Below are 121,896 nucleotides of genomic sequence, written 5' to 3' on the forward strand. Positions count from 1 at the left end.
AGAATTGAGAAGTATCTGACTATCCATGGGTGGAGGGAAGGCAAGCTCTAGCATGCCATAGTTTCCATTTATTATTTACTTGTATACATTTTGAAACAATGTCTCCTTGTGTCCAGGCTTGTATCAAATTCCTGGACTCAAGTGATCCTCCCACCTGAGCACTGGGGAGGATCGACACAGGCCACCTAAACTGAACAGCCTTGCCCGGAGCCCAGGCTGGAATCTGCCTGCCCTTCATGCCTTACTCAAATGTCATCTCCTCTAAGAAGCCTTCCAAGTGCCTGTGTGACAAGTTGGGCTCTCCCTCCACCCATATGCTGGAGGTATTTGCTGCTTCATTATCAGACATGCTCTAGATTATAGGGGATGCTATGTGTCCCCTTCTCAACATCAAGGGCAATAGTACTGGGAAACAACCACAAAGCTCAAGGGAAGAGAGTCAGGAGGGTAAGGAAGCCTGCCCACTCCAGGAAAGCCCACCTACCTCAGGGAAGCCCGCCCACCCCAGAAAAGCCCGCCCACTCCAGGGAAGCCCGCCCACTCCAGGGAAGTCCGCCCACTCCAGGGAAGTCCACACACCCACCCTCTATGGCCCTCACCTTGTTGTTGGCCAGGTACAGGTAATTGAGGCTAGTAAGATGCTCAAATGCCTCCTCTGGGAGCCCTTTAAAGGACAGGTCAGAGCCCTGGATGAAGGAGAGGCTACAGGGGAGCAGGGGAACCACCAACTTGCTAGGCAGGGCCCTCCTTTTCCAATCAGTCCAGTGTCCACCCTGCCTTCATTCTCCTTCTCGTGTGGCTCAAGCATAGAAGCAAGCAGCTAAGGGGCTTGCAGAGGGACTGAGGGACCCAGTCTAATCCTTTGACCAGGAAGGAGTGCTCCCACAGGGATGACTGCAGGGGGTCAGAGCCCCTTGTCAACTTCAGCCCCACCTATAGGCAAGAGCAGCCAAGCTGGGATGAGTTCAGAGCAGGAGAGGCCTCACTCCTGATCCCTTCGGACAGACGGCTTGTTACAGTTACTTAGACTGGCCCCTCTCCAGCCCTGAGCTGGCCTCTGACACCCAGTTTCCACTCCAGGACCACCAGATGCTGGAGAGGGAACAGTTACATAAACCATAGACTGTCTCTCCAGGGAATACCCTGCTGTGGAGTGTGATGTGTTGGCCAGAGAGAGCTCTAGCAACAGCAACAAGAGAAACAAATGGCTAAGCGAAACAACTCAGGCCTCCACAGCCTATTGCACACAGCACAGTGAACTATCGCAGGAGTTCACTGTGGATTAAAGTCTAAGGTGAGTGACTGTGGGTCATAAGAGGTGACTGACTGTACGTTGTATAAACTCACCCAAGCACAGCAAACTGGATTGGACTTTTGAACTGAGTCATTTGTGGTACATAAATTACATACAAATAAAGCTACTTTCTTTTAAAATGGGGGAGGGAGAATACTAAAATCTTATTATTAATTAATTCAAAGTGGAGGGACTATGAGGTGTTTTTTCCCCCTTCCACATTGTTTTACAAAAGTTCTATCCCAATTATGTACTATATTTGTTTTGGGGGGGGGGGGACTTAAGAATGCTGCTCTTGGATTCTAAGGGCCCTTGCAAACTGGAGAGTCTCTGACAAGTTCCCAGGAAGCCTGTGTTCTCAATTCCCAGGCCCCACCTCCTGGGTCTCTAACAGTCACCATCAGGCTCAGGCTCATATCAGAGAGTCTCTTTCACCTGCCAGTCCAACTCAAGCCTGCCCGCCCCCACCCTGGGGTTTGCAGGGCTAAGTTCTCACCACGCCCCTCAGGCCTCTGATTACCAGCCCTTGTCCCAGAGTCCTCACCTCGGGATGTCAGGCGGTTGTTCTGCAGGTTCAGCGTCTCCAGCCGCTGCAGCCGGGACAGCTCCTCGGGGTAGATCTTCTCCAGCTGGTTGTTCTGTGTGGAGATGGGGCAGCGGCAGGTTGGGGGTGGGGTCAGCGGAGGTTGGGGGTGGGGTCAGCGGTGCATGAGGCTTCTGTTCCTACCCTGGCCCTAGGAGCGGCACTTTCTTAGGGACCTGCCTTGGAATTCTCTCCTGAGGCAGACAGTGCACAGCAATGGGCACAGCGATGTGTGAGTCCCATTCTTAAAGAGCCCACATGCAGACATCTACCCACAGTTCAGACCAGCAGGCACCAAGTGACAGTCACTTGGAGCTGATCCCTAAATAGAAGCGTGTGCCCTGCTCTGGCTCTGAAGTTCCCACTCCCCTTAGGTTAAGTTTCTAACCATTTGCTCTGGAAGGCCTTCCTGAGCTGGAGGAAGAGCCTGAGCTAAACCCCATAGCTCCACAGCCCCATAGCTTAAGTCCTCCCCCTCCATCTCTTTCTTTCTTTTTATTTTCTCTCTTTCTTTCCTTCCTTCCTTCCCCCCCCCCACCCCCCCAGTTGTTATTGTTGTTGTTTTTCAAGACAGGGTTTCTCTGTGTAGCCCTGGCTGTCCTGGAACTGACTCTGTAAACCAGGCTGGCCTTGAGTCCTGCCTGCCTCTGCCTCCTGAGTGTTGAGATGGCAGACGTGGCTAAGCCCTTTTATCTCTATTGGACCTCTTTGTTTACTCATCTATCAGTTGCACCCACGAACTGTGAGCACTTGAAGTCAGGGTGGGACCATGCCCTTCCTACACACCCACACCACACAGAACCAGAGGCCCCCACAGCAGGTACTGAGACAGTCTATATGTGACTGGGTGGGCAAAGGAGCCTAATAAGAACTGCCTTCAATTTGTCCTTTCCTCTCATTGGCCCACTGCTTACCAAGCCCCGCCCCCCTGAGTGGCTACAAGCAGATCTCCCACCTTCTCTTGATCTCTGGAGTAGCAGTTCCTCCTACTAGAGCTGCCCTGGATACACCAGGATCCACCCACCTATTCATCCACCCATGGGCCTCAGGAGGGGCCAGCACTCTCAGGGTCTGCTCTGAGCCCACTGCCTCCAGGAGCTGAATCCCCTTGATTTGGCTTTCCTAGTCCTGTAATGGTATTAGCAGCACCCTCTCTATGTGCCCAGGGGAGACATATTTACTCTAAAATTTTTTGTGGCAGCCCAGACTCTTCCACAAACCAGCAGGCTATATCTCAGGATTCTGTAATCAGGACATCACAGGTACCCCAAAGATGGGATCAGGACTCCATGAGTCTGATCTCCCCTCTTACCCCGAATCTGGGGCTAGTGAGAAACGGCAGAAATTGGAGGTTCTGAATAAGAAGCGAGCTATATAACCATATACGGTTGGGGAGAGCTGCTGGATAGCATTAGCCTCACCTGCAAGGAGAGATGGTTGGTGTGCTCGGGCAGGTCGCCTGGAAACTCACGCAGGTCAATGCCACCACAGTCCACTACACCTTCCTGGGAACAGGCACAATCTCGGGGACAGTCGACAGTGGCTGGGCCAGGCTCTGGCTCCTCGGAGCTCAGAACCAGCACTGGCTGATTCTCTTCCTCCACAAATTCATTCTCCTCGGGGCTCAGGGTGGGGGTGTCACTTCGGCCAAACACAGGTGCCCTCACAGGCAGCACAGGGCCCAGGAAGAGCTGAAGCACCAGCAGTAGGAGTGGCAGGCCCCTGCTGCCAGCCATGGTGCCTATGGGAAGAGTAGCTCAGCCCACCGCAGTGCCCAGCAATGCACTGGGCATGTATACAGGCAGTCACGATAGGTCATGAGACAGTTGGCACTTAGACCTTGATGACAGCCACCCTGTCTTATCAGGACTATCCCATGTGGTGATAGAAATATTGTGAAGCCCCATCCTTAGTCAGGGCTGCAAAACCTTCCGTAACTCTCACTAGCCTGGGTCCTGAGGAGTCTGTACCCTTATTTCACAAGAAGGAAGCTGAGGCAGGACCTAGACTGCTGTTGCTCTGACAGCTTCTGTGGCAGACCTTTGTCCATCTCCTAGCAGGTGTGTTCCTATGTTTTAGCGTCCACGTAGGGCCCCAAGGCTTGGGCGTGACACTCTTCCAACTCTCTCTCCTAACACATTCCACAGGATAGTAAGGGAGAACCCCTTCCTCCAGGCCTTTCCTCATGTTGTGGTGACAGCCCCCCCCAGCCATAAAATTATTTTCATTGCTACTTCCTGTAATTTTTCTACTGATGTGAATTGTAGTGTCAATATCTGACACACAACCCTTGTGAATGGGGTCATTTGATCCCCGAAGGAGTCATGACCCCCAGGTTGAGAATCACCCACTCTGCTTTCAACAGCAATGATCTGCCTCCCAACCACTTCATTACCCACTCTAGCATCCCTCTTCAACCATCCCATGTCTAGACCCACTTAGACTTCTCGGCCTGGCTTCTCCCAAGCCATTTGCTCCCAGAAGATGCTATAGTCCACCAGCTCACTTGTGAGTCCTGCTGCTGCACCATTCAGACACCACTTTGTGCTCTCACTTTCTCAGATGCCCTGTCTTGGACCCAGCTCTGGGTCCTGGACATACAGGCAGGGCAGATCACATCCCTGCCCTCTGGAGCAGGTAGGTGATACCATAACCACTACCCACTGGACTCAGGTGCCAGCATAAAGAGGCCCCTAGGAGGATGAGATATCCCAAGGGAAGGATAGGAAAGAAGAAGGTAACAGTCTGGTCCTTTAACTCTACATACAGTCCATGTGGCCTAAGCAGACTTGAACCCCAGCCTGCTAGTCCAGCAGAGAACCAGGGAGCCCAGTAGAGATCAGCGAGTGACACTGCCCTCCACCCCCGCCACCCCTCTACACATCATTATCTTCCCCTCCCCCATAGCTGATTCCACAGTCTTCTAACCAGACCAGCCAAGGAGAGGTAGGGGTGGGGGTGGGGGGGGGGAGTGGGCCTCAAATTCCCTCAGAGCAGGAGGCCAGGGAATGGAGGCAGGAAGGAGCTGGACCTCACAAACACAAGGTACTCACTGGACAGGCTGGCTTTCTTCTCTCACCTTTGGCTTGTCTCCATAAAAGTCCACAAGCTTATCTGTACAGATATATAATTTAGATCAATGTTCTGAACCGGACTGAAAATGTCTTCATCACGCTTAGAGACCAGCTAGCAGTGGCCCACTGTTAAGGAGCCAAGCTGAGCTCCAGGGCTTCTGCATCATCCCACCCCATGCTCCTTTCCTGGGGGTCAAGGACACCAAGTCCTACAGGGAAACCTGGGGCAGGCTCCTGGCTAAGAGGTTTGTGATCCCCTGTCCGCACGTCAACATGAGGCTATAGAGCCTTTAAGGTATGGCTAGTTCACATTAAGGCATGCTTTAAAGAACACACAGTGTGTGTGGATTTTAAAGGCACTGCAGAAAATAATGTAAAATGCCTCATTAATACTAATGATGTAGAATTCCTAACACTTAATATGTTGGATTAAACCAAATTAAGTTTACCTATCTTACATTATAAGACAAAAACCAAATTATTTGTACAGGACATGGAGGCGCATGCCTTTAATCGCAGTGCACCAGGGTGTGTTTAGGAAGGCCCGGGGACCAAAGAGTCTATGTGGAAAACTCCACAGAGCTCACCAGACTGTGGCATGTGGGAACTGGGAACAACACAAGCAGGCACAATGGCCACAGGTCCAGAACAAGTTACCCATGGAGTATGGACCTTGTTTCTGGAAGATAAGGAGCTGCTGACATGAAGAGGACTGTGGGCAAGACTGTGCAAGGGACAAAGAGGGAACAGTGCTGGTGCTCGGATGGAAAGCTTGGATTCCAGAGCAAGAAAGGAAGAATGGATGAGGCTTGGAGCAGATGCTCAGACCCCAGCACTACCTCCTGCACTCAGTGCAGTGAACACTCACCGAGCTCCGACTCTCTTCTGGGCTCTAGCTTGATGGAGCAATAGAAGGCTCAGGACTAGGCATAAACTATGCTCCTAATTTGCAAGCTGGAAACTCGAGGGCAAATGGTCCCTACTGCTGCCCACCTCAGAAATCTCAGACTCCTCAAGAGCCCTCGGCCCAGAGGTCTTGGCTCTGTCCTTTAAGGGTAGGCTGAGCCTCCCCTGATTCCAGGAGTGGAACGAATTTGTGAAAGGCAGAGGAGAAAGGCCTACAATATCATCTGTTCAGATTCCCTGCTGCACTGCGATTAAAGGCATGCGCCTCCATGTCCTGTACAAATAATTTGTTTTTTGTTTTATAATGTAACTGTTTTATAACTGTGTTGAGAGAGAGAGAGAGAGAGAGAGAGAGAGAGAGAGAGAGTGTATGTGTGTGTCAGGAACAGGAGAGATGGCCCACCTGTTAAGAGCAGTGCTCTGCTCACAGAAGACTGAGCCCAGCACTCTCTGGGATGACTCACAACCACCTGTAACCCCAGCTCTGGGGGATCTGATGCCACTGGCCCTTGCCAGCACCTGCACACACAAACACACAATTAAAAAGGAGGAAAGCAAGGGCACGATGGCCCAGCCAGTCATGGTTAGTGGCCTGCCTCCAAGCCTGATAACCAGAAGTTCAATCCCAGGACCCACGGAGGAGCAGGAGACAACCAATTCTGGCAAGTTGTCCTCTGACTCCCACACACGCTGTGTGGCGTGCACATATGAACACACACACACACAATAAGTAAATAAATAAATAGATTAATTAATTAATCAATTAAAGTTAAGACTAGGACTAATGGTTATCTTCTGCTCATAGCCCCAAGCTGCTCTTGAAGGCTGAGTAGGAGTTCCCCCAAGTGAACAAAGCGGGTGGAAACCATGGACAAGGTGTGGAGTAGTGGCAGGAAAGAGGCAGGTGTGTTGAAGCATGTAAACGGGGAATAGAAATTGGCTGTGAAAGCACAGCTTGCCGAGGGCATCAACCACCATGGCAGGACGTTAGTGATAGAGGGTCGTCAGGGTTCCAATAAGTCATGATCAACACTCTTTGTATGGCTCCAACAAGCCTACAGGTGCCACCTCCTACCCAGGATTCAGACGGAAGGGACAAAGAGTAGCTCTCATGGTGCACAGGTCATTGACTCTGACATCTGACACTTCTTACCTTACACACCGAAGACTGGGCCAAGGGCTCCGAGAGTGTACGGAAGGGGGCAGAAGCCCCAGACCAGTCATTGATGACTTTTTCCAGAGCAGCCCGGGCCCTTCCCAGTGGTGTTCGCCCTGTGAGCCCGGGATCTGGTCATTTGGGCTTTTCCAGGGCAAAAGGGAGAGGTGGAGAAGGAAAGGCCTACCCAGGGGTCTGCCCAGCAGACCAGGTGCCTCTTCGTGCCAGGCAGAGCGCGGTTGCACCTCCCCCAGCAGACATGCAGGCTGCTAATGCTCATCCTCCTGCCACCTCTTGCACACCTGCATCCTAGCCTGGGCGACAGCCCTCCCTGCACGCCTTCTTCAGCAGCAGCTGCCTCCCAACCCGGGGCCCCAGCACTGGAATCCCAAGCCGACCCCACCCCCTTCTTCCACCTGACTGCAGGTCAGCTATTCCAACTCACCCATCCCGGTCCACCCCAACCCCCACCCTGCACCAGGCTGATAGTGGTTCTGAGACCCACACAACCTGGGGACGACCGTGCTCCTTGCCCTGTCCCTTTCTGTGTTCCGCTGGAAGCAGCTGCCTAGACGGAATGGTCGGAGTGCAGTGCCCTGTGTTAGTTAGACTGCACCTAAACTGCCGAAACCAAGTTCCGCTGCTTGACTGTGCGCCTCACCTGCCCTGGCTCCCTGGGGACTGATATCTGCCTTTCTGTGCTTGTTTCTGTATGTAAAGAGGTCGGTGTTGGACTCGGTGAAGCCCCCGACAAACTGACGTGAAAAGACGCAGGATGCCCTGGGTCCCAGTTCTCGGTGCAGAGGTTCAGGCCCCTTCCCAGTTCCACCTGCCCCCACAGTCCCTGTCACCCGCCCGTGTGCCTCCACCTCCCCTCCCCATCCGCTCGCAGATTCTTTCCAGATGTGCGCAGCGGGAGGAGCCCGAAGGCAGGGACTGAATATCGAGTAAAAAAAGGGTCCCCTGCCCCTTGCTCCGGATCCCGCAGGGGGGCCGCCACCCCATATGGAGGTGTGCCTAACCGTGCCCCTTGCGCGGGGTCCGCCCGACAGGGTGGGATACGGCGATCCTCCCCTATCGCGGCTGTGGCAGTGGGAGCACGGCGGGATGTCAGAGAGAGCTGCCCGGGCGCAGCCGGTGGCCCGTGGTCCCTCGGCTCACCGGCTGCCCGCGTCCTACCTGCCGCTGCGCGCCGCGCCGTGGGCGGAACAGGCTCGCGGGTGTCCGCTGCGCTCCGCGGGCGCCGGCTCCTGTCATTCAAGTCGAGCCGTGGGCGCAGCGAGCCAAGTTTTGTTGTGGGTTCTCTCTCCCCGCCTCTCCCCCGGCCCCCGCCCCGCGTGCATCTGCCGGACGCCGGCCTCTCCCGACACAGGCGCAGGGTCCCGCTGGGCGCCGAGAGGGAGGGCCGAGCCCACGGCGCCGGGCTTGGCGGGGGGCCCACTTCCCGGGAGCTCGCGCCGCCGCCCCGGCCGGCCGCAGCACCACGCCCCCAACACCGGGTGCCTCCAGCGCACCACCTCCGCCTGCCAGCCTGCGGGCTGGGACCGCACCCAGGCAGGCCCCCCGCACCTGAGGAGAACCGAGAGGGCTCCTTCCTTCCAGTTCCTCCGCGCTCAGCTTCTTCCTCAAGGAGTTTGCAACCTTCCCGGGCACAAGTACCTTCCCTGTTCCCTCTCCCACCCTAGGGTCCGGAGCATGGCTAATGCTGCGTCAGCCAAGACCCTTCTGGACCCCTTCCTGTCAAAATTCCTCCTTCTCCTCCCCACCATCCACCCTCACTCCACTGGCCCTGGGCCCACAACTTGGTGAACCTTGAAGGAGAGTTAAACTGGACCGGAGTCTTCAAGCACACAGGTTCTAGTCGCGGAGAAAGCAAGGGACTGAGCAGGGAGCACTCCATATTGCTCCCAGGAGCTGAAAATGGTTCCAAGCACAGGCACATTAAGTACTAGCAGCTGAAGCAACACTGTTTGGCGCCAAGGGCTTCGTGGTGGAAAGGCGGGTGAGACTGGGTTTGGGTGCTACTTGGCACCTCTGCTGTGAAACAAACCTGTCTTCTACGTGCTGTGGCCTTTGGGCAGGACCTACTTGGCTCTCGGAGAGGGATAAAGATAATAAATCAAATGTGGAACCACTTGGCCACCTAAACTGCCGAGACCCTAAAGGGCTCTGGTTAAAGTGGCTGCAGACCTTTCCCTCCTGTGCTGCCAGGCAGTCAGTTTATATCTCCATGCATTAGTCTCTAGTCCTTACAGCCCTGCAAAGGAAGATTATTTCCCCATCTAATAAGTAAGGATGTGGCCTGTGCTTGGCTGCGTAACTAACATCATCATTCGGAGCTGGGGTTCTGGCCCATCTACCCATTGCAAAAGTCGTCTGTGATGCAAACAGGCAGGTAGGTAGGGATAGAGCCTGTGTTTGAACCCACAGCCATCTGTTTCCATTACCCATCACTGAAGAACTTAACACGAATGGGAAAGGGAAATATTTTGCCTTCTTTGGCCTCAAATTCCAATCTTCTCTGAGCTCAAACTTGAAAGTTGGTATGATTCACAAGATTGGACAGGGCCCAACAGAGATGCATCTTGTGTTTTCTGGACAGAGCCTAGATTCAAGTGGAGCTAAAAGAACTGGATTCTATTGGCTGGTTTACCCATGAACCAAAAATCTTCTAGAACAAGAAAAATCAGCACATGCTGAGTGCCAACGAAGTGCCAGGCACTGTCCTTAAACATCCTGGCCAGCCCTGTGGGGGAGGTACGGTAGAATACACCTGGAAGGGTCAGGGTGTTTTAGGGCTAGGCACTTAGAACACTACACACTCACTTCTGCTACCATCAAAACTAGCTCTGCCAAGCCAGTGCCCACACACGTACTGTGTCTGTGTGGTGCTGAAGGCACCAGCTACATTACAGCCTGGAGGGATTGTGAGTGTCTCAGGAGGAAACGGAGGTGACCCTCCGGCCTTCAGAAGGGATGGGTACCCAGCTGACTACCTGTGCACTTCGGCTCCTTCATGCTGCTTCTCAGAGTCAGCATCTGTTCAGTCTAAGATCACTACAGTGTATGGGGTCAAGTAGACCTGGGCCCAAAGGGAAATGCATTAAAAACTGTCTACATTAAACAGAAAAATTCCAGGTCTTCTCTGCACAGCTCTGGTCTCACAGTAAGTCCAAAAAAAAAAAAAAAAAAAAAAAAAAAGACAGCTGCTTTTATAAGACTGTTATCCAGACCTGACTGAACTCCAAGAGATGTCCAATAGAAACACAGACTAATATCAAGGGGCATGCCTGTTATCCTAGCATTTAGGTGGCTTGGGCAGGAAGACAGCAAGTTTGAGGCCGCTGGACTATACAGTGAAGTTCTGTCTCTAAAAGGGGTGGGGTGGGGGTGGAGAGATGGCTCACCAGGTAACACGTGCTGCACAAGCCTAATACCCTGAGTTCAGGTCCCCAGAACCCATGTAAAAGCCACACACTGCAGCTCATATGTCTGTAACTCTAGAGCACTCTGACAAGGAGATGGAAGTAGACAGAATCCCCAAAGCTGTCTCAGCAAGCACAAGGTGAGGGAGGGCTCACACTGGAGTTTGTCCTGGCTCCCTACACTCACACTCTAGCGCCCCATGCCTGAATTAACAGACCAGTAACACACTTATACACTAAGGTCTCTCTTGAAGATGACAAGTGTCGAGAGATAAGGACCTCCTGTACTGCCAGGCCAAGTGCCTTCCAGCTAAAAAGAGAAGGAAGCAACACAAAGACAGAGGGAAGACAGAGCCTGTGGGACATGGAGCTAAGGCTGAAGGACAAGAAGGCTTGCTGGAGTGGGTGTGGGGAGTTGATACTGAAAAGGAGAGAAAAGGAACAGCACGCTATTTATCATTCTTTACCGTCAGAGAAGAAGCGAATTCCTCCTCCCTTGAGCTCAGGACTCAAGACCTTTCCTCATCCACGAGCAGAGTCCTGAGTGCTGAGTGGCCGACAGGAGCTTGATCAGACAGAGTGCTGTTTGGGTCAGCGGGGCCTCTCTAAAGGTTTTCTTGTTGCTGCTGTTTTATCATTAGTACTGGGGATTGAACTCAGGTCACTATGCATACCAGGCAAACGATCGCCTGCTAAGCCCCATCCTCAGCCCTCTATTATTTGTTTATTTATTTAAATTTTGAGACAGGACCTCATCAAGTTGCCCATATCTTGAGCTTTTGATCTGTTTGCCTACTACTTCTCAAGTAAGAAAGCTTATAGGCCCGGAACTCTCACATCTGACTGAAGGCTTTTGACAGAGGCCAAGACTTGGGACTGCAGAGATGGCTCAGTCGGTAAAGTGCTTACAGGAAGACCTGAGTTCAATTCCCAGCACCCATATCTAAAAAATAAAGCTTAATGGTGTGTACCTATAGTCTCAGAAATGGGAGGTGTTGGGTAGAGACAGGATCTATGGGGCTTGCTGGCAGTTAGTCTAGCTTAATTGGTGAATTCTAGGCTCCCAAAAACTAGGGTAAAAAGGGTGGAAACATGGACCAATTTTTAAAATGTTTGCCATCCAAGCCTGACAACCTGAAGTTTGGATAACCAGCACCCATAGAAAAGCCAGACATGGCAGCACGTCTGCAAAGTACCCTAGTATTGTGGAGGCATAAACAGGCCAACCCTGAGAGCTCACTGGCCAGCCAGTCTAGCCAAATCAGTAAGCTTGAGGGACCCTGTATCAAAAACTAAGGTGGAGCCAGGCAGTGGTGGCACATGCCTTTAATCCCAGCACTTGGGAGGCAGAGGCAGACAGATTTCTAAGTTCGAGTCCAGACTGGTCTACAGTGTGAGTTTCAGGACAGCCAGGGCTACACAGAAAATCCCTGTCTCAAAAACAAAACGAAACAAAACAAAAAACCCCCCAAAACAAAAACAAAACCCAAGGTGGAGAGCAACTGAGAAAGATACCTAGTGAGGACCTCTGGTCTCCAAAGACATGTGCACACGTGCACATGAACACACACAAAGACAAAACTCATCAAGGAAGCAGAGAATGATGAGAAAACCACAGTTGGAGGCAGAATTGGAATGTGGGTCTTCAGGTTCAGCCCAGTGAGATTCTCATGTGCAGCAGCCATTCAATGGTCCCAGGAGGACCAGTCAGACGGTACACCCGAGGCTGCTTACACACTGAAAACTTGAAAGCTTTTGAAGAGTCCACTTCTTCCAAAGTTATGAACAAGTCCAAGTATAAGTATAAACAAGAGGAACAAGTCTTCTTTCTGGCTTACAGAAGAAATATTTTAAAGGGAGAAGTCCTCAGAACTGGCCATCAGTGGGATGTTGTGGTCTCTGTTCAGATGACCACTCGCCTATCACTAATGTCTGTCTCACATCATCTTCAGGGATAACACACATCTGTGGTTGGTGCCTCTATTCTTTTTTTTTTTTTTAAGATTTATTTATTTATTATATGTAAGTACACTGTAGCTGTCTTCAAATGCACCAGAAGAGGGCATCAGATCTCATTACGGATGGTTGTGAGCCACCATGTGGTTGCTGGGATTTGAACTCAGGACCTTCGGAAGAGCAGTCAGTGCTCTTACCCGCTGAGCCATCTCGCCAGCCCAGTGCCTCTATTCTGATCACTATCAGTTTTTATTGCCAAGTTCAAATGACTCTTCTTCTTTTTTTTTTTAAAGATGTATTTATTAATCTATGAGTTTCTGGCCTGCCTGTATGTGTGTTTGTGTGTGTGTGTGTGTGTGTGTGTGTGTGTGCACGATGCATGCACCTGGTGTCCAGGGTGTCAGATCCCCTGTAATGGGAGTTATGGATGGTTATGAACCACCATGTGGGTGTTGGGAATTGAACCCGGGTCCTCTGGAAGAACAGCCAGTGCTCTTAACCATGGAGCCATCTCTCTGGTCCTCAATTGATTTCCAATGTGTAATCACAAAGCAAACTCGAACCCTCCCTGATCTCTTTCTCCTTTGCTCACATGTGTGAGCTGGAGTCACAGGCCTTTGGCTATCATCTCATCACACCTAAGGCTTCTTTGAGCTGCCTAAGCCAACCATTCATGTAGTTTCTTTGTGTCCATTTATTCCCACCCTAAGTACCTAGTATTGGACAGCCCTGTGTCTTTCACACTACAGAAGGCGCCATATTCTAATAAGTGAATTGTAAAATAACTTGCAAGTGAAAAAAAAGGTTAATAGTGGGTAGTTGATTATAAAATTAGTACTTACTGTTTGTCTGTAACTTATGCAACCTTATTTTCTTTAAAGATTAAATTTTAATTACTTGTATGTGTGTGTGGGTGTATTTACACATGAATGCAGGTAAGCAAGGAACAGGAGACACGGGATCCCCCAGGGACTGGAATCTCAGACAATTGTGATCCACCTCACGTTTGTGCTGGGAATCAAACTCAGCGGCCCATGATCTAAACCACTGAGGCATCTCTCCAGCCCAGGCCTCGCACACACTAGGAAAGCATCCTACCGCCAGGCTACACTTCTTCAAGAAGTCTGGCTCGAATCCCCTACCAGATAAAACATCCAGCCAAGTGGAATCGGATTCCACACTTCTCAAGGGCCAGAAATCTAGCCCAATATTCTCTGTTCTTACCAAGAATTAAAGAGCTGTTTGTTGCAGCAGTCTCCAGACACATCCAAAATCGGACCCTTCCAGAAGGTTTTGTAACTCTCTATTGAGAAAAACTAAAATTTAGCCAGACTTGGCTGTGGTTCCTGATGGCCTGTAAATCTTTCAGGCCCCTCTTTAGCCCTTTACTATAAATCCCTAATTCTTACCAGTGTGGGTCCAACCCATGGAGTAATTTACATAGAGGTACAACCTGGCTGATTTCTTCTTTGGTAAATAATATTTATGGACTCTGTTGTGTTCAGAAAGCAGCCGTTGCCTAGGGCAGCTAGAACTGCAACATTTGGCAAAATCCAAGTCTTTGAATGTCATACTAAATGATTCTCTATTTGTTCATTTAGTTACTGCTTAGTTAGAGGCAATTAAATTGAAATGGTTCTTAGCTGGGCATGGTGATGCATGACTTTAATCTCAGCACTTAGGAGGCAGAGGCAGGTGGATCCCTGTGAGTTTAAGGCCAGCTGGGCCTACCTACAGAGTTCCAGGCCACCTAGGACTACATAGAGAGCCCCTGTCTGGAGGGGATAGAGGGGATAGAGGGACTGTCAGTGGTTAAAAGCATCTACTATTCCTACAGAGAATCAGGGTTCAGTTCTCAGCACCCATGTTAGGCAGTTCACAACTGTCTATAACTCCAGCTCCAGGGGATCCAACACACTTTAGGGGCTTCTAGGGGCACCTGCATATTAGATACACAGACACATAAATATAATTAAAAATAAAAATAAGCTTTAAAAAAAATAGTTGGTTCTTGAAGACACATAAGAATATATATAGTTGATTAAAAGCAAACTGCCCTCAGTCCTGAACAGAACTGGTTATCCAAACTCAGCAAGGTCTCAGAATATTCCACACCAATTATTTCTTCATATATATGTATATGTATATATATATATATATATATATATATATATATATATATATATATATATATATAACTTTCTCAAATAACCTCAGAAATGATCTACTGAGCATTAACGTGCACTTGGCCTTTCACAGCTACAACTGCTAACCCTCCTACACAAAGCAGGCACACTCACTTCAGGATTTACTAGCTGTGTGCCAGGGGCCTCGCTGGATCCCCAGGAACTGGAAGCCACCCAGCGTGGGTTCTGAGATCTAGACTTAGGTGCTATGGCAAAGCAGCAGGTGCTCTTAACTGCAGCTCCAACCTAACAAAAACAAAGTTTACCTGTGTGTGTTCGCCTGCACGTATGTATTTGTATCACGTGTGCCTGGTGCCTGCAGAGACCAGAAGCCGAGTATTGAATCCCCTGGGACTGGAGTTACAGAGTCACTGTGGGGCGCTGGGAATCAAACCCTCTACAAGAGCAATAAGTACTCTTAATGGCTGAGCCATCTCTCCAGCCTCTCAACTTAAAAAGGTTTATTTTTATTGTCTTTATTCAAGTGTGTGCCTGTGCAGACGAATGCCACATGTGTGCAGTACAGATCCTTTGGAGCTGGAGTTATAGGCAGCTGCAAGCTACCATGTGGGTGCAGGGGAGCAGACTTAGATCCTCTGTAAGAACAAGGGCTCTCAACCACTCGAGATCTCCTCTCCCTTCTTATAGAAGGTGGGGAAAAACCCGTATCTTCACTTATGATTAGCTCAAGGTGAGGACAAAACCACCTGATACACCCCTAAGTTTTCCACAATACCAGGCTCCTCTAAATGTTTTGTTGTCTAAAATTGCTGCAACTCTCAGAAGGGAAGAGCTGTTAGCTACAGGCTTTAAGTTCCTGATCTATTTCCTTAAGGTGACATATACAGGGGAAACCAGAATACTTACATAACTGTTCTTTTACAAAGTGTTTCATAGCTGGGCATGGCAGCTTTAATCCCAGCACTCAGGAGGCAGAGGCAGGTGGATCTCTCTCAGTTCAAGGCCAGCCTAGTCTACAAATCAAGTTCCAGGACAGCCAAGGCTACAAAGAGGGCCCTGGAGTAGGGTAGGGGATGGGAGCAAATAAAGTACCTCACAGCCTACAAGGAATCTTAGACTGGCTGTGGTGGTGCCTGCCTGTTTATATCCTGGCTGCGGAGTTGTGGACTGTGGGCTGTGGGCTGAGGCAGGAGATTAGGAGGTCATCCCTAGCTACACAGTGAGTTAGAGCCAGCCTGGGCTACAGGGAGACTGTCTCAAACAAACAGACAAAGCTTTTAACTGTTACTGTCTAATCTTCATTACTTCAAGAAACAAATTCAAGTTATTGGGGCTGATGAGGTGGTCCACTGGTTAAGAGTTCATACTGCTCTTGCAGAGGACCTGAGTTCAGGACCCAACACTCACATCTGGTGGCCCACGACTACTTGAAACCCTAGTTTGAAGTTTGTTTGTTTGTTTGCTTTTTAATGGCCTTTAAAAAACAAATGTTCCAGAACATTCGAGATATTTACAGTCTAAATGTAAATATGACCTGGTTCCCTTTGTAAAGAAAGAATCCAGAGGCCAGTGCAGCTTGAGTGCTTTATGCTACCTTGGCTTGCAGGAGGCAGAACTGGCCTGGTCAGGTACTGATCCCAGAGGCCCCCCTGCCTCCCCCTGCCTTCTCCCCCTTCCTCTCCCTGCCCCCCCTTCCTCCCCCTGTCTCATCCCCCTTCCTCCCCCTGCCTCCCTCTGCCTCCCACCCGGGCTTTCCACCATTCCTCTGCTTCTCCAGGAAGATGGCAGGAATCTATGTGAACTCCTCTGAAGAAAACGGCAAAGCTCATGCCTAACCCATCAGCAACGCCGCGGCCACTCCACTTCCTTCAAGAGCATGGATGAACTGATCTTTCTCACCACTTACTTCAGGCTCCCATTTTGAATGTTCTCATAGAAAGAACATCAGGACAAGTCAGGCTGAGGGAGAATTCCTAATTGAAGTCCTAATGTTTCCTTTCATCCTTAGGGCAGCAGGTGGTCTATTTAACAGACTCCAATTCTGTGATTAGGTTTCCATCCTCAGACATGCCCTTCTGTTGAAAGTGTTGGAGAAGGAGAACTTCCATTCTCTTCTCTTCTCCTCTCCTCTCTTCTCTTCCTCTTCCCCATCTCTCCCCTCCTCTCCCCTTCCCCCCTCCTCTCCCCTTCTCCCCCCTCCTCTCCCCTTCTCCCCCCTCCTCTCTCCTTCCCCCTCCCCTTCTCTCCCCTCCCCCCTCCCCTCCCCTTCTCTCCTTTCTTCCACTCATTCAGTCAATGACAGTCAAGCCTGGGGAAGAGGGACTCACACTAGATGCATGGGAAGTAGGTTTTGCTCCTAATGAACTCTCTGGAGGAAGACAGAAACATACACCCATGAAGGAATGTTGTGTGAGAAATGGGAACAACTCCCTGAAAGGATAGATCTTGAGTTTCTAAGTGCATGGGGACAAGGACTGAGTGGCCAGGGTGGACACGGAGAAGAGCAAGCCCAATAGTAACTGGCTTGAACTTCAGTGTACCAAATGATATTCCTGCACAGAGTGAGTTCTTGGGAACCAGGCACACTACGATCAAACACAATTCTCATTTATGTCACTGAATTTTACGAAGCCAATCCCAGTCCAGCCTCCATCTCTACTCTGCCACTGAGCTGGTTTTGTTTTGGTCCAATGATTTCCACGTTGCCAATTCTGTGGGACATCAAACTGCTTAGCCTCATGGACCCTTCCCAGTTTTGGCTGTGCTCTTCTGAAGTTTTCCATCTACCTCACGTCTGGTTTACCCAAGGCTAACCCAAACCCTATTCCCCAACTCTAAGTAATACCATCCATTCCTGGGGCTTTAAATTCAAGCCCTGAGTACACAAAGTCCAAATGGATGACTCCAAATAGCTTAGCTCTGAGCTTATCTTGTCAACTGGACACCTTCTCCAATACTTCTAACCTGGGACTTCTTAGGCACCCCAGACTTAAGTTCAAGAGGTGTTTCAAATCCCCCTGTTCAGGTCTTGATGTAGGCCAGAGTGGGCCCACCCTGCAAGTAGCTAGTCCCTGCAGTCAGCTCACCTGTGTCAGGAGGCCAGGCTCTGCCAGCTAGCTCTGCCTCTGTCTACTTCCCCCAACCTGTCTCCATGACTGACAGACTCCTTGGGAGAGACCACCATCCCTTTGCCCTCTGATAGCCGCCTTGCTCAGTCTATCATCTCACAGCTGTGAAGGTGGAAGCTAAAACCATGACACTGCCCCGTGTTCAGTCCCTGCTTGGGGGGTCATCACCTGATCACAGACACCCCACCTCTACCCTCTCCAGGTACATGTGGGGGTTTTGAAGTTGGGTGGGACACCTGACTTTTCTTGTTCTCTGTTCTAATGAGATTAAATTTATTCAACATCCTAGTAAAAGTTTTGATTATAAGTATCCAAGAGAATAAAAAGTACAAAATAGATTTATAGATTTTAAAAACATGGAACACTTCTCAAACTTGACTGTCAGCCTTGCACAGGCCATGCTAAACATCTCCGCATCATTCCAACTTAGTATTTGTGCGGCTGAAGTGAGCACAAGTGGCTTTAACAAAGAAACAGGACCAAAAGCATTAAGAACACTTCACCCTTTTTCTTTCTCTGCCACGGTGGCAAGCTGGACAGCGGTGGTGAGCGACAAACACTGGAAGCCCTGTCTTCAGCTCCCAGCGGCTGCTGGATGAACCAGCCCTACTACTCGAAGCTCCTGGGTCCCTTCTGCTCTCATGGTGGGCCTGTCCATCCGACCCACTGTGGTCTACTCACGTTGACCCACCTTGCCAGCTTTAGAACAGGCCACCTTTAACTCAACATCCCTTAACTGAGTTCTACCCTTCTTAGCCTTCTGTTCTCAGTTTATAAACGACCTCTTCTCAGGTGTGTCTAACTGCAAGCCCTCTGTCACGGCACCCTGCTCATCTGCTGCATAGCACTCCACGGTCTGTAACCATTCTCTCCGAATGTCTCCCTGACTGTACTGAAGCTCACCTCCAGGGCTTGCACTGTACCTTAGTGCCTTCTATGTTGTAGCTGCTCATCAAATACCAGGGAAGTGAACGAGAGAAATGAAGAAGCCAGACGCTGCAGAAGTTGGGGAGAACCCTGCAGCCATCACACCACAGGAGCAGGCTGTGGTGAGGCCAGCAAAGGGACTCACCATCATGGACCCAGCCAGCAGACAACTGATGCTCGGCTTGTCACACTGCAGCACTTGCAAGTTCTATCCCTGGCCTGCTAACAGCTTCTTTTCCGACAATTAATGCTCAAAGGAAATACAATGGCTCTGCACTGGCTTTCCTGCTAAGTATTTCCCTGTCTGACATAGAAATGACATTTGTGTGTGAATATATTTCAACACCAATAACATTTGACATTTCTAGGATTCCTAGATCCTATTTCTAGAATCTTTTGTTATTTAGGACCAGACAGGGCAGACAGATGCCACAAACACAAACTACAGAGAAATCTGGCATTTAACTTTCTCCTTGGTCTTTCTTCTCAGAGTTAAGAAGCCACCCTGATTAGGAAGTAGGTTTATGAATCCATCCTATGGGACCTGAGGACCAAGCTGTCTTGGATTAATTTATCCTTAGGCACTGTCAACCAAATGTCCTGTCAATCACAGAAGGACCCTGAACACCTAGATGGAATCAAACCACCTGACTCCTGATCTCTGACCCTTGGGTGAAAGAACAAGAAGAGCTGGATGGACATCTGGGCACAGTGTCACACCTGTGATCCCAGCATTCAGGTAGCAGAGTCAGGATCACAATTTCAAGACCAGCCTCGGTGCACTTGGCTGGCTTTGTGTCAGCTTGACACAGCTGGAGTTATCACAGAGAAAGGAGCTTCAGTTGGGGAAGTGCCTCCATGAGATCCAACTGTAAGGCATTTTCTCAATTAGTGATCAAGGGGGAAAGGCCCCTTGTGGGTGGTGCCATCTCTGGGCTGGTAGTCTTGGGTTCTATAAGAAAGCAAGCTGAGCAAGCCAGGGGAAGCAAGCCAGTAAGGAACATCCCTCCATGGCCTCTGCATCAGCTCCTGCTTTCTGCCCTGCTTGAGCTCCAGTCCTGACTTCCTTGGTGATGAACAGTAGTATGGAAGTGTAAGCCGAATAAACCCTTTCCTCCCCAACTTGTTTCTTGGTCATGATGTTTGCGCAGGAATAGAAACCCTGACTAAGACACTCAGGTAGGTGGAGAGTTCAGGCCAGCCAGGATTACATAAGACTTTGTCTCAAACCCCCTCCAAAAAGACCAAACAATGAATCTAGGGACTGTTCAACTCTCTATCCTAACAGGGGACCACCAGTTCAAACCTCTCTTCTAACAACCCGGAAAACAGGGCTCAGGCAAGCAGTAATTTACTTGCCTTAGATTAGAGGCAGTCCTTGATCAAGAAAGTGTTCTTCCCACTACATGTCCCGCCTCCCCAGTCAAGAACTAGCAACTGTGTGAAAGCAACTGGTAGAAAATGTCCTTAGACATCTGGGTTATAAGGCCCCATTGTTTTCTTTGCTCTACAGCCTAGAGAACACTGGGGGGGGAAAAAAAACATACACAGTAAAAGCCAAGGAAATCAGGAAGAGCTGTTTTAATTTTCTTTTTAAATCTTCCAAAAGCATATTTTTATCCCAAACCTAAATTATAACAAATAGCATTAGAATTAGAAAAACTTGGAAGAAAGATAAATGCAGACAATCAAGTGTATGAAAAAGGAAATTTGTGAGACTCAGTTTATACACTTATTAATATGAAACTATAATTTGAAGCCCGTATCTCTGGAAAAAACTTTATTCAGTTATTTTTATTAATGGTATCCATGGCTCTGATACTATGATTTTTAAAAAGATGCCCATTTGAAAAATATTTTAAAACAGTTCTGTTCAGCTGTAAATTCTCTCTTAAGCTCTGACCATAATTCTTGTATTTTATTTGGGAAGAAAAGAACTGTTTCTGATGGCATAAAATGAACATTTTTAAAGTTTTTTTTTTAAACTTTTAGTACAGAATTTTATTTTAAGAACTATTAGTGAGAAACTGATGCAGGTAATTGAGTGTGAGGCACTAATTCCTGGTCAACTATGGAAATCTGTTTCTTCTCTAGTCCCCCCAAGGAGAAATGTCACACCGAGTGTCCAACACAGTGATCCTCAAATATACTTCTAAGCAAAACAAGGGCTTTGTTTACTCAGTCTTCAGATTTTACTGTTCTGAATTTTATTCTGAAACTCAAGTTTACCCCAAACCATCATTGACATAGTAGCTTCATCAAGCACAGTAGAATGCAAGTCCTCAAAGCAGCAGTGCAGGCAGGGAGGCCCTATGTACCTCCCAGCTTCGGGGAAACACAATTGACCACACCCAATTAGCAACAAATCTATCTCATGCTATTCGGGAGGTGTCAGTCTAAGCCCTGACGACGAGACGTGGATCTCTACCTATCTACACATCTCATCTTGATGTCCTGAGGTTGCCAAAGGGACTCCTCACAGCTTAGCTTTGCCCGGCTGAAGCTGAAGGTTCTGTAGTTTCATGGCCAGTCCCATGTTACCAGCAATCTTCAGTTTCCCTTGAAAGAAGGCCTGTGGGTGATAAAAAGGAAAACTCGTTAGTTAGTGTGTTTTGCTCAACACTTGCCAGTGCTTCTAGCCTAGCCCGGCCGGAGATCATCTATCCAGGTCCACAACTCTCTGCAAGTACAGAGCTTAGCTTTCCGGACCAGATTCAGAAGCAGACCTTGAAAGGAGGCTCCCAACAGCCATGCTTTATGTAGACAGAAGGGACCAGAATCCTCAAATATCTTCTCCTAACACTTGGGGCTCTCTACTTTAAATGCAGTGTGCCTCGTTCAAATACTAGGCATAACACATCAACAACACTAGATGAGTTTTCTTGAAAACATTACATATGGGCTTAAAATCTAAAATGAACACTTCACCCAGAGGAACTTTAGGTTAAAGTAGCAGACCTTTCGGTTAAAGGGGCTGCTGGGGAAAAAGCACACTCAAAACCCATCTAGAAAGTCCAGGAGCCACACACAGATGGCTGGAACCCCGCTGAGGCTTTGGTTCCGCTACTCAAGGGCCGGTCCCCACCGAGGACAGCCTGCTTGCTGAGGAGGTCTCCTGTTACTCTGGCTCTGAGAAGCCTCAGCCACTCTGGAGGGCAGAGTAAACTGCTCCACTTAACAGGGCTAGGGGTTAGATCACATGACATTGACTAAATTTACTGTGTAGCAGAATCCCAGCGAGACTGGGAGGGAGCAAAATGAAGACCATAGCATGGTTCCTGCTCGACGTATGTTTTAACTCGGTATTTGAAGTGCGGAAGAGCTGGATGAGGAAAGCTCCTTGTAGTTGGACGAGAGCAGCATGGCTGGGTTTTTCCACACCCTGGTAAGGATCACTAATACCCCAGCCCCCCAGTACAGACAAACTAAATATTTCCTTCTTATATGGCACAAAGCTTTCTGTCTGACGACTTAAAGGTCAGGTGTCTCAGAACACAATATATTTAACATATGTTATTTAAAACACAAACCAGCTGCACAACAGAATCGCACCACCTTCTGCTTTTAAAGCTACGGGAGAAAATAATGGAGAAAGCACGTGTGCCGTCCGCTGTGGAGGAAGCCTGAGGACCATGCTAATGTGGCCCCTTAGGTGTTCTCTGTCTGTGCATTTCTGCTGGCAACACCACTGCTTCGTCTCAACCAGAGCCAGACACTGAGATTAGAATTTCCACTGCATTTTCCACTCCAAGCCTTCACTAAGCGTAGGAAAGGCTGTTGGCACATTAGCAGAAAGGTCTGCTACTTTAATCTTTAGTTCTTCTGGGTGTTAACGGGTGCGAAGGAAAGTAAGCTGGTGCCATGCCCCCCAAAAACACTTGTACATAGACAAATGATAGGAGACCAAGGACAGTGCATGTGTGAAGTGTGAACCTCTAAGAGAGCCGTGCACAGTGTCTGAAGTGTGACCCTCTGCTGGAGCTGTGCAGTGAGCACAGAACGGGAGCAGCAGCTGGGACGGGGCTGGCAGCCAGCTCCTGTGCTGGTGGCCTCTGTCCCATCCAGGTTTCTGGAGTGGACTGTGGTCGGTGATGCCAGCACCAGGGCAAGCGTTGCACTGAAGCATCGCAGGTGCACACTGCTCAGTCATGGCGTTACTGAGGCACAACAAGAAAACCCATTTAAAAAGGAGCACAAACGGAAGCCAGGTTGAGTTCTGTCCAATCATGAATTACCTGGGAATACCAGAAACAAGATCTAAAACAGCCAAGACAACAATTAAAACTGATGTTACAATCGAGAGGAAAGTCTTGGGCTTCAGTATCTAGCCTGGCACACTCTGTTTATCGGGAAGGATTCCTTTGCAACTTGGGGACCAGGAAGACCCATATGGGGCCCATGTACATTTTAGATAAATACACCTTTAAATCTAATCAACTGTTTATAGCAACCGAAAACCATCGGGTATTGCACTGTTCTAGAGACACTCAGAACAGCAAGATGTGACTTGTCCTTCTGTGACCCTCAGGGTCTAGTGGGGGGAGAGACAGACTCATCACAAGTGCTAAGGTAGTTCACAAGAGGGGCTGTACCCAACAAATCAATCAGTCCTGAGGGAAGTGAGCTGAAACAAGGCAAGCTGGTCAGGGAAGAAGAGTTTAAGAACAAGAAGAACTTGGTCAGAAAGAGGAGCGCAGAAGACCGTGTCCAACCTCACTTCTTCCTCCCTAAAGTGTTCCCTTCTACCACGCCTGCTAACTCTGTGTGTTAAGCCTTTCCAGAGGCCTGTTCTTTCCTCCGTGTGGGCTGACCACAGACCAGGAATGGCATAGTGGATGTGTTTGGAGAGGGAGAGGGAGAGGGAGAGGGAGAGGGGGAGGGGGAGGGGGAGGGAGAGGGAGGAGGGAGAGGGAGGAGGGAGGAGGGAGAGGGAGGAGGGAGGAGGAAGGAGGGAGGAGGGAGGAGGGAGAGGGAGAGAGACTGACTTTATTTTGTGAGACAGGACCTCTCACTGAAGCTAGAGCTCACCAGCTCACCAGGCTAGCTGGCCAGCGAGCTCCAGGGATTCATGTGTCTCTGTCTCCGCTGCACTGAGACTGCAGCCATGTGCAGCCATGCCGGGTGCGAGCCACCCAAACTCAGGGTCTCATGCTTGTATGGCAGGCACTTTATAGGGTAAGCTCTCTCCCTGAGCTGAACTCTTACCGATCTGTTTCTTCCACACTACGTGGAGGGACATTTCAGGCTTCTCTAATACCCAGGACAACATGGTCCTATAGATGTCTGTCCCGTCAGGGTCAGAGCCCCTGTACTCACCGACTGAGGGTTCATTTTTCCAGTCATCAAAGCCAGCAAGTCTGAGTCGGCCATGGTGATTGTGCAGTCAGCCTTCTTATCTAAAGCAGACATGTGCAGGAGACGAGGAGAAAGAGAAGAGGGAACATCAGACACAGACACCCAGACACTACTCCTTCCATGAGACACAGTTGAAGTGAAGCAGCATGAGGGCAGTGGCCAGGGACACTTCTGTGGCAGTCTGGTAAGACAGGGTGACCTTGATGCTCAATGGCGTTGTAGCATCCAATGGGTAAGAAAGCAGTGTGTCCTTACCATGGAATACGATGTAGCCATTGTCACTAAGGTGATGCTGGCTGTACTGAGCTGAAGCACTGTGTTGTACTTGTGACAACAATGATATAGAGACAATTATACAGTAAACCTCAGCAAGGACACCATTTTTTATCAAAAACAGTATTCAACAACAGAAGTAAAGGAAAACCAACTGTCCATCTTAGAGACGGATGTGCTACTGTTACTGTGGTTGACAGACTCAGGGGAGCCTCATGATCCCTTCCTGCCTTTGCAGGATCCCTTGGGCCAGTGTGAGCAGGACCTGGCTGCTTCAGCCAAAGGAATGCAGCAACACTGCTGGAGTGGGCTCCCTGCAATTTCATGTTAAATAAGCATCCATCTTGCTAGCACTCACACTTGCTCTCCTGTTGCTCTTAAGACCGAGCTGGTCCCTGTGAACTTCCCAGGGAGCGGGGGCCACTGAAGCTGTCACTCTCACAGCACAGGAAATACACTGTGCCAACAACCTATGTCAGCCTGGATGCCGAAACCAACCAAATCTCAAGATGGGTCCTGGCCCTGGCCAAGAACTTAACTGCAACCCTACGCAGAGAATTGAGCTAGGCTGTCATCAGCTCCTTACTTATTGGAAACATGTGCTGCCTACTATGTAGCCCAGGCTAGCCCCAAACTGGGATTACAAGTACAAGCCTAGCTAATGTGTATATTCTTTTAAACTATTAAAGTTGTGATAATTTGTTTTGCAAGAAAAAAAATTACATAATTACCTAAATATGGGGTTTACCAAGATTTTTAAAATAAAAGACCAGACACTAAATATTTTAGGCTGTGAGGGTCACCAGGTCTCTGTCACAATTATACCTCTCTGTATAAGCAGGCTAAACAAGCAGCCACAGGTGACACCCAAATGAGCAGCTGGTGGTTTTGCTTTTGGGTTTTTTTTTCATTTATTTTTGTTTGTTTGTTTGTTTGTTTGTTTAGGGTGTGTGTGTATGTGTGTGTTCACGTGCACATGTGCACACCCATACCTAGGTGTTGTCAGGCTTGGAGGTAAGTGCCTTTACCCACTGAGTCATTTCATCAGGCTTCACCACAAGTTTTAAATCAGTGTAAGTCAGAGGGGAAGGGGGAGAAGGTACCTACAACTTACAGATCTACAGTCTGTGTCTACAACAGTGAAAGAACTCCTAGCACTCGGCTGAGAGGAGCTGGGGAGGGGCTGGGAACAGATCTGGCGCAACACAAGTGTCAGATCCCGGCACCCACATAAAAAGCTGGGTGTCACAGCGCTGGGGGAGGGCTGTGGGGACTAGAAGGTCATTGGGGCTTGTTGGCCTCAAGCCTAGCTCTGGGTTTAGGATCAGTAAAAGATCCTGTCTCAAGGGAATATGACAAAGTGGCAGATCAGGATACCTGATGTCCTCTCTGAGCCCCACAGGTGTGCATTCACCATACACATACAAATATGCATGGCTGTCCTAGAGCTCACTAGGTACATTTGTCTTCAGTTCCCAGCACCCAGTTCGGGAGCTCAAAGCTGACGGAACTCCAGCTCCAGGAGACCCACAGTCCCCTTTTAGACTCCTCAGGTTCCTGCACTCACACATGTACACATCCACACATACATAAACATGCAATTAAGAAGAACTTTTTTTTTTCTTCAAAAAAGATGCCTTGTCCAGTGTGATGGCACACATCTTTAATCCCAGCACTCGGGAGGCAGAAGCAGGCAGATCTCTGTGAGTTTGAGGTCAGCCTGGTGTACAAAGAGTTCCAGGACAGACAGAGCTTTGTTGAACAGAAACCCTGTTTCAAAAAACTGAACCGAGAGAGAGAGAGAGAGAGAGAGAGAGAGAGAGAGAGAGAGAGAGAGAATATGAATGCGTGCGCACACCTGGCATGGTGGCACAAGCCTTCAATCTCAGCATGTGGGAGGCAGAGGCAGTCCAGAGTACCCAACCAGGGGCAAATAGTGAGATTCTACATCAAAAAGAGGAAGCAGAGGAAGGGAAGGCCATCCACGTGACTAAACTAAAGCAAGATGGAGAGAAGCCCCCATAGTACGCTCTACAACCTGAGGACTGACAGCCAAAGGCCACTGCACTGCACTGCAACAACATTCTCTCTTAGTTATGAGGAGAAAGGTCTGAAATTTTAAGAATGAAAGCAAAAGAAGTTGGGGGAGGTGGGGTAGGGTGGAGGACATGCGTGAGCTAACAGACTGAGAGTTGGACCTGACTCTCCAGCACCAGGCAGGTGATGTTGGGAAGTGATCTTTAAGCTGTAGTGACTGCAGTATTTATGAGCTCTCACCATGCTGAGCAGGTCTCCCTTCTGTTCTCATCGGAACTTTATAAAAACCCTGTACAGCTGAGAGAGGTCATGTAACTTGCCTAAGATCACACAGTGGACGCATCGGTATCACATCAATTCCCACAATGCTCTACTGACAGAAACCGCCCTCACCCACTGACAGGAGACAAAGAGATGCAGGGAAGGAATGCACCTTGCTGAAGAGACTGGGTCAAGATCTGAACCCAGGTCTGAGAGCCTCCAAAGGCCTTTTCTATCCTCTGTCCATAAAGGGCCATGGTGAGGACTCAGCAGCTCAGGGTAGAAGGAAGGAATGAAGAAAAAACTCACAATATCAGAAGTTGGCTTCTGGGAGAGATGCTGTGTGAGTTGTCTCAAAGGAGTCAAGAGAGAGAAGGGACTCAGAGAAGGAACTAAAAGTCATCCAAGAAGCAAGAAGAGATGATGGGAAACACACAAGATGAACAAAATACACATCTAACTCTTACAGTAGCACAACTCCTGCTGCTGTGTACACACCAGAACTGCAGTTCTCACAAAGCCAGTTCAAACTGGGCCATGCCGCCGAGGCATTCGCACCGCTAATATCTAACAAATGGGCATTGTTGGTGGGTGTAAAGGGAGCTGGCGGTGTCCAGTGGTGGCTTTTACAGGCTAAGCCCACATTTCAACACGACTCCTGGCTGCCAGCAGGTGTCAGGTTTAGCAGAAATTACCCCTGCTCCAGGTTAGTGCTAGTGAGGTCCTGAACAGGGTACCTAAAACAGGGAGGAGAGCACACGGCAGGTGTCTGTGCAGGGTGTACGGCTTCTCTGACATCATTCAACAGCCTTCCATGCACAAACCATCTTTTATCACCAAGCAACCAGCTTTATAGAACATCACGAGAAAATCTTTAAAATTACCTTAACATCTGTCAGGAAACAATTCTAAGTAACTATTAACCTTTATTTGTTTGTTTAGCTTTGAATTGTGCATGCCTCTAATCCCAGCACTTGGGAGGCAGAGACAGGCAGGTGTTTACCAAAGGCAACCTGGAGTACAACACAGTTGAATTTCAGGCCTACCAGGGCCACATAGTGAAACCTTGTCTCAAAAAAAAAGAAAAAAAAAGAAAAGAAAAAGAAAAAGAAAAAAGCCATTACTATAGTCACCAAAGCATCTTCTATTTTCAAAAGCTGCATTTAGAGAGGACACCTTGGCTTTCCTTCCTATACCTCCTCAGTGTTGTACCTAATTTTTTGGTTTAAAAAAAAGAAAAGAAGAGAAAGCAAGCCACCTGGCCTCACCTGGCAAAGTCCCTCTTTGTTCCCATAAAGCAGTGGCTCACTGCTCCAGAATCCACACCAACTCCTCTCCCACTAAACCTAAGCGCAATTACAGCGAAACACTCCCGGAGGGCGCTCTCCCCTCCAGGACCTCCTGAATTACCTGTCAGTACCGCAACCCACATCAGCATCACACCTCTTCTCGGCACAGCCCCCAGGTCCCCTCAGTCATATGCTCCTGGCTCCCACCCTCAAGCACCCACTTTGGTCTCTGCCATCCAAGCTGTCACTCGGACCGTGATGACACCACCTCACTGCTCATGTTCTCTCTGCCCTGCTCACACGCTTTCCAGTTCATTGGGCCTATTGCAGCTTAGATGTGAAGTGTTGGCAGCTCCTGCGGAAAAGGCTTCAGTCCCAGCTGGTGGCACTGAGAGGTGGCAGGGCTCCCGGTGCTCTGGCGTAACCGAATTTTTCAAGGAAGAGTTTGAAGCTGAATGGGAGCTAGGGGCAGGGCCTGATTGGAGGAAGTCATTCACTGAAGGGTACAATGTGTTCCTGGTCCCCTCCGGGCTCTGGCTCCTGGCTGACACAGGTGAGCAGCTTTTCTCTCTCACACTGCCCCCACCTGATGTTTTTCCTCACCTCTCGACATGCCCAGATACAATGGAGCCAGCTGCTTCTGAAAACTGTGAGCCAGAACAAAACTTTGCTCTTTGCTTCATAGTCCTCCCAGCACTGAAAGCTGACTCATGCAGCCACAGGCATAGTTCATCCTCTAAAACACAGCTCGTCCTCTGTAAATCTGAGGCCAGCCTGGTCTACTGAGTGAAGTCCAGGACAGCCAGGGCTACACAGAGAAACACTTGAAATATATCAAATACCTTTCAAAGTTCTTATCATGACAATTTTTTTTTTTAGTTTATAAAGTAATTGCCTTATGTGTATGAGTGTTTGGGCTGCACATGTTTGTGCACATGTGCTTATTGTCTGCAGAGGTAAAAATAAGACTGTCTACTGCCTTGAAACTGGAGTTATGAACAGTTATGAGCTACCATCAAGGTATGGGGATTGAACCTGATCGATCCCTCTGCAAGAATTCTCTTAACCTCTGAGCCATCTCTCCGACCATCTAGCATGGCATATTAAACTATTTAGTAAGTTGATCCCAGCCCTTCATCTTTCTAAACTATACCAGGCCCTGCCTGGCAAGAGAAACCCACCAGCGCAATATGGCCACTGTAGCAGGTGCTAATTGTTCCTTCCTTTATGCCCTGTTCGTGTTTCTGAGGGCCAACATGTGTTAGGTGATGCTTGAAGCTCTGGGGCTGCAGCAGTGACCTAACAGATAAAAAGCTCTGCCTTCATAGAATGCATTCTCATAGGGGGTGGGGTGGTGTGGGGGAGGGGAGCAGCAAATAATGAGAGCGATAAGTGCTACAGAGAAGAGTCAGGCAGAAAGCAACAGCCAGCATGGTCAGGGAAGGGCTCGCCGAGGAGGAGACTTCTGGACGGAGATCAGGTGATGAAGCTATCTGGTGAAGACAATCCAAGGCAGACAGAGCAGACAGGTCTCCCAAATGAGAACGCCCCGTGCTGAAATGAGCAGGGAGGCCAAGCAAGTGAGCAAGTGAGGGAGAGCACGGCAGGGCAGGCTGGCCAGATCATACGTTTCTCCATAGAAACCCTGATTCTACTACTTGGGGAAGGAGGCAGGCTTTGAGCAGAGATGGATGCAGATCTGCCTGGTTTTAATCATCAGAATGCAGTGTGAAGAACTGAGGGACAAGGACAGGAGAGAGAGACCCAAAGCTCAGATCCACTGGGACATAGTAGAAACCAGGATTTAACGGTGAGTTAGATTATGGACTATGGAGTATGAGAAAAAGGAGCCAAGGATGACCTCAGAGCTTTTTGGACTGAGGAACTAAGAAAACAACTTCCTGAGAAGAGGGCAGATCACGGTAAAACATACTTTAAGGGGAGAGAGGGGCCCAGAGCTCTGTTTCACACATACCTCTAAGATATGTTACAGGTTGCCATGGTTTAATGCGTCCTCTAACACAACTGAAATCTAGTTTCTGGTATAGCCGTATTAAGTGGCAAAGCCTTTTAAAGGGGCTAAGGGCCACAAAGGCTTTGCCCTCAGCAATAGATTGATTCCATTTCCTCAGGCACAGGCTCCTGAGAAATGGAAGGGTTCAGCTCTTATCCTGCCCCCCTGTCTGGCCACTTCTCCTTCCCTCCACTGCCCCAGAACACAGTAACAAAGCTCTCACCCCAGATGCGGCCTCTGGTGGGGTCCTAGCCTCTGAGACTGGGAACCAACTAAACTTAGCATGTCTCTAATTTCCCCACTCTGCGATATTTTTGTTATAGAGGTAGAAAGACAGGTGTCCTCATATACGTGTCAGCTAAACAGCTATGCAGCCACTTGAGAATCCAGTGGTGGGCCCGTACAGAACACAAAAACCTGGGAGTCATCAGCAAACTGTTTTTAAGACTCGAGGATACATGAGATCCCCGGGGAGTGAAAGAACCAGAGCTAAGCCTTGCAACACCCCAATGCCTAGAACTGAGGAGATGAAGGACTTACCAAGACAAGCCCAAATGTGCAGCCAGTCAATAAAAAACCCTGCACATGCGATATGGAGGCTGGAATTAACCACTGCGTCTAGCGAAGTGGCAATTACTAAGGACCTCGGCAAGAACAAGTCTGGGAGAGATCAGAGAAAAGCTAGGGAATGAGTTCAAGGAAGGACTGGATGAGAGATCGGGGAGGTAGTGAACAGCCAGGTCTCCCAAGGTCATCAGCCATGCTCTACAGTGTGACCTCGGGCTACCAAAAGGAAACTCTCTCAAGCCCCACATATATTCTATGAATAAGGCTGTTTACTGGTAAGAAAACCAAAGTTTGATGTGCTGCTAATTTTACAACAACTTGAAATAAGCTGCAGTCACCTAGAGAGGAGAGAACCTGGATTAAGAAAGCAACTCCAACAGACCAGGCTGTTGGCAGCCCTGTACGGCATTTTTTTAGTGATGGGCGTGGGAGGACCCAGCCCATTACGGGTGGTGCACTCCTGCACTGGTGGTCCTGCATCATCGTATAAGAAAGCAAACTGAAAGGACCCTGATATAGCTGTCTCGTGTGAGGCTTTGCCAGTGCCTGGCAAATACAGAAGTGGATGCTCACAGTCATCTATAGAATGGAACACGGGGTCCCCAATGGAGGAGCTAGAGAAAGTACCTAAGAGCTGAAGGGGTCTGCAACCCTATAGGTGGAACAACAATATGAGCTAACCAGTACCCCCAGAGCTCGTATCTCTAGCAGCATGTGTAGCACAAGATGGCCTATTCAGCCATCATTGGGAGGAGAGGCCCCTTGGTCTAGCAAACTTTATATGCCCCAGTACAGGGGAATGCCAGGTCCAAGAAGTGGGAATGGGTGGGTAAGGGAGCAGGGTGGGGGGAGGGTATGGGGGACTTTTGGGATAGCATTTGAAATGCAGATGAAGAAAATATCTAATAAAAAAATAAAAGAAAAAGAGAAAGCAAACTGAGCAACATGAGGAGTAGGGCAGTAAGCAGCCTTTCCACAGCCTCTGCATCAGCCACTGCCTCCAGGTTCCTGCCTCCAGGTTCCTGCCCTGCTTGAGTTTCCATCCTGACTGCTTTTTGATAATAAACTGTTATATGGAGGGAATAAACATTTTCCTCCTCAAGTTGCTTTTGGCCACTGTGTTTCATCACAGCAACAGAAACTCTAACCAATACACTCAGAGGGGCTGAATAACTAGACCAAGGTCAGGTTGGAGTGACAAGGCCAGAAATCCAAGCCACATGTCTCTAAGTCCCACTCTAAGACTAGTATCTCTTGTGTGGTGTCCCCGGCTTTGGAGGGGGTGTCAGAGCCTTTATCTTCCCCAGGACTGAAGAGCTGGAAGCCGTGTGAACCTACATTGCTCTAGGGAAGCCACTGTGGTACTGACCTGAATTGGGAAGCACAGATCCTTTGCCATTCTTCACATCCACCACCCAGGTAGCTTCTTTGCCTCCAGGGCCATCTTTCACTTTGAAGGCAAAAATGCCACCGATTTTCTTCACGAACTGTTCCCCTTCCTGGAAGCAGAAGTGACGTGAGGAATTACCATCCTTCCCTCCTCTGACTTTAAATAAATACTTAAACAGGTGAATGATGTGAGGAGCTGAGATGGCAGAGCCCGTGAACACCCATTTTATTTACTCAGGAGTCAGAAGGGAAGGGGCAACATCTCCCCCACCTGTCAACTCTGTAAAGAAGGGGCAGCGGCCTGGAGCACCTCCTGGGACAGAGCTTGCTCCTGTCTAGGAGCCTGAGCTTCAAAGTCAGTTCCTTCACTTCTAATTTGGTTCCCCACAATCAAGACTAAAAATGATTCTGAAACCGCTTTCTCTAACAGCTCCATTCCTGTCTTAGTATAAAGGACTACGTAAACAATGCTCCATTTGCCTTGTAACCTGGGTCTTGGGAGTGCAGTGGCCTACTACAGATCATGTCACTGTGATCTCTAGCAGATGGTTTCCTTCTCCTTCCCACTTCATTCTCACTCCGCTTTCTGCGTCTTCTTGAAACATGGCCTCAGACTCTGTGCTAGGAACCAAGATCACAGCAGCGAGGGAGTCAGACCAACCCAGGCCAGCAGTGCTCTGTACTGTAGTGACAAAACCTTCCAATGACACAGAGCTGCACAGTGAGCAATGGAAGACGACGGTGGCACATGCAACTTGCCCTAAAGAAAAGCAGCGCTGGCAGGACGGCTCAGTGCTTGCCTATGACCCGAGTTTAGTCCCCAGACCCATTATAAAGGCAGAACAGCTGCACTAAGCCGTCCTCGGACATTCACAGGTGAGTCACAGCACACATATCCCCACCACACCACGTACATAGGCACAGGCTCTAATGGTAAATACATTTCTAGTTAAAAAAGGAAACCAAGGTCCAGAGAGGTGGCTCAGTGGTTAAAAGTGGCTACTCTTCCAGAGGACCCAGGTTCAGTGTCTCACAGCCATCTGTTAACTCCAGCTACAGAAGATCCAATCCCCTCTTCTATCCTCCATAGATACTCGGCATGCACATGGTACATAGACACGCATGGAGGCAAAACGACAAACTCATTTAAGAATAAATTAATTAAAAAAAAAAAGAAAACCAGCCAGGTGTGGTGGCACATGCCTTTAATCCCAGCACTCGGGAGGCAGAGGCAGACGGATTTCTGAGTTCAAGGCCAGCCTGGTCTACAAAGTGAGTTCCAAGACAGCCAGGGCTATACAGAGAAACCCTGTCTCAAAAAACCAAAAAAAAAAAAAAAAAAAAGAAAACCAAAATTGGTACAATTTTTGATATCTTTTTTAAAGAAAAGAAACACATTCATTGTAAACAAATTAGCAAATATAAATAAGCAAAAAGAAAACATAAATCATTTCTAATTTTATCCTATAAAGAAACATCACAGCTGCTATCAATTCCATCCTTTTTCTCTACACAATAGTTTTAAAAGCGAGTATGATGGCTGAGCCTGGTGGTGCACAGCCTTTAATCCTGACACTCAAAGCTTGAGGAAGACAGATCTGTGAGTTCCAGACCAGCCTGGGCTACCTAAGCAAGTTCCAGAAGAGCCAGGACTCCATAAAGACACTCTGGATCCAGTGGAGTGGTATGGACGGAATGGTATATGCATGGAATCCCAACTGAAGGTTCAAGGCCAGCCTGAGCTAACAACTGAGCCCTAGGCCAGCCTAGGTTGCACAGCTGAGAATCTAACCAAAAGGAGGTGGGGACCATCTACTTTTATATCCTCCTGCCTCTGCCTCCCGAGTGCTGAGATTAAAGTGTACATCACCACATCTGGTTTGTCCTTTTCTCTTTCAATAGAGAAAAATCTTTATGTGTGAGTGTGTGTGCACATTTTGGTTTTCTGACATATGGTTTTACTCTGTAACTTAGACTGATCTCAAACTGGCAGCCGCCTCCTGTCTCAGCCTCCCAAGTGCTGCTATGGTTACAAGCAGGAGCATCTGTACCCAGCAACAGTTCTAGCTAAATTTATTCTTAGGGATTTTTACAGTGTTCTTGTTAATAATATATCTTCATTATATTTAATGGCTGAGTTATTACAGACACATAGAAAATATGGTAATCTTTTTATGCTTTTTCTGGACCTGGCTACTTTTAAGTTTTCCTTGTCCATTTAGGACTTAATGGCCTGCAGTAATTTATATATCCAGGGTTCTTCATCCCTATTCTTTCCCTTAACAAAGATTTAAAGTGTTCACTGTATTCACACTGTAATGAGCACCTGAAACACTCAAATGCTTATTTCCCTGGAGGAATTTACATCACCTGACACCACAGTCACCTCTGTTTCTATGTGTGCAGAACCACGGCCCTAATTTGTGTTCTCTTCTTCCTTCCCACTCTGCGTGTGTGTGTGTGTGTGTGTGTGTGTGTGCGCGCGCGTGCGTGTGTATGTTTATACATGAGCAGTGTAACAATAACTGAAGTGTAATTCAGACCCTACAAAATGCACTTTTTCACAGTATACAATTTAGTAACTTTTTTTAGTGCACTCTAAGATGTGTTTGACAGTTAATCTTCATTATCAACTTGACAGGATTTAGAATCATAAAGAAAGACACACCTTGCTGAGTGTTAGTGCATTTCCAGAGGTTTACTAGAGAACCCCCACACCAGATGTGGGTGGCACTATCCCATGTGCTGGGATCCCAGACCAAATCAAAAGGGAAGCGGGCTGAGCACTGGCTCTTCTCTCTGGGCTGGAGCTCTTGGCCGTGGCTGTGCTATGACTCACGCTCCTGCCACCATCCCTCCCACCATGCCCAGACGGTATCTTTCTTAAACCAGGAGCCAAAATAAACCCTTCCTTCCTTCGACAGCTGTGTCACGTACGTGGCCACAGTGATGCAGAGAGTGACTAATAAACAACGTGCAACCTCAACATCACTACTCTCAGAACATTCTCACGTTCTCATGTGAACTAACAGCCCTTGCAGTCAGTCGCCATTTTCTGATACTAGCTTCTGAAAACCACAAACTGGCTTATTCTGAATATTTCCTATAAATAGAACCATACAGTGTGCTCTTTGTGAGTAGCCTGTTTCATTTAACATATTCTCAAGGTTCATGCTGGGTTGTGTATCAGCCAGTACCTCTCTCCTTTCTATGGTAAGATAAGACTCTACTGAATATGGTTACTTGTTTAACTATTTATGTTTCTTGTTGTGTGTGTGTATGTGCATTTTCTGTGTATTTGTACATGTACGTATGGGGGTGCTCACTCATGCAGGCACAAACAGATGCCAGCAACTGATGTCTTTTTCATCTGTCTTCCCATTTCATTCATTCATTCATTCATTCATTCATAGACAGGGTTTCTCTGTGTAGCCCTGGCTGTCCTGGAACTCTCTATGTAGAGCAGGCTGGCCTCAAACTTACAAGGATCCACCTGCCTCTGCCTCCTGAGTGCTGAGATTAAAGGCGTGCGCCACTCGGCCCAGCTTCCACCTTTCTGAGAAAGGTCTCACTGGACCTGGAGCTCAATGCTTCAGCTAGACTGGCTGCCAGCCAGCTCCCGGGATCCGCGTGTGTTCTCTCAGCTTTAGAAGCCCACCCACCGCCAGCCACACTCTGCCTTTGCACGGGTGCTCAGGGAATCCCAGCGTGGGTTCTCGTGCTCAGGAAGTCACGGCTTTACCCACTGAGCAGTCTCCAAGTCCTCTTCTCCTTGTCTTCATTTTGGTTTTATGACTACTGTGGACAGAGGCTCTTCTTCTCTTGCTTGGGTCGAGAGTTAGGAGGGAATTGCTGGATCATAAGCTGCTTAACTCCTCGAGGAACTACCAAACTTTCAAAACACCAATACCCCACAACCCTACTAGCATTGAATAGGGGTTCAAATGTCTCTACATCCTCACTACTGATTCGTATCCTCACTACCTTTTATTAGTCAGTTCACTGGTGTGTCAGACTTTTTCTTAAATAGTTCCTTGGTGTTCCAGAAAGCAGTCATGGGTCTTACAGCAAAGTAGCTGTTCTAGTCAGCACCCACTTTCCTCAGTAGTCATCTCCTTTCAGTACTACGGATCAAACTTGAGCCAGGTTTCTTCTGGGGCCAGTGGCCAGTGACTACTTCCAGATACGTCTGCCTCTGCACAGCGCCCCACAAACCAGCCAGAGCAGACACCAATGCGTCCCAGCAGGAAGATCCAGGCAAGCATTAAGAGGTTCTACCGCTTACCTCTCACTGCCTAAGAGATGTAAATTCATGTGCACGTGCTGTTCCTTCTGAAGAACCAACTGACCCTTTTACAAAACCCATACTCTGTGGTCAATACATCATTTCCCTTTGAAACGGGAGTGAAAGTAGGTAAGAGAGCTAAAAAGAGAAAAACACAGTTGCAAAACTGGAGATCATTTCTACCAAGAAGTCTTAAATGCCTCTTGTGGGAGAAAAAGTACTCTCGGAGTGGACTGGAGGCCAGAGAGCAGGTGCTGCTGGGAAGGCAATGGGACAAAAAGGGCTGAATTCTAAGAAGGCCGGTGGAGCACTGCTGAGGAAGACAAAGGTGGAAATGAAACCTCAGCTGGGCTGCCTCCGCAGAGGCAGAAAATGCATTCACTGACAAAGAGCCCAGACTCCCTTTCTAGCGCTCCAAGCACCGAGGAAACTGACGATCGTGGGAAGGAGACACAGACTGGGATAAGGGGGTGAAGGAGTGCAGAACTAAAGTGAGAGCGGAGGCATAGGCTTGCACTGCGAACGGCCAAGTGCAAGCCTGAAACAGCCCCTCTTTGTTAGTCCCAGTAAGGAAGCCCCCCTTGACTATCCCCAGCCGACCCGACTGCAGGGTGGATAATCTACCCAATCTTCCGATGTGACCTCGGACTAAGTCCTCATAGAATTCCTCATTTTACTGCGGACACAATAATGAAAGGCATTCAAAACACAGCCATGGGCTGCCTCCTTCTGACTACGCTGGCAAAGATGGTTATATAATAAGCCAATACAGTTTTAGAGAAGCTATAGAAAAAAAGCAGCTATTCGCTTGAATTGTTAGTAAGTCTGCAGAGCATTATCCTTTCTGGTGGGGTCTGGCTAGTCTAAACTGTAAAATGCACACACTTACTATCCAATTCTGTCCTTTAATTAAACTAGTTAGTATTTAAAGTACAGGAGGAAATTTATAACAGCAACGCTGTATTTGCAAATTTTAGATATAATCTATTATCATAAGAGGCCAATTAAATAAGTTATGGCACATATGTACAAACATGTACAATGTTCTGAAAAACATGTAAAGGACTTATTGACACGGCCATAAAGCATCCAAGTGAAAAGAGAATGAGGTCATCCCCTAAGATGGCAGCCTGGCAGTCCTGCAGCTCCTATCCCAGTGCCGTGCCTGCAGCCATCAGTCTGGTTCTGCTCCAGTCCCAGAAAGGTGTTGATTTTTATGAAAACCCTGGAACACTGGCTAGGCACACTAGTCACAGTGCAGTCAGACGTCAGAAGTCCTCAGCACATGAAATGTGCCCAGTGTTGGCCTGTCCCTCTGTGGCTTTAGCAGGAGTGAAATGCCAGCCTAAAAGCCTTGACTCCTGTTGTTTAGTTCAGCCTATTCTCAGATGTGTGATCTGAATTGTGACTGGGACGGTAACTGTGTCTGGTTTGATCTAAAATCTAAAATCAGTAGTGAGCTCCCAGGAGACTACTGCATTCCAGACAATGAAGTAAATACCTAATCTTGCTACAGGTACCTCTTTTTTATTGTCTTTGTATGGCCTCTTTCTATCAAGAACTAATTATGGGTGTGCTGGAGAGATGGCTTAGCATTTAAGAGTACTGGCTGTTCTTCCAGAGGTCCTTGGTTCAATTCTTGGCACCCATATGGTAGCTCACAACTATCTGTAACTGTAGTCCTATAGATCCAATGGTCTTTTCTGATACACAGACAAACATACAGACAAAACACCCATACACATAAAATAAATAAATAAATCTTTAAAAGAAAAAAGCATACTTGTTCTTAAGAGGGCCTGGGTTCAATTCCCAGCACCTACATGGTAGCTATACACACACACACACACACACACACACACACACACACACACACACAAGCATAACTACAGTTCATGCTGACAAAACACCCATATGCATAAAATAAATCCAAGAAAAAACTTTTTAAAAAATAACTATAGCAGGCTGACAAGATAGCTCAGTGGTTAAGAGCACTGACTTCTCTCCCAAAGGTCCTGAGTTCAATTCCCAGCAACCACATGATGGCTCACAACCATCTGTAATGAGGGCTGATGCCCTCTTCTGGTGCATCTGAAGATAGCTATAGTGTGCTTATATATAATAATAAATCTTTGGCCAGAACAAGCAGGGACTGAGTAAGCAGGGCCAACCGGAGAGAGCAGAAGTCCTAAAATTCAATTCCCAACAATCACATAAAGGCTCACAACCATCTGTACAGCTACAGTGTACTCACATACATCAAATTAATTAATTAATTAATCTTTAAAAAAGCTATAACATAAAAAATAGATTTTAATATATAGTACAATAAACCCAAAATGTATTATATGGTCTTGGCTATGTAAAATTCTAGTTTATACACAAGATAAGGATAACAAATAGAATATTCATGGTAACACTTTAGTGAACTCTAAGTGGTACAATTGGGAAATTTTAACATTTTTCTTTTTTAAAAAGATTTAGTTATTTGTTTTTCCTTATTTTTAATAACATTGTTAATGAATTTAGATATAGTCGATTTTTAATTAATTATTTGCTTACTTTATATGCACTGGTGTTTTGACTGTAAGTATGTCTGTTGGAGGGTGTCAGATTCTAATACGTATGAATTCTGGCTGCACTGCACATGTGCCTAGAGCAGTCAGGAGAGGGCACTGGTTCCCCAGAACTGAAGTTACCAACTGATTTAAGTCACTCTGTGGGTGCTGGAAACCCAACCCAGGTCCTCTCTAAGAGCAGCCAGCACTCAACTGCTGAACCAACTCTGAAGCTACCTAAAAAATTTTTCTTTTCTATGTATCCATATATAATGTGAATTTTAAAAATTAGAATTCTTTTTTGCAACAAAGAAGTAGCCAATTTTAAAAAAGACTGAAAAATGCAAACAAGAAGCTGGCCAAGGTAGTACTGGTTAAGGTAGTGCACTCCTGTAACCCTAGCACAGGCATTGGGGGAGGGGGGGCAGGAGGACGAGGTCATCCTTGGCCACATAGTTAGAAGCCAGCATGAACTATGAGACACGTTTCAAGGGGGAAAAAGCCAATAAATAATTCCATTTTAAAAACAATTCTGAGGAAAAGATGAGGACAAGAGAAACAACAAGAACAAATTTTGCTTAAAAATCCCATTACGAGCTCTTTTCCCCTTCGTCTTCGTCAACATCTTTGCCCTCTTCCCACAATGAACTCCCATGTGGAACTCTTAAAAAAAAAATCCCATTATGAAATCAAATATTTATATGCTAATAAAAAACAGTAATGAAGAATTCTGATGTCAGGTACAGTTAAAGATTCACTTAAACTATCCTCTGGAATGATTTTTAAATGACATCGCTCTAATTCAGAGGAAGTTATAAACCGAGTGTGTTGGCTACACACTTCAGAGCTGAAGCAGAAAGACTGTTGTGAGTCTGTGGCCAGCAGGCAATCTGCCTCAAAAAGGAAAAAAAAAAAGATTGTTATCAAAATAAAGTAGAACTCCTTATATCTGAATTATACCCACAACTGGATATCTTCCTGACAAAGAAGACTGGAATGAAAATGATTTAAAACATTATTTACTATAGTCTTTTTTTTTTTTTTTTTTTGGTTTTTCAAGACAGGGTTTCGCCCTGGCTGTCCTGGAACTCACTTTGTAGACCAGGCTGGCCTTGAACTCTGAAATCCGCCTGCCTCTGCCTCCCAAGTGCTGGGACTAAAGGCGTGCGCCACCATGCCCGGCTTACTATAGTCTTTACATTCAAATATGGAGATGTGTCAGGCAGTGGTGGTACACGCCTTTTACTGCAGTACTCTGGAGGCAGAGGCAGGCAGATCTTTGAGCTCGAAGCCAGTCTGGTCTACAGAGTGAGTTTCACGACAGCCAGGGTTACACAGAGAAACCCTGTCTCAAAAATTAAAACAAAAACAAATAAAAAACAAAACACATCTAGAGATGTGCACATTTTGAAACATAGTCTGACTAGAATTACAAAGTAGCCTCCTCAGACACTCGGGGTTCTGAAACACAAAGTATTTCAGCACATGGTGACATTTCACCTAGTGCACCTTGAGCATTAGGTGAGATCTCCGCCTCCCAGCCCAGGCTCCGGTCTCAGATTGTGTTTAATTTACAGCTCTCACCTCTTCAAGCTTCTTCTCAATCTCCTTAAAGACGAGGTTTGCCTTGAATCCATCCCCTGCAGAGCTGGTGGGAGCAGCTGAAACCTGGTGCGTCCTGAAGGAGCTGTGGAAGGCTCAGTGTCAGTTCTGGGAGTCACAGAGGTACTCAGGTTTGCAACATTTAGGTAACAGTAACTTTCAAAATGCCCAAGAACAGAGATGCTACAACTCTTATCTCAAGAAAATCTTCAGCAAGTACATAAAACAATTACCCAACTCCACCCCACAGCAAATACTAAGTTCTCACTAGGTGAAGCCACCCTCCTGAAACGTATAGCCAAGACCATTAACAAGCAAAAACAAGCAAACAACCAGGCATACAGTTATCTGAAGAAAAAAACCCAAACCCCAGCTAAGTGGCTGCTAGAGAGGGGTCATCTATTGTAAATAGTGGTCACAGTGAGAGTCCCTCTGGGAGGTAATATTTACATTATACCTTCAATTACGAAATGAACCAGCCCTACAAAGAGTTTTGGTGGGAAGCCACCCCAGCCTGAAGGGACCCAAGTATAAAGGTGGAAAAGGAAATGCATGGAGAATAAAAGGAGATACGTGGTGCCTCACACAGGCGCCTCCTGGTCACAGCACAGGAGAAAGGCAGAGGACAGAACTGGGCCTCCCAGTCAGTGGGTTGGGGTTTCTTTTTCAGTTTATTCATTTGTTTGTAGTGCTGGGGATGAAGCCCAGACTCTTGGCACATCAGCCAACACGAGTGTACCCCAGCCTCTGTGGTAGAGCTTAAAGGTTCAGAGTGTAGAACATGTGCTTAGCATCCTTAAGGGTCCCGGGTTAGACCCTCAACACACACACACACACACACACACACACACACACACACACACGCACGCACGCACGCGCGCAGAGAGAGAGAGAGAGAGAGAGAGAGAGAGAGGAACCAACCAGAGTTTCAGTTTTAAATATAATCAAAACACTGGGGCATGATCTAATTTATGTCTTAAAAAAACAAATCTAGCCATCAGCTAAAAATGGGCCTTAAAGAGATAAGGAGAGACCAACTAAGAGTGCAATCACCCAACAATATGAACTAACCAGTACCCCCAGAGCTCCTGTCTCTAGCTGCATTTGTAGCAGAAGATGGCCTAGTCAGCCATCATCGGGAAGACAGGCCCCTTGGTATTGCAAACTTTATATGCCTCAGTACAGGGGAGTGCCAGGGCCAAGAAGTGGGAGTGGGTGGGTAGGGGAGTGGGGAGGGGGGTATGGAGGACTTTTGGGATAGCATTTGAAATGTAAATGAAGAAAAAACTCAAAAAAAAAAAAAAAAAAAAAGAGTGCAAACACCCAAGCCAGAGATAATTTAGGCAATCAGAGCTGAATTACAAGGAAGTGGGTGAGGCAATGGGGCAGGCAAGGCTGGGCTGGAGCAGGCAGGGCTGGGCTGCAGAGTCCCTTTCACCTGCAATAAGAGATGACACACTGATGGTTGTTCCAAGGAGACAACCACTGATGATGACTAGCAACACAGCTCTTAAAGCTCTCAGCCCCTCTTCCATTCACAAGCAATAGGATTCTAAGCAAATGAGCAACTCCATCCCATCGTGCAATGGGAGCAGGGGAAAGAACAGTGCCAATGGCTTTGTGGAACTAAAACAGGAGCCTGTGTAGAAACACCCAGCACTGTGGGGCACTCAGAAATCAGGCAAAGTGTCACAGAAGCCTAGAGCAGAGAAGTCTAGGAGATAAAAGCCAAGTGTGTCAAAGCACTCCCAAAAGGTCAAGTACCCGGGGGTGTGATAACACAGACCTGGTTCTTTTGAACTGTGAACTGAATCCATCTCTGGACTGTGATAGCCAAGAAGGTTTGTTTGGGGTGGGATAAAAACAGAATTGAGTAATCTCTTAAAGAAATGGAGCATTCCTTCTGGGTGTAAGCACAAGACAGTCCCATCCATACATTTTTAAAGATCTTCTCTGATATTTTAAGTGTGTTAAGATGTGCACCAATTTAAGAGCACTGACTGCTCTTCCAGAGGTCCTGAGTTCAAATCCCAGCAATCACATGGTGGCTCACAACCATTCGTAATGAGATCTGATGCCCTCTTCTGGAGTGTCTGAAGACAGCTACAGTGTACTCATACATAAACTAAATTTAAAAAAAAAAAAAGATGTGCAATGATATATCTGGCTGTACCAGCACTTGGGAGGTAGAGGCAGGAGGATTGAAAAATTGAAGATCAGGTGCATAGTGAGTTCATAGCCATCTTGGGCTAAATGAGACCATATCTCAAAACATAAAACAAACCTCCCAAATCACAAAACGTCACCGTCCACACTACTTGTCGCTGTAGTGGTGAGACATGTTTTTAGAACATTGAACAGTTGTCACCACCATGCAGCTCTTCAAGTCTCTTCATCTTATAAACCTGAAACTCTGGAACCAGACAGATGGGTCAAGCAATTGAGGGCACTGGCTGCTCTTCCAGGGGACCCAGGTTCTATTCCCAGAACCCACATGATGGCTCACAATTGTCTGTTAACTGTAGTTCCATGGGATCCAGTTCATTCTGCAGTAGATACATGACATATGCATAAGATAAATAAGTATATAAATCTTAAGGAAAAAAACCTGCCTCGTGTAGTGGCACAGGCCTTTAATCTCAACACTTCAGAGACAGAGGCCAGAGAATCTCTGTGAATTCAAAGCCACCCTAGGCTACCATAGTGAAACCCTGTCGTTCATAGATAGATAGATAAATGATTGATAGATAGACAGACAGACAGACAGATGAATGATTGATAGATAGATAGATAGTTTGGCTTTTAATGATTAATCATCAGTGTGCCCTTTTCCATGCTGGCCACTTCTTGACTCTATCAGGTAAATAACTGGTCCTGGCAACCCGGAGGGTACAAAGTATCCTGACTATGTGGCAGCTCAGACCGATTTCCAAAGGTCAGGTTCTTGCTAGTCTGGTAAAGGTCATCACGCTACAGATTAACCAACTTTTCATCCAGAGCAGGAAAAAATAAACATGAAAAATGCTGTCAATATTTTCTGAGCATCCTTCCTTGCAAGTCACTTGATACATGTCCTGTTTAAAAGAAACTGAATAATAACATAAACTGAGATATATCTCACACACACAAAAAATATTTCTGCTGCTTTCTTTTTGTTTTATCGTTTGCTTTGGTTTGTCAGGCTGAGTTAGCCAGGTTGGTTCCAGTGCTCTTCCCCTCGGCCTCCCAAATTCTTATAATACAGGCACCTGCATACAACAATGCCTAAATTCTTACAACTCTAGATACAAAATTCTAGTAGAAATTAAATTGTAATTGGTTTTTACTTGAATTTGGTAAACACAAGTTTACTGGACTAAATCTACCACCATTAATGCTGGAAAGGGCTTACAGACTAAAGAACATTCTCGTCTGTGTTTGGATTCCCACTAGGTAAGAGGGAAGTTTCACTGTAAGGCCCTCAGCTCTGTATCGGTGGTGTCACAGACTGGGAGTGCAGAGAAGTCATGAAACAGGAACCAGCTAACACCTAGCTTGGTTAGCTGATCACCCACATATCTTCAGAGTTGGTACTTCACGGTATGCGGGGTTTTAGATGGGGAAGCGCTGCTCGGTGCTGGGGCACCTTCCTAGCACACAACCCCCTGGGTTTAATACCCAGCAAGCCAAAGCACCTAGTGTGTTCAAGGCACATACCAAGCCTTCAGAAAGTGGTGGTTGGACTAGGCATGGTGGCTCATGCCTGTAAAACCACTCGGGAGTCAGAAGCAGGTGGATAAGGCCTTCCTGGACTACACTGCAAAACCCCACCGAAACAAAGAAAATGGAGGGAGGGGATCTGGTTGTTAAAGAACTTTTACAACTCAATAACCCAGTTTTTCCGTTACTAAAGGCACTGACAGAGGGACAGTTCTCCAAGGATGACACACAGATTGCGAATAAGCGGGAATAAGAGGAAATGGTGTTCAGAAAATGATTAGCTACTGAGGAGATGTGAACCAAATTGTGAGGTATCACACCCAGGAGGACTGCTCATAAAAGACAGTGAGGTCGAGGGTATGGAGAGGGGAGCTTTCATGCAAATGGGGTAGTATTCAGCCTTTGAAAATAACACGTTCAACCAAAGAAGCCAGTCATGAAAGAATAATGCCATTTGACTTCCTTTATATGAAATATGCAGAGTAGGCAAATCCAGAGACAGGGAGTTTGTGTGCAGTTGTCAAACTACCAGTGGGACAGACTGGAAGTGAAAGCACTTAGGCTATGTGTTGGGGGTTGAGGGGCGGAGGAGAGTGAAAATGTTTTAAAATTATCACCTGTTCTGATTAGAGAGGGTTATGAAATGCATGCAAACACTGGGGAGCAAAGTTCCCAGACAATCAGCAAGTCCCTTTGACCTCAGAGCTGGCAGATGAGCCCATATGACAGGACGGACAACTGGAAGCCTGGGTGTTACAAGAAACCTCTCTGGGATATGATGGGAATGCAATAGATGCCCCTTAACCAAGCTGTGGACTGTGTCAAGGGGTATTTCCCAGGTTATACTAAAAAGTCAAGGTCACTTTTCCCAAACTCCTGAGTGATACCAGAATTCAATAAGACCATTTCAACCACTTAACCAGAGGCCTGAACTAGAGGCACAGCAAAGAAGAAGGGCAAATCCACTGGGGAAGAAATTCACAGTTCGTCCAGCGGCTGCAGGGTAGGGTGGGTGCACTCCAGTAGTTTTCTGAACTCTAAAGTGAATGCTTTCAATATTTCCTAAGTGATGAAAAGGTTAACAGGTAGTGTGATCAAAAACTTAGAAGGCTGCTCTTTCTGGTCACCTCTCCCTCTTTGCCTGGAAAACAACCACCAATAAATAAATAAATAAATAAATAAAACCCCACAAAACAAAAGTGACACCATCTACAAATGGTGCTTAACTAGTTTTCTAAATTCCTGCTCTAACTGCTAAAAACCAGTGGTGAGTATTAACAACACATAAGCCACCTAATATTACCCCTAAGTTTCTACTTAAAAACAAGCTAAACTAATATAATTCACATATGTGTCTCCTGAGAAGGCCTGGCAGTGGCAAGGATGAGCTAGCCAGCAGCCATGTATGGTGGGTGTCTCAGCATCACTTTCCACTAAAGGAAACCAAGACTCCTTGGAGAAATGACGGGGCTAGGCATGGGCCATAGAAAGGACAAGAGGGGCTGCGGACATGGACCCAGATGTGGTTCCCACATCAGGCAGCTTAGAACCACCTATGTAATCCCAGCTTGGGGGGGGGGGGGGGCTGGTGCCTTCACTTACTGCATAGCCAAGCCCAAAAGCACATAAATACTAAAAACTGTAAAAACAAAGTGGAAGAAGAGATTGGAGTAACTTCTCGAGCCAGAAAAGAGAGAAAGGAAGGCCTACACAGACTCGGGGACACAGGGTCACCTTGAGAGGGTCCCCACTGGCCAAACCAGGGGCAGTCACTGCAACAAAATAATTGATACTAAAGGACTGTGATCTCAAGGATAAAATAAGGCCTTGTGACTTCATGCAGTGTATATGAATACACTTAAAGACAGGAAAAGGAGGGAAATTTCTTCCTTAGAGCAGAATATCATCAATGGGAGCTAAAATTAAGAGTGCCTCTATAATTTGCCTTTTTATGATCTCACTGGCAAACTACAGAGGCAGCAAACAGAGCAGGGGTTGCAAGATGGGCAGAGTAAGGGCTGCTGGAAACCTACACAAAGAAATAAAGAGCTGGCTGGGCGAATGCTTTTAATCCCAGGACTTGGGAGGCAGACGCAGGTGGATTCATGAGTTTGAGGCCAGCCTGGTTCACACAGAGTTCCAGGACAGTGTTACATAGTGAGACCCTGTCTCAGCAGAGAGAAAAAGAACCAAAGGACTAGGGAAGCGGGTCATAGAATCATTGTGGACCTCACCTATGGTGGAAATTATACATTGCACCTTTTACATGTGAGAACTTGCAGGCACATACTAAAATGGTGAAGCAAGAAACTCACTGCCTCTAATACAAAGCTAGCCTGGTCTGGTCTAAGGTGTGAGACTGCTTAAAAAAAAAAAAAAAGGCTGTGGACAAACTTCCTAATTTTACTCTAAAGAAAACGAAATATCTATGACAATTATACTGACTGTGTTGGCTTTTCATAGCTTGATTATTTTTCCCCTAAGGGGTTTCATCTCAAGTGTGAACTGCATGGTGTTCCAGGGTCATCAGCATAGAACTGATGAATCAGATTGAGGAAGAAACAAGATGAGCCCTCTAAGGACTGCAAAAGAGCATGGGTATTTGAAAGAAGAAACTCTTAAGTTTAAGATGTTATCTTAATGTTTGAAACAAAAACAAAATTCTGGGCAGAAAAAGAAGAGTGAGACCAGAGAGAGGAAAAACCATCCCGAAGTTTGTAAAAGTTAAAGACTATATAGTAGATAGTGGCCCCTATCCTTTGTAGGACAAACTGTATAAGAAAACGATTAAGTAATCACCAGGAATTTCAAGAGAAAAGGAGCACATTCGTGTTAAAAAGTTACAGGGTGGTTAAAGGAGGAAAGACATAGCTAGCCAAGGATAATCAACTCAGAACACACCAGACCTCCAAACAGACCCTGAGGTGGTTCACTGCGAAAGGCTCATCATGAAAGAGAATAATTAAAGCAAGAGGAAAAAAAGATTTTGTGGACTAAGAAAGATTCTCTGGTGTAAGATAACAGGGGCAAGGAGCCAGTGGAGGGAATGCTAGGAAGATTCAAGAGGGTATACATAGTAGCTAGTACAGGTGGTTGGAAACCACGCACACAGAGGAACGCTGGGCCTTGGAAAAGGAGGAAGAGAACCCGGAGAGGCTGCAAGGAAAACAGGAATCCCAGAAGGCTGGGACAAGAGGTAACGACAGAGGCAGAGACTGCAAAGACAGGAAGCAAGCAAGCCCCTGGAATTCCAACAGCAACGAGGGCTTGATTCAGAAACACATTTTCCAGGTTCCAATGGCACATGTAGTTGGTGGCTTTCTCTGACAGCAGCCAGAAGCCAAGGAGAAAGCCAACTGTGAGAAAGGCAAGCAAAAGGTGACTAGTCTACATTCCGCAGGCTTGTGGGCCAGCACTCCTGGCTTCGCTGCCTCTTTCTGAACAAATTTTCCTAAGGTTGTCTCGGCTTAAAAACTAAGTCTTAACTTTTAAAACCACGTTAACGAAGTTATGTCATACTTTCCCTTAAATGCTTAATATGTGGTTGGGGTTTGGTTTTTGTTGTTGTTGTTGTTGTTTGTTTTTTTTAATATGCAAGCGTCACTTATTGTAAAGCATGAGGACAAAAGTGACAGAACTTAGAATGTCACTTACCTGGCAGCTTCGGGAAAACCCATCCTGTAGAGGGTGACAACCACAGCTCCTCCGAGGCCTAGATTGTGCTGCAGAGCCACCTTTGCCCCGGGAACCTGCCTCTTTCCGGCTTCGCCTCTCAGCTGCCAGCAGAGCTCCGCGCACTGAGCCAGACCTGGCGAGTCGAGCACAGAGCGTCCCGGGCCGCGTTAGAGCGCAGACTCCGCCCACCCGCGCCAGCGAGCCGCTAGTTGGGACTTCCCGCCAAAGCCACGCACGCCTGCAGAGCTTAAAGCCCAAGATTCACAGCTAGTTCCCACGCTAAGAGAATTAGCATTTAAGAAAGACTCGAGTTCAGGAAATCAACACTTGCATTTTCAACCCATTTTTTTCCGGGTGTGTTGAAATGGAAAACACAGTGTCTAGTGGTGCACACTTTTAAACCCTGCACTCAGAAGACAGGCAGGCGGATCTCTTGAGAGTTCAAGGCCAGCCTGGTCTACAGTTTGAGTTCCAGGACAGCCAATGCCACAGCAAGATTCTGTCTCAAATAAATAAATAAATAAAATAAAATAAAAAGTGAAAGAAAATTTTGAGATGGGACATTTTGAAAAAGCAATGAGATCAAATTGAACTCAAGATGCTTGTGATATGAAGTGGGAAAATGAGGTGGGCGTAGGGAATGATCTACAACACTAAAAATATTTGAAGTAGTCATAAGGAATTCTTATTTTATATTTACTTAAAATACATGTAATACATATAAGTGTATTTGCATACATACATATGTATATACACTTTGTTTAAGTGATGCCATACCACTTGGGGTAATAGTGCCCGTTCCAGGAGCCACAGACTATCTAATAAAAAGCCCTGTGCCATGCATGAATTGTTTGGTCCAGGGAGATCAAGCTTGATTTCATCCCAGAAGTCAAAGGTAAGTGTCTATTGCGAAAGATAGCACACACACTTGAACACAGGACTCGAGAAGTCGAGCTGGAACTAATCCAAAAGCCTCCTGGGGCCTAGCTTTCATAGTACCAGAAGGTGCTATGCTATGCAAGCTGGAAGTGGGAGGAGGGCCAGGATCAACAGACCTAATCACCTGTGGTGCCTATGAGCCACAGAAATGATATCTCTACACAGCAAGATATCTCTAAAGGTTCAATAAAGACATGTAGTCCCTCCCACCTCTACCCCTCTGTGTAGCCTTGTCTGTCCTGGAACTAGTTCTGTAGACCAGGCTGGCCTAGAACTCACAGAGATCTGCCTGCCTCCCCAAAGTGCTCAGATTAAAAGCATGCACTACCAGTGCCCAGCTGACCTTTATATCTTGATGGTAAATATACACACTCACACATAATTAAAAATAAACCAAGGTGGGGTTGGGGGGAGACATGCTTTTAACCCCAGCACTCAGGAGGCAGAGGCAGGCAAATCTATGTTTGAGGCCATCTTGATCTACAGAGTGAGTTCCAGAACAGCCAGGGCTACACAGAGAAGCCCTGTCTTGAATAAACAAACAAATGAATAAAATAAATACATAAGTGAAATTAAAATAAATCTTGCAAAAGACTTAAATTAAATATGAGGGTGTGACAACCCTGGAGGGCAGACTCTGGCAAATGGAAGATGCTTCCATCACACCCCTGAGCATCTGTGACAGACTTTCATAGAGAAATGGTTCCATAGAAGAGAGAAATGAATAAATGATATAAATTTATTTTATATCATTTCTTAAATGATAATAAATGAACCAAAGAAGAAACAAAAGAAGAACACAGCAGCAAGGCAGTGCACACACTGCAGCTAGCTGGTGTGCTCAGTCTGTCCGCCTGGCCCAACCCTCATTTATCTTTTTTCTGGAAGACTTTGGTACCCAGGGCCTTCTATATCCTAAACAAGTCAAGCACAGTATCCTACCGTAAAGCAACAGCACCCGTACCCTGACACACTGCCTTCCTTCCTCCTCCCCCAACACAACATCTAGCTCTTCTATTTTCTACTGCATTATAAGCTTATGAAATCTTGAGTGTTTCATTGGTGTCGTTTATTGTTGGTTTTTGGAAACAGCCCTGGCTGTTGTGGAACTCACTCTGTAGACTAGGCTGGCTTCAACTGACTCACAGAGATCCTTCAGCCTCTGTCTCCTGACTGCTGGAATTAAAGATGTGCATCACCAAGCCCCGCTGAAATTTTGAATCTTAAGTAGAAATACAATAAAGTTAACTAATAAGTAGATTGTTAATTATAACTTCTCTATTGTAAAACTGCAAGAACTTAAAATAGTCCACTAATCAATAAGACACGATAAGATAAAGAAGAAACACAATCATCTATACAATACCATCTGTCTTTACAGAAATAAACCACAGAGTTTTACCACTAAGTTACCTTAGAAACTCCAATACAGAAGATGTCAATTTTTTTAGCTAAAGATTTAACAGTCAAAGTGATTAATTTCCAGTGGGCAGTGAAGCCATAGTAAAATTTTAATTTCAGAATTCCTAGTCCAGTTTTCTCGAGAGAAAATGAGTTCCATGCAGTGCTAAGGAGGCATCCAACAACACACAATGTGTTCATCTGGAACCATCTTACCTGGTGACTCTAGTAAGCTCTCTGTTAGGAAACATCTTGTTAGCTAAGTGCACTGCAGCTAACGAGAAATCAAATGACTGCAGTTAAAAAGCATTAAAAACCCGTCACCATCTGAGTTCAAAGAATGCAAGCACACTGAAATCACAGACTTCAGCCACTCATGGTGGCTCACACCTATCATCCCAGCACTTGGGAGGGGCAGGTAGGGGGACTGCTTTAAGTTTAAGGTCGTCCTGAATCATATAGTGATTCATATAGGTCAACCTGGGACTGGGTTGTCTCAGACAATGAAAACAGTGGTCAGAAAGATGGCTCAGCAGATAAAGACATGTGCCACCATGCTGGGTGACCCGAGTTTTATCCCCAGGCTTGCATAAAATTAGAAAGAGAGAGCCAGTTCTCTCACTTGTGTGCCATGGAACATGAATGTGCACATATACGTTCACAAAAACAAAACAAAACAAAACCAAAAAACAACAGATTAGGGCCTAAAGTATAATTCTGACAAGAATGCATTGTCACCTGTTGCGCCCAGTGGGTGTCCCTTTGAGATGAGGCCTCCACTAGGGTTGATGACCCACTTTCCTCCGTAAGTGTTGTCCCCTCTGTCCACCAGGGTTCCACCTTGTCCTGTGGAAGAAAAAGTTAATATTCACAAATGTTAAAATATAACATTGGGCAGATGGCATGATTGTTTAATTCTTCCACATAGCCAAGGATTTCTTAATATAAACATTTCTTAAGCACTTAATTAAGTGTTGCAAATGCTTCTAAGTGTTGAGTAATAATATTGAGACATAAAGGCTTATCTTTCAAGAATGGATTGCATGAAATAAGCACTTGGTAGTTCCTAATAGCCCTGTGGTTTCCAAATTGCCCTGACTGTAACAGAGAGGCAGAAAAGAACTGATGTGGTCAAAATAAATATTCTGTAACATTTTAACTAAAAATTATGGTTTCAAAAGTTTTAATTTTCCAAAATGGCATCTATTTTTTCTCTTGTTTCAGTTGTAAAACTGTGTGATATATATATTTTTTAATTAAAAAAAAAGTACGCTGGCTGTGGTAGTATATGCCTTTAATCTCAGCACGTGGAAGGCAGAGGCAAGCAGATCTCTGAGTTTGAGCCTAGCCTAGCCTACTGAGCAAATCTTAGGATAGCCGGGAAACCCTGTCTTGGAAAGCAAAAATGGGGCTGGAGAGACTGCTCAGTGGTTAAGAGCATTGACTGTTCTTCCCAGAGGTCCTGAGTTCAATTCCCAGCAACCATATGGTGGCTCACAACCATCTGTAATGAGATCTGACACCCTCTTCTGGTATGTCTGAAGACAGCGACACCGACAGTGTACTCACAAATCTAGAAAGAAAGAGAGAGAGAGAGAGAGAGAGAGAGAGAGAGAGAGAGAGAGAGAAAAGAAAAGACAAGACAAGACAAGACAAGACAAGACAAGACAAGACAAGACAAGACAAGACAAGAAAAGACAAAACAAAAAAGCAAGGCTGAGGTGGGTTTCTGGCAGCGGGCATGGGCAAGCACGAGTCCCAGTGCTTGATTCTATCACAACAAAAAACAAAATCCACAGAAGGAAAACAAAACAAACAAATAACAACAAAAATTTCATTTTCGGGCTGGCAAGATGGCTCAGCAGGTAAGAGCACTGACTGCTCTTCCAAAGGTCCTGAGTTCAAATCCCAGCAACCACATGGTGTCTCACAACCACCTGTAATGAGATCTGATGCACTCTTGTGGTACATCTGAAGACAGCTACAGTGTACTTATGTATAATAATAAATAAATCTTTTTTAAAAAATTTCATTTTCATGAAATTAAGGAGATAAAGACCTAAGTTCACTATTGAACCATAAAGGTTAAAAAAAAGAAAAGAAAAGAAAAGAAAGAAAAGAAAAGAGGGGAGGGGAGGGGAGGAGAGGAGAATTGAAGAGGAAAGGAGAGGAGAAGAGAGGAGGAGAGGAGAGGAGAGGAGAGGAGGAGGAGAGGAGGGGAGGGGAGGGGAGGGGAGAAGAGAAGAGAAGAGAAGAGAAGAGAAGAGAAGAGAAGAGAAGAGAAGAGAAGAGAAGAGAAGAGAAGAGAAGAGAAGAGAAGAGAAGAGAAGAGAAGAGGATCCACAGCCATGGGAGAGATGGCACAAGAGCACACCTTTTATCACAGCAGAGGCAGGCAGATCTCTTTGAGTTAGAGGCTAGTCTGCATAGTAGTGAGTTCTAGTCCAGTCAGGGCTATGGAGTGAGACCCTGTCTCAAACCAAAACCCAAACAAAAAAAAACTACAAATTTAATCTCATGTACTTTGTGGCCTCCACATTGCCTGGTAATGATTTGTTCACTGTTTGGGAGTGGTTACAAAGTAAACAAAAGTACGTGGATTATATAAAGTGTTAATCCAGACGCTTTTCTGATGGAACACTAAGATCCGGAAGCCCCAGATGCGATGCCGATGGTCTGAGTGTGGTCCAGATAACAGTATGCTGAGTAGCCACAGCCTCGGAAAGAAGGAAGGAAAAGAGTCTGGGAAGTGGGAACAAGGGAGAGAGCCCCGGAGATGCCACATGGGGCTTTGGACACAGGCCCCTGAGGAAAATGAGTCTGGGGTGCTTGAAAAAGAAGACACTGTAACTGTAGGAGAGGAGGTGCAGGGAAGGAGCTAGGGACCCAAGGTAGATAAAATGACATTTGGCCTGCGCCTCTGTGTGGGTGAGAAGCTAGCAGGCCTTTGAAGAAAGAAATGATGCTGGCCAGCTTCTAACACAACCATCTGCTTCTTCTCCTTGTATATCAAAGAGACTGAAGGAATCCGGGCAGGCTAGGGGCCGGCTGGGAGATGACCACAACCTAAGGCACCATGCTGGCTGTGACAAAGACTGACTGGCAAGATGTGGTATACTCAGAATTTATTAGAAGGCAGAGTAGGAGCCAACAGAATCCAAAGATGGATTTGGTGGGGCATTGTGAGAAGGTGACTGAAGACTGATTCTGCAGAGGTCAAAGGATGGCTCCGCAGTTAAGAGCACCTGTTATTCTTTTGACAACCTGGATCCCAAAACAAACTTGGGCAGTTGACAACGTCCTGTAACCAAGGGATCCAACAATCTTTTCTGGCCTTTGTGGGTAGCCCTACACATGCTTGTAGATGCACACGCACATGTACACACACATGAATACATAAATAAATCTTTAAAAAGAATGGTTCTCCAGTTTCCTGTGTGATCAACTGAAAGATGTCCAAGTTGGAGAGAGAGGTTTGGGAAATATTAGCAGTCCAGTTTCTGAACTTAGGTTTGAGCTACAGACAAGCCATCAAAAAGCAAACAGCACACACAAACTCACACACACACACACACACACACACACACACACACACACACAAAATCAACCTATAACACCCTGAAAAGTAGGCAGTTTGCTCCCTGAATCTAGATTTCAGGGAAGCACTGGGAGCAACCTGAAAGTCATCACTCATCACATGATATTTAACTGGGTTCCAGTTGCATGTTCCCTGTGTGGTGAGTGTGGTGTAGGGGGCTACTTCTGATGCTCTGTTAGGAAATCTGTGTTTACTGGCACAGAAGGTCCTTACCACCAACTGGCTTTTGATCTATCAATAAAGATGTCAACAGTCAATAGTTGGACAGAAAGAACTCGAGGTGGGACTTCCAGGTTCCCATAGGCTAGGAAAGAGGAAGAGAATGGAAGTGAGGGACCCTAAGGGCTTTTTCCAGTCCCACACCCTCCTTACAGCTTCCCTCTCCCATCTGGGGTCAAGGCTAGGCCAAGTTACATTCTCCACCCACAGGAACATTCTTAGAAAAATTATTAGAATGTCCTGACTGATAAGTTACCTGACCCTCTGGAAAGTCCCAAGTAGAGTTCAAATGTGTGTCACGCTTGCTGGACAATAGATTTAAAGGTCAATGTGCATAGCCAATATGTTTGAACTGCAACCTTGCTGATGTAATAGCCATTCAGGGTCATCTTCTAGTCACTCACCTTGAGGGACTAATTGAAGCTTGACTCCTACAAGCTGGAAAACAAACCTCTTGCTTTTGCATCAATCTGGGTGTCTTGGGGGGGGGGCACGTCTCAAAGTAGACACCATTGACCAATGGTCGGGGTCTTACAGAGGTACTTGGGGGAGAGAGATGGGACAGACTTGGAGCTACAGGGGAGATCTTACAAAATGTAAGTAGAAAGGGAAAGCACCTTGGGCAAGAAGACCAACGGGCTTCACAGAAGGTAAGTGAGCAACTAAGCCAAGGGCAGAGTTAGAGGTGTTGAGCTGGGAGTGAAGGTAAGGGCATGCTAGCCACGAAGGCTTAGAAGAGCCCAGCCACAGACCCAGTAAGCCAGTTTAAAAATAAGCTAATGTGGGTGTGTGTCTTTTATCCAAAGATCTGAGATCGCTCCTGGGCAGGTGCATGGTTGTGACCAGTTGGGAACACAAAATGGTGTAGACAACACTACACATTACACAATGTGTTCGTGTCCCACAATGCTCCTCTCCTAGCACCACCACTGAAGGCATGTATACAGTGCTAGTCACATCAGAGAGTACACCTGATTAGCAAGGAGAGAGCTCAGGGAAGCTGCACACAAGGCTGAATTCCAGTTATGCTTCCTCAGGCTGTCCTGATCAGCTCTGCACAAGTAAACTGCATCCCAGAATAGCACTCCACGTCAACAAAGGTAGTGTTCTAGAACTAAGTCTATACCCTTACTGTACACCCCAACCCCCAGCAGACATACACACACACACACACACACACACACACACACACACACACACACACACACATTTGGCTTTTTGAGACAGTCAAAAGTATCCCAGACTAGCCTTGAACCCCAGATCCTCCTTTCTCTGCCTCCCAAGTGCTGGGATTACAGATGAGCAGCACCATCCCACTGAAACCCCACCTTTGTACCAACAGAACCAGGAAAACAAACCCCACAGGCTGAACAGTAAGCATTGAAGGGCACAGTAGAGAGAGTCAGGACAGAGCCCCACCTCCCTAATTACGAGTGTAGACTTATACTCAGAGTAAGTGAGTCTGAGGTTCACTCCACAGCTACAGATGCATGGGATGGCCCCAAACCAGCACAGCACAGGCTCGGGAACTAAACAGGGACTTCGGCTGCCACCTCAGAAGGCAAGTCAGAATTTGTGAGGACAAACTGGGCTGGCTGTGAAAGGAAATAAAACTTGAGACACGTGATTCATGTAATTTATGTCAAATAGCCCAAAGAGTTGTTTGTGAGCTTTGAAACCTGGGGCTGAGAACATAGCAGAACAGGCCAGGACATGCCTGGGCAGGCCCCTCGTTACACGTCCTGACTGGCCTAGTGCCTCCCTATCTCCTGCCCTTCTGACAGTCTGTTGATGTTTAAATGGACCAATCATGTGAAACCGCACCAATTCCTCCCCCAGCCCCACCCCTTTTCTATAAAACCCCTAGCTTCCAAGCCTCGTGGTGGAAACCACTGTCTCCTGTGTGAGATACATTTCGAACCGGAGCTTCGCCATTATAGCTCCACCATGTGGTCGACACCTCTGTCTCCTGCGGGAGATATGTGTCGGCCCCGGAGCTCCGTCATTAAACTTCCTCATGCTTTTACATCAAGATGGTCGTCTGTTCGTGATTCTTGGGTGCACGACGAATGGGAATTAAGTGGGGGTTTCCCCACTAGGTTCTTTCGGTTGCTTGCTTAATCACAAACAGTGAGATAATTCAGTTAGTAAACAAATTTCTAAACCTGAGGACTGAGTACTCACATAAAAAGCTAGATTTAGTGTGTGTGTGTGTGTGTGTGTGTGTGTGTGTGTGTGTGTTTGTAATTCTAGTACTGAGGAGGCAGAGACAGCAATTTTCTGGGGCTCACTGACCAGCCTGACTACCCTAAAACCAGGGAGCCCCAGGTCTAGCAAGAGACTTTGTCTCAAAAATTAAATGGGGGGAGTTGATCCTTAGGATTGACACTAGAGGCTGATGCCCACTTCCCTACAGCTCATATTACATGGCCCCACCACTCCTCTCCAGAGGATGCTGAATAAAGTAGCATTCATGTGTTCAGGATGCGATCTAAATTATTCATCCCACAAAGAACCTGAACCACCCCCCACCAACCAACTCCCAAGAGGAAAGAGCTGGACAGATGCCAAACCCCAAAGTTCAGATTACAAAATGATCAAGGACTTTCAAATTGATACTAGCGCTGCAAGGTGAAAGAGACACACAAATAAACACCAAGACAGACAGAGTTCTCCACAGAGCCAAGAAGCTAGAGAATGAATCAAATACAGATTTGAAAAGTGAAATCTTTGAAATAAAACACTGAGTCCAGATGTGCTAGAGCATGCCTGGGATGCGAGCACACCAGGGGCAGAGGCTGGAAGGTCAGGGACAGCCAGAGACCGACACAGAAAGGCCCTGCTTCTTTGTTCCTTTATTTTTTCAGTACTGGAGATTGAACTCAGGCTCTCCTATATACAAGCCAAACACTGCTTACTGAGCTATATCCCCAGTCTGAGATCTGTCTCCGAAAAGAAAGAAAAGGAAGAATAGGGAAGGGAAGGGGAGGGGAGGGGAGGGGAGGGGAGGGGAGGGGAGGGGAGGGGAGGGGAGGGGAGGGGAGGGGAGGGGAGGGGAGGAGAGGGGAGGAGAGGGGAGGGGAGGAGAGGAGAGGAGAGGAGAGGAGAGGATAAAAAGAATAAGAGGACATCCTACCACTCTGGAAGCTGAAGCAGGAAGCTTGTGTGGTCAAGGCTGGCAAGACACTGTCAGAAAGAAAGAAAGAAAGAAAGAAAGAAAGAAAGAAAGAAAGAAAGAAAGAAAGAAAGAAAGAAAGAAAGAAAGAAAGAAAGAAAGAAAGAGAAAGGAGAAAGAAAAGAAAGAGAAAGGAAGAAGAGAAAAGAAAAGAGAGAGATAAAGAAATTTTTGATTAAACAAACAAAACAAAAAAAAAGGAAAGAAAAAGAAAAAGTCTTACTCCAGTGGCTCAGAGCAGACAGGGGATTTTAAAATGAACAGATGGCCGGGCAGTAGTGCCCACCTTTAATCCCAACACTCAGGAGACAAAAGCAGGTCGGTATTTGAGTTCAAAGCCAACCTGGTCTACAGAGTAAGCTCCAGGACAGCCAAGGCTACACAAGAAACCCTGTCTCTACTGCCCCCCCCCCAAAAAAAAAAGGAAAAGGAAGAACTGGGTTTGATCACTAATACCACAAAAAACAAAGAACAAGTGTCACAGACTTGAAAGAACAAGTGTCACAGACTTGAAAGAACAAGTGTCACAGACTTGAAAGAACAAGTGTCTTGTGGGATAATACCAAAGGCTCTAAAACAGAACCGAAGGGAAAGGGGGCGCATCTGCCTTGGCACACACAGGCCCCAGGGTTAGAGCTCCAGGACTGAATGGACCAGGCAGGACGGTTCCCAGCTCCCAGAGCCTGGAAGGAGGTGAGGACACGGGGAGCAAGAGGCCATGTCCACTCTCTACTGTCTCAAAAAACAAAAGGAAAGTAAGAAAAGAAGAGAGAAGATGCTAAAAGAAAGTCTTCAGGCTAAAGAAATGAAAAAGAAAGAACCCTGAGTGCTGGCGAGATGGCTCAGTGATGAAGAGCTCGCACAGGCTAGGCTGATGGTGCACGGCTCTAATCCCAGCACTCAGGAAGCACAGGTCAGGGGATCTCTGTGAGTTTGAAACCAGTCTGCTCTAAATAGTGAGCTCTAGGACAGCCTGGGTATTGAGACCCTGTCTCCAAGAGAGACTGTGGAACGAACGTTAAGCCCTAAATGGAATGTCTCCATCAAATCCTCAGGGTAGGGAAACCCATCTACTTCCACTTCCCAATGCCAAAGAAGAGGAAAAAAATGTAAGAGCCAGAGGGTATGGAGGAGGCCAAGAAAACAGGCCCTCTCAATCAACATGATCAAAGCTCATGTGAACTCACAGAGACTGAGGCAGCAGGCCCAGCCTGCACAGGTCTGCACCCGGTCCTCTGTGTACATGCTATGGCTTCCAGTTTAGCATTCTCATGGGATTCCTGAGTGTACAAATTCCTGATTCTTGGGCCCCCTCTAATGTTCTTTTCCTTCTGTTTGTTTGCCTTGTCCAACTCCAATGTGGTTTGTGTTATCTTATTATATTTTATTTTGTTGTACTTAAAAAACGAAAAAGCACATCTGGTCTTGTAGAGAACCCGGGCTTGGTTCCCACACCCATATGGCAGCTCACAACCAGCTCTAACTCCAGTCCAGGAGACCCAATGCCCTCTTCTGGTTTCCTCAGGCAATAGGCATACACATGATGCACATGCGTACGTGCAGGCAAAACACAAACACACAGAATAAAAACGAAAAAAGAAAAATAAAGAAGAAACAACAGGGGCCCTGTGTGACTCCACTTCCCCATTGATTACAGCGTCCTGCCCACTGTGTTCATTTTCCCTGCAAACCATAAGATGCTACACTTCTGAATTGTCTGCGTGAGCCATCAGCTTGTACAAGACCTCCCGACCCCAACTCTCAGGAGCCTGGCACTGAAGAACCTGCCAGTCCAGTTCAGTCTTGGGCTGGGAGGTGGCTCTGTGGGTAAAGTATTGTGTCACAAACAGGAAGACCTGAATTTGAAACCCTAAAGCCATATAAAAGCCTAGTGCTAGCAAAACAGGAAGTGGGATAGGAGAAGCTCTGGAAGCTTGCAAGCAAGAAGAGAGAGGCATTATCTCAAACAAGAAGATTGTCCTCTGACACCACAGGCATTCTGTATCTCTCTCTCTCTCTCTCTCTCTCTCTCTCTCTCTCTCTCTCTCTCTCTCTCACACACACACACACACACATTATCTCCAACAAGAAGATTGTCCTCCTACACCATAGGCATTCTGTAGCGCTCTCTCTCTCTCTCTCGCTCTCTCTCTCTCTCTCTCTCTCTCTTTCTCTCTCATTGTCTCAAACAAGAAGATTGTCCTCTGACACCACAGGCATTCTGTAGCTCTCTCTCTCTCATTTACACACACATGATCTTTAAGAATGAAGAAAGCAATAGGAATAAATATCTACATAAATATAAAAAACTTTTTCTTCTTAATGTCTTCAAAATAAGATGAAAGAAAATTATTTCATCACATTAATATTTTCAATCCAAACAGATGTAATACTGTGGCAGCTAGAAGAATGAGATCAGTAAAGGGAAAGAAGAGGCAAGGTTTCACCCTTGCATGTGAAGAGTCACAATACTAACTACGAGACTGAAGGTTAAGTACACACACATGAGCTTGGAGCAGTAGTTCTTAGCTGGGAGAGATTTTACCCACAGGGAGAAATCTAGTAATGTCTAGAGATATTCTTGGCTGTCACAACTGTGGGAGGCATTTGTGGCACTTTGGGTAGAAGGCCAGGAATACTCACTGCTGAACACCCTAAGATGTGCAAGCTCTACCACAGAATAACATCTCAAATGTCACTGACATGTGTGATGTCAGCGCTGAGGCTATCCTATTCACAGCCACTGGGAAAGAAAAAGAAACAGAGGGGCTAAGGGTGCAGCTAACTCTGTAGCATACCAGAACTTGGAACACAGAAGCAAACAGATCAGAAGTTCAAGGTCATTGTCAGCTACATAGCAAGTTAGGCCTAGCCTGGGGGGAGTGGGGCCTGTGTGATGGCTCAGTAGGTAAAGCACTCATGACACAAGCTAGGTGGCCGAGTGTGACCCTGGAACCCATTACACAAGCTAGGTGCCCTAATGTGACCCTGGAACTCATGACACAAGCTAGGTGCCCGAGTGTGACCCTGGAACCCAGACACAAGTTAGATGCCCGAGTGTGACCCTGGAACCCAGACAATGGAGAAAGGAGAAAAGAAGCTCCATGAAGCGTCCTCTGCCTCCTTACGTGTGCTATGCCACACACAAACCATACACACAATACACACAATAACCATTGACTAATTACCAAATGTTTGAAAAGAAATCATGCCAACAAAAGCCAGCAGATACATTAAAATAGCATACTAAAAGTATTCAAACAATGCAAAAGAAGACAGAAGGACAGGGGAAGAAAAAGTACAGAACACAAGGAGACAACATAATACAACAGTCACCCTGAACCATACAGACACACACAACTATGTCCTTGGACTAGAAAAAAATGTTCACAACATAATTGACTATTGTTGACCTATAGCTAGAATATATATATATAGTACATGTATGAATATTATATTACATATATATGTATTACAACACAATAAAGACAAATAACAGAGACTCAAAGGGCAGAGATTTAAATAGATCTAAAAGACATAAAATGAGGTGCTGGAGCAATGGCTCAGCAGTGAAGAACACGCAGGGCTCTTCTCCAGAGAACCCAAGTTTGATTCCTAACACTCACTTAGGGTGACTCACAATCAGCTGTAACTCCAGCCCTAGGAGGTCCAGTGCTCTTTTCTGCACTCCGTGGGCACCTGAAGTCACACATTCATGTAACCACACACAGGCACTGACATACACACATAAGATAGTTTGTTTTTTTTTTTTAAAAATGAAGAAACATAAATGACCAATTAGCTCACAAAAATTTTTTTTCAATATCATCAACCATGGGTAATATGAAAATTAAGACTAAGATACAATTACATCCTCTTGAGCATGCCTGAAATGTACACAACTGACCATCAAGTGCTGACAAGGAGGCGAAGCAACTCAAAGTCCACACTCTTAGGAACATGGCATGCTTTAGAAATGGAAAGGAACCCTTCAAACTCACCAACTAGTTTTCTGTTTTTCTTGCTGCCCATCTATTTAAACACAATTTTAAAAATACTTGGGATCACAGGCCTAATAAATCCTCTTTAAAGCGTAACCATACATTCTAAGTACTGATTTGCATAATGTAAATTAAGAACATACTCTGTTATGCCAGTGTTTGTGTTGTCCAAGGCTGGATGTTCTAAAAACTCTCCGAGCAAAACTTCTTACATCTGGTTTGCACAGTGTGGCAGAGTCAACGTGCAGGGAAAGGCAGTTAGTGACTTGTATTGTTTAATGATGGAAGCAAATGGGCTGGAGAGATGGCTCAGTGGCTAAAAGCACTGATTGCTCTTCAAGAGGTCCTAAGTTCGATTCCCAGCAACCACATGGTGGCTCACAACCATCTGTAATGAGATCCAAATTCCCTCTTGTGCTGTGTCTGAAGACAGCTACAGTGTACTCACATGCATTAAATAAGTAAATCTTTTTTTTTTTAAAAAAAGAAAAGAAAGTGAAGCCTTCTCAATGGGACTTGCACAGGGCCCCTTCAAAGACACTACCTTCTGGACAGAGCCCCAGTGCTTCGTAAGTGATGAGTTCATTGACAGAGAAGCAATCGTGAAGCTCTATCACGTCGACATCGTTGGGTGTCAGGCCGGACTTCTCATAGCATCTCCTGGCAGCTTCTTTACTCATATCATAGCCAACCTGCATCCAGGTAAATAAGGGCAGCAACATTTGGCCTTTTAGACCAGGATTTTAAGAGAGTAATACATGCATAACATTAAAAGCTCAAAATGTCACATATATTGAAATCTCAGCTGATTCTGCATTATATAAAAAAAATCAATAAAATATAAAAAATGTACATCTCGAATTTTATACTATAAACTATAAGTGTTTAAATAAGATATTGAAAAAGGACTTAGAATCTGAGATTCTTCTTAAACTATTATGAAATCACAGTGTACATCTGTAGTAATGAGATCATAGTGTATATCTGTACTGATGAGGTCACAGCGTACAATTGTACTGATGAGGTCATAGTATATAGCTGTGGTGATGAGATCATAGTGTACAGTTGTACTGATGAGGTCATAGTATTGCAGTTGTACTAGTTGAAGAGGATTTTCATTATGAGACAGACACAGTGAAAAATAATGGGGCAATTTCTACAGGAAAATATGTAACCTGTTTTAGAAGATCATATGTGATTCAAACCATTTTTGCACAGGCTATGTTTGATTTTTAATCAAGGAATAAGGCAAACATACTATAAAGTGTGCTGTGAGGCAATCTGAGTATAGTCTGTACACTATAACCCAATTTCACGGTCTTGGCTTTGCTGGTCAATGTCCCACTAAAGGGACAAAATACCTAAGAAAACAACTGAAGAACAGGAAAGCTTTGTTTTGCTGTGTTTTAGACAGGATTTCGTGTAGCCCAGGCTAGCCCCAAATCCACTGTGTAGCTAAGGATGACCTGGTGCTCTTGTTCTTCCTGCCTTACCTCTCAAGTGCTGAGGTTACAGGTGTATGCAACCTTGCCCACTGGAAAAACTTAGTCTGCTTCATGGTTTTACAAGGCTGTTCACCTCATGAAGGCCAGGAAGCAGACAGAGTGCTAGCTTTTTCAACAACACCTCTGCCCTAAAACCCACTGAGCTATGAATCCATCAATGCCTTAGTACTTTGATTAGGTCAGAGCCCCCATGAAGCAATCACCTCCCAAAGACTCCACCTCAAAACATTGCTCAAGCAGGGACTAAGTCTCTGATACAGCAACATATAGGGAACAGTTTAGGTCCACACCAAAGTACTGATTAAGTTATGTGAGCATTTGAAATTTGTAGCATGTGTAAAAACTATTTTATAAACTGTACTTTACCATGCAAATGTTTCTGTGGGCTAAGGGCGAATCCTTAATTGTTCAACTCACTAGGTCTGAACTCTTATTTTCTCTTCAATAAGGGCCCACCCCTTTAATCCCAGCATTCAGGAGGCAGAGTTGACGATTTCAGAATTTGAGGCTAGCCTGGTCTACAGAGACAGTTCCTGGACAGTCGGGGCTATGTGGAAAAACCCTGTCTCAAAACAACAACAACACCCCAAAACCCTGAACCAGCATGTCTAATGAATTAAAATATCTTACTCATGGCTCTAACCTAAATAACATCTGGTTAGCAATGTAGCTGAGGCTACCCCTGAATTCCTGATCCTCCTCCTTCTATGCCCCAATTACAGGAGTGTACCAAGCCCAATTCCTGCACAAACCCTTAAGAACAGGCTACAGTGAGAACCTTTCTAGATCAAGTTTTTATAATATCTTCTAGATCTAATGACAATAAAATGCCAGGTTGGAACTTAAAATACTATTTCCTTAATTTGATTTTTTAAAACAAAGAATCTCTGACATACCACTTTAATAATACTTTTCTCTTCAAACGTACTGGGTAAGTCAGTCATCATCTCCTGGGCCACAATCTCCACCGCTTTGGACTGCAGGCCGTACTGCTGCACAAACTCCTCGCTGGACAGAATCGCGGCAGCGGCACCATCTGAGGTGGGGCTAATCAGAAGTGAAAAGAATTACTTCTGCCAGCATCTCCTTGGGTTTCAGACTGGGAGCAAGGAGAAGAACGACCAAGCAGGCTTCCTGGCCAACTCGCAGTCTTCTCTGTGATATTTACAGTTAAATTGCACATCCATCCTGTTGAGGCTGAGCCTCTAGTAAGACCTCAAACGGCCCTCACTGCTCAGTCTGCAGTCTCTCCCTCAAATTCTCACTGAAAGAATCCTGGATATGCATGAGGCGATTTCTGGAGACTTTCAGTGGAGTGAGTCTAAAAGGCTGCTTCCTGTCTTAATACTATGAAGACACATGCCAGGAGCCATCTAGAAACTAAATGGTTCTGCCTTAGATTAAAATCTAGGATGGGCTTGCTCCTGTAGGCAAAGCCCAGGATTTTTCATTTTAGGAAAGATTCCTGCTATTTATATGCCTTTCTTATTATTAAATATATGTAACAATCACTTCGGATTTCTGCAGAACAATAAAGATGTACTGTCTTATAGTGATACTATGTAGACAAATAGATGACTTCTTAAATCGTAATGATGATCTTATAAGAATTTCTAAAATTATATTAGTAATTTTTAAGCTCTTTTAATAGGATTGCTATTAAATCTTTTCTGATATCAAAACTGTAATGAAAACTCTGCCAGTCTTCAAGTGTTATGAGTTAATTGAGAAAACAAGCAGGCATCTACTACTCAGAGCACATTCCAAGAGGTTGTAAAATCATTAACCAAAGGTCATAAAAAGGGAACTAAGGATTTACTATAGATACAAGGACAGAAGATAAAATAACAAACTGGATTTATCTATACAAATCTTCACTAATACTTAGTCACAAACATTATAGTTTTTAACCATAGTTGAGCTAGTGACAGAAAATGAGTGTTTAGCTAGATAATTACTCTTTTTTTTTTTTTTTTTTTTTTTTTTGGTTTTTCGAGACAGGGGTTCTCTGTATAGCCCTGGCTGTCCTGGAACTCACTTTGTAGACCAGGCTGTCCTGGAACTCAGAAATCCACCTGCCTCTGCCTCCTGACTGCTGGGATATTGGATATTAGTCCTCAATCGGGTGTATGATTGGTAAAGATCTTTTCCCAATCTGTTGATTGCCATTTTGCCCTACTGACAATGTCCTTTGACTTACAGAAGCTTTGTAATTTTATGAGGTTCCATTTGTCAGTTCTTGATCTTAGAGCATAAGCTATTAGTATTCTGTTCAGGAAATTTTCCCCTGTGCCCATGTGCTCGAGGCTCTTCCCCTGCCTGTCACTGTACCAATTCCATACAGTTTTTTTCACAATTGCTCTGTAGTACAGCTTGAGATCAGGGATGGTGATTCTACCAGAAGTTCTTTTATTGTTGAGAATAGTTTTCGATACCCTAGGTTTTTTGTTATTCCAGATGAATTTGCAAATTGCTCTCTCTAACTCTATGAAGAATTGAGTTGGAATTTTGATGGGGATTCCATTGAATCTGTAGATTGCTTTTGACAAGATGGCCATTTTTACTATATTAATCCTACCAATCCATGAGCATGGGAGATCATTCCATCTTCTGAGATCTTCTTCAATTTCTTTCTTCAGAGACTTGAAGTTCTTGTCATACAGATCTTTCACTTCCTCAGTTAGAGTCACACCAAGGTATTTTATATTATTTGTGACTATTGTGAAGGGTGTTGTTTCCCTAATTTCTTTTTCAGCCTGTTTATCCTTTATGTAGAGGAAGGCCACTGATTTGTTTCAGTAAATTTTATATCCAACTACTTTGCTGAAGTTGTTTATCAGGTTTAGGAGTTCTCTGGTGGAATTTTTGGGGTCACTTAAGTATACTATCATATCATCTGCAAGTAGTGATATATTTTTTTAATATTTATTTATTTATTATATGTGTGTACACTGTAGCTGTCTTCAGACACTACAGAAGAGGGCATCAGATTTTTGTAACAGATGGTTGTGAGCCACCATGTGGTTGCAGGGATTTGAACTCAGGACCTTTGGAAGAGCAGTCAGTGCTCTTAACCTGAGCCATCTCATCAGCCCCAAATAGTGATATTTTGATTTCTTCCATTCCAATTTGTATCCCTTTGACCTCCTTTTGTTGTCTAATTGCTCTAGCTAGAACTTTGAGTACTATGTTGAATAGGTAGGGAGAGAGTGGGCAGCCTTGTCTAGCTAGTCCCTGATTTTAGTGGGACTGCTTCAAGTTTCTCTCCATTCAGTTTGATGTTGGCTACTGGTTTGCTGTATATTGCTTTTACTACGTCTAGGTATAGGCCTTGAACTCCTAATCTTTCCAAGACTTTTTATCATGAAGAGGTGTTGGGTTTTGTCAAATGCTTTCTCAGCATCTAATGAAATGATCATATGGGGTTTTTTTTCTTTGAGTTTGCTTATATAGTGGATTACACTGATGGATTTCTGTATATTGAACCATCCCTGCATCCCTGGGATGAAGCCTACCTGACCGTGATGAATGATTGTTTTAGTGTGTTCTTGGATTCGGTTGCAAGAATTTTATTGAGTATTTTTGCATTGATATTCATAAGAGAAATTGGTCTGAAGCTCTTTTTCTTTGTTGGGTCTTAGTGTGGTTTAGATATCAGAGTAATTTTGGCTTCATAGAACAAATTTGGTAGAGTACCTTCTGTTACTATTTTGTGGAATAGTTTGAGGAGTATTGGTTTTAGGTTTTCTTTGAAGGTGTGATGGAGCTCATTTTTCATCCAGAATGAGTGAGTTCTTTCTACACTGGTGCTTGGTCTTTTTCTCCACATGCATATGTAAGTATGGATGTGTGTGTGAGTATGTATGTAACTATGAGATAAGTTTGTAAGTTGGGCCCAACTGGTTACAATAGAGATTTATAAATGAATATGTATGAATCTGTATATGAATTTATATGTTTAATCCATATTTGCTTGTGTAAAAGTTTTTCCTTCTGCAAGTGTAATTCTCTTCTCCTGGTTCAGTAGAAGTTTATTGTTCCAAAATTCCCCCTTGCCTGACAATCAAGAGGCATTTGGACAAGAGGGAAAAGGCTCTAGCAATTATTCCTTTACTTAATTCCCTTCTGTTTTATGAGGAGGTGCTAATTGCCAGAGGTTGCAGTTTCTGGCCCAAAAGGAACTCAGGCAGTTCAGCTGCAGTAGCAAAGTGACTTAGACTTAAGATAAGTAAACATTTTATCATTATACAGCAACCATAAGTATCTTGTAAAACCAAGTCTTACCCCCCACTGAAGCTCTTCCCCCTCCACTGCCACAAGAAGAACAAAGAAGAAAGAAGAACAATGGGGGCTGACCCCCAGTGGACACGACTCTGGGCTCACACCACTCAAGCTTTGTTATACCCCAGAGAGCTCAGTCTGAAACCCTTTTGGAAGCTGGGACAGAATAAAGTGGGAATATGGAAAATCCAGAGGTAAGTCCCCTGAGATCTCAACACTGACCTACAGTAAGCTGTGAAGGGAGATGGCACACACGTGAGGCCCCCAGTGAGTTATGAAGGATTTTCTAAGTAGGCCGACCCTCAGTCTGTATGTGCCAGGTGACAGCTGACTCATTTTTTTAACTGCATCCCAGAAAGTATCTCTGGCATACAGCCAGGAGTGTACACAGGACTACACAGTACTCAATCGATGTCCCAGGAGTGAGAGAGTGGCAGGCAAGTTTCAAGATGTGACCATGAGCATCGTCAGAGCTACAAAAAAGGTATTCCTTCTTTCCTTTCCACTCCTTATCTATCACAAAGTAAAACTTCCTGTACTGAAATCTATAGGGAAACTAAACTGCTCCAAGAACCTCAGGCTGCACTGGCATCTGATTTTACACATTTTTAATGAATAAACAGAGAGCAGTCAAAGCAAACAGAAGTTACTAGAAGTAAAACGTATCTTTTCATGACCTCAGAGCAGCCACAGAAAATAAGGGTGCACTCTTCTGAAGTCACCAGAGTGCAGAGCACGTTGGCCAGTCTATAGAAGCTGCAGAGACATCATAAAGGTTAGCCACCAAGGGGCAGGTAGGTAGGCGGTCATGTCTAGGAAATGCCAACATGTTTTTCTTACCAGCATTGCAAGATAGTCAGAAAATCGAAAACTGGTTTTGATTTCATTACTTCTTCTAAGCTGTATTCATCTTGGAACTGGGAATACCTAAACACAAGAGAAGCAAAGAAGCAACTGTAAGGCAGGTGGATCTCTGAGCTGGAGGCCAGCCTGGTCTACAAAGTGAGTTCTAGGACAGCCAGGGCTACACAGAGAAACCCTGTCTCGAAAAAGTAAAAAAAAAAAAAAACCAACAACAACAACAACAAAAACAAAAACAACAACAACAACAAAAACAACAACAAAAACAAAACCAAAGTGAGATCCAGGACAGCCAGAGCCAGGGTTAAACAGAGAAACCCTGTCTTAAAAAAAAAAAAAAAAAAAAAAGAGGAGGAAGAGGGAGAGGAGGAGGAGGGAGGCAGCCATCATCAGATTAGAACTGTGACCTTGCATGCTCAGAAACACAGGGCAAAATAAACCCAATTCCTTCTTTATAACTTATCCAGTCCATATTTTTATGGTATTATTGGCAAAAAAAAAAAATCAAACTTTGTACATGTTTGGCATTGCTTTTATACAGATTCTAATTACGTGGCATCAATTCAGTTCCCAATGGATCACTTTCCCCCAGAAAACACTGAGTTCTTGCTATGAATCATCAATAAGCATTCAGAGATTGTTGATTGACAGTAAGTCTGAATACATCTGATATCATTTACTTTAGATTATTTTTGGATATAACTAATTACGTTGTTTTTCCAAAATAAGTTCATAACACTAAAGTGACTGAAATCCATCTCAGTTATAAACTTAATACACATTTTACAATTGTGGGGTTTTTTGGGGTTTTTTGGTTGGTTGGTTGGTTGGTTGGTTTTTTTCTGGACAGGGTTTCTCTGTGTAGCCCTGGCTGTCCTGGAACTTACTCTGTAGACCAGGCTGGACTCGAACTCAGAAATCCACCTGCCTCTGCCTCCCAAGTGCTGGGACTAAAGTCGTGTGCCACCACACCCAGCTTTTGCAATTGTTTTTGCTGTGCAAAGAAATGAACCTAGGACCTCACATATGCTAATCACTAGCTCTACCACTAACCTACATCATCAACCCCATTTAACATTTTAATACCTGTCACTCTTACTCTTATTTAAAAGAATCATTAAAGCCAGGTGGGAAGAACCATGCCTATAATTCCAGTACTTAGGAAGCTGATGCAAAGGACTGCCATAAACTGTAGGCTGGCCAGGGCTATAGCTCAAACTCTGACTCTCCTAACAAAAGAAAGAAAGAAGGGAAAGGAAAGAAGAGGGGAGAGGAGGGGAGGGGATTGAGAGGGGGAGGGGGAGGGGAGGGGAGGGAGAAGGAGAGGGAGAGGAGGGAGAGGGAGAAGAACCATTAGACTCTAATGATAATTTAAGTATAATTAAGTCAAGAACTAGGAAGGCAAAAGTAAACAACATGTGATTTGGGTACAAGTCTTTCTTTTATAAAATAAACAAACATCCAGGTTAATATCTTTGAGATCTCACACTTGTTTTCTGAGAATACAACTGCATATTACATGGTAGGCCAGAGCAGATTTTCATGTCATGCCTCTGAAACACTTACGTGTTATTAACTGAGTGTTTATGATTTTTCCATCCAATTTTTGCAAAGTGTTCAACTTTTGTTCCTGCAGAGAGAGCAAACATCTATCAATGTGCTGGTTTCTACAGCTCATTACCCCAAATGTCACAGTGGAACTCAGTGTTTGGCTAAATATCTCCATAATTTCTCTTGCACTGATATCAGGGTTAAAGACAGTGATCACTCATATAATTTGTTATAATTAAATTTGAGTGTTTCATAAATAGAATCAAGAGATGTATGAGATAAAAACAGTTCAGACTGTCTATTCTATTTAGAATAATTAGGATTCAGCTTCAAAAACTAGAAAATACAGCCTTAGCCATAGTGCGTAGCTGGAGGGTATTGCCAGCAGTGATCCAGTGTCTGCCAGACATTTCCAAGCCTGAAGAGAGTGGGTGTGCCAATCACGTCCTCCAGGGGCCTGGTAAACAGTCCCAACAACCTCCCTTTATGACACGGCAGAAGGGTCTTTAGAAAAGTTACATCCAGTAAATTATGTATGCTTTCCAGATCTCTAGGAGGTGCGGATTATTCATTTGTTTTGTTTCGTGTTGTGTTTTGAGATAGGGTCTCGCTGCTTAGTCTTTGGTTGGCTTGAAACTCAGCATGTAGCATAGGATAGCTTTGAACTCACAGAGCTCTGCCTGCCTCTGCCTCCCAGGTGCTGGGATCGAAGGCATGCACCACCACCGCCCAGCCTGGAGTAAGTTCTATTCTGAGGTTCTATGTATATTCATACTCAGGTTCTCTAACAGTGTGATGTGTTTACCAGGAAAACTGTGGCAAAGTGCAGGACTCACAGTTTTTGAGAGTGGTGCCAAACACTTATAATCCCAACACATAGGAAGTGGAAGCAAGGAGGGCCAAGAGTTTAAGGCCAGCCTGAACTACATTGAACCTTGTCTCAAAAAAATACAATAGAATAGGGAAAGATGCTGTGGTACATGCCTTTAGCTCCAGTACTTAGGAGGCAGAAGCGGGCTCTAAGTTTGAAGCCAGCCTGGTGTACACTTTATTAGCCCAGGTTAGCCAAGGCTGTACAACGAGAGCCTGTCTCAAAATAAAATAAAGACCATGGGTGAAAATTATAGGAAAAGAGATTTGAAAGTTTTTGTTGTTGTTTCTGGTTTGGTTTGAGGTGTTTTATTGGTTTTTTTCCCCCTTTGTTTTTAAGACAGGGCTTTCCGTGGACTGGCACATACAAAAGCATCTCTTAGAAAAGGACCCTGCTAGCCGGGCGTGGTGGCACACGCCTTTAATCCCAGCACTTGGGAGGCAGAGGCAGGTGGATTTCTGAGTTCGAGGCCAGCCTGGTCTACAAAGTGAGTTCCAGGACAGCCAGAGCTATACAGAGAAACCCTGTCTCGAAAACAAAAAGAAAAGAAAGAAAGAAAGAAAGAGAGAGAGAGAGAGAGAGAGAGAGAGAGAGAGAGAGAGAGAGAGAGAGAGAGAGAGAGAGAGAAAGAAAGAAAGAAAGAAAGAAAGAAAGAAAAGGACCCTGCTGACCACTTACCACCTATTTCTTAAGCCTGATACTAGCCAAAGGCTAGATGATCTCTAACTCTGCACTTGATATTAGCCAAAAGGCCGAGAAGTGATGATCTCTACTCTGTACTGCCAATTAATTTTTATTGGATGTTAACAGGCATAGAAGAAAATACCTGCAATCCCAGCACTTGTGGTAGAGAAAGGAAGATTGCAAGATCATCCTCAATTACATAAATCCTCCCCCCTCAAATGTTCCCCCTTTTTAAAAAAAAAAAAGAATTTTGGCAGCTCAAAGAATATACTTAGTACAAAAAGTATAAACAAAATCCAACCTCCTAGAATTAAATTATAAAACCACAAAAGTCTGCTGAGTCTATCAGGTTCAGTTAAAGACATGGTGGTGCATGCCTATCAGCTGAACACTCATGAGGGAGAGTCAAGCAATTGGCCTGCATGAATCCCAGGCTAGCCTGGGTTACACACTGAGTTCTAGGATAGCCCAGGCTACACTATAGATCCTGTCAACAAACAAAAACAAGTTCAACTATTTCAAAGTTTAGACTAGAAAATTATTAATCCATTCCAAGTAATATAAAACTTAAGAAAACATGTAAGTTTAAAAATACACCAGTAGCAGGAACTCTAAGGCCAATGGAAGCTGCTACATCTGTCTCTATAGCCTCCAAAAATCATACAAACAAGAAGGAAAAGCACGGGTGCAATACCATATAACCAGGAAACCCAGGAGGACAGAGGGGCCCAAACCTCAGAATCTCTGTAAGTCAAGAAAAAGAAAAGACTAATGCAAAAAAAAAAAGACCAAGTCCCAACCACAAACCTTTGGGGTAACAAGAGCAGCCAGAGGAAAAACAGTGGAGGAGAGAGGACAGGAGCCAGTGGCGGCCCACAGTCGCTCTAGAGAACGACGCTCTCCCCAAGTGTGACCACACAGAGGAAAATGTTCTTATAATAGAAATAAAGGGCTTTTTAAAATCACCACTTATTTGTGTGTGCATGAGTGTGCATGGTATTTGTATGGGCACTGGGGCATGTGTGTGAATGGTATTTATATGTGCTTATGGACACTGGGTATTTGACTTGGGGCCTCATGATTGCACAGCAATTTCTTTTATCTAAGCCTTCTTCCAAGACCTCTAGAAATAAAAGTTGAAGTTGTAAATGGTTTTTTTTAAATCAGTTAATAAATAGTGACATTACTTTTTAGAGTCATAATCGAGCTGATCTGAAAAATCTAAGTGAAATGGATCATTTACTGGAGAAATAGAGATTACTAAAATAGATCCCATTAGCAATAAAATGTTTAACCTAAAAGAAATACAGAAAACTAGGTTGAGGGTGTATATCAGTTGGTAGAGATCTTGCCTAGCATGTAGGAGGCCCTGGGTTCAATCCTAAGCAAAAATGGGCTATGGTAACACAAGCCTGTCACCTCAGTACTCGGGAGGACTAGACATTCAAGGTCATCCTCACTTCCTAAGAGTCAGAGGGCTACAGTAACCTTGGAAGGGAGAGGAGAGGGGAAGGGGGAAGGAAAGAGGAAAGAAAAAGGACAAAAGGAAAGGACACACAGACAATCATTAGCCAACTACCTCTACCCTCCCCCCCAAAAAACCTCTGACTCAAACATTGTCCTACAAAGTCCTGCCACAGCTATAAAGAGCACGTGGGTCCAAGGCTCCATAAATGGTTGCAGAGCATTAAAAGTGAAAAACAATATGTTTATGAGGCAAGTATAAAACTAAGACCCAGAAACCCCAGGGCTAGTGGGCTAGGGCCCAGCAGTAGAGGGCTTGACTAGCAAGGCCCAACACCACGGGAAATAAAGTAAACTGTGTGATTTCAGTGTGGTGAATGAAGACTAACCATTGGAGACTTAAGTTCAAAAACCAAAATAAAGTAGCATCCAAACTCGATAAGTACAACCAAAATTGTCATCTGGTCACAATCATTATCTAGAAAGTAAGGAAACTTAAAGTATTTATGACATTCAAACAGTTTGTTGCAAACGTTTTTATAACTTTATTTGCAAAATAGATTTTTTAAAGAAACCACTCAAGCTGAGTACTTACCCCAGCACTCTCCTGAAGAGTCAAGGGGGTATTCATGGACAAGAAACTGCTAGATCCCCATGTTCATGTCTCCTCGCAACTTGGAACTGTCTGCCTTGCTCCTACTGAGCCTACAGCATTACCAAGCCTAACATCACTGGAGAATGGGTATTGTCAGTATGGCTTTCACATCTTCCTGCTATTATAGTAAAGATGAAAGCCAGGCTGGTGGACTCAGTCCCCAGTACTGTAAAGGAGGAACAGCAGAGCCAGCGTGGGTCAGGTCCTGCAGTCACCGGCCAGCACCCATACACACATGCATAAACAACTGAAAAGGACTCTCCTGGCTACGCAGTGACAGTTCCTGACTTCACAGTGAGGAATCAGCTGTTCTCACAGGATCTCCACTTCCCAGTGAGAAGTTACCTCATCAAGTTACCTCATCTGTAACATTATCAAAGGACCTCAAAGATGCTCCTAACACCCTCCTCCCTCCTAAATTCTAATGTTGAAACTCTGGCCTCAATGACTAGGAGACGGGGCCTCTACAGGAGGGAGGCAGTGAACAGAATGCTGATGTCCTGACTAGCATCCCATGCTGAAATCTTAACCACTGAGCCATCTCTCCAGCCCCCCACCCCATGCTGAAATCTAATCCCCAAGGTGCTAGTATCAGGAGCAGAGCCTTCAGGAACAGGGTCAGCGTCCTTACAAAAGAGGTTGGAGAGGGGGGTCTGTGAAGTTGGTAGGGTGCTTGTAGAGCCCCAGGTTTAATCCCAAGCACCCATGTAGTGGTGACAACCACTTGTAACTCCAGTTCCAGAGGATCTGATGCCCTCTTCTGGCCTCCAAGGGCACCAGACATGCATGTGATACACAGGCAAAACACCATACCCATAACAATTAAAAAGAAATCTTTTCAAAAATATTTTATATCTTAAATATCCCAATATCTTCCACATGTCCTTAACAAACACCTGCTATTTCTTATTGCATGAGCATAACTAGTAATAAGCCTGAAGGGTGGTGTTTTTGTTGTTATTTTTAAGGCAGGATCTCACTATACATGCTTGGCTGACCTATAACTCATTATGTGAACCAAGCTGGCCTTGAACTTAAGGAGATCCAAATACCTCGGTGCTGTAATTAGATGGGTCATCACGCCCAGTCTCTAAAGAAGTGATTCTCAACCTTCCTACTGCTGTGACCCTCTAATATAGTTCGCCATGGTATTGTGACCCCCAAACATAAAATTATTTTTGTTGTTACTTTATAATTGTAACTTGCTACTGTTATAAATCATAATATAAACATCTAACATGCATTATAGTCTTAGGTGACCCCTGGGTTTGACCTCTCCCTCAAGGGGCTGAGACCCACAGATTGAGACCTACTGCTCTAAAGGATATTGTTGGGTTTTTTTTTAAGATTAATTTATTTTATGTATATGATTACACTGTAGCTGTCTTCAGACATACTAGAAGGCATCAGATCCCATTACAGATGGTTGTGAGCCACCATGTGGTTGTTGGGAACTGAACTCAGGACCTCTGGAAAAGCAGTCAGTGCTCTTAACCATTGAGCCATCTCTCCAGCCCAGGATTTTTTTTTTTAACGTACCATATTTTTCCATATGTTCTTTCCCAGCATACCCAAACATCTGAGGAGTAATCGGATGTGCAGACAATCCATACTTATCGATCAAGACTTCAATATGTTTATCAGTTGGAGTGGTCCGATCTGAGAACTTAAAGAGAAAAATAAAATTTAATGAGCAGCTGACATAAACATGCCTCTCTGCGACTTACAGTATTGTCAAGACATTTGCTTATCCTGAGAGCACAGTAAACCAATATAGTCAATGTAAGTAAAATCATCAAGAAATACTTTGTAGCAGGAAAACATGAAAATATGGGTATGGTTGCATATCCCACCACTTGGGAGGTAGAGGCAGGAGGGTCAAGAGTTTAAGATTAGTCTTAGTTACATGGCAAGTCAGACGCCAGTTTATGCTGAAATCTAATCCCCAAGGTGCTAGTATCAGGAGCAGGGTATTCATGAACAGGATTAGTGTCCTTATAAAAGAGGAGAAAGAGTCTGGAGAGGGGGGTCTGTGATTTTATATATATACACAACACACACACACACACACACACACATATTTGTTGAGGTTTGGTTTGTTGCTACGTATTGTAAGGTCTAGGCCTACAAGTGAATTCTCACACTTGCATGCTTTTGTTGTACAGACCTTGTTCCTTAATTTAAAACTATTGGTTAAAAAAAAATGGCAACAGCCAGTTACTGGAGGGATTAGAGGTAGGTGGGTTTGGAGTTATTTGGTTGGGGGTGAAGTGAAAGGGAGAGAGGAGAGACCATGAGTAGGAGAGAAGTTGCCTTGGGTAGGTGAGTCATGAAAACATGGCCAAGAGGGCTGGCCAATCGGAGTTAAGAGCAGCTCAGATTGAGCATGGCAAGTTTTAACTCGGGGTTATTGATAGGGAGGTAGAGTCTAATAGCCTAGAGTGTAAATATTTGCCCAGTTTTGGTACATTAAAGGCTTATCATAAATATAAAGATCGTGTGTCTTTTATCTGGGAACTGAAAGATCAAAGGCAGAGCACAAAGCCCAATTTTTAGATTAAATATTTACTACAACAAATATCTCCTTGATTTTTTTTCTTTCTTTCTTTCTCCTAGTTTTTGTTTTTGAGATAGGGACTCTGTACATAGTCCTGGCTGTCCTGGAATTCGCTATGTGGACCAGGCTGACTTAGAACTCATAGAGACCTGACTCCCCAGCGATGAGATTGTTGTGCTTGGCTTGTTAATTCATTTAGGAGCCAGAAAGATGGGTCAGTGGTTAAAGGCTCTCCCCATAGGGGTTGATGATCTGAATTTAATCCCTGGGTGCCTATATGGTCCAACAACAAAGTAGTCATCAGACCTCATCTTTCGTGCCAAGCCATGAGAAGACACATGGACACACACAAAGTAAGCGTGAATTGACACGTTTCTCTTGGGTTTTTAAATATTTGTTATTTTATAAGTATGGGTGTTCTGGCTGTACGTATGTTTGTATACTGTGTGTGCCTGGTGATCCCCAGATAGTTGTGAGTCACCATGTAGATGCTGGGAATCGGATGCAGGTGCTCTGGAAAAGCAGACAGTACTTCCTAACTGCTGAGCCATCTCTCTCTACCCAGTGAATTAATAAAAAAACAAAACCAATCCACCAAACAAACAAACAAACAAACAAAAGCAAAGCAAAAAACAGGTTTACCAAACCTCCACTATCCACTATTTAGCAGTAACTGAACTCAGAGAATAAAGGCACTTGGACTGGGGAGAAAGGGACAAATGATGAGACTCAATTAATATGCAAATGTGATTCTATAAACCCAGAATAGATGTTAGGAGGATAAAAGCTGAGTGGGAGGGACTGGAGAGATGGCTCAGTGGTTAAGAGCACTGACTGCTCTTCCAAGGTCCTGAGTTCAATTTCCAGCAACCACATGGTGGCTCACAACCATCTGTAATGGGATCTGAAGCCCTCTTCTGGTGTGTGCCTGAAGACAGCTGCAGTGTGCTCATATACATAAAAAATAAATCTTAAAAAAAAGAACTGAATGGGAAACTGGAGCTCACAACAACAGTCAGAGGCTTAGGTGGGGCCGTAAAGGCTGAAGAAAGAACAATCTGGGCAGACACCCAAAGCAGGAGCGCAGCCGCGGATTTCAGGTACGGAGCTAAGCAGGATGAGGAGAAGGTAGTGTCTGATGGCCTGAGTTCAATTCCCAGAACCCACCTGGGAAGGAGAGACCTGATGCCTGAAAGTTGTCCTCTGACCTCCAAACTTAAACAATGGCATGTGCACACCCACCTTTCCACACCACACATGCGTATCACACACACACACACACACACACACACACACACACACACACAGAGTAATAAAAATACTTAAAAATGTTTTAGAAGCACCTTGGGATCATGTTGCAGGACAAATGCAAGCTACGCCAGTGATGGGCAGGAGAACTGATTAGTTATGCAGACCTCTTGCCCTCTGCCTAATGATCCTGGCAGCACCCCTGAAGATGGATTTGAGGTGCCTGAATCCTTTAATCTCTTCCTCTTCTCAGTGTGGTCAGTGTGTTGACTATATCTCTCCAATTTCCGTCATCACTCATCTGTTTAAGTGGCAAATCGAGGATACATCACCTAGGCTAGACCCCTTGAGTTGCAGGAGCCTAGGCTTGTACCTAAAAACTCCAATTAAACCTTGAAGGGGCTGGTGAGATGGCACAGGGGTAAAGGCACTTGCCACCTGAGTGTGATCCCTGGGAACTTCACAGTAGAAGGTGAGAACTGACTCCTGCAAGGAGTGCCACCATAGCCGCTGACCTCGCTGACCTCTGAGTAGGCCGCCACATTCCATACCTGCCCCTCCCCCATTCCAGCAATGTACTTTTCCCCCACCCACAAATATAATTTTGAAAAATGTATTAGCATTCATTTCAATAAGTAATCAATGTAAGAATGGAAGATATTTTACTTTTCTGAGGCAGGGTGAGCCCTGGCTATCCCCGGAACTCACTGTGTAGACTAGGCTGGCTTCGAACTCACAGAGCCTGGCTCTGCCTCCTGAGTTATATTCTTTATCAAATTAAGTCTTCGAAATACTGTGTATATTTTATATCTATAACACATCCCAATTTATAAATACATTTTCATTGGGAATATTTCATGCTCATTGCATTTATATTTCACAAAAACATAGTTGTAGAAATAGATTTATAGGCCCAAGTTATCCCAAATACACTCGAAAGTTTTTCAGTAATGGAACAGAGTATTAATTTACCCTTAATTAAAATTAAATTAAAAATTCAGTTCCTCAGTTGTACTCAATAGTAAAATGTGCCAACTGCCCCCTGCCAGGTCCAGCTGCTGCAAGGAGCTCTCCCAGTGCAGCAAGCATTCCTTAAAAGCATATTTATTATATATTATAGTGTGTGAGTGTGCATGAGCATAGCATGGCATGTCTATGGAGGTCAGAAGACAACTTGCAGGAATCAGTTCTCTCCTACCATAAGATCGCCCTCAGACCAGCAGTCTTGGCAGCCCTCAGACCAGCATACCAGCACGCTTTCCTTCCTGCTCAAAAGAGTGACTCCTGCTTCTGTGAGAAGGAATTGATGCTTTTGTGCATAGATTACCTATAGAATGTGAAAAGTTGTACTACGTGATCTGAAGGAGACAAATCAGTCAAACAGAAGACAGAACCGAGGCCAAGCAGGAGGCCGAGCCTCAGCCACAGAAACAGCCAGCTGTTTTCCTTAAAATAACAAGGAACCTGCCTGGAGAGAAGAGAGTCGGAAATTCAAGAACATCCTCAACTACAAAGTGAGTGTGAGGCTAGTCTGGGCTTCATGGGACCCTGTCATAATAAAATAAACTGTCAAATCATGGGCTAGAGAGGTGGCTCAGCAGTTTAGAGCATTCGCTGCTCTTCCTGAAAACTCAAACTCTGTTACCTGCCACATCGTGAGACCCAATAACTCCAAATCTGGGGGGTTTCATACCCTCTTAGGGCCTCTGAAATACCCAAACACACATAGCATACACACACACACACACACACACACACACACACACACACACACACACAGGCATGTGCACGTACACACAAAAGAATAAAAGCATATAAATCTTTAAATGAATGTATTGTATTTAAATGAATGTATTATATTTAAATGAATGTATTGTATGTATTTTTAAACATCAAATAAATCAAATTTTATGTTGCTTACTAACCGACTCTATTTATGCTGGTCAGATGGACAGTTTTCTCATAATGTTAAGACAATTCCAAAGTAACAATAAATTACTCACTTTTGTTCCAATGGATCCCCTCTCCATCTTCTCAAACCCAAGAGCCAACACACAATTTGCCAAGCCTTTAAAAAATATTTCAAAATTTTAAATTTTCAGACACTCAACAAAGCACTATTAAATTTTTAAGTTATTATAAATTTTTAATATTTTAAATTTAATTATTATTTTAAGTAAAACTTAAAAGGGGATTCTCTTTTTTCCCCTATCCCCTTAAAAGGGGATTCTCAAAAAAGAATTGTATTAGAAGAAAAAGGACATCAAAAATTATGTTAAAGTTCAAATGAAAAACAAAACATCACTACACTATCAAATTTTTTCTTTAAAAAAAAAAGAAAGAGGGGACTGGCGAAATAGCTCAGCACTGACTGCTCTCCTGAAGGTCTGAGTTCAAATCCCAGCAACCACATAGTGGCTCACAACCATTGGTAATGAGATCTGATGCCCTCTTCTGGTGCGTCTGAAGATAGCTACAGTGTACTTAGATATAATAATAAATAAACCTAAAAAAAGAAAGGAAGGAAGAAAGAGAGAGAGAAAGAGAGAGAAGAGAAGAGAAGAGAAGAGAAGAGAAGAGAAGAGAAGAGAAGAGAAGAGAAGAGAAGAGAAGAGAAGAGGAAGAAAGAGAGAACTAACTGCTGGAGGATGCATCTCAGTGACAAAGCGGGTGAAGCAGCAGAAGCAGCAGGCTGGGAGGACTGAGTTCAATCACCAGCATAAAGAGGTAAAGAGAGAAGGGGAGGGAAGGACAGAGAGAGGGAGGAAGGGAGGGAGGGAAGGACAGAGGGAGGGAGGGAGGGAGGGAGGGAGGGAGGGAGGGAGGGAGGGAGGGAAGGACAGAGGGAGGGAGGGAAGGACAGAGGGAGGGGGGAAGGGAGGGAGGAGCATCAACCTTACCAAACAATAAGATGATAAAGTTCTAAGAAGAGGTTGAAGGGTACCAGCTTAAGTGTAAGACTACAAGTTCCAAAACCCAGAGCCCTGGGCGGTAGAACAGTTATCCAATCAGTAGACTAGAGAAGACCCAATAAAAGGCCCAGTGTATTTGGAAATAGAGACTATGATATATGTGAATATATACTTTGAATAGATATAAATATAGACATATACACATATGAAAATATTTGACCACCAGAGAAAGAAATCTGTGCACAATGCTTAAGGCAGCATTACTGATAACAGCCAAAAAAGAATGAAAGAAACAATGTCCACCAAACCATGAACATACAAAACACAGCTTAGCCATGAAGTAGAATGTTATGTGGCCATAAACAGGAATAGAATACTGACACATGCTATAAGAATGAACTTTTAAGCCGGGCATGGTGGCGCACGCCTTTAATCCCAGCACTCGGGAGGCAGAGGCAGGCAGATTTCTGAGTTCAAGGCCAGCCTGGTCTACAAAGTGAGTTCCAAGACAGCCAGAGCTATACAGAGAAACCCTGTCTTGAAAGAAAAAAAAAAAGAATGAACTTTTAAACAATAAATTAAATGAAAGAAGTGACAGCCAGGACTGGTGGCGCACGCCTTTAATCCCAGCACTTGGGAGGCAGAGGCAAGTGGATTTCTGAGTTCGAGGCCAGCCTGGTCTATAGAGTAAGTTGCAGGACAGAGCTACACAGAGAAACCCTGCCTCGAAAAACCAAAAAAGAAAAAAAAAAAAAAAAGAAGTGACAAAAGACACGTGTCACATGGTGCATCATATGAAGCCACCGATGGAGCAGATGCGCACAGAGAAGCAAGCAGCAGTAGTGAGGACCAGAATGTGTGTGAGGCAGGACACTGCTGATGGGTTTCTGGAGCTTGTGATCTTAACCCTCGAAACTAGGTTTTCATCACTGGTGATAAAATATTCTAAAATGCACAGCGATGAAGGCTGCACATTATGACGACAGCTCGTCAGGGCAAACTCTGTGACTGGGAACTTTATTTCAGTGAAGGCTTGGGAGGCAGTGGGGATACTGCTGCGTGGTACAGGGTTTGCCTGGCATCCTCAAGGCCCTTGGTTTCATTGCCAATACCACAAAAACAAATAATAAACGTTTTTTAAAGCAATACATTATATACAATAATCTGTTATAAAGCAATCTCTCTCTGGTGGTAACACAGAGACATGATTAAAAGGGAACACTAACCCCGTATTTATTTAAGAACATGACAAGGACCAACAAGATCCCTCTGCCGGTAAAGGTACTTGTCACCAAGCCTGACAATCTGAATTCAATCCCCAGGAACCACAAGGTGAAAGATGAGAAACAACTTCTACAAGTTGTCCTCTGGCCTCAATGTATGTGCCTTGCTGACTGTGGACACAGATAGGTAGGTAGGTAAGTAGGTAGGTAGGTAGGTAGGTAGGTAGGTAGGTAGGTAGGTAGGTAGGTAGATAGATAGATAGATAGATAGATAGATAGATAGATAGATAGATAGATAGATAGACAGACAGATGTTTTTTTTCCAGATAGATGTTTTTTAAAAAATTTTAAAAGAGCATTAGAACAATAAGCAAGCATGAGGGACTGGAAAGAAAGCTCAGTGGTTAAGAAAGCTCAGTGGTTAAGGACACTGGTTGCTCTTCCAGAGGACCCAGGTTCAATTCCCAGCACCCAAATGATGGCTCACAACCATCTGTAAATCCAGTCCCAGGAGATTCAATGCCCTCCTCCAGCTCTGTGGTACACAGACATAGACACAGGCAAAACACCCACATGTCATGATAAGACATTAAGAACTAATATTGGTAAAGTACACCTTACCTCCTTGAATCAGTTGATGGGCCATAAACAAAGCAGTCGAACCAGTAGAACAGTTATTGTTGACATTAATTATAGGAATGCCAGTCAGTCCCAAACTATGATAGATAGCCCTCTGCCCACTGGTGGAATCACCTATAGAGAAATGTAAAACCTTAACACCCACAGCATAAAAGTCCAGGGGCTGCAGTGCAGTACTCCCATGTTGTATGTCTTTCACTATTATAGCTTGCCCTAGTGTCCTCCCCAGGCAGGACAGTGATGCGCTACGACCTCTGAGTCAGAAACAGCCACAGCACTGACTTTTCCCTATTGTGCAAATAGAAATAGCAGTCACAACAAAAGTTTATGCACACTTTCTTCCTTTCCTTCCTTCTCTCTCTCTCTCTTTCTTTCTTCCTTTTTCTTTCTTCCTTCCTTCCTTCCTTCCTTCCTTCCTCTCTTTCCTTTCTTTCTCTTTTTTTCTGCCTTCCTTTCTTTCCTTCTCTCTCTCTTTCTTTCTTTTTTTCCTTTCTTTCTTTTTTGAGACAGGGTTTCACGTAGCTCAGGATAGCCTGATACTCATAGCAGTCCTCCTGCCGTAGCCTCCTGAGAACTGAGATTCCAGGCCTGGACATCACATAGGCAGTGAAGTATGCACTTTTGACGTCTTCCTATTCCTGCCTCCTCCTGTCTCAGCCAGGATCTGAATCTGCAGTGTGGGATTTGCTATACTGTGTCCCCAGCACAACCTTCCACCTTACACTTTCTTTACATGATATAAAGGTGGAGAAGGAAATAAACGGGTAGGAAATAGCAAATAACTCACTCTCACAGAGTCGTGTGATACAGGAAATGATGGCTCACGGACACTCGATTCTCGCATATAAATCATAAAGGTCATCGTAAATGATTAAAGGCATTGTTTACTTTCCATATAAACATATAAACCAGCTATGGTAGCCTGGACTGTAAGTCTCAGCTAACTAGGAGCTAAAGTGGAAGGACTGCTGAAGTCTACAGGTTAGAAACCACCGTGACAACAATGTGAAACTATCCATAAGACTTCAGGAAGCTTTGGGGCTAAGGATGTAGCTCAGTTAGAAGAGCTCTTGCCTAGAACACAAAGGATCTGAGCTCAGTCCCCAGCACTGCATTAATCAGGTATGGTGGTACCTCGCCATTATCCCATCTCTTAGTAAGCAGAGACAACAGGATCAGACATTCAAGACTATTCCTGTCTTGAAAAGGTTTTTTAAACTAAGCTTTAAAGACTCTGTATGCAGGGGCTGGAGAGATGGCTCAGCAGGTAAGATTGTTCTTCCGAAGGTCCTGAGTTCAAATCCCAGCAACCACATGGTGGCTCACAACTACCCATAATGAGATCTGATGCCCTCTTCTGGTGCCTCTGAAGACAGCTACAGTGTACTTACTTATAATAATAAATAAATCTTTGGACTGGAACGAGTGGGGCTGACTAGAGCAAGCAGAGGTCTTAAATTCAATTCCCAACAACCACATGAAGGCTCACAACCATCTGTATAGCTACAGTATACCCATATACAAAAAATAAATAAATAAATCTTTAAAAAAAAAAAAGACTCTGTATGCATCCAGGCCTTACAGAAAAATGTGACCCACACAGCATACAAACATGACTTTCTTTCTCAAGTACCATGGCTCACAACGCAGGATCGCTGGGACAGCAAGATGACAGAGCTGTGGGTGCAGCCTCACCAGGAGGCTTCCACATAAATGGCAAGGCTCACCAGTCTCCCTGACAATGCGCATTCTACACACCAAGCCCCAGGAAGTCTTTCCTAATAACTAAAAATTTTAAATAACTTTGAATATGCAAGAACAGGATATCTTTACTTCTAATAAGCTAGTAGCTTTCAGTGCTAAAGTACAGTTTAATTGCCAAAGAGCAGCAGCTGAAGAAATGGCTTGTCAGCCACGTACAAGGCTTGTCAGCCACGTACAAGGCTTGTCAGCCACGTACAAGGCTCCAGGTTCGATCCCCAGTACTTAAAGGGGAGTAGCGTATGAGAAATGGTAGATGAGTCAAAGACTACAAACTCTCCTCCTCTTCCTCTTCCTTCTCTTCTTCTTCCTCCTCCTTCTCTTCCTCCTTTTCCTCCTTCCTCTTCTTCCTCTCCTCCTCCTTCCTCCTCCTCCTCCCCTCCCCCTTCTTCTTCATCCTCCTCCCTTGTTCCTTCTTTCTTTTTTCCACCAGACAGGATCTCACTATGTAGCCCTGGCTGTCCAGGAACTCACTATGTAGTCCAGGCTGAACTTGAACTCCGAGATCTGCCTACCTCTGCCTCCTGAGTGCTGAGATGAAAGGTATGTGCCCTAATAAGAAATATTTTTAAGTGCTATGAATAGCTTTTACCAACCGAACCATATTGACAACTCCCAAAAAACATGATTTAATTTGTCTCCTGCTTTGATAATACCACAATGGCAAGAACAATTACAGTGAGCCAACACACAAAGGTAACCTTTGGGTTCTGTCCTGGGGGGTGAACATTTGCTTATGTATTTGCTGCTAGACTTCCCGTGCATAATGTTAGAGTGTTCTGTTTACTACATACCATACACATAGCCAACGCATGCCTGTTCCACTGCGGAGTAAGGGATCTGTGCATCTTCCAATGCCTTCTGGCCTGTGAAAACAAACAGGGTTCATTAGAAAGCACTTGACACAGGTGGCTTCAGGGGAGTAGTGGAAATTCCACTTAGAGTTTCCTCAGATTCCATTTACTTCTCTATCGCTTGTTCAGTTCAAAGACAAATTAGGTCCCCAAATCATCGTAGCTCTCCCCTTCTTCCTCTAAGCTATCACATCACTTTTCCATATCTTCCTTCACATCAAAGGTGGAGATGGCCATGCCCATTTTATGTGGTACGGAGATGCTAAACTCAGAGCAACAGAATCTAAGGAAACCTGCCACTGAGCTACATCCTAGCGCCTAACCAAAAGCGTTTAAGCTGCTGTTCTGTCTGCTTGTTATTTGGGCTTCTTATTGTTGCAGTCATTTTTAGACAGAGTTGGGGCTGGCCTATAAATTACTATGTAACCCACACACTGGCACTGAACTCATGGCAATGCCTGCCTTAGCCTCTAAAAGACTGGGATTACATGTGTGTGCCTCCCACACATAGCTCTTAAATCTCCTTAATAGCAACGTCCTTGTCTCTTTCATCTCCAAATCTCCACATCCCCACATATCTAGGGGAGAAAAATGGGAAAGACTGTCGCTGCTGGAGACAGTTAGGGACTGTGGGACATTACTGGTACACTCCTTTAATCCCAGAATTAGGCAGGTGGATCTCTGCGAGGTCAAGGTCAGCCTGGTCTACAGAGTGGGTTCCAGGGCAGCCAGAGCTTCAATAATAGAGACCCTGTTTCAAAACAAACAAACAAAAGCAAAACCGAAACTGATGTGCCCATTTCATAAAGCTAGGATCAGTTGGCCATCCTGTCTGTGGAACAAGAAACGGAGCTTTGGAAACTGGGGTGGGGTGTAGCTAGTATGTACCAGGCCCTGGGTTTGATCCCCAGTGACCAATCAACTAGGTACGGCTACATTGTCCTGTAATCGTAATACCCAGGAAGTGAAGGCCAGAGAATCAAACGTTTAGGGCCATCCTCAGCTATACAGTAAGTTTGAGACCAAGATTAGATCCATAAAACAAACACACAAAAAAGGAGCAGTCTCATACTGTCAGTAATAGTCCAAATGTAAATTTGTCAAAAGTCTTTAAAAATTGAACTGCGGGCTGGTGAGATGGCTCAGTGGGTAAGAGCACCCGACTGCTCTTCCAAAGGTCCAGAGTTCAAATCCCAGCAACCACATGGTGGCTCACAACCATCCGTAACAAGATCTGACTCCCTCTTCTGGAGTGTCTGAAGACAGCTACAGTGTACTTACATATAATAATAAATAAAAATCTTTAAAAAAAAAAAAAAAAAAAATTGAACTGCTAGGCTCTATCCTCAAAAATAAAAAAGGCAAGACCAAATATTTATCAATATGTTCACCCAAGTTATTCTGAAATATGAAGAACTTAACACAAGTCTCCAAAAACATTATAGCATAAATATGACAAAATGTTGTATGAAAATTAAACTTTCTGGGCTGGAGAGATGGCTGAGCGGTGAAGAGCACTGCTTTTCCAGAGGTCCTGAGTTCAATTCCCAGCAACCTCATGGTGGCTCACAGTCATCTGTAATGGGATCTGATGCCCTCTTCTGGTGTGTCTGAAGACAGCTACAGTGTACTTACATATATAAAATAAATAAATAAATAAATATATTTTTTTTAAAAAGAGTGCTATCAACACAGAAAACAAATATTAAAGATATTAAATGGTATCTGTCTCAGATAGATCCCAGTAGAATCTGTGTGCCAAGTTCCACAGACTGTGTCGAAAACTTCAAAAGGAGGAGACCTCCTGGAACCAGTTGTGGAACTCCTGCCCAGAACAACATATTGAGCCATAGTTCTCATGACAATTTATCGGTTTTGTTCTCTCTCATTCCTTTTCTTATTTACGACATGTTCCTCACAGCCTAGGCCACAATCTTAAGTGAAAATAATTGGTGAGAAACCATCCCTTGAGATGGGGGTCACTAACATGACCTTATCTCTGGGGAAACCAACACTTTACTTTAGAAATCATTTATAAAATTAGGTAATAGTATTATGACAGATAAAAACTTTCCCGACAATAAAATTTCATATGGCTACACGTGTGTCACCGGAGGTGGGCTTTGGTATATGGAAAAGAAAGCCTTAAATAAAAAGAATTAAAATAGTTTAAATTTATGCATTGAAGATTAATTAGAAAATCAGGCATTAGATGTTAAACAATGATTGACTGTAAGGATTTATTAACCTGCTCTTGGAATATGCCACTAACCTTGGATGACCGCGCCACTGAATACATCCTTTCAGAGCTGTAACGCTTGGATGGTTTCTATTAATCATGATGTTACCTGTTCTGTTTGTGATTCACTGAATACATCTTTTCAGTGTTGTAATGTTTGCTTGATTTTTGTGCTTTACTGTGCCAAATGATAATGATGGTATTCACGGTTGCTTCACTGTATATATCTTCTAAGAGTTGTAATATTTGTCTTTTTTAATGTATAAAAACCCTTGCTTGAGAGCTGCAAAGTACACTCAGATTCAAACTGCCCTTGTTTGTTTCTGTTTGTCACCGCCGAATCCTTACCCACCTACCTTTCGAGGACCCTCATTCCAGGGAGCCCCGTTCCCCGACTCTGGGGTGGTCCGTGACTAGAACCAATAGCAGCTAATCAAATCCCGCCTGGCTCTTCCTTCTGGAGGCTGGGGTGAAAAGCTGTCCTGATTTGCTGTAGAACACCTGGGTACTGGGTTACAAATGAGTTGATGCTACACCTACATTTTGCACTGAGTACACGGTCGTGGTGGAAATCAGCACAGCCATCCAAGGACTAACCACAGAAACTCCTCTGCGGATGCCCAACAATAAGCTAGCAGGAGCTGGGAGAGGCTCCCTGAAGGACTGTGTCTTGCAACTTCTCAAGAAAGGAAGGAGATCCTAAGGTCTCCCAACAGAGATGCAGGCATTTCCAGTGTTCGGCCAAATCAACCAAAGCTTACAGTATTTCCCAGCCACTCCTCTTTCCCTTCCTACCATTTCTTGAGTTATTTATTAGTTATTTTCAGCATGCAAAGAGTTCCAGTTTGTCCCTTTTTTGAGAAAAAAGAAAACAACATAGATCTCTGCACTGGAATTCAGGCATATAAAGACTACCTACTGCTTCTAAAACAAGGAGGCATGCCCTGAGCCCTGTCTGGGAGTCCCAGCTCACAGGGATTAGTCACCCAAGTCTTTTCAGTACTAGCTCACACTAGAGTAAACAATAACAAAGTATATCATCTCACGCAGTAATGACTCAGCCTAGGGATAGAAAATAAATTCTCTAGATTGGTTCAGCCAAATGGAGAGAAGTGTCAGGTGATGGAGGAGGTGCACGCATGCCTTCAATCCCAGCACTCAGTAGGCAAAAGCAGGCAGATCTCTTGTGAGTTTGACACCAGACTAGTCTTCATTGAGAGTTCCAGGATAGCCGGGGCTACACAGAAAAACCCTCTCAGAGAGAAACAGAGACAGAGAGAGAGAGACAGAGACAACCATCACAATGGTTGTGGTGGTTTGGATGAGAATGGCCCCCAAAGGTTCATGAATGTGAATGCTTGGTTCCAGTTGATGGACTGTTTAGGAAGGCTTTGGAGATATGGCAATGCCAGAGGAGGTGTCACTAGGGGTGGGCTTTGAGGTTTCGAAAGTTAGCTCTCTCCCTGACTGCAGCCTGTGGATCAGGGTGTAGGCCCTCAGCTACTCTCCAGCACCTGCCCATCTGTGGCCATGCTCATGACTCCCCAGAATGACTCCCTCTCTGAAACTGTAAGCAAGCCCCCAGTTAAATGTTTCCTTTTATAAATTGCCTTGGTCATGGTGTCTCTTCATTACAATAGAACAGTAACCAAGACAATGACTCTCCCTTTCCTTCCCTGGCTGCCTTTACCATCTGTCCTAGTTACCTTTTGAAAAACATTCTGACCAAAAGCAACTTAGGGAAGGAAGGGGTTTATTTATTTATTTGGCTTAAACCTCATTTCACAGTCTATCACTGAGGGAAATCAGGGCAGGAACTCAAAGGCAGGAACCAGGAAGGCCATTGCTGGAGAGTTCTTTCTGTCTTGTTCACAGGTTCATGCTTAGCCAACTTTTATACACAACCCAGGACTACTTGCCTAAGGGATGGTGTCACTCACAGTGGGCTGGGCATCCATTAATAGTCATCCCCCAGGACATGCCCACAGGCCAATCTGACCTGGACAATCCTCAATTGAGACTCCTTTTCCAGATGACTCTAGGCTGTGTTGACAGTTAAAGCTAAGAAGGAGGATATCCCAATACACAGCTTAATAACACATGGAGACTATGATGCTGTGTGGTCTAGCTGTACAGCTATGAAGACTGCCCACGTGTCTTTTCCTTCTTTCCACTACACCACGAACAAGCCCCATTGGAGTTCTTCTCCACAACTGCTCTTTTGTGCTTACAAGGCTGCTCTACTTACAGAATAAGCACAAACCACACAATAAGCCGCTAGATGTTCAAAAATATGATTTTTTCCTATTACCTGCTTCCTTTGCCATATCAGGATAGTCTCTTGAGTTCTCACCTCCAGGCTTCATGAACTAGAACACAGAAGAGGATGATAAGTAGAAACAGGCACTGAGGGTTCTGTTTGTTTTTACACAACAGTCTCACAAAAAATTTATTCAGTTAGTCATTCAAATAAAAACACTGTACTGAGCTAAGAATATGTCTAAAGTAAAGTAACGAGGAATGGTGGCCAAGGCCTGTAATCCCAGCAAGAAACTTCTTACACACCAGGTTCTGGGTCAGCCTGAGATACATGATGCCATCCCAAGACAAAGGGGGCCAATAAGTGAAATGCTTCCCACACAAATCTGACACCCTAGGAGCCTCAGAACCCACTATGGAAGGAGAGAATTGAGTTCCAAAAGTTGTTCTCTGACCTTCACACAGAATATATGCATCATAGGATCCCCCCCACCTCGCTCTCTCTCTCTCTCTATCCCTTTCTCTATTCTATCTCCCTCCCTCTCTCTGTATCTCTGTCTCTCTCTCACACACACCCTCTCTCTCTTTCTCACTCTTTTTCTCTCTCTCTCTCTCATACACACACACACATACTCTCTCACACACACACACTCACACACACACACACACACACAAAAACACACTGAGCATCAGCCATGCCCCTACCCTTAGAGAGCTTTTAATCTACATAAAATAGGCAGTAACATTAGCATAAGTATAAAGTGATTTGGGAAAGACAGCTATCATTTTAGGAGACAAAATAAGAAAGGCTTCTCAGGGAGCCATCTTATCGTCCATTTACTTATTTTGTGTGCACAGCCAGAGGACAGCTTGGAAGAAGTGGTTCTGTCCTCTAGCATACACACAAATCCTGTGGATCAAACTCAGGGCATCAGGGGTGGTGGCTAAGCACCCACGGGTCATGCCATGGGCCCCACGTTTCTGTGATTCCTGCTGATAGCCGGTTTAACGAGGAACAGATTCATGTCAGAGTCTGCTATTCCCATCTGCAGCTTAATTTTGGTTTTACATTGTTTTAAATCTATGCAATAAATCTATAAAATAAATCTACATGACACAGACACGCAATTAGAAAGATAAACATTTAAATATTCTTTCTTTTTAAAAAAATGTTGATGTCTGTGTGTGCTGTGCGGGGCTTGAACCCCTTTGATCCCACTACTCAGGAGGTAGAGAAGAAGAGGCAGATTTCTGTTGAGTTCTAGGCCAGCTAGGTCTACACAGCAAGTTCAGGTTCACCAAGACTACATAGTGAGGCCCTGTCTCAAAAACAAAAAAGGCAACCAAACAAAAAACAACAAGAAAACAGGGTCTTGGTGTGTGGAGACTCTGCCACTGAGCCACGTCCCCACTGTGGATATCTCTTTTTAATACTAAGTAAAACTGAACAAGTAGAAAGAATTTTAAGATCAATTGTAATGTGGGATCTGAAACCGTACCAACGAACCCTTCATAAAGAACTGAAGAGTCATTACTGTTACACAGCGAGCTGATGGCCAACCTAGACTAACCACATCCTGTCTCCAAGTAAAACAAAATTTAAAAATTAATAATTCAGAGGGATTGGGGAAGCAACTTTTGAGATATAAATAAAATAATTAATTTAAAAAATTAATTAGTAATTCTAGCCAGGTGTGGTGGTACACACCTTCAACCCCAGGACTCAGGAGCAGAGGCAGGCAGATCTCTGTGAGTTCAAGGCTAGCCTGGTCTACATAATCAGTTCCAGGACAGCCAGGGCTATGTGGAGAAACCCTGTCTCAAAAAACAAACAAAACATTAGTAATTCTATGAGTTATACATCTCTTCCAAATTTTAATAAAAGTTCTCAGCTTCACCTTTGTTAACGTCCACACTTACCTCATTAACGATGTTTCCTTATTTCAGTGAGAACTCGCCTAGCAGATACAAGACTCCTAGGAATTTGAACTTTATCATTGGTAATAACTACAGCTCGATGATAGCGGCCCTTTATTTGCCAGTTTTGAAGAAGACAGATAGGTTCACAATGTCCTACAAAGATTTACTTTTAAGATATAAGCATGTGTATTTAGACACGCATAATGGGGCTTTGATCTGTTAACTATTATCATGTTTAAAGGTCAAATGGTTGAGCTAGGGAAGTGGCTTAGCTGGAAAACTGCTTGCCTTGTGTAAGGCCCACTGTGGACATCTATTAATGACTCTAGCCCTGGGGTGACAGATCACAAGAACTTACTGGCTAGCCATCTACCACCTTAGTGAGTCAGAGATGGGAGGGGGAGGGGAGGGGGAGAGGGGAAGGGAAAAGGGGGAGGGGAGAGGGAGGGGGAGGGAGGAAGGGGAGAGGGAGGGGGAGGGAGAGGGACCCGTGACAATACAACAAGATAGACTAGGTGCCTGAGGAACATTACCTGGGGTTGTCTCTAGCCTTTCACACATGGGTACACACACACAAAAAGTTCAACTGTCCTAGTCACCCTGACACCTGACTCTTGACATAACCCAAAGGGGCTCTGATTTCTTCACAATTAACTGACAAAAGTCACCAGACTTATCTTGATCATTTCTTACCTCACCTAGATTTTGTAATTTCTTCAACCAATTGGTTCTCTACACAGAAAAAGATATTTCAGGGGTTAAGGGCCTGGGAGCCTGGAGGTCTAACTCAGTCAGTAGAGTATCTAACACGCATGGGCCCTATCCCCAGGAGCACAGAAACAGGACATGGTAGCACACATCTGTAATCTGGATATTCAGGAGGCAGAGGCAGGAGGGTTACAAGTTCAAAGTTATCCACAGCTACATAGTGAGTTTGAGGCCTGAATGGGATTAAGTAAGACCCTCTCTCTGGAAAAAAAATAAAGATATTTCAGGACCTAGGTCTTAGCATCTAGAGTACCATTGATTTGGTTACTGTTTCTAGGTCTCTTCGTGTGGTCGTGCTAGGAATAGTTTTAACAGATGAAAAATCTCATTATATTCACATTACTGCTTCCCACTCAGCTTCAGTATTTCTGTGCATTCACTGTTGGTTTGTTTGTTTGTTTGTTTGTTGGATTTTTGAGACAGGGCTTCTTGTGTGCTCAGGCTGCCTTCAAACTTCCTATCCTGGAAGCTTAGGACCCTACCTCAGTGTTACAGCATCTCCCAGCTTAAGGCACTGGGTTTGATCCTCAGGGCCAATAACCAATTTAAAAAGTAATAAAAAGTTTCAACAGGGCTGGCAAGATGGTTTAGCAGGTAAAAGGTGCTTGCCATATAAGTCTGGTGACCCGGACTCCTCACAACTCACAAAAAGATGGACAGACAAAATCAACTCCACAAAGTTGTCATCTGAGCTCAGAGAGTGCTCACCACTGCATGTGCACAAACACGTGCACACATACACACCATACACACACACACACACAACACACACACACATACACACCATACACACACACACACCATACACACATACACACCATACACACATACCATACACACACACACACCATACACAAACACACACACCCCATACACACAGTAACATTAGCCTTTTTTTAATGTTATTTAATGCTATTTAAGGTGTCTGAGCATGAGTGAAACTCATCATCTGCTAAGTTTCACCACAAGACAATGTCACATCAAGCTGACTTTTTCCTGGAATCATTTCAAATATTTCCCCCAACCTCTGCCAGGAAGGTAGTATACATTTGGGTATGTTTCCTACAAACAAAGCTAGGTAGCATCACACGGAGAATTTCAATTAATTCCCCTTTTTTGTGGTAGTTGGGTTTTGTTTGGTTTTGAGACAATTCTGCCACCACCTGCAGAGTGCCGGGATGCCACCAAACCTGGCTTCCATCCGCTTTTAATATTTTCTGGCATCTCTCCTACAGTTGCTGCTCCAATGTGTATTGTTCCTCACTGTTTTAATGATACTTGGAAGAAAAAAAAACCAAGAGATAAGTTCATTTTTTCAATCTTCCTTGCTTAACTAAAAATGTCAAACTCTCCTTTTTTCTCTCTCTTTCTTCTTTTTTGTTTGTTTATGTGGGTTTTTAAAAATCTGTCTTTAATCCCAGTATTCGGAAAGCAGAGGCAGACAGATCTCTGTGAGTTCAAGGCCAGCTGGGTTTACAGAGTGAGTTCCAAGACAGCCCAGGCTACACAGTGAAACCCTGTCTCAAAAAATATAATAAATAAATAAATATATATTTTTTATTTATAAAAATTATATTATATATGATACAAATACTATATTTATAAAATAAATATCTTCAGTTTGTTAGTGTGTAAGTATGTGTGTATATGTGTAGGGGGCACACTCATACTAAGTGAGGGCAAGGGGCCAAACTCTGACTGTCAAGCCTTTCACACACTGGCCATCTTTGCTGACCCTTGCTCTTTGGTTAAAGTAAGGTCTTACAAAAGCTAGGCTGGCTCTGAACTTGCTATGTAAACTTGAGGACAGCTTTGAACTTCTGATTCTCCTGTCTCTACCCTCTGAATGCTGGAACAATGGGTGGACATCACCATGCCTGGTGTATGCAGACTAGGGATAGAACCCAGGGCTTCATGCATGTTTGGCAAGCAGTCTACCGAGTGAGTCATGTCCCCTGCCCAATCTTGCTTTTATTCATTTTTGTCACGGTCACCCTCACATATAACACATAGCACATGTACTGCATATATGCTTAAATGATGAAACCATCTTTAATTCCTTTTTCTCTTCCCTAAGGAATATTAATATCCCCTTCACCTCCACCTCCCAACTAGAAAAAAATTAAACATATCTTTTTTTTTTTTTCAGAAACTATGCTTTTTCTATACAGCCCATATAAACAGACATTAAGCAATCATGGGAAGACACTTTAAAATGGAACAACATACTAGCAGGGCATGGGGATCAGGGACACTTGCAGGTTCAGAGGGGGGGGGGCAGTTTGAGAGACTGAATCAGAAGTTTAAAGCCAGCCAGGGCCATATAAGATACTTTTTTAAAAAAAAATCTAGAGAATATTCTGGAAAGTTTTACTGCCCACCTACTTACTATATGAGAAGCTCCCCCTCTGAGAAACAGTGGGATGCCCTTTAAGTTTTAGAACATATTAGTCAACTTTTCTATTTACATGTTTTGAATAAATTATTTGTTTTCACCTGTTACTAAGATAATGTAAAATTTGGGTTTTGTTTTTTTTTTTTACAGTACAAAAAGATTCTTCACAGTAACTCTTTCACCAGTAAATCCATTTAATATCAATCATCTAACATTCACTGTCATTAGGCACGAGTGATTTATCACTGTGAGTGATACAGCAGTAAATAATTGTGGTACCCACCCTGTAGCAATACATTAGGAGAATATAGTCATCTGAACAAAGAATCCCAGTGCATCAAAGTAAATTAGAGCTAAGCTCAAGGCTCTAGAGGTAAGAAAGACAAGATAGGGCTGGCGAGATGGCTCAACGGGTAAGAGAACTGACTGCTCTTCTGAAAGTCCTGGGTTCAAATCCCAGCAACCACATGTTTGTTTGTTTTGTTTTGTTTGTCGGTTTGGTTTGCTTTGTTTTGTGAAACAAGGTCTTGATATGATTCAGACTCGCAGCAGTTCTCCTGGCTGCATCTCCTAAAGCTCATACTAGAGATGTGAACCACCCGGCCGGCCTACTCGGGATTTAGAATCTAAGGAAGTGTGAGATTTGTGCTGTGTTGGGGGCTCCTTCACAGACTAAAAAGCTAGAATAAGCAAACAGGAAGGCGAATAAAAAAATGACTGAGAGGGGCTGGCGAGATGGCTCAGTGGTTAAGAGCACCGACTGCTTTTCCGAAGGTCCGGAGTTCAAATCCCAGCAACCACATGGTGGCTCACAACCATCCGTAACGAAATCTGATGCCCTCTTCTGGAGTATCTGAGGACAGCTACAATGTACTTACTTACATGTACTTACATATAATAAATAAATAAATCTTTAAAAAAAAAAAAAATGACTGAGAGAACAAGCCCAAGATACTGAGACCCTAGTGACAGCATCATACACCCTCAGGTCGCCTCTCTGGAGGGAAAGGTCAGAGGGACAGCAGCGCAGACTGTGACCGTCCCCTTGCCGCGCTTCCCTGTCGCCTCGGACTGCGGGGAATAACAGAGGCAGATCTCTCGCTGCTCACAACTCTGTTTACCTTGGTCATGCCAACGCCGACCACGAACACCCGGCGCAGGCGCGGAGATTTCAAAGCGACAGAAGGCATGGCTCCAGCAGCGAAGGTCTCCTACAGACTGAGGCTTTGCAGAACCAAAGCCGGGTCGGGTCCGATTATCCCAACCCCAGGCGTCGGGGGCGGGGCCGCAGCGTCAGGGGCGGGGCCGAGTTACGGGAACCGACCGGAGGAGGCAGGGTAGAGGATGTACGCATGCGTGGCGATCCTAGAGCCAAGTCCTTTATGGGTTCTTTTGACCTACTGTGTTAGACTCAGGCAAAGTTTCTCAAGGAGGCCTCGGTTTCTGTGCTTCCTCTTTTTACAGTGAGAGAGGGAAGGCCTAAAATGGAAGCTCTGGCCTCAGAGGAAACTCAGAATCCTGTGGGGATTCTCTAGAGTGTTAGAGACGTTCTGTATGTGTGAGAGTAGTTACAACACGCAGTATATGAGCAAAAAGCACGATGTACACTAATAAAGTCAGAATTCTATGTGCGGATAAGATGTTTTTTAAAAATTAAGTCAGATCAGGGCTTAGTGGTTCACACCTTTAATATCTCCACACGAGAGGAAGAGGCAGGCAGATCTCTGCCAAAAATGGTACAAAGACCAAAATCCATCAAAGACCTGGTCCATAGTTCCAGGAAACAGGAAAGTCTCTAAATGTGGTAACCTTACGTTTTGGCTTCCGTAGTTCTGTTTCTTGCTAATTGAAGTGTGCCAACCAGAATGTGGGTTTCCATGATTGGACAAGTATCCTCTGTAGCCAGGAGCCATCAATACGAAGTTTGTTCTCAGCCTTAAGAGTGTCTGTGTCGGGCTGGAAAGATGGCTCAGCGGTTAAGAGCACTGACTGTTCTTAAAGGTACTGAGTTCAAATCCCAGCAACCACGTGGTGGTTCACAACCATCCGAAATGCGATCTGATGCCCTCTTCTGGGGTGTCTGAAGACAGCTACAGTCATAAATAAATAAATAAATAAATAAATAGGAAAAAAAGGTATATATTACTATCCCCTAAACTTAAAAAAAAAAAAAAAAAAAAAAGAGTGTCTGTGTCTCTATTACTATCCCCTTTAAAAGAAAAAAAAAAAGAGTTTCTGTGTCTGAGCTGGCGAGATGGCTCAGCGGGTAAGAACACTGCTCTTCTGAAGGTCCTGAGTTGAGATCTGACGCCCTCTTCTGGTGTGTCTGAAGACAGCTACAGTGCACTTATGTATAATAATAAATAAATCTTAAAAAAAAAAAAAAAAACAGACTGTCTGTGTGCTGTTCTCTGGTGGACATGCCTCAAAACAAATTCAAGTCCAGCCTGGAATCATCTGCAAAGTGAGACCCTGTCTCAAAAAAAAAAAAAAAAAAAAAGAAGAAGAAGAAGAAGAAGTTATAATGTGCATGGGGGGGGCTAACTTGCTCTGTAGACCAGGCTGGCCTCACATACAGAAATCCGCCTGTCTCTGCCTCCCAAGAGCTGGGATTAAAGACTTGGGCCATTACTGCCCAGCAACTATGCATATTTTTTTGTAACAGCCAGTCAAGCATAATCCGATCGGTCAGACCATGTCTGGTAAAGCGACTGCTCGTCTGTTACTATTTCTTTACTGTCCTTCCATTGTTCTAGCTGTAAATATTGTCCATGTTCGAAAGCTGAGCTCCCTGAGCCTCTTTTGATTATGAATAATGCCTATCTTATGTGTGAATTATTTCTTATGTGGCAGAGCAACACTTGGGAAAGCAAGCAGATCCTAACACTTGGGAAAGCAGAGGCAGGTGGCTGGCTATCTATGAGTTTAAGGTCAGCCTGGTCTACACAGCCAGTTCCAGGACAGACAAAGCTATGTAGAAAGCCCCTGTCTCCAAAAAAAAAAAAAAAATCAGATTTATCCTTCAACTTAACTGATTGGAAGTTCTTTTAACCTGCCGATTGTTATTTGAAGAGTCTGTATTTGTGGGCTAGCCTACTCACCTTTGTTTGTAACTCTACAATCAACATGTGAGATGATGAACGGTATGTTTCCCAAAGCCATCCTTTCATCTGTGGACAGACTAGGACACAATCTACCCTCTTAATCCAGCTCTCACAATGTAAACCCATGATTTCCAAGGTCTTACTTGGTCCTTCCAGTACCCTCCCCCTTTGTTGCATTTCTGCCTTCTCGTGCTTAAGGCTTATTGACAAACCTAGTGAGACTAACACTATTGGCCTTGCTTCATTATTGACAAATCCGTAAACAATAATTTTATACACAAAACAAGGAATATCTTGTGGTGCTTGCTTGACAGAATTGTCACACACTCAGAAAGCTAATCCTGTTTCCTCTAGAAGCAGTGATTCACTGATCAGTGCTCCAATTGACTCCGTACAGTTGCTATGGGGCAGGCTAGCTGTTGAAATAGTTAGTTGGGAAGTTGAACTAAGACAATAGCTTGAGCTCAAATATTGAGACCAACCTACGCAGCATGGAATAAGGAAGAGAAGGGGAATTTGACTGTATGGATTGTGTGTGTTCATGTGTATACAATTTCTGAGCTCTTTTTAATTTTTTTTTGACAGAGTTTCTCTGTATAGCCTTGGCTTTCCTGGAACTGACCATGCTTCCCTTGAACCTATAGAGATCCACCTTCCTCTGCCTCCCAAGTGCTAGAATTAAAGGCATATGCCATCACTGCCCAGCTCTGAGACCCTTTCTAACCCTTAGAACCTATAGTAAGAGCCCCTCATAGGTCTCCATGGCAGAAAGCATCATTTAGCCAGAAGAACACTCTCTCTCTAAGACACCTCTTGTAATTGTTTTTAGACTGGTAGATGGGTGGGCATTTGGAGCTGAAGAGAAGGCTCAGTGGCTAAGAGTACCTGCTACTCTTACAAAGGGCCTGGGTTCCATTCCCAGCACCCACATCGGACACTCACAACTGGGAGTCCAGTTCTATCTGGAAGTCTAGTTCTATTGTATCTGATGCCCTCTAATGACCTCCATGGAAACTGGGCACACATGTGGCATACATACAAACATGCAGCCAAAACACTCACACACGTAAAAGAAACTAATCTTTAAGGGTGGGTATTCATAAACTCTAGCTATGAGAGGCGAGTAGCTGAGATACAAGCAGGGAGAGTGAGCACTCGTGTTGCAGGCATAATGGAGAGCATCCAGGAGGAAGCAGAGAAGGATCACTATGAGGAAACATCAACACATTTCAGTTCTGATGCTGAACACCAAGCAGGCTTGGTAAGTACTGAATCCACTGTCGTGGGGTCCCTGCAAGCTTCACGATCTGCCTGAGGTAAGAAACTTCTGGAGTCTGGTACCAGGCCAGCTTATTTTAGACATCTTTAAATTTAAATTACAATATAATTTTGGGAAAATGTTTCCAGGCAATTATTATTTCACTCCCACATGCACAGTAAAGCTTAATATGTAACGACATCAAAAACTGTTGCAAAATTCATGTGACCTCTACCATGAAGATGGGTTTTATAGCTTAAAGGCCTAAGATCTGATGTGGCCCCTGGCTAATAGAGGTCGTCACCAGGGTATAAAATACATGTGACATCTCCCCTAAAGATGGATTCTATTGACTGAGAAACAAAAGTAAAGAGAATGGTTTAGAGAGGGAGAGTTTGGGAGAAATGGTCTGGGAGGTCTGGGGGTGTGGGGCTGGGGTCTGGGAGAGGCCTGGCTCTATAGTTAACAAAGATCACCAGAAAATTAACAATATCCAGTCCCAGCCTTTGGCATGGAGAGCAGGTTTTCATTTCCTTCATCGAGGAGAAATTTCTGTGTGGTTAATATTGCTGATTTTCCCCAATGGTTATCTGTGAGCACTCCTGCCTTCTGCACACTGTTTCTGGGGGGAAGCCAAGTTCAAACTGAGATTGGCTGCCCTCAGGAATACTACAAGAAAAGACTTGCAGGGGGCAGGAGAATGGAACAAAGGAGCCCATAGTCCATAGGTCATTTTCATTATTTCCAAAGGCCTAGTGGAAATTCACACACATCTTACTAATATCAATAAATACACAGTTTTAAAAATCAGCATAACGAGGGCTGGAGAGCTGGCTCAGAGGTTAAGAGCACTGGCTGCTCCTCCAGAGGACCTGAGTTCAATTCCCAGCAACTATATGGTGGCTCACAACCATCTGTAATGGGAGCCGATGCCATTTTCTGGCACGGAGGTGTACATGCAGCTAGAGCACTCATATACATAAAAACAAAGAATCTCTTTGAAAAATAATCAAAAAGGGTCTGGAAAGACAGATCAAAGCGCATGCACACAGACAGACCCATTAGCAAACAGTCCTAGTTAGAACTTCTATTGCTGTGAGGGAACACTATGACCAAAGAGCAAGTTGGGGAGGAAAGGTTTGGCTTTCACTTCCATATCGCTGTCCATTATCAAAGGGAGTTAGGACAGGAACTCAAACAGGGCAGGAACCCGGAGGCAGGAGTTGATGCAGAGGCCATGGAAGGGTGCTGTCTACTGGCTTGCTCCTCATGCCTTGCTCAGTCTCCTTTCTTATAGAACCCAGGACTATCAACCCAGGGATGGCACCACGCACAATGATCTGGGCTCTCTCCTATAAAAAAAACTAATTAAGAAAATGCCCTACAGGCTTGACTACAGCCTCTTACAGAGGCATTTTCTTAACTGAGATTCCCTTCTTTCAAATGACTTTAGTTTACATCAAGTTGACATAAAAGTATCCATCACACACACAATTAAAATAATAAAGATGAAGTCTTTGTTAATATTAGCATAAGAGCTAGTAGGATGGCTCAGTGGATAAAGGTAAATGCTGATAAAACTTGACAACCTGAGTTTGATCCCCAGGACCCACAGGAAGGAGAGAACCAGACTGAAAGTGGTCTTCTGGCTTCTGTGTCCATCTTCAACTCTTGTCTACACACACACACACACACACACACACACACACACATGCACACACTCTCTCTCTAATGATAATAATAATAATGTATAAAAATTTTAAATAAGCATAAATTCAAAACATTTATATCCTTAATCTATTGAGTAAATCAGAACTATGGGGGGAAAGGTCTCCTCTTTTCTTATGGATCCCTAGAACCTAGCACCAGGTAAGCACTTAACTAAAGGAGTATTTCATTCTTGAAAGTCAGATTGGCTGATAAAGACATCAATGTGATTTATGGATCAGACATAGCCACCAGCCAAATCAAATCTCTCTCTCTCTCTCTCTCTCTCTCTCTCTCTCTCTCTCTCTCTCTCTCTCTCTGTGTGTGTGTGTGTGTGTGTGTGTGTGTGTGTGTGTGTGTAGTCAGCAAGAGGCGAAACTGAGGTGTCAATTATTCTCAACCTCATTGTTTTGTGCAGAGTCTCTCACTGAGCCTGGAGCTGAACAGTTTGGGTAGACTGAGTGGCCAGCAAACCGCAGGGATCTGCCTTTCTCTTCCTCTCTGACACAGAATTAGGAGGGAGCTGCACCCACTTTTTACATGAGTCCTGGGAAGCAAACTCAGGTCCTCATGCTCGCATGGCAAGCACTTTACCAACTGAGACACCGCCCTGAAGCCCAACAGAATTTCCTCCCCCTCTCCCTCCTCCTCTCCCTCCTCCTCTTCAAGACAGGGTTTCTCTGTGTAGCCTTGGCTATCCTGGAACCCAGAGATCCACCTGTCTCCTGAGTGCTGCCATTAAAAGTATGACCACCATGCTGGATTTCCAACAGAATTTCTTAGGAATTGTTGTGCAACAAATACTAGATGCTCACTAGATATTGACTACAAAATAGATGGGGAAAAGAATAAGAAAATGGGTAATAATAAATTCTGAGAAGATTGAGAAAGAACCAAGGTAGCAAATGACATAATCTCAAATACCTAGAACTGATGGTAAAATAAATAAAAACAAAGCAAATATGATGATGTAATCCCAGCGCTCAGGAGGCAGGGGCCAACAAACAGCTGCAAGCCCAAGAACAACCTGACCTATATAGCAAGTCCCAGGCCAGCCAGAGCTATAGGGCAAGACCCTAGTTCTTTTTTTTTTTTAATTAATTTATTTATTTTGTGTATATGAGTACACCATTGCCCTCTTCAGACCCCCCAGAAGAGGGCATCAGATCCCATTACAAATGGTTGTGAGCCACCATGTGGTTGCTGGGATTTGAACTCAGGACCTTCAGAAGAGCAGTCAGTGCTTTTAACTGCTGAGCCATCTCTCTACCCCCCAAGACCCTATTTCAAAAGCATAGAGCTGGAGAGATATAGCTCAGCTTTATTCATGACAACCTAAGTTCTCTCTCTCTCTCGAACTCACAACATCAAAAAATAAATTACAAGGATCAGGGTGTGCTGGCACACACCTTTGGTTCCCGCACTGGGACACAGAGACAGGCAGGCCTCTGGGCCAGCCTAGTCTACAGAGCAAGTTCCAAGATAGCCAGGGCTATACAGGGAAACCCTGTCTTGAGAAATGCAGGGTGTGGGTGTAGGGGATGAGGGGAGGGGGGGAGAGCGCAAGTCCGGACAGAGTTCCTGTGCTCTGGAAGGACTGCCGGACGCTTTGCATGTGGTCCCAGGTGGGCATCTGGCTGTGTGAAGCCACTGACCCCACACGGCAGGGGGTGGACAAGGGGCAGCCCTAGGTACTAGGTTCTCAGTCTCTGGCATCCCATGCTGCATACATCAGAGGAGCTGAGAACAGAATAGGGGCCCCAGGCGACACTCTCCCAGAGATATGGGAAGAGGGCAGAGGGAGAGAGGTTCCCACACAGGCAAGAGTCTTTAGTCCAGTCTATGGCTGGAGCACAGGAAGGCCTTTTGACTGGAGGTTAGAAGCAGCTTGTTAGAAGAAAGCCTATCCCATCGTCCAAGCACTGCGGACCTTGATGAACAAAGACAGTTTATGGCTTTAGAGCTTTATTATAGAAAGACAGGGGGAAAGAGAGAAGGTAAAAGAGAAAGAGACCGGCCATGGCCATGTGGAGAGAAGGAGAAAGGGAAAGAGAGAAAAGAACTAGAGAATAAGAAAGGTGAAAGCTTAGAGAGAAGTAAAAACTTAGAGAGTAAGAGAGAGAGAGAGTAAGAGGGAGAGAGGTGGGGCAAAGCAGCCCCTCTTATAGTGGGCTTGTTATCTTGCTCTTGCTAGGTAACTGGAAGGAGTCTAGCTTAAAGGTCAGAAGCTTAGGACATTGTCTACATGACTGAAAGCCACGAGCCTCTCCTGTGGCGGCTATGGGGCCAGTAATCTCAACAGGAGCCAGGGATCCAGGAGACATGAGGGAACGCCTTCCGTCCCATGTAGGTAAAAATTATCACCACCGGGTTTCACTGGGGTTCAAGACCTCAACTCGACCGGAGACCACGCTGTCTGTGCATGGCCCATTGCCCCACAGAGAAACAAACAAAAAGATAGATAGATAGATAGATAGATAGATAGATGAATTGCAGAGAGTTTGGGAAAAAGAAGGATAGAGTCTACAAGGGAAAGGAGAGTTAAAATTTGTCCACCATTTTGAATCCTGATTCAAATAAACTAAAAAACAAAATAAACAAAACCAGGAGCCCATAAGAAGACTCAACATAGTCAGGCGTGGTGGTGCACGCCTTTAATCCCAGCACTCGGGAGGCAGAGGCAGGAGGATTTCTGAGTTCAAGGCCAGCCTGGTATATAGAGTGAGTTCCAGGACAGTCAGGGCTACACAGAGAAACCCTGTCTAGGGGGTTGGGGGTGGGGGGAGAATACTCAACAGGCCAAGGTGCTTGCTGACAAGCCAGACAACCTGAGAGCTGTACGGTAAAAGGAGAAAGAAGTACCTCCCAGTTGTTCTCTGAACGCTCGCCACAGCATATGCAAACACACATGCAAGTGCTCACACACACATGCACAGAAACACTGACACCCAAAGAATAAATAAATTAAAATGTCAAAATTATTTTTAAAACATCAAATAGATAAAGGAGTGAAAAGCAGGGTGTGGTGGCACCGCCTGTAACCTCGGCGTTGGGAAGACAGAAGCAGGAAAGGATGAGCCCCAGCCTGCCTCAGCCTACACAGGAAGACTCTGCACAAGGAAACCAAACCACCCTATGTCATCGTTGTGCCTGGCAAAGATGAATGGCATTGACAGTGGTGAAACTGCAGAGGACTCTGCCCAGCCAGATGCCACTTTGTAAGTAAAGGACTGAGGGTGAAAGGCATTGTTGACACAAAAAACACAGCTCTTACCTCAAAGGGAACAGAGAGAGTTTATTCTGGAAAGTAAAATATAAATAGCTGCTGTCCACGAGAACACAGTTCCAATTGCCCCATTTCTGTGTCTTCCAACATGGGAGCAGTTTCACAGAGTTTTATAGGAAAAGAACAAGGCAAGCCATAAATCAAGACATTGGCAGGTACATCAGAGAAGCAGGTTACAGCCAGGCCAGTGAGCCTCAGATGCTATCAGATGGCCAGATGGAAAAAAAATGAGGGCATAACCCTTCCAGGTGTGTTTGAGGAGAAGGCTTATTGTAGATATGAGGGAGAGCACACATCTGGAAGGATCCAGACTGAGCATGGCCAGCTGACTGAACTGGGCAGTGAAAGAGGGGGGAAAGAATGAAAGGAGGAGGGGCAGGGGCTGGGGGGAGGGGAGAGGCAGGGGACGGGGGTGGGGGTGGGGTAGGGCCAGGGATGGGCAAGCAGACCAAGACAGATCCAAGAGGAGAGCCAGCCCAAAAGACCAGGAGACTGTGTGTCCAAAATGGCTGAGTTATATAGGAGTCAGACGCTGGGGAAGAGAAGCCCCAGCCCAGGGAGGGAGATGTTTAGGTTACAGCACAGAATGAGGCGTTCTGGGAGGGGCAACAGTGTAAGGTATGTAGTAAGAAATACCATTTAGACGTGTAAAAATAGCTTAGGAACTCCACTACACCCAAGGCTGCACCTGATATCCTCAGCCCAGTGACATGACTCAAGATAACCAGACTCAGTACTAGAACCCCACGATGCCCACTGGACAGTATATAAGCAGAGACCAAGAACAATGCACATTTGGAGAGACTCCACCCACCTTGATCTGCCCTGACTCTGAGTCTCCCCCAAGATTCTGACCCTTGTATCAGAGACTTCTATTAGAGACTGGATCTGACCTTCAGCTAAATGACACCGCTGAGCAGCCTTAGGGTATAGATAGGCTAAGCACACCGTAGTTAGGAATTTAGGGTGTGAATATTGTGTGATGATCCTCAGCATAGTAAAATATAACTTTTGCTATCCTAACTTCACGTATGTACCTTCTTGCTCAGGACAAGCAGGCACTGAGAGACACTAGGAGAGCTGCCTAGTCTGCTTTGGTCTGTTAATTAGCAGGCACCTCAGTTAGCCATTTGTCCGGGTGTCTTTGAGACTTAACAGTACTGTTTTAGACCTTTGGTGGCGAATAGTGTTTTATCAAGTTAATACATTCCAAAAGTTTGGTTATTTGTTTGTTTGATTGTTTGGGGTTTTTTTTTTTGTTTGTTTGTTTGCTTTAGTCCCAGTACTCAGAAGGCAGAGACAGGAAGATCTCTGAGAGTTCAAGGCCAGTCTGGTATAGAGCTAGTTCTAGGACAGTCAGGGCTACACAGAGAAATCCTGTCTCAAAAAAAACAATTAAAAAAAAAAAGATTTTAGGTCTGACACAGTGATGATGGGCAAGCAATAGCTCTTCATGACCAAGGATAACCTCAGAGAAATTGTGATACAGATGTGTAATATCCCAACACCTCTCCCCATAGGCACTGAAGTTTTAATCACTACACCAGCCTTTGCACACACAGCTTCTTTTCAGGAACTTTCTTTCACCATCGGAACCGTAGGATCAAAGACAAACTCCTCCAGGTCTACAGAAAAAGATGCCTTCTGTATTTTAGGTGTCAACACAAGCAATGCAGCTCTCATCTCAAAGAGAATAAGAGACAGTTTATTCTAGAACCGAACTGGAGGGACCATGGCCCAGAAAACATGGCGTTAAATCAGCCCAGGTCCCATCTTCCCTGTGGAATTAGCTTCAAGATGCGTTAGAGTAACAGAAAGCAAAGACATAAGCTAAGTGTTGAAAGCCTGGCTGAACCCAGGCTTCCTCACAGGCCCTGAAGAAAGGACAAAGGGAATCTAGTCCTAAGTCCTTGTCTTGGCAAGGTCTTGTCTGGAGCAAGATTCCAGTTCCTGGGAACTTGGCTTCTCCCTGAGGAGATTGGACCAAGGCCACTTGAGAGAGAATTATTAAAACTGGCTTAGGAGTCAAAAGTCAAGAGTGTTCTAGGTTAAAAACAAAACAAAGCAAACAAACAAACAAACAAACAAAAACCAGTAAAAAGAAAATTCCTGAATAATAAGCTCCTGGAGACTATTGTTCCCTTCAGCGTTGCTCTTCCTGTCTATTGCTCTTTCCTCCTCTACCCGTCCCTTTAAAAGTCCTATGGAGGACTGGTGAGGCTGCTCTTCCAGAGGAGCCAGGTTCGATTCCCAGCACCCACATGACAGCTAATCACTACCTATTTCAGTTCCAGGGGATCTGATGCCACCTTCTGGCCTTCTCCAGAACCAGGCATGCAAGTGGTGCACAGGCATACATTCAGAAGAATGACTCACACATAGCATTTTTTCTAATTAAGATTTTTATGGACACTGGGCAGGCAGACACCACTCTGATGATGAACTCTGTGATGGAGAGGATGGGGAGATGGAAAAACAGAATGGCGCATGCTCTATGGAGAGAGAAGTGAATGTGTGATGGCGGTGACAGGGGAGAGAGGGGGCTGAGGCTGACCCTCAGGGAGGTGTACAGCAGCCTGGAGCTTATGCAGACTCAGCCCCCAAGCACACTGACCAGTCTTGGATTACCCTGGCTCTGGGCACCTATGGGGGCTGGACTGAGAAAAGGTTCACTTTCTGGATCATCATGGTCTGTGGTGCCACCCATGTTGGTGTTGGTGCTCCATGCTGCTGTCCCAGACCAAGATAAAACTCAAAATCTATGTTGATGTAGGTGAAATAGCAGCTTTTATTCACTTGTATGAAATATCACCTCAGAAGCATACTGCCTCCACCTGCTAACCTAGAAACCTAGACCTAGTCCTGGAAGCTTAGCCTCTGTACAATCTTATCTAGGCCTAGAATGTTTTCAGCTTCTGAGGTTTGTTGCTGAATAAGATCACCCTCTCTTGTTCTTTCTGAACTCTAGCTGGCTGGTTCAACTCAGCTGTTCTGGCTCAAACTCCTCTCCAGGATGATGACTGATTGACTGATTCCATCTGCGCTCGCTCTCTCTCTCTCTCTCTCTCTCTCTCTCTCTCTCTCTCTCTCTTTCTTTCTCTCTCTCTCTCTCTCTCCCTCTCTCTCTCTCCTCTCTCTTTCTCTTTCTCTCTCTCAGCTTCTGAATTGCTCTGCTTGGTCTCTGCTTAGGGTCTCTGTCTTTACTGCTGTGAACAGATACCATGACCAAGGCAACTCTTTTAAGGACAACATTTAATATAGGCTGGCTTATAGGTTCAGAGATTCAGTCCATTTTCATTAAGGCAGGAACATGGCAGCATCTAAGCAGGCATGGTACAGTAGGAGCTGAGACTCCTACATCTTCATCTGAAGGCTGCTAGAATACTGACTTTCAGGCAGCTAGCATGAAGGTCTTAAAGCCCACACCCATAGTGACACACCTGCTCCAACAAGGCCACAGCTCCAAATAGTGCCATTTCCTAGGCCAAGCAGATACAAACCATCACAGCCTCATACTAACATTGGCAATATGTTCTAATCTTCTGGCTCCTTCTCCTTCTCTGTCTTGTTCTGTCTTCACCTCTGTCTAGCTTGTTCTCTCTGCAACTTGTCTCTGTACAACTGTCCCAGTAAAACTCCCTCCCTTTTTCTTTCTGCACTGCATTTTTTCAGTAGCTTCCCTTTCCTCTCTCTTCTCATGAGAGCTGGGCTGATCCTATTCTGTCAAATCTTTCTCTGATTCGTCACTTTGTCTGCCACTCAATTAGACATCACTTTCAAACCTGGGTTCTTCTACAAACTAACTTTACCTTCATTATTTGGGATTAACAGTGTGTACAAAGGGCATGCATATCTGTATTCCAGCCAGAGGGATTAAAGGTGTGCCACAACTAGAAACAGGGTTTTTCAGTAGACACAATGTGATCAAACAGGTTCACAATGTGATCAAACATTCTGCAACACATAAGTGGTCTGTGCTGCTGACTGCTGACATGGTAATGTCCTCGGGCTTTGCTGCCTGGTGTGGGGGAGGGGTGTGTTGATGGAAATGGTGTGAGGTCATGATGACGCCTGAGCTCCATGTAGCATGAGTGGGTCAGTGGTCCAGTTACAACAGCCTGTGCTGATATCTGTGGCCAAGTCACTACCAAAGGTCATGAAGATGTCTGTGGTATGGGATGCCGCCAGAAGCCATGTTGATGCCTAAGGGCTGTGTTGAGCTGGTCCCATCCCTTGCTCCTGGTGACAGAGGTGTCAGCTGACAAACTCAGCTACCACCCAGGCCCAAATCCAGAGCTAGCTTTGAGTTGGCCTATCCTTATATCTATCTTGCCACACCACCTCCAGTAGGATCTGTGTGACAAGTTCCACAGACTGAGGGGATTGACCTCAAAAGGGGGAGGCCTCCTGGAAGAGTTGTGAAACTCTTCGTTGGAGAAAAAATATTGAGCCATAGTTCTTATGGCAATCAATCTGTTTTATTTTCTCTTATTCCTTTTCTTATTTACATGTTCCTGGTAGCCTAGGCCAAGATCTTAAGCGATAATAATGGGTAAGAAACCATCCCTAGAGATGGGGCCGCTAACATGACCTAATCCCCGGGGAAACCAATGCTTTACTTTCTAAATCATTTACAAAACTATTATGAAAGAATTAAAATCGTTTAAATTAATACATTGAAGATTATAAAAAATCAGGCAATAGATATTAAATAATAATTGACCATGGGGCTGGAAAGTTAGTTCAGTGGTTAAGAGCTCTGACCATTAAAAATTTATTAACCTGCTCCTGGAAATATGCCACTAGCCTTGGATGACAGCCCCCATTGAATACATCCTTTTAGAATTGTTATATTTTGATGATTTATAATGATGTTATCTGTTCTGTTTGTGATTCACTGAATGCATAGTTTAAGAGTTGTAATGCTTGGATGATTTTTGTGCTTTACTCTGCCAAATGATTTTTGTTGGTATCTGTGATTGTTTCACTGGCTATAGTGTCTAAGAGATGTAATGTTTGGTTTTTTAATGTATAAAACCCCCTGCTTGAGATCTGCAGAATACACTCAGATTCAAACTGCCTCTGTGTTTGTTTCTGTTTGTCACTGCCAAATCCTTACCCACCTAGCTTCAAGGACCTTCATTCCAGGGACCCCCATACCCGACTGGGGTGGTCCATGGCACTATCTCATATATAATAAGGTGCTGGAGTGCTCAAAATGGCTGGTCCTGTCTAACCATAGCTGAAGGGTCTCTATGGTTTTAGGAAACAGCAGGATATTCAAGAGGAGTCTCATCAAATGTCCAGTGCTGATGGTGTGGCAGAAACCAGAGGCCTTGAACCAAACCAGTGACTCACTGCAATGAACATTTGCAAATAAAGCTGTTTGAGTAAAAGGATATACTGTGTGACAGACTGAAGCTTCCAATGCTAGTACTTCTGTAGAATCCAAAATAAGTTCAAGACCACCTAGCCCCTCCCCCTCTGAAGGGACTTTCAGAAACATAGTGGTCAAAATGACTAAGTCTACAACTGCCAAAACAAAATGAACTGTTCTCAGAAAAATAACCATAACAAGATTAGCAGTTCCCAGAGAAATTCCCCTACCCTGCCCCACACTGAATTCTGACAAAAACAAAAAACAAACAAACAAACAAAAAAAAAACACAAACCACCCTGACCTTGCTAGAACTCCCTGTGATGTTAATAGCTGTGACATTAATAACTGACCCATAAGTTCAAGATCTACTGCTGCTTTGCTGATAAAATCATAATAACCAACCATGGGGGCAGGCAGAGTGAGAGACTAGGCCAAAGGGTTACTTAGTCACCCTATGCAAACCAACCAATGCCTGAAAGGGTTACTTGCTACACCAATGAGAATAAGCCAGCTAGCCCTGTTGCCTAAATCTGCCCCTTACAAGGTATACAAAGTGTATCCTTTGTTTGTTCTGGGTCTCTCCTCTGGCCTGGGTGCTGAGAGGAGGGTCCCCAACACATTGGATCAATAAAAACCTCTTGTGGTTTGCAGCAATGGTGGTCTCTGTGGTCTTTGTGAGTGAGGGTCTTTTGATGGACTCCAACACTTCATATGTGAGAGAGGCTGGAAAGATGGAGAAGCTGAGTGGCCTGTGACTGGCATGAGAGGAGGCTGGGGTTGATAGAGGACAGGTCATTGCCCAGAGGGGTTAGTGATATAGTTTTGTTTTGCTTTTGTTTTCTTTTTCTTAAGATTTATTTATTTATTTATTCATTCATTCATTCATTCATTCATTTATTTATTTATTCTATATAAGTACACTGTAGCTGTCTTCAGACACACCAGAAGAGGACATTAGATCTCATTACAGATGGTTGTGAGCTACCATGTGGTTGCTGGGATTTGAACTCAAGTCCTCTGGAAGAACAGTCAGTGCTCTTAACCCCTGAGCCATCTCTCCAGCCCTGTTTTTGTTTTCTTTTGCAGGGAATGTTACACAGGTGGGGGTGGACATAGAAAACTGGGGAATGAATGAGATTGGGGTTCATGATGTGAAATTCCCAAAGAATCGATAAAAAATATTATGTTGAGAAAAAAAGGGGGGGTGTGTGCTCTTGAGCTCTCTAAGACAGAGCTTTGAGAACAATATTCTCTAAACCCAGCACTTGAATAGAGTGATTTCTTTCCTACCACATGGCCTGATGTCTAATTGCCAGATGTCTTATTTAGGGTTTCATTGCTGTGAATAGACACCATGACCAAGGCAACTTTTATAAGGACAACATCTTCTACATGTAGCTATATGGTGGGAGTGTAATTTGTTGAAGACACTGTCTTTTCTCCAGTGCATATTTTTTGCATCTCTGTCACTCAGTGGCTGTAGTTATGTTGCCTGTGTCTGGGTCAGCAATGCCAGTCTATGGATTGATGTGTCTGTTTCTGTGCCAGCACTGTGACCTATCTTTTACTTCTCTAAGACTCTAGCTAAGACTTCTAGTACCATACTCAGTAGGAATGAGGGAGTGGCCATGCCCACCTTTACATTTCCCTGAATTCACCTAGACCCATTTTTAATTCTAGGCCCTGATCTCCCTTTTCTTATTTACTTTAGAAGAAATATTTTTAGGGTAAGTATTTCTGTATTGTTCTTCAGCCTCTTCTAAATATCTGGAAGCCTTGTCATAGCTTGTTGCTAATCTCAGACTTCAGGAAAGAAAGACAGGCTGGAGAGATGGCTTGTAATATCCAAAATGAATTCAAGACTACCCAGTACCTTTCCCCTTCGAAAAGGACTTTCCAAACTGTACTAGCAGGTCAAGTACAGAGCCAGATAAGGAAGCTGGCTGACTAAACAAATGTAAAAACATAGTTTTAGTGGTCAAAATGATTAAGCTTGCAGCTACCAAAACAATATTAGTTGTTCTCAGAGAAATAGCCATAACAAGATTAGCAATTCTCCTGCACCCCTGCCCCACATTGAATTCTGACAAAGACCACAAACCACCCTGACCTTGTTGCGAGAATAGCTGTGATGTTAATGTACTATTACTTTGCTGACCAAATCATAATAACCCACCATGGGGGCAAGCAAAGTGAGTTACTAGGCCAAAGGGTTACTTAGTCACTATACAAACCAACCAATGACACCAATGAGAACCCTGTTGCTCAAATCTGCCCCTTACAAAGGTATAAAAAGTGTTTTCTTTCTTTGTTCTTGGTCTCTCCTCTGGCCTGAGTGCTGGGAGGGAAGTCCCCAACATGTTAGAATAATAAAAATCCTCATGGGTTTTGCAGCGATGGTAGCAGTCTATGTGATCCTTGTGAGTAAGGGTCTTTTGATGAACTACAACATTTGGTGCATTGACCGGGAAGACCCTCCTCAGGGGGACACAGACACAGCACATTGGAGGTAAAGTGGAATCCCTTCCTGTCTGTCTGTGTGTCTGTCTGTGTGTCTGTCTGTCTGTCTTGTTCACTTGTGTGTCCTCCATTAGACCACCTTCTGATTCTGTTTTGCTTTTGGTTTGTCTGGTTTCAGGTCTGGTTTTGGTCCCAAGAAGACAACTGGTTATCTTGGTTTGGTTTTAGGCCAGTCTTAGGTTTTGGGGGCCTTCTCATGGAGAGGGACCCATTTGGGGTGGTTGCAGTGACAGGCAGATGTGCCAAAATGTCTCAGGCCATAACACTGGAGGACGCGCCGGTGTCAAGCTGGGAAGTTGGATCTGAAACAGTCCTTCTCAACCCAGCAGCAGCTAGGGTTCAGTATATGCCTGGAACAGATAGTGTCAGGCTTCTTTGGAAATCGCGTGTAAGAAGCCCCGTATTGGTCTTGTTTGTGTTTGTCATTTTCTGTGATACTGTGATTCTATGGTGGTTGCCTGAAAATGATTTATGTGTGTGTCTTGTGTGTCTCTTTGTGTTCGGACTTGGACTAACGACTGACGACTGTTTTTGAGTTATGCCCCCTGGAATAAGCCTAAGAATCCAGTCAGATCCCTATGCTGACCACTTCCTTTCAAATCCTCAGCTGCCCTGCCTCCCACTCCAACTCCAGGGAGCAGTGGCCCTGCCCACAGACCTGGAACCTAGGGAAGAACGAGCTCAGAAAACCCAGAGCAAAAGAGGGGTGGTCCCTGAGAAGTCAGTGGCCCTGGATGTTGTGGCTGCTGAAGAGGAGATAGAGGAGGCTGTGGGAGTGGCCGGCCAGGAGTGTCCTATGGTGTTCATTGCCCTGGTTGCTTTTCATACTTGCCTAATGGTGTTTCCCTTTCCCCTGCATCCCATCTCTTGTTAGCAGCAGAAAAAGTGCTTTCACTTTGAGATGTCAGTGGCCCAGCACCTCTGTGAGAGCTGGGCTCCCTTCCCTGCCCCGTGTGTCTTCTGGGGGGGGGGGGGGGCTCCCTGCTGGCCATGAGTCTCTTCCAAGCTCCAGCGAGAGAGGCATCCGCCCACTTGGGGCTTCCCCTGTCCAATGTAAGGAGCACCTGCAAGTCTAACCGCCAGGCTCTGATGGGGGTCTTGTCTCTGTGGGGCTAGAAAGTGCCCCAACAAGTTGACCAAGGTAGGAGGAAGTTACAGAAGTTAGGAGAAGCACAGGGTAAGTCAGTAAGAAAGTTAGCGTAAGTTGATAAGAAAGTGCAGAGGAGGAGAAATGAAGGAACAATAGAGGTCTGGAAAGAAGGGAGCTAAGAGCAAAGCTTCAGCAGACTCAGGAGAGATGAATGACAGTGGCAAATAGAGAGGTTAACAGTGAGGAGAAGTGAAAATAGAGATGAAGGAGATTAGAGAGGTCTGAGATGAGAGAGATACTCTGAATGAGAAATATTTAGAGGAGGAACCAGTAAGTAAGAGACAGGCAAGAGGAAGAGTTGAGGAAACATGAGGCTGACAGAGACCAGAGTCAGAATCAGAGATGTGCAGTGAGGCAGAAGGATAAACCAGGGTAGAGGCAAACTATGAGAGAAAATGAGTGACAGGATAGGGACGTGATAATTAGGTAACATCCAAAGGAAGCAAAGTCAAGGAGGAGGAACAAAAGATAGATAGATAGATAGATAGATAGATAGATAGATAGATAGATAGATAGATAGATAGATAGAACATTGTATGAGATCTTTTACAGTTAGGAATCAGGAGCAAAGAGAGGTAAATAACAAAGACTACAACCCGGCAAAGTGGCACATGCTGATAATGCTAGCACTTGGGAATGATCTATAAGGAACAGGGAGCCAGGGAATTAAAAAGGAATAAGAGAAAATGCTGGCCACAGTAGTCAGAGAAACTAGAGAACTTAGATAGTTCCTGGCAACTACAGAAAGCTTTTGGCTAAAGATCAATGTGTTGACTTTAAAGGAAAAGGGCACTGGGTGAGAGACTGCCCCAGAGAAAAAGAAGAGGATCCCCCCTCATGACCAAACCCTTCCACCTGTTCATGGCTAAAAGTGAAGGGATAGCAAAAGGGGTCCTAACACAGAAGCTGAGTCCGTAGAAGAGGCCGGTGGCCTACCTGTCAAAGAAGCTAGAAAAGAGACTGTGTTTCATATCCCCCACCGACCAGTGCAAAACAAGTTAGAAAAGTTCCTGGGCACTGAAGGCTTTTGCAGATTGTGGATTCCAGGTTTTGCTGAATTAAAAAGATAAACAGCTGCCGGGCGTGGTGGAACATGCCTTTAATCCCAGCACTCCGGAGGCAGAGGCAGGTGGATTTCTGAGTTCGAGGCCAGCCTGGTCTACAAAGTGAGTTCCAGGACAGCCAGGGCTATACAGAGAAACCCCCGTCTCAAAAAAAAAAAAAAAAAAAAAAAAAAGAACAACAGGCCTTTGATGCCATTAAGACTGCCCTAATGTCAGCTCCAGCTTTTGGCCTCCCAGATGTGACTGAGAACAAAGGTATTGCCAAAGAGGTTCTTACTCAGAGATTCGGGCCCTGGAAGAGACCTGTGGCATACTTATCTAAGAAATTAGATCCTGTGACTGCGGGATGGCCTGCTTGCTTACACACAGTGGCTACTATACTGGTCAAGGACACAGATATATTGGCTTTGGGACAGAACCTGGTGATCTCAGCACCGCACGCCTAGAAAGTGTGGTTCAGCCCCAATCATGGCTCACATGACTCATTCCCAGACCCTGTGGTTCAACTCTGATAGAGTCACTTTTGCCCCCCCCCCACCCCGACAAGTCTGAACTCAGCTACCCTGCTCCCACACCTAGACTGTCAGCAGGTTCTTGCTGAGACACATAGATGGCATGGAGATCTGACAGACCAGCTACTAGAGGGTACAGACGTTACCTGGTTCACAGACTAAAACAACTATCTAGAGCAGCTGTGGTAGCTGGACAGGCCCTGCCAGAAGACACATCAGCTCAAAAGGAAGAACCGATCACCCACACTAAGAAAAGGAAAAAGGCTCAACATCTACATGGATAGCAGGTATGCTTTTGCCACAGCCCATGTCCATGAAGCCATATATCAACAGAAGAGTCTACTGATGTCGGGAAGAAAAGAAATTAAGAACAAAGAAGAAATACTGGCTCTACTGAGGCCTTCCACGACCCTGCCAAGGTAAACATCATCCACTGTCCTAGTCTCCAGAAGAGAAATACCTTGATAGCAAGGGGCAACAACGTGACAGAGAGGCATGAGCAAGTACAGCCATGGCCCTGCTGGTGGTGCTACTGGCAATGGAGCCTGAGTTTGCCTACATATCAGAGGACTTAGCCCTCATTTCCAAAGATTCCAGTCACACCTCCAGGAGAAAAAAATCCTGCCATAAAGACAAGCAGAGGCTATGGTCAAACAGATACAGCAATGGACTCAATTAGGGGTAAGCAAGCTCATCCAGACATTCTCCAAAACTAAGTATCATGTACCAGGGTTAAAACACCTTGTGAAGCAGGTGGTGCACAAGTGTGTGCCCTGCCAAAGAGTCAATGTCTGCCACACCATGGTGGATCCAGGAAAGAGGTACCGGGGAGACAGACCTGGCATCTACTGGAAAGTAGACTTTACTGAGGAAAATATGGGCATTACTACCTTCTGGCTTTTGTAGATATGTTCTTGAGATAGATAAAAGTTTTTCCCTGTAAAAAACGAGACTGTTCAGATAGTCATCAAGAAGATTATTAAAGAAAATTTCCCAAGGTTTGGAGGGCCAAAAGCAATAGGGTCAGGTAATGGCTCTGCCTTTGTTGTTCAGGTAAGTCAGGTGTGGCCAAGTATTCAGAGGTCAAATGAAAATTCCATTGTGTGTACAGACCTCAGAGCTCAGGAAAGATAGAAAGAATGAATAGAACTCTAAAAGAGACCTTGACAAAATTAACCGTGGAGATTGGTGCAGACTTGGTGCTCCTTCCCCATGCCCTATTTAGAACTAGAAATTCTCCCTCTTGATTCAGCCTTACTCTTTTTGAGATCCTTTATGGGGCTCCCATGCCCATCACTGTCTAAAAATGATGTGTTTGAAACCATATTTTGTTGTAATAATGATCTGTATGCTAAGTTAAAAGGCTTGCAGGTAATGCAGAAAGTCTGGTCACAACTGGCTACAACGAATGAGCCGGGTACCCCAAAGACAGCTCACCAGTTCCAGGTCGGAGATCTGATCTACATGCACCTGTATCATGCTGAGACCCTCAAGCCTCGTTGGAAGGGTCCCTGCCTAGTCCTGTTTACCATCCCTTCTTATTCTGTTTTTGTTCTTAACCTTTGGCCCATGTATCCTTGATTGTTTAAATACAGTACAAGTTTTGATGCTCAGACAACAATATCAGTAACGGTAACAAAGTGAGATATCATTTCAGGATTGAAATGTACCTGGGAAAAAGGGGGGAATGTAATATCCAAAATGAATTCAAGACCACCCAGTACCTTCCCCCTTCGAAAAGGACTTTCCAAACTAACTGTACTAGCAGGCCAAGTGCAAAGCCAGATAAGGAAGCTGGCTGACTAAACAAATGTAAAAACATAGTTTTAGGGGCTGGTGAGATGGCTCAGTGGGTAAGAGCACCCGACTGCTCTTCCGAAGGTCAGGAGTTCAAATCCCAGCAACCACATGGTGGCTCACAACCATCCGATCACGAGATCTGACTCCCTCTTCTGGAGTGTCTGAAGACAGCTACAGTGTACTTACATATAATAAATAAATAAATAAATCTTTAAAAAAAAAAAAAAAAACATAGTTTTAGCGGTCAAAATGATTAAGCTTGCAGCTACCAAAACAATATTAGTTGTTCTCAGAGAAATAGCCATAACAAGATTAGCAATTCTCCTGCACCCCTGCCCCACATTGAATTCTGACAAAGACCACAAACCACCCTGACCTTGTTGCGAGAATTCCCCTGACATTAATAGCTGTGACGTTAATGTACTATTACTTTGCTGACCAAATCATAATAACCCACCATGGGGGCAATCCAAGTGAGTCACTAGGCCAAAGGGTTACTTAGTCACTATACAAACCAACCAATGCCTGAAAGGGTTACTTGCTACACCAATGAGAACCCTGTTGCTCAAATCTGCCCCTTACAAAGGTATAAAAAGTGTGTTCTTTCTTTGTTCTTGGTCTCTCCTCTGGCCTGAGTGCTGAGAGGGAAGTCCCCAACATATTGGATTAATAAAAATCCTTATGGGTTTTACAGCGATGGCGGTGGTCTCTGTGGTCCTTGTGAGTAAGGGTCTTTTGGTTTTTTGTTTTGTTTTGTTTGTTTTTCGAGACAGGGTTTCTCTGTGTAGCCCTGGCTGTCCTGGCACTCACTTTGTAGACCAGGCTGGCCTCAAACTCAGAAATCCGCCTGCCTCAGCCTCCGGAGTGCTGGGATTAAAGGCGTTCGCCACCATACCTGGCTGAGTAAGGGTCTTTTGACGAACTACAACAGACTCAGTGGGTAAAAGCACTGTCTGCTCTTCTGAGGGTCCTGAGTTCAAGTCCCAGCAACCACCCATAATGAGATCTGATGCCCACTTTTCTGGTGTGTCTGAAGTCAGCTACAGTGTACTTATAGATAATAATAAATAAATCTTTTTTAAAAATTAAAAAAGCCGGGCTGTGGTGGTACATGCCTTTAGTCCCAGTACTTGGGAGGCAGAGGCAGGTGGATTTCTGAATTTGAGGCCAGCCTGGTCTACAGAGTGAGTTCCAGGACAGCCAGGGCTACACAGAGAAACCCTGTCTCGAAAAACAAAACAAAATTTAAAAAGCAAGCATGTGAAAGGACATGTGATGAATGCTTTGCTAATGATATGCATGTAGTGTGTTAAAATTCTGCAGACTCAGACTGATTAGATACACGTGCTGAGGCAAGGCACATGGAGGACACATGATGTTTGGAGGGTATAAATAGGACTGGACAGAATGATGGAGACAGAGCTTGGCTTGCTGGTACACCTAGTTGTGCAACACTTGTGGGTCTTTTGTCTTCACTGATATTCGCTTCCCTGAGAGAGGCACAGCCAAGAACTTCTCTTGGTGTCCCTCTGGGTCCCTCCTGCTGAGGATGTCCTTCTGGGTCCCTCCCTGGAGCTGAGGCTGAGGCCTGATTGTCTCTGCTAGATCCTGCCTCCACTGTTGCTAATCTGACTCTACCAAACTAAATTGCTGGTTTATCTGTGAAGTGTTTGTGGGTGGATGGAGCTGCCATCACCTGCTAACCTGTGAACTGAACTGCTTATTTCCAGACAACACAGATGGGGGTTGCTACAAGGAACCTTTCTAAACAGGTCCATTTCCCCTGTATCCTTTCTTTTCCACTACCTCGGTTGGGTGGTGGGCTACAAGGGAGGCTAAAGCTTTTAAGAACCATCATTAAAAATAGGTTTTGAGGACTAGAGAGATGGCTCAGTGGTTAAGAACACTGGCTGTTTGCTCTTCCAGAGGTCCAGAGTTCAATTCCCAGCAACCACATAGTGGCTCACAACCATCTGTAATAGGATCCTATGCCCTTTTCTGGTGTGTCTGAAGACAGCTACAGTGTACTCATATAAATGAAATAAATAAATCTTTAAAAAAAAAAAGGTTTTGAAAAAATTAAAGTTATAGTACTGTCACTCACTACAAGCCAGAAAATTCAGAATAAAATCAATTGTGTTGTTTGGTTTTTGGTTTTTCGAGACAGGGTTTCTCTGTATAGCCCTGGCTGTCCTGGAACTCACCAAGCTGGCCTCGAACTCAGAAATCCGCCTGCCTCTGCCTCCCGAGTGCTGGGATTAAGGGCATACGCCACCACGCCCACCCGGCTGTGTTGTTTGTTTTTTAAGCTGGGTTAAATACAACCAAGACTAATCTGGAACTTTTTGCCTGGTCAACAGATGACTGTAAACTTATGATTCTTCTTCCTTACCTTCTCATGTTCTGAGGATACAGGCATGTGCCACCCACACCAGACTTAAAGTCAAATTCTGTTTGATCATCTTGTCCCTTATGATTTTTCTTTAACAGGGAACACATTTGTACCAATCATAGGGACTGTTAGGTGTGGTCGTTCCTAACAGTTCTACTACACTTTAAGGAAGACCTCCATCCATTCTGAGCTAGCTGAGGGTTTATTTAATTTTTGTTTTTATCAAGAATTACTATTGGAGTTTATCAGTTTCTCTTTTTAACTTACTTATTTAAAAAAAAATCAATAAATTTATTTATGGGAGAGAATGCACAGCACATTTATGGAGGTCAGAAGACAACCTAAGGAAATCAGTTCTCTTGCTACCATGTGGGGGTCCCAGAGGTGGGACTCAGATCAAGTTTTGCAGCAAGTGCCTTCGCTCATGGAAATATATCTCACTGATCCCAAATTTTTTCTTTATTTTTATAATGGTAAAAACATAATATAAGGGATGGAGAGATGGCTCAGTGATTAAGAGCACTGACTGCTCTTCCAGAGGTCCTGAGTTAAATTCCCAGCAACCACATGGTGGCTCACAACCATCTGTAATGGGATCTGATGCCCTCTTCTGGTCTAAAAACAATTACAGTGTACTCATATACATAAAATTTTTAAAAATCTTTAAAAAAAAAACAAAACCACATACTGACTCAATACTCCAAGGCATGCTAATCATAAAACAGATAGCGACATTCCTCCACCCACCTGCTTCCTGGGTTCAGAGAGTGTTCCTTCAAAGAAAGTCACTCTGACCCACCCTGACCATCATGGAACCCGCTATGCAAATGTGCTATTGTTAGAGGCTCATAGAAACTGTCTTGAGAAATAACCACACAATTATCAGGTATTTTTCCTTGTGACTTGGGACTTCCTCGGGACTCTTAGCTGGTATTTTTGGTATTTTCCAACAACGCCCTCCCCACCCCCTTGAGTTGTGTTTTTTTCCTCTAAATACCCCCTCACCCAACTACTCAGGATGCTAAGGACCTCTATCTCTGTGTGGTGTACAACTGTGGGCCTCAGAGTGCGCCCGGAATAAAAGTCCTCTTGCAGTTTTCATCAAGACTGGTTCTCGTGAGTGATTTGGGGTGTTGCCTCTCCTGAGTAAGAACATGGGGGAGTCCTCACTTTGTGGGTCTTTCAACCATATATCTTGTTATGTTCTGTATTTGTCAATTTTAAGAAATTCCATCACCATAAGCTCCATTTAGGACCAATCAGAAAGGCCAGTAAGAACTGTTCTGTCTAGCCAGCCAAAATAGCTTGAGTCAGAGCTGACCACTGGGCAGCGCTTCCTGTATCTACACATGAGCTCACTGTGGTTTTTGCCTCTATAAACTGGCCCTGGGGGACTAGAGAAATGGCTCAGCAGTTGAGAGCACTGACTGCTCTTCCAAACATCCTGAGTTCAAATCCCAGCAACTACATGGTGGCTCACAACCATCTGTAATGGGATCTAATGCCATCTTCTGGTCTGAAGACAGCTACAGTATACTTATTTATAATAATAAATAAATCTTTTTAAAAATGAAATAATAAAATAGAATTTTAAAATAAATAAATAAATAAATAAATAAATAAATAAACTGGCCCTGGAAAACATTTGTGGCCACAGTTAGCTCCTGAGTCTCCTCTATGGCTCTGATCAATCAGTCTTGGAGTGTGTGATCAATAAACCAGCCCTTTCTAACTGAGATCAGTGTCTGAGTGGTTTGTGAAGCAATTCCCAGACCTTAACAATAATAGCCCCATATTCTCCTTAAAAATAAACATTCTGGGGAGCTGGAGAGGTGGCTCAGTGGTTAAGAGCACTGACTGCTCTTCTAAAGGTCCTGAGTTCAAATCCCAGGAACCACATGGTGGTTCACAACCATCTGTATTGAGAGCTGACACTGCCCTCTTCTGGTATGTCTGAAGACAGCTACAGTGTACTTACATATAATAATAAGTAAATCTTTAAAAAAGATAAACATTCTATTTTTTGTGTTGATATCAGGAACTGGCTTGGCGGATTGCTTCCAAGCCCAGTGATGTCATCCATAGTTGACAGGGACCAACACATCTATTGCCACGACAATTTGCTTACATTCCCAGAGTCCACTTCCCACCCTTACCTTCCAGTGGTTACGTCACAGGCTAAATAAAAGGCAAATCCTTCCTGGCCGTCCCCCCTTCTTTCTGTCTTTTCTCCCTTTATCTCCATCACCCACTTTGCACCTGACAATAAGCCTCTGCCATGTGGAACTGCATTGGCCTGGTGTGGTCTGTCCGGACACAAGCCACAATTCCAACACCTCATTTTGTCTCTATAATTTTTTACTAAAACTGATTGATACCAGGTATTGGGAATCAGAGGGCCACTTTAAAGGAGTTCCAGGTTCTCCTGTCCCCTAACAAAAACTTGAGAGTTGCAGCAGAGGAGGGACAGTTTATTAGGAAAAGATGAACTCCAAGGGAGGTGCAGGCCAGAGCAAAGTTCAGCAGCCCAGCTGCCTCAAGCACAGAAACCTGTGACTTCTGCAGTCCCTTAGGGTAGGTGTGGGCTCATTTGCATAGTGTGGGCTTTCAGAGTTGGTTCCACAGGTTACAGTAACTTCCCATCTCAGATCTCATTAACATCTTATATCTCATCCTGGGGAGAGGACTGCATTTTCCAGGTATAAGAGCCATGGCTACTTTCAGACATTCTAGAATATTTCTGTGGAGCCAGGTTTTTTTTTTTTTTTTTTTTTTTTTTTGGCACGAAAAGAAAGGCAGGAAAAATTTTGGCAACACAAAAAGGAAGAGAAGCCAGTCATTGGATGAAGTGTCTCACCAGAAGCTGAGCAAGAATCCCAGTGTAATTAACAAGGCCCCTTCCTTTCCCAGCCTACTTTTCCCATCAGAAGGCCCATGTACAGGAAAAGGACATGTACTTACCACCTGGGCTTAACCCCAGAGGCTTCTAGTTTGTCTGAGAGTAAGGCCATCCACATTATCTCCAGAGCTTCATGCATCTCCTGGAGCCAGATAGACCAGAGAGGTCTCTCAGCAAATGGCCTAGGCTGCTCTCTGATGCTGTGATAAAGCACTGAGACCTAAAGCAACCTGGGGAAAGATTTATTTCATACTCTAACTCCCAGGTTACAATCCACCACTGCTAGAAGCAAAAGACCAGGGCTGCTTTTTGGCTTGCTCACCTACCTACTTATCTCTTTCCTTCTCCTCACCAACCCATTTTTTAGACAGCCCAGGCCCTCTTGCTGCAGGGTATTATTGCTCCCAACAGACTGGACTCTCCCACATTAATCAGCAAATCAGATACATACCCACAGGCCAGTCTGATCCATGCAGTTCCTTATTTGAGACTCCCTTTTTCCACATGTCTTAGTTTGCTTCTCTGTTGCTGTAATAAAATTGGGACCAAACCAACTTAGAGGAGAAAAGAAATTATTTCATTTTGCGAGTCCAGGCAAGAACTGGTCCTGGAGCAGAGGCAGGAACCATGGAGGAAAACTACATACTGGCTTGCTTTTCATGACTTGCTTAGCTTGAATTCTTAATCAGTAACCCAGAGGTTCCTTAAAGGACTAGTGTCTAGAGGTGGAATCTCTCACAGTGGAGTAGACCCTCCCACATCAACCATTAACCAAGGAAATGCTATTGAAAGTCAAGGTGAGGGAGACATTCCTCAGCTGAGATTCCTTCTAGGTTTGGGGCAAGTTGACAAAAACAAGAAAACAAGCCTTTGAGGTGTAATTTGAAAACCACCAAAATGGCACAAATGGTGGGAGATAAGAGAATCAATTGCTTATTCTTGCTTGGAGAAGCCACATGGGTACATCTTACTTTATTCTCTTCTGCCTTGGGGAACACATACCATATAACCACTTCTTCAGAGTACCTTTCTGTTTTTCTGAAATATTTGTGAAAATTATTTTTAATTATGTGTATTAGGGTGGGGGTATGTGTACATTCGAGCAGGTGCCCACAGAGGCCAGAGCAGCAGATCCCTTTGTGTTGGGGCCGGCCAGCGGCTCATATGTCCGGATTTGAGCCTGGAAGACATCTTGGAATCTGGAAGAAAAGAGGGAGCCTAGGTGGGTAGAGAAACAATGGAAC

At 44.8% G+C, this 121,896-nt stretch overlaps 2 protein-coding genes and 2 non-coding genes across 11 annotated transcripts in view; 1 reads left to right on the forward strand and 3 right to left on the reverse strand.

The window, feature by feature from the left end:
- The window catches only part of Podn (podocan), a 17,162-nt gene extending 8,885 nt beyond the window's left edge, over positions 1–8,277 (reverse strand). Inside the window, exons 1-6 of one of the 7 annotated variants that reach the window (NM_001285958.2) lie at positions 8,193–8,277; positions 6,261–6,376; positions 4,957–4,991; positions 3,299–3,618; positions 1,839–1,932; positions 600–664 (exon numbers count right to left, since the gene is read on the reverse strand). In NM_001285958.2, the coding sequence (NP_001272887.1) occupies positions 600–664; positions 1,839–1,932; positions 3,299–3,613 (474 nt within the window). In that variant the 5' untranslated portion in view covers positions 3,614–3,618; positions 4,957–4,991; positions 6,261–6,376; positions 8,193–8,277. The other 6 variants (NM_172874.4, NM_001285956.2, XM_006503092.4 and 3 more) reach the window with 6 other exon arrangements.
- Positions 8,278–18,019: 9,742 nt separating this feature from the next.
- Positions 18,020–18,123, reverse strand: Gm23354. Its single transcript, XR_003955454.1, has one exon. It is a non-coding gene; the product is annotated as a U6 spliceosomal RNA (small nuclear RNA).
- Positions 18,124–20,152: 2,029 nt separating this feature from the next.
- Scp2 (sterol carrier protein 2, liver) lies at positions 20,153–121,294 on the reverse strand. Of its 2 annotated transcripts, none has more exons than NM_011327.4 (16): positions 94,702–94,870; positions 88,550–88,607; positions 83,940–84,011; positions 81,367–81,498; positions 78,614–78,678; positions 74,345–74,471; positions 69,147–69,210; positions 67,560–67,646; positions 63,335–63,485; positions 61,478–61,625; positions 50,679–50,786; positions 47,580–47,733; positions 40,209–40,311; positions 31,762–31,891; positions 23,913–23,992; positions 20,153–21,168 (listed from the first exon to the last, which is right to left on the reverse strand). In NM_011327.4, exons 1-16 carry the CDS (start codon positions 94,768–94,770, stop codon positions 21,073–21,075), a joined length of 1,644 nt encoding a protein of 547 aa, NP_035457.1. In that variant the 5' UTR covers positions 94,771–94,870; the 3' UTR covers positions 20,153–21,072. The 2 variants fall into 2 exon arrangements, with proteins under 2 accessions (NP_035457.1, XP_011238779.1); XM_011240477.2 differs by lacking the exon at positions 94,702–94,870 and adding an exon at positions 121,104–121,294 and having other exon boundaries at positions 20,161–21,168.
- Positions 63,680–63,772, forward strand: Mir6397 (microRNA 6397). The gene has a single exon (NR_105823.1). It is a non-coding gene; the product is annotated as a microRNA 6397 (primary transcript).
- Positions 121,295–121,896: the final 602 nt, after the last annotated feature.

The sequence above is a fragment of the Mus musculus genome, chromosome 4 (genome assembly GCF_000001635.26).
Source record: "Mus musculus strain C57BL/6J chromosome 4, GRCm38.p6 C57BL/6J".
NCBI lineage: Eukaryota > Metazoa > Chordata > Mammalia > Rodentia > Muridae > Mus > Mus musculus.

Excerpts from the sequence above, each read along its gene's own strand:
- Scp2 (NM_011327.4), bottom strand. The coding sequence starts at position 94,770 with ATGCCTTCTGTCGCTTTGAAATCTCCGCGCCTGCGCCGGGTGTTCGTG. Across the intron at positions 67,647-69,146 it reads AAACACTCAGTTAATAACAC|GTATTCCCAGTTCCAAGATG; the intron begins GTAAGTGTTTCA and ends TCTTGTGTTTAG. Across the intron at positions 23,993-31,761 it reads ATCTGTGCTTCCCAATTCAG|ATAAGAAGGCTGACTGCACA; the intron begins GTCAGTACCACA and ends TGTCTGCTTTAG.